At 51.2% G+C, this 140,515-nt stretch overlaps 19 protein-coding genes across 19 annotated transcripts in view; 9 read left to right on the top strand and 10 right to left on the bottom strand.

Annotated features, from left to right (window-relative positions):
• MYCGRDRAFT_97980 (uncharacterized protein) overlaps positions 1-440 on the top strand; it is a gene marked incomplete at both ends in the record, with an annotated part of 804 nt that extends 364 nt beyond the window's left edge. Inside the window, 2 exons of the mRNA XM_003846995.1 lie at positions 1-330; positions 421-440. The exon at positions 1-330 is cut by the window's left edge and continues 364 nt beyond it. Of these exons, the coding sequence (XP_003847043.1) occupies positions 1-330; positions 421-440 (350 nt within the window). The remainder of the gene's footprint in view (positions 331-420) is intronic.
• Positions 441-62,847: 62,407 nt separating this feature from the next.
• Positions 62,848-67,698, bottom strand: MYCGRDRAFT_97979 (uncharacterized protein; the record flags this gene model as incomplete). Its single annotated transcript, XM_003846977.1, has 12 exons — positions 62,848-63,125; positions 63,359-63,446; positions 63,608-63,653; positions 63,711-63,760; positions 63,811-64,112; positions 64,167-64,411; positions 64,685-64,730; positions 65,015-65,016; positions 65,181-65,448; positions 66,321-66,644; positions 66,974-67,199; positions 67,426-67,698. 12 exons carry the CDS (start codon positions 67,696-67,698, stop codon positions 62,848-62,850), a joined length of 2,148 nt encoding a protein of 715 aa, XP_003847025.1.
• Positions 67,699-71,848: 4,150 nt separating this feature from the next.
• Positions 71,849-74,007, bottom strand: MYCGRDRAFT_97978 (uncharacterized protein; the record flags this gene model as incomplete). The annotated part of the gene is made up of 6 exons (XM_003846976.1): positions 71,849-71,994; positions 72,116-72,392; positions 72,691-72,799; positions 72,885-73,097; positions 73,344-73,409; positions 73,682-74,007. The coding sequence occupies 6 exons, from the start codon at positions 74,005-74,007 to the stop codon at positions 71,849-71,851; spliced, it is 1,137 nt and encodes a 378-aa protein (XP_003847024.1).
• Positions 74,008-78,648: 4,641 nt separating this feature from the next.
• Positions 78,649-79,832, bottom strand: MYCGRDRAFT_97977 (uncharacterized protein; the record flags this gene model as incomplete). Its single annotated transcript, XM_003846975.1, has 3 exons — positions 78,649-78,938; positions 79,024-79,116; positions 79,727-79,832. 3 exons carry the CDS (start codon positions 79,830-79,832, stop codon positions 78,649-78,651), a joined length of 489 nt encoding a protein of 162 aa, XP_003847023.1.
• A 2,573-nt stretch (positions 79,833-82,405) lies between these two features.
• On the bottom strand, positions 82,406-82,933 carry MYCGRDRAFT_97976 (uncharacterized protein; the record flags this gene model as incomplete). The annotated part of the gene is made up of 1 exon (XM_003846974.1): positions 82,406-82,933. The coding sequence occupies one exon, from the start codon at positions 82,931-82,933 to the stop codon at positions 82,406-82,408; it is 528 nt and encodes a 175-aa protein (XP_003847022.1).
• A 550-nt stretch (positions 82,934-83,483) lies between these two features.
• Positions 83,484-84,337, top strand: MYCGRDRAFT_97975 (uncharacterized protein; the record flags this gene model as incomplete). Its single annotated transcript, XM_003846996.1, has 2 exons — positions 83,484-83,806; positions 84,202-84,337. 2 exons carry the CDS (start codon positions 83,484-83,486, stop codon positions 84,335-84,337), a joined length of 459 nt encoding a protein of 152 aa, XP_003847044.1.
• A 758-nt stretch (positions 84,338-85,095) lies between these two features.
• On the top strand, positions 85,096-87,612 carry MYCGRDRAFT_97974 (uncharacterized protein; the record flags this gene model as incomplete). The annotated part of the gene is made up of 5 exons (XM_003846997.1): positions 85,096-85,182; positions 85,594-85,688; positions 86,023-86,125; positions 86,447-86,470; positions 87,565-87,612. 5 exons carry the CDS (start codon positions 85,096-85,098, stop codon positions 87,610-87,612), a joined length of 357 nt encoding a protein of 118 aa, XP_003847045.1.
• An 8,116-nt stretch (positions 87,613-95,728) lies between these two features.
• Positions 95,729-98,896, top strand: MYCGRDRAFT_111792 (uncharacterized protein; the record flags this gene model as incomplete). The annotated part of the gene is made up of 9 exons (XM_003846998.1): positions 95,729-96,019; positions 96,201-96,388; positions 96,475-96,920; positions 97,168-97,262; positions 97,514-97,678; positions 97,752-97,912; positions 98,317-98,372; positions 98,694-98,756; positions 98,889-98,896. 9 exons carry the CDS (start codon positions 95,729-95,731, stop codon positions 98,894-98,896), a joined length of 1,473 nt encoding a protein of 490 aa, XP_003847046.1.
• Positions 98,897-99,413: 517 nt separating this feature from the next.
• Positions 99,414-100,539, bottom strand: MYCGRDRAFT_97972 (uncharacterized protein; the record flags this gene model as incomplete). Its single annotated transcript, XM_003846973.1, has 4 exons — positions 99,414-99,812; positions 99,876-99,937; positions 100,038-100,050; positions 100,312-100,539. The coding sequence occupies 4 exons, from the start codon at positions 100,537-100,539 to the stop codon at positions 99,414-99,416; spliced, it is 702 nt and encodes a 233-aa protein (XP_003847021.1).
• Positions 100,540-100,770: 231 nt separating this feature from the next.
• Positions 100,771-101,670, top strand: MYCGRDRAFT_97971 (uncharacterized protein; the record flags this gene model as incomplete). The annotated part of the gene is made up of 2 exons (XM_003846999.1): positions 100,771-100,832; positions 100,950-101,670. 2 exons carry the CDS (start codon positions 100,771-100,773, stop codon positions 101,668-101,670), a joined length of 783 nt encoding a protein of 260 aa, XP_003847047.1.
• A 138-nt stretch (positions 101,671-101,808) lies between these two features.
• Positions 101,809-102,460, bottom strand: MYCGRDRAFT_97970 (uncharacterized protein; the record flags this gene model as incomplete). Its single annotated transcript, XM_003846972.1, has 3 exons — positions 101,809-101,914; positions 102,101-102,139; positions 102,246-102,460. 3 exons carry the CDS (start codon positions 102,458-102,460, stop codon positions 101,809-101,811), a joined length of 360 nt encoding a protein of 119 aa, XP_003847020.1.
• A 2,339-nt stretch (positions 102,461-104,799) lies between these two features.
• Positions 104,800-105,169, bottom strand: MYCGRDRAFT_97969 (uncharacterized protein; the record flags this gene model as incomplete). Its single annotated transcript, XM_003846971.1, has 2 exons — positions 104,800-104,971; positions 105,033-105,169. The coding sequence occupies 2 exons, from the start codon at positions 105,167-105,169 to the stop codon at positions 104,800-104,802; spliced, it is 309 nt and encodes a 102-aa protein (XP_003847019.1).
• A 10,406-nt stretch (positions 105,170-115,575) lies between these two features.
• Positions 115,576-116,333, top strand: MYCGRDRAFT_97968 (uncharacterized protein; the record flags this gene model as incomplete). Its single annotated transcript, XM_003847000.1, has 2 exons — positions 115,576-115,630; positions 115,825-116,333. 2 exons carry the CDS (start codon positions 115,576-115,578, stop codon positions 116,331-116,333), a joined length of 564 nt encoding a protein of 187 aa, XP_003847048.1.
• Positions 116,334-119,642: 3,309 nt separating this feature from the next.
• On the top strand, positions 119,643-120,140 carry MYCGRDRAFT_106688 (uncharacterized protein; the record flags this gene model as incomplete). The annotated part of the gene is made up of 1 exon (XM_003847001.1): positions 119,643-120,140. The coding sequence occupies one exon, from the start codon at positions 119,784-119,786 to the stop codon at positions 120,024-120,026; it is 243 nt and encodes an 80-aa protein (XP_003847049.1).
• Positions 120,141-121,797: 1,657 nt separating this feature from the next.
• Positions 121,798-122,296, top strand: MYCGRDRAFT_106685 (uncharacterized protein; the record flags this gene model as incomplete). Its single annotated transcript, XM_003847002.1, has 1 exon — positions 121,798-122,296. One exon carries the CDS (start codon positions 121,935-121,937, stop codon positions 122,175-122,177), a length of 243 nt encoding a protein of 80 aa, XP_003847050.1.
• Positions 122,297-124,626: 2,330 nt separating this feature from the next.
• On the bottom strand, positions 124,627-125,158 carry MYCGRDRAFT_83239 (uncharacterized protein; the record flags this gene model as incomplete). Its single annotated transcript, XM_003846970.1, has 2 exons — positions 124,627-124,707; positions 124,772-125,158. One exon carries the CDS (start codon positions 125,129-125,131, stop codon positions 124,880-124,882), a length of 252 nt encoding a protein of 83 aa, XP_003847018.1.
• A 2,074-nt stretch (positions 125,159-127,232) lies between these two features.
• On the top strand, positions 127,233-127,778 carry MYCGRDRAFT_97965 (uncharacterized protein; the record flags this gene model as incomplete). The annotated part of the gene is made up of 1 exon (XM_003847003.1): positions 127,233-127,778. One exon carries the CDS (start codon positions 127,233-127,235, stop codon positions 127,776-127,778), a length of 546 nt encoding a protein of 181 aa, XP_003847051.1.
• Positions 127,779-132,582: 4,804 nt separating this feature from the next.
• MYCGRDRAFT_97964 (uncharacterized protein) lies at positions 132,583-133,146 on the bottom strand (the record flags this gene model as incomplete). The annotated part of the gene is made up of 2 exons (XM_003846969.1): positions 132,583-132,790; positions 133,010-133,146. 2 exons carry the CDS (start codon positions 133,144-133,146, stop codon positions 132,583-132,585), a joined length of 345 nt encoding a protein of 114 aa, XP_003847017.1.
• A 1,609-nt stretch (positions 133,147-134,755) lies between these two features.
• Positions 134,756-135,131, bottom strand: MYCGRDRAFT_97963 (uncharacterized protein; the record flags this gene model as incomplete). The annotated part of the gene is made up of 2 exons (XM_003846968.1): positions 134,756-134,824; positions 134,895-135,131. The coding sequence occupies 2 exons, from the start codon at positions 135,129-135,131 to the stop codon at positions 134,756-134,758; spliced, it is 306 nt and encodes a 101-aa protein (XP_003847016.1).
• Positions 135,132-140,515: the final 5,384 nt, after the last annotated feature.

Raw genomic sequence — 140,515 nt, 5'->3', positions numbered from 1 at the left:
ATGGTCTGGAGAGGTACGATGTCATCGAATGGTTGGATAATAAAGGGAATTTTGTGGGGGTGGACATCGACCGTGTCAAGGAACTGTTCGGCCAGGTGGACCAAACAAGAGCCACTCTTACGGAGGCCTTCGCTCCGCTCGGTCAAATGAAAGCGGAAATGGTGCGCGAGGACAATAAGCATAAGCTGGTCTATTCTAAAGAGGAGGAACGCAAAGTCAGCTTAGTTCGCGGCGAGGACGATGAAGCTGTTGACGAGGAGGAACCTGAGGAGGAATCTGCTAATAGACTAACGTCGAGGAATCTGCGGATAAGATTTCGGTCGGCAAAAAGTCCGTCACCAGAACGGTGTAGGACGAGTATGAGGCGATAGGTACGTGCTATCTTTTGGAGCAGTGAACATTTCGCTGACATTTATCTAGCTGGGAGAGGATTCGGCTAAGGGAGTGCTCTGTAGTAGATGGCGGCCATTGCCACATTACTCCCGAGTCTTAATCGGTAGACTGCTGCGGATCGGAACACGGGATGAATCTGCGCATGCTTTCAGGCTTCAACTACATTTAGGAAGAGAGTGGAGAGTAACAATAATGAAGCTTATAGTGCAAAAGCAGAAGTTCGGTCTAAAGAATAGTAGTAGTTGGCGCACACAGCACGCTTGATCATCACATGGCGGCACACAATCAGTTACCAAGCAAAAGGAGTGATGCCCCGTCGGTCCCGCAAGCAAAAGCAAAGGTCATGCCTGACGGATACGCATTTCAAGATGGAGAGGCAGAAAGCGTGGACGACCACTACTTTATATCCGCCGCAGATTTCTACGCTGCTGTCATGAACCACTCCCACGAAAGCTGTCTCCTGCGCATGCGCCGCCTCAGACGTATAAGTGTCCGTCCCGCTAGCAACGATGCGCGGCGTACTTCTCTTGTTTAACGCCAGTACCTCATCGCCTGCCATGGTCTGTACCGGACCATAATCACCACATCGGTGATATCGTCTTCCATGATTTGCGCTGGATCTTCTAAGGTAAATTCCACAACTCTTCGACTTCAATGTGCTCGACATCGAGCCGACTGCCACTGGTGTCCTGGGCCAGAAAATGCCAATAGTAGGCAGATGTATCGTTGCCGCTGAGTGAGTGGCCTTCGGACGGGCGACTGAGACATCCCGCATGCGACGTTCCTGAGTTGAATCAGAGGCTGTAGCAGCCTAGCCTCTTGGTGATCCGAGAATTGTGGTGGGAATTGATTGGGGTGCATATACAGCAGATGTCCTGTCGTTGTAGAGTTGATTCCAGCCAGACGTCCCTTCTAGCGGGCTCCAGTCGTACCTCCGAGACCTCTGCAGGTCTCTATCTGTGGCCAGTCGATCCGAGAGGAGACGCGAGGATCCCGGAGTGCCAGTTTCGCCATCTGGACGTGCAGGTAGTCGGAACGTTACCGAACTTCCTAGCAAGAGTGTCGGATCCTGACGGAATTGCCTTCGAGAACTTGGAGATGAGTCGTAACCGCAAGCGACTGCTGCCACGCACTTTCGGGACAGGACCAGGGCTGAAGCGTGGCGACTGTATGGTGCTCGTCGGCGGCGGCGCTGCGTCGAGCATGGCAACATTCCGTCTCGACGGCGGAAGTCGCGCAATCTTTGGTAAGGTCCGTCCGGAAACCACAACGCCTTCGCTCGGACGAACGACCTTCGCTGTCTTGACGGTCCTTCCCCCTTCCTCCTCGGATACAGACGTCGAGTTTGAACTCGGCCGAGTGTTCTTCCGGCGTGAAGCCTTATCTCCACCCAAGACAACAACCGCGTCCTCAAATTCATCATCCTCAACCTGAACCCCTTGCTCGTCCCGCTCTTCACTTCCAAGCCCACTCTCTTCCCTCCTCCCGCCGAAGACCCGTCTCATACCCTCCCCCCACCCCTTCCTCGCTGGACTCTCCGTCAAAAACCCCAACTTGACTCTCGGTCTTCCAACATTCCACGGCGTTGCTGGAGTGAGACCCCGTTTGAGACAAGCTTGTCGGCCGGCGAATTGCAGGATTTCGATGTCGGTACTGTGGCTGTGGTGATTGCGGGTCGGGAAGAGGGGTTCTCTTCGTTAGCTGGAGCTGGTTTTGCAGGGGCGGTTTAGGATGTTGGTGTTGGGCGTCGATGCCGAGCGTGGAACAGTGGACGATGTGGAGTGTGCCGAGGGGTGAAGTTGTCGTTAGCGTGACCAGGGTTCTTTCGAGATATAACAAGAGACCGTGGAAGGACCAGGTTGTGAAGTGAACGCTGCTGGTGGAGCGACTGATTTCTCGAAAGCTGGCATGCGACGCGGAGGTTCCGGCGGCAGTAGAGCAAAACCTGTTCCTCCGATCTTATAACAGCGTCGCGATAAGCTCGAGGGCCGTGTTGGAATAAACGAGTGGATAAAGCGATACAAAGCTAAGTGGTCTGTCTACCGAGGGGACTCGAGGCCCTTATATCCCCCTTGTGTGTATATAGATAGAATAGCCCGTAATAGACTACGTTATTAGCCCTGTTTCGTCCCTTTGTTTCGAGCTATATCTAGTAGGTCCTATATCTCCCGATATAGTCCCTTTATCTCCCGATATAGTCCTTCTATTTCTAACACTCCCCCTACTTCCTATACCTCTTATAGGTTAGGAAGTCTTATTAGTAGAGTATTCGAATATGTCCGGTTTAACTAACGATGCCTTCGATCGATAGTTTGTCCGGGTATCGATTCCTTTAATCGATCGTTTGTATATCGACTCCTTCGGTCGATAGCTTATCGATTCCTTCGATTGATAACTCGTTCGTATATCGACTCCTTCGGTCGATAGTATATCGATTCCTTCGATCGATAACTCGTTTATATATCGACTCCTTCGGTCGATAGTATATCGATTCCTTCGATCGATCGTTTATATATCGACTCCTTCGGTCGATAGCTTATCGATTCCTTCGATCGATAACTCGTTCGTATATCGACTCCTTCGGTCGATAGTATATCGATTCCTTCGATCGATCGTTCGTATATCGACTCCTTTAGTCGATTACTTATCGATTCCTACGATCGATAGCTCGTTCGTATAGCGATTCCTACGATCGATATATGTTCCGGGTACTTAAAAAGCGGCTTATATAAGTACTGTCCAGGCCTCCGCTCTTAGTACTTCGTTGCTGTTTAAAGAAGTGTTCTCGTTTGTCGAAACCGGCTTGTAATCCTTCGTTTCGAAATCCTTCGTTTCGTTATCTCCTTTTAACTCCTTTACTCCGGCGCTCGTAGGGTCTTAGGTAAGTACGTCTTCGATCTCCGTAAGCCCGTACTCGGTCTCCTTAAGGCGTTGTACGATATCGTCGAAGGATATCTTCGAAAGTCCGGCCGCCTTAAGAGCAAAGATCGTAGACCTATACTCTTCTCCTAGGCTTTTTAGGAGGATTGTCTTCTTCGAGGTATCGGTAGGCGCTTCTTCCGGGCAAAGTACCTTAACTCGGGTTTGGATTGTTGATAGTTTAGACGCCGTAGTATCGATAGACGTCGTAAACTTAAGTCCGTAGAATTCCGTAAGTAGAACTTGTACTAGCTCTTCGCTAGTAGTCTCGCAGACTCTGCGTAGCTTATCGAAGCATTCTCGAGCTGTAGAAAGGCCGAGGATGTGTACACGGTACTCGGGGCCCGCCGCAGTCTTTATAATAGCTCTTGCTTTTGCGTCGTTTTGCTTCGAGTTTAAAGCGTTGTTTCCGGTCGATTCCGAGGGCGTAGTAGTCCGTATAGTCGATAGCAGACCTCTCGCCTCGAGTAGGTCGCTTAGTAAGTCGCTCCAGTCGAGCCAGTTGTCCGTAGATAGCCGAGGAATGCTAATAGACGTCTTATATTCCGTAACGAGGTCGTCCATTTCGAGTGCGTATAACTCTACGAGTATTTGTCGTATCGATACGATTTTTAATTTGTCGGATCCGCAAGGGCCGGTTCTATATTCCCCTAGCGTATCGCTGTTATACGTCGGCGCGGCGTTGCGTAGTTGTGTATCGAATCCGGCTTGTTATCGTAGGAGAGGAGAGAGATTCGGGAGCCGACGTTATTCGGAAATCTGCCTGTTTCGGACTAGTGGATTTTACAACCGAAGTTGGACTATAGCAATGTCTGCTTTCGGGCTAGTAGGCTTTCGAAATCCGGGGTAATGCTGAAGTGCGCTATGCGTGTGCTGAGATATACACGTTGTATATCTAGGCCGCTGCTGCTTCCGGGCTTATAACTGTTGGAATAAACGAGTGGATAAAGCGATACAAAGCTAAGTGGTCTGTCTACCGAGGGGACTCGAGGCCCTTATATCCCCCTTTGTGTATATAGATAGAATAGCCCGTAATAGACTACGTTATTAGCCCTGTTTCGTCCCTTTGTTTCGAGCTATATCTAGTAGGTCCTATATCTCCCGATATAGTCCCTTTATCTCCCGATATAGTCCTTCTATTTCTAACAGGCCGACTTCAGGATCTGCCTCTAGGTGACTGACGTTGCAGCTGCCGGTGGAGCCGATGACGGCTCGACTCAAAGTCGCAACTGGCGGAAACGCGACCGACGGTAACGAGTGCAGGAAGGCGTCAATGCGAGGTGTTCTTCAATGCGAACCCCATTTCGCATCAAGCCGCTGCTGCAACATACCGACTTTAGTCTGGGGCTGAGCATCCACGTGAGCCGTGATGGAGGTGCTAATGTCGGAGGAGTCGATGCCAAACTAGAACCTTCTGGGCAGGCGAGGCCTCCGTACCCTTAGGGAACAGAAGCACGTCGTTCTTGCGATGAGTTTGTGTCCGCGGATGCTGTGAGGAGATCGGCGTTTCGATCGTTGTGTCCTTCGCACATCCCGACGATGACAGCGTCGGCGGAAATGAAGATGGAGATGACGTCGATCGCGAGGCCGGTAGCGCGTCAAAGCGGGTGCTGCGGCTGTTGGAGCGCGGATGCGGTTGGTAGCGACGCGAGTGGATGACTTCAACGCGATCTACAGGCACGTGGTCGGCGAACGAGATGCCAAACTCTGAAGATTGCTGGTCGTTCTGCTTTTCAGCATCAGACTGCTAGAGGTCGGAGTCACTCGCTGTGGGAGGACCCATACTCGAAGCCGATGCCATCCGAGTGACCGAGACAGCCACGGCAAATGATGCCGACGTCACAATCGACGGAGCCGAGAGTGAAGTCAAGGATGATTGTCACAGTCCAAGCTGTAGAGCGCGATGAGGAGTCGACTGAAGCTCGGGAACTGTTGAAGCATCGACTAGGGATGCTGCAAGTCCAGTGAGGCTAGGAAGAGTGTGACGGCTTGGGGTAAACTCGGATCATGGGCTTGTTTCGCAGCAGCATGTGTGCAGCCACCGGTTAAAGAGGTACAGCGTCGGGAGGAAATTGAGGACGTGGTCGCCTCATTCACCAGCACCAATACGACGGGAATCGCGACCGTGCTGGTGTTGTCGATGGAAGAGGATAGGAGATGGTGGGCCCGAGCTGCCGTGTTGTCGAGATTCACGTGTCGAAGAATTCACAGAGCGGCGCAGCTCTACTATCCATGGGTGTAGGACCGCTGAACAAGGCCGGCCGCATGGTCGAACGTAAATAGGGAGGATCGACTTCCAAGTTCCGAGCTGCTGGCTTCTTGGCAATGGCGGACTTGCAGATGCCCGGAGTGGAGGGAGATAACAGCGCGGGTCTTGCAGTTCTTGAAGGATTTGTAGTAGGAGCGAGGGTACGGCGCTCCGACGCGCGGCCTACGTGGAAGCTGGACGTGTGACTGAGCTGGAAATATTGACATGACGTGATGGCGTTGGCAGATGGAAGTCATCGAGGCGTATGCTGGTGGCATTCGTTCCCATTGACGTTGGACAATGCAGCGGACCCAGAGGATCGGAGAGGAATGTGCTAAGATGTGACCTTGGCATTCGCAGAGGTTGGGGACGAAGGTGGCGAGCTGGTTGGATTTGGAGGTCAGGGATGAAGGTTTGTGCGTTCTTTTGGTTGACCGAGTGTAGCAAGTCTCTCTCCTGTGGTGCTTGCTCTTAATGGTCTTGCTCTGCTTGCGCTTGCCCATCGTCGTGGATGGAAGCGGTGCTCTTGAGGCGGCTTGGTCCTGCTCGTGCCGTGAGTCTCGGTCTGAATATCGGTGTCGCTATCTTCGTCGCTGTCGATCATGTTGTTAGTGGTGCGGATTCCATGATCTGGATGTCGTGGGTTTTTGGCTAATAGATTCGAATCTTGATACCTCCTAGTACCGTAGCTAAGCTGGCTATATGCACGAGCTGAAACTGACTGGATATTTTTGTATCGCGCCGCCGTCGTCCGGCTCCGGATGTTGGCGCTTTGTTGTTGCTGGATGGCGGTCAAGGCTCGCAATTTCGGAGCGATCCCGCAGCTCGGTGTGCACGAATCCCTGGTGCTTCTCACAAGATGCATCACTTTGCTCCTCGCTTTTCGAATTGTCCCGACTCTCTCAATTTCCTTTCCCGCACATCTTTCACCCGGTCACTGCCGTGACACGGGCGATTGCGCGGCATTGCGGTGCTCCAGATGTGGTGGAAGAGAAGACGCAAGCTCGGCGGCTGAAGTCTGCGAGATCAGGTATTGCTCTTGACCGTCCACACGCGTAGCTTTCGAACAGCCCTACGTTAAGGCTTTCATCGTTTTGGATGAGAAGACTTAGGTTCGTGGAAGTAGTGCGCTGCTAATTTAGTAGGCAGAGATTGAAGCTCTAGCAGAAGACTTGGGTTTCTGAAAGTAGTGCGCTGCTGTTTTGAGTTGAAGCCCCCACGGTACGACGTCTTCTTTAAACAATGGCCTAGCTAAGGTCTACTTAGTTCAGACGGCATTAAGAACAAGAGGCGAGTCGCGAGAGGACACGATAGAGGTAACATTGAGCCGGCAAAGGATCTGGTGTCACCGCGGAGTTGAAGGGTCTGGTTTCCTGTTGAAGGAGGCTGTTGGATTCGTCTTCGGGACGTCGGCGTACACTCTAGGCTTAGGCAGGGGCCGGTTAGTGTTGATCTTAGGCATTGGCAAGGCTTTTGCGGGTGCTTAGCTGCGAGTCTGGCGAGGTGCGGCTGCTTCTTCCATGTCCATGAGGTTGGACAACAGTCTATTCTTGCGCGGTTTAGTAGCCTTCTGAGCTTGTTCCGGTCGCTGCTGCTTGGCCTTGAGCTTCGGCGAGGGCTCAGGGGCTTCGATGGAGGACCGGATTGTAGCACCTCGTAGCTGTCCTCCGCTATGCTTAGATGGCTCCGACGAGAAGATCTGCTCTAGTGCTCTGTTCTGTATTAGTAGGATGTTTTGCAACTTAATTTAAGAGCACGAGGTCGTTGTGAAGACGGCGTCCTAGGTTATAGCGGCGATCTAGAGGAGGGAGGAAAGCGTTAGTACTAGAGAGAGAAGATATAAGGCTACGGTCGGGAGAGGAGACGTACTACCCGTACTCCTGCCGGGGTATCCGCCAGCAACAAATTTCCACATCTGCCTCGGCTGTGTGTGCGCATCCTTGCGTTTCGACAACATCGTCCGAGGGATCGAGCGGTCGAGGTGGTGCTGGCGGGAGGTCTGAAAACAACGCGATAGGCGCAGTCCGAGCCGGCGTTGGACTTGACTCGGCTGATGAGCACATCACGGTCGATGCTGTCGCAAATTTGACGACATGTGGCAGGAGTGCAGGGAGTGGTGTGTCCGCGAGGGCGGATATCAAAGGACTGAATCTAGTACAAGATTCGGTCGAAGTTGTCGTGACTCGTGAGCATGGCCATCGAGCTGCTGTGGTAGAATATGATCCGGGGGAGGCGTACTGTACGCAGAACTCGCACGTGTAGCTTTTCTCGGATCATGGCCGAGGGCAATAAACTTCGAGCACTAGCAGCAGAATTTAAAGATGCCGGTCACCGGGTCGCAGAGTTTGGCGAGGCCAACGAACACTAGCGAAGGGAGGGAAGTCACGTGCAACTGATGCTACGGCGAAGTGAGACGTCATAGTCAAGGAAGTTCCGCTCGTCGTGGAGCAATCGGTCGTCCGCCGCAAGTTGAGGGAACTGGCGATTGTTGTTGAGAGAGACAACTCTAGCCCCGAGGAAAGGGCTTGATGTGTCCGTTGTTCATGCCAATGGGAGAACGATGCGTCTTGTCAAGCCCCCGGGGCGAAGATTTGTTGTAACAGAAGGGGTTCATTTAGGTGCGGAGCTTAGGACGAATATATAAACGTCGTATAATATAAAGTCTCTTAACCTCCCGCGGTAGTGCATAAGGTAGCTAACTGCTTGCTGCGCGTCCGCTGAAGCAAGAGCGGTCCACATAGTGTCCGAGTGCACTGTCCCAAGTATCCGCAATGCACGCAAGCAGTTTAGTAGGTGAGTCTTCTAGTCGGTGAACGCTGGAACCGGCATAGACCTCCTTTAGGACTCTACTAAAGACTTTTCGATAGAGAAGAGGGAAGTAAGGCGTCAGAGTCCTGGACTGAAGGCTTGACGGATTGGCACTAATAGCTAGTCGCTGTCGAGAGGCGGGCTAAACCTACGGGCTCTATTAATTAAATTGTGCCGGAGGGCATAGCGGAATACGGCGAAGGCGCGGGGCCCTTAATGAAGTGGCCCTTGCTGATATAGGGTACTTGCAGCGCTAATCGGTAGATCAGGCTTATGTTGATGATTGGACCAGGCCGAATCTGAAGCAGGTTGGTGGCTAGAGGGAAGAGAGGCCAAGTGGAGCGAGAGCTTACCTTCCGCTTGGACGTCGACGGCAGTGTTAAGTAGTGGTGGCGCTGGTAGCCAGATCCGGCTCTTTTTAGTTAAGGACGAGGTGTTCGGTGGCACTACACGAGAAAAGTCCAGTTCGGCGTGGTTTCAGGATTTGCCGATGCTCTTACCCACGAAGAGAGGCATCCTCGATGTCGACCATCTCATCGTGCGTAGCAACAGTAGCTGTGGTTGCCTGAACATAGGCGCAAGTCCGGGCATTGGCGAGAGTACAGAGTATGTGGCGGAGCAAGGGACCGTATGATGAATATTAACGACGATGAACAGGTACAAATGTTCCAATATGTCCAAAAAGATCTAACCATGAAATTCTATCCCATCTATACCAAAATCTTCTCCACTTATATCACAGAGTCTCCTCTTCCCTCTCTACCCTGATAAGGTGTGGAGCCCAGCAAAGGTTGTAGAGCTCAGCAAAAAGGAAGTGTTTCACTCTCTGCAGCGTCGCAAGATCCGAGAAAATGACATGCAGTCGAGCTGTTCAAGGAGACGCATAATAGCGTTGCGAGGTCGTGGTAGCCTAGAGGTTGTAGTTAGACGGATCGATGCCGAAGATCTTAACGTTGGTAACGGTGCAACGTGTCCTGAGAGCCTTGTCCTGATCGTTGTTCGCAGGGGACCCGCGGAAGCTGCTGCGGTCATCCCGGCCACGACCAATTTTCGGCTGTGCGCATCGGTCGTGGGAGAAGACAATGGCTCTAAGCGAGCGTATAAGCGAGTCGAGAGCCGTGCGCAATCGATCGGGTATCCACCGGCTTCTGTCTTCTGACTCTTCATACGCTCATGCGCAGCTACCAGCTTGAGCGTCAGCTTCGCCTTGGTCGAATGTTGCGTGGCGCCGGGACATTCGTGGTGGTTGCCGCGAGGCGAAAAGGCGATGCTCGAAAGGGATTATAAGTAGTGTCGCAGGCCGACTATGTTACAAGACTGGATAGCTCTGTAGGTTCGTGCGCGATTTTGGCGGTATTTCAGTTGTCTGCCGCAGAGGCCGTGGCTTTGCTAGTGATCTGTGAATTTGCCATCGAGCCAGGAACGGTAACTGCGGCGGCCGTAGTGTAAGAAGTTGACGGCGAGGAATCACTGCGCAGGTGGTCGTTGCAGCTGTAAGACACGATGGCCTCGCAGATCAGCAGGAGCTAGGAGCTCAGTCTCAGGTCGATGATGGTCGTGCAAAGGCTGGCGAGCAAGCCTACGTCGAAGGCGAAAGCAGAAAGGTAGTTTCTTGCATACAGGAGCGAAGAGGATGTGTTAACGCAAGACCTGGTTTTTGCGGTTGTGCCCAAAAGTTTGTTAGGGTAACATCCTGCTGTTTGTAATGCCTCCGCTCTTCTTCGTCCTTTCGTGATGGTAGAGCCTAAGCGGGAGAACGTGAACATTGCCCATAGCGAAATGCTCGAGGATCGTTGTTGGTAGTTGTTGTTGTTTGCGGCCAGCGCAGAATCATTGAGCCAGTGTCGTCGAACGACCAGGCCGTAGGAGTGACGTCGAAGGACTCGCGAAGGCAGGGGGTGGACAAGGTAGTGGTTAGGAAGCGTGCCCTGGGCTTTGTTGACGGTAAGCGGCACCGGTGTCGGAAGGCGGGCGTGCGGGAGTGATGGTGCGGAGGTGATCCTGTGGTGCGGAGGTGATCCTGTGGTGCGGAGGTGATCCTGTGGTGCGAAGATGAGTCGATGGTGCGGAGATGAGTCGGTGGTGCGGAGATGAGTCGGTGGTGCGGAGATGAGTCGATGGTGCGGAGATGAGTCGGTGGTGCGGAGATGAGTCGGTGGTGCGAAGATGAGTCGGTGGTGCGAAGATGAGTCGATGGTGCGAAGATGAGTCGATGGTGCGGAGATGAGTCGGTCGTGTGAAGATGAGTCGGTCGTGTGAAGATGAGTCGGTCGTGGGAAGATGAGATGGTCGTGCGGAATGCTCCGGCGAGCTGCCAATGGAAGGTTCGGAATCGGTGGGGGGAGTTGCTCGAGCAGACTCTCTGATTGAAGGTCAGGGAGGAGTGAATTCTGGATGTACTTATGGGTCATGCCCCGTCCTGACGACGGGTGACCTTTAGAGCTATGTCGGTGGTTTTCGGTACAGTTGTACGGTTGTTTTTTTAATCGAATCGAATGTTAGAAGCACCTTAAGAGGGAGTGTAGGCTTGCACCGAAAACAAATGGTTGTAGAATGTAACGAGTCGATTCGATAAGGAAGGGAATGGACAAGAGCGTCCCCCGAGGCTATGTACCCGCCCTTCGTGTTGCTAAATGCGTCCCTCCGCCTAGACTAGGCACCGGTCGTAGTCCAACGTCCGTACGGGGGCCATCGTACGCCCGTAAGGTTCGTCCCTCTACAGGATGTCCCAGTCTAGGCTAGATGAGATGGCACTAGTAATCTGTAGTGCTAGGATGGTCCAGGTTGGGACAGGTGGGGGGCGTCATCGCAGGTTGGGACAGGTGGGGGGCGTCATCGTAAGGGTGTCCTCACAGTGCTCTTCGCTCCCGAGTAGGTCTACCGTTCGTAGGAGGTTCCGTATTGTTTGTTTGTTTGTTTGTTTGTTTGTTTGTTTGTTCCATTTACGTCCTGTAGGAGTCTATGACTATATAGGACGGCTGTCTCGCGACAGCAGTCTATCTATGTACAATCGTTGTTCTCTTATATCTCTTAACCTTAGGGAAAGACCCGTGCCTAGGATAGTAGCTAGCTAGTATCGAAGGACTTTAAAGAAAGACAAATAAGGAAAAGTAAAAGGAGTGTAGGCTAGACGGTCTCGTCTTCGCCTCTTGCTAGGTGCTAGGACCTAGAAGCAATCTTTGTATCCGAGAGAAAGGTAGTAAGGTGTTTCCGGAGTTCCTTATCTTCTACTATTTCTAGTAGAGATTGTGCTTGTCGTAGCGGTAGTAGCCTAAATACATCGTAGATAGGGCAGCTATATACGAGGTGTTCTGCTGTTTCTCGTTATCCGCAAGGGCAGTCTAGCGTCGTTACGTGTCTAAAGCGATAGAGATAGGACTTTAGGTATTCGTGTCCTAATAGGATAGTATAGAAGGCACTAGTTAAAGCGCGTCTTCCTCCTATTCTATGTTTTCCTAGCGAGCTCTATAGAAATCAACTAAGGTAGCTATTTGTATTCCTAGGTACCTTATTAATCTCCCGTTGTCTTACTATTTCGTATCGGGTTTTCTAGACGCTAAAGAGATCGTCTTTTGCGTAGTTAGCCCTCTCGTATTCTACGAAATGCTTATATTGTCGGAGTCGATAATAGAGTAGTTGTATCTATGTTTTCTATCGTTTTTGTAGAAGTATCTCTCTCGAGTCCTCGTGTCGGACTTCTCGCGTATCCGAAGGCGCGCTTTAGATAGCGAGTCTTACAGGGTAGTTTTCGGGTAGCTTTGCTACGCGTAGAGAGTATAAAATTAACTATCTCTCTAGGCGTAGATCCGGGGGGAAGAGATTTAACTCTACTTCGGACGGGACGTTTAGGGCGGTACGGAAAACGCCTAGGATCTTTCTATAAGCTTTACTTTGTAGAGATACTAGAGGTTTTATACTCTTTTTCGACCGCTACCAAACTAGGGCCCCGTAGTCTGCTATTGTAGTAACGTAGGCTAGGTAGATCTTTCTTAACGATATAGAAGATAGACCGCGTTTAGTATTTGCTAGTCTTTCTAATCGATAGAATGCTGCTTGTACTTATGCCGATCTTATTATAATGTGCTCCTTAAAGGTAAGACCGGCGTCTAGCTAAATCCTAAGCTACCTTATCGCTTTCTTTGCCGGGCGAACAATATCGCTGTTTAGAAGAATTACCGGGTAATCGGACCCTTTCCCTTTCGAGAAGTGTACTAGGTCTGTCTTTACTAGGTCGAAAGCAATCGAGTTCTTCTTTCCTAGGTCTATTAGCCTTCTTGCCTTACGTTCTAGTACCTTAGAGTTCTTCTTAAGGGACGTAGACAAGGTAGATAGTCTAATGTCGTCGACGTAGGAACTAGGAGTAACTCCTTATAGCGAGAAGAATATGTCGCGCGTATAGATAAGAAAGAGGATAGGAGACATCGGGCTGCCTTGCGGAACGCCGATCTCTACGTCCTGGAATTCCTGTATCTGTCCGTCGAATGCTATTGTTAAGTCGTCTTTAGCAGAGGTACAAGCTTTCTATACTGCGAATTATTTGCTGCACTTGGCTGTGTGTCATCGTGCCCTGTGATATAGAGCTGGCGAAACCTCCTAGGCTCGAGCAACTCGTTAGACTTTCTTACGGACTCGGCTCCTCTATAGCAGCCGAGTTTTGAAGTTAGTAGAGTCTGGCCTCCGGACAGAGCTTTGGATCCTTTCACAACCTGGCGTGCCGTTTCTGGAGTGGCCCTTGGCATCGTTTTGGCACTTCGTTCTATCTAAGTGGATGCTTTGCTAAACGAGCGGTACTCCCTCCTATCGTGCTAGAATAGATGTCGCGAAAGTGTGCTCGAACCAATAACAAAGCTGCGGCGTCAGAAGTCTATTAGCGACGGTGATTTATCCTTCGAATACGTATTCCAAGAACGGCATGCCACAGCATCACGGAGACGGTCTGAAGACACACATGGATGTGGACACTGATTAGACCAGAACAACGACGGAGACAGCCTGGATAGACTTCATAATACTTGGAGTTATCGAAGGTCAAGGCCGCAGTAGAGTGAACATGTTGATCATGCCATATCGACTCCGGCTCAAAGTCGACCCTCAACACCCCTTGGGTCAACATCCGGCTCCTCGAAAGCCCAGAAACCTCTATGCTTCTTCCACGTTCCTCCCACAATCACTGCCACTAACATTACGCAATTAGATTAATTCCTACACCACCGCTGCATCCACCCGCACATCGCCGTGTAACGCAAGCATGTCGGAGCCACCTGAAGATTTCATCGTCATCCAGCCACACTTACACTCACGCTCACTGCTTGAAAGCCTGGACAAATCCCACTCGCAGTTACTCGGCTTTCCGGCCTGGGATAGCTTTGGCAGTTCGCTTGACGCTGTGTCTTGCAGGAGGTGGCAGCGATGATGGTGTGGTGTGGACGCCGATATCGATGCCATCCCGGACGCTATACAGGCATACTGAGCGCAAACCTGAACGGAATCTATAGCGAATGCGTATATGCCGAATCGGGGGGGAACAGGACCAGCTGCAGTGTCAATCTGTGTATGCGACCACACAGCTATCGATGTACAAGCCATTCGCCGCGAGAGAAACGACTTTTTAAGGTATTGAGCTGTCAGCTTCGAGCGAGGGCCCTGTATCACCACGTCGAGAAAGAATCTCCGCGTGTAGGTTCAGGACCAGACCAGGTTGGCCACCGAAGCCCTGGACGCAAAGCTGCTCTCGCCACGAGCCTCCTGGCTGATGCTGCATTTCTCGCTTGTCTTACTTCAGGCACTGCACGCGACAAACCCCACAGCGCGGCTGTCGGCGCGTTGCGAGTCCAGCTTGATACCGTGCGCTCTAAGCCCCAGTCGCCAGCAATACCGGAGATGACAGCCTTTGGATAAACGCATGCGGTTCTCGCAAATGTCCACGATCGCGGAGAACGGGACCTTTTCTACGACAAACCATGGACGTCGCAAGAGGGCATTCACGCAATCCGGCTACAACTCGCAGCCCAGATATCGGACCCCCACCCGTCGCACATCTCGAACTTAACAGCCAGGAATCAGAGCCGAAAGAAGGCTGGGGATTTGCTTCCCACTGTCATTCTGGAGAAGACCTTTCCGCGTCATCGAGACCGACAGCCTCTCGGCGAGCTCAAGCGGGACTTGCAAGAGCCCACCATACCAGGGAATAAGATTCTTCCGCAACACGCGACTATGCTTTCGCATCACAGCGCGACCTCCGGCAGTCCTGAAATAGGTCTCTCCTGTGGGACACTTCGGATTCGAACAGCTATGACTCGGAGCCGGAGAGACCTTGCCAGCAACTATCGAGATGATGATCTGCACGGTCAATCTGGAGACAAGAATAAAGAAGAAAAGCCAGCATGTCAAGGGGAGGAATTGACGCCTCTGGATACTCCGGCCCGGCGCGAAGAGTAAGTCGGTAGATCGCGACTTTGTTGAAGATTGTCATGCCAGATCGCCGAACTAGGACGAGGTTACGATTCGTAGGCGGACATCAGAGAGGGGAACTGGAGCATCGAAAGTTCAGACTTAGGCGCTTAAATCGATCGCAGGCTTTACTGTCGTCCTCGCTCTCTCCGCCGCCGGGATCCTTTTAAAGTGCTGTTATCGCCTCCGATTGGTCGGTTTCGAGCCTCGACATATTTGTCTAGCGCAGCAGCGCGAATCCTTTCTCTACGGCAAGATCGGCAAAGAGGCCGAGGAAGCATTAATGGACATTATGGCAGAGTTGGCGCTGCTTCCATAGGTGATGATGGCGACTATGCGTGCGGTGGGTGGCTGTACGTATAAGACGTGGTCGTACGGATTGAGAGAGTTTGATGTTGTGGTCGTTGAAATGCGAAGATTGTTGCTCGCTGTAGCTCCTTGGGCACAGGTGTGGACCATGTGAGGCTTCAATTCGTATCTCCCCTGATCGAAGCCAGTATTACTTGAGCTTCTCCCTCAAAGTCTTCTTAAGCTTGTCTAAGGCCAGCACCGGTGCTCCTCCGTCACAGCTATCTTGTTCATTATCTTCCAAAACTTCTACGCTTTCTTCCTAGCATACATCTCCCTTTACTAACCTCTACATCGGCGGCAAGTCTACACCCTCGGCCACGGACTGGGCGGCGAGTCCGTCACGGCGTCGAGCGTGGGTGGATTTCCTCTATATTGTCAGCGTCGGGCAGATACAAACTGCCTGGGCGGCAGGATCAGTAGCGCGGAGATCGAGGAAGGTAATATTGTCGACGACGAGCTGGACTTAGCAGTGTTAGTGTTGACGGAGAAGATTCAGCAGAGGATTTGCTCGAGTATTTCGTTTCGGCGCTGAGATACAGCACTGGAGGACTCTATACAGGCCGGAAAGTGCTTCATTGTAGCGAACAAACAGGCAGCGGCGGTGAGACCTGGGGTCTGTGCTAGTCAGCCTCCTTCGGATCTCCTTTGGGGTCGAAACTGTAGCTGTTCGGCCGACATGTCGTAGACGTCATTGAGGACCCCAGATATGGAGAGAATGTTTCCCGGTAACGGCGTGAAATATCGATCTTTTGCGGTACAGCGCGGAGCTGCGATGCGGTGTCACGAGTCCTCGTGGTCTCGATCTTAGCGTAGAATGTCTCTATACTAGCATTCTTGGATAGTGTGTAAGCCGATGGCCTCGTGCCAGAGTCTTCTTCGTTTTGGTCGGTGCAGCAACAATAAAGTCGCTGTAGCTTCTAGATACGTTAGAAGCATTAAATTTCCGTGCCTACGTGTGCTACTCGTCCAAACGCTTAGTTGGTAATCCCCTATTCCGTCCTCCTCTTGCTCTGCGATCTTAGAAACCACGTACTGTGCATACTCCTCACTGTACTCTATATTGATCGGAGATGCGGAGAGTTTGTATGGCCGAGTTTAATTCGTCCAGACCTATGTTGTCGCAGCTGGCTTTTGCAAGTGGGGTACCAAATGATGACCACCGGCGCCAGTAAGGAGACTGCGGAGATTTACTGACCAAAGCACTGTGTAGAGCATGGTTTTGGTCTCTGCTAAGTCGGCTAGGAGTCCCGTCGAGGGGTGGTGGGGAGATGGCGTTGGTTGCAGCCGCCTTCTCGGTCTCCTACTTGCGATATTGACCGGGTCCAGATACTTCCCTTCCGTCGGCCATGAAGTTGCTGCATAAGACGTTGTCAGGATTTGCGCTTTAAGAAGGAGATGGGACCGGCCCCACGACAGGGATAACGGTGGTATCCGCGTCCACCCCTGGTCGAGGCTCCTTTGGGCGAGCAACCGCCGGGTTGGCATCGAGAATCCGAAGAAAGTCCCTGCTGCCGTCTTAAGTGGTTGAAATTAATGTCTCATTCACGTCGAGTTTGGTCTTCAAGCTGGTGTTACACCTCCTCTTCCCGCTGAACTTGTATTAGTGGCAACGGGGGTTGATGGCGAGGTCCCGCTGGCAATCACTCGAGCATCTCAGTCGTTGCAGAAGCGGTGTCCCAACAGCAGATATAACGGCCCTCTACTATCAACTCCCGTCGGTCAGCAGGATTAAGGGGAAAAGGGCTCTCCAGAAAGACTTGAGGCTTGAAGGACCTTGCATCAATGGTGGATGCATCCACTGGATCGCTCGAGGCAGCGAGCGCTGCTTCTCCGATGGATTTCCGTCTCTCTACGCTCGGCAGTTATGGATTTCAGTGGAATTAGGGTGTTCTCGGTGGAGGTCATTAAAAATAAAGCTGAAGGCAGCGGCGCTTGCTGACCTGGATTCCCGGAGCGCCGGAGCGTCGCTCTATTGAATGTGAGCCCGCAAATTCGTGCATCGATGGTGAAAGTCGGTAGGCCCTTCTGCTGCAAGTACGAGAGTTCCGTCTGGGCCTTGATGGCACGATCCGCCTCAGCGATCCCGTCGTCCAAGGACAGGGGGAGCCGCAGCGTTCGGGTTGCGGCACGTTTGTCGAGCGTGGAGGGCGCCAGAGCCTCCCGCATCTGTCAAGTTGTCCCGCCTCTGCGAGGGCGCACGCAGGCGAGCGAATATGCGATGCCGCGATGCCGCGTTGCCGCTGCATTGCTTAGAGCAATTCATCGGACTCGGCCGTAGATAGCCTTGTACGACATCAACACGCAATAGCGAGGTTCGAAGCGGAACTATACTTCGTGAGGCATGTATCGTTACGGAGAGGAGCGCTACGTATCTGAAGGGTATGTCCGCTGCCAGAGATCTTTGACGATCGTAGCGATCATCGCGGCTGCGGTCCAGGTCGCAGTCGTCCGCGTCCGAGCTAGGCTTGCTTTCCTCAAATCTACCGGTATGTTGCTGCTGAAGACGGGATGGAGGTACGACATCGATCGTTCGTCGCTTAAAGGGGCGCCAGGACTGGCTACCGGGTCGAAGACGTAATAGCAACTTCAGCATTGCCTTACACGGTCCAGTTACTCGCCAGCTATTGAATGCGATCGTGGTGTCAGTCCCATTCTCCTTCGACTTTTGCTTCTTGCATGGCTCTTTGCTACAGCCGCGAGATGGTCGTCGACTAGTTGTTGGACATTGCAAAGGTGTTACTCCAGGTTCTCGGCCACTATGCGGGGCGTGCGAGGTGCCGCACAGCAGGACAGGCGAGGTGGAGATCCCGGAGAAAGCTCAGGGAAGCGTTTTATCAAGTAGATCTTGTTAATAAGTCTGGGGTTAGATAAGCTGGCCTTTACTTGTGCAACTTCCCAGAGTCGAAGAGAAGTTACTAATGTCGAAATTAGCTAGGTCGGGGACTACTGACCCTCAGAAATCCTGAGGCTCGAGCTGTAGCATTGTTTATGCCATTCTGAGTCCGACTGTCCTGCTGTTTTACTGAGAAGGAGCCGTCCGGAAGTGCGGAGCTGCGGCCTCGGGTCTTACGGGGTGCTCGGCCTCTATGTTCGTAGCGGAGTCCGTGGTGCATGCAACGGTGCAGGGTTGTGCAGCTTTGGAGCTGGGGGCCTGGCGAAGAAGTAGTGAATAGTGCGGACGGAGCAGCTGGTGCGGCCAAGACGGGGCGACCGGATGGATGAATGTAGAATCTAGTCTGAGGGAGCGGTCGTAGAGGCAGCATAGGATCGAAAGCAGTCATTTCGACGTGGCTGTATCTCCAAAGCAGAAGGGAACAAGTCAATGAGGCGTTACTCGGTGGGCACCAGTCCCCTTCAGCTCGCTCGTGCGTGGATAGAGACAAGACTCCACCCAGCAGGAGAACGCCCGAGCAGGCATGCCTTATGTCGCGTTGTTACACTACGCCCAAGGGTTCGCCAAAAGACAATGTGAAGTGTCCGAAACTCTGGGAACTACTTAAATGGAGCATTTTCTGGATCCTTTCCTAGACTGTGCCACCGATCGTGCGTCTAGAACGTTCAAAGCTCGCAGGTAGGCTAAGAAGCAAAGACTTTCGAAGGCAAGCAAGGGTCAATCTCCACTCCGTCAAGGTAGCAGCCAGTCGGTCCTAGTTCGGCATTGATCTCCGTCGACAAGTTTTCCTCCTCATCTGTCTTCACTCGGGCGAAGCGCGATCATCTTCCTGATTGCAGTAGTGTCGATAGAGATCACGATCGTCTTGTAACGGAGTGGTCATTCCAAAAAGTGATAGCTTCTAGCAGTCGTCGGTCTCTTCGGTCGATGTACGAGAGATCTGGTCTGGAAGAGCCGGTCCTAATTGCTTTAAATAGCAAGTCATCTTTCTAGGAGTGTCCGTAAGTAGATGTTCAGGTGTCGTCGAAACTTCCAGATATATTAGATAGCAACTCATGCTTTGGAGACACTTCATGCTCCGTGTCGTTCCGCGGAGCGTGTCGAGAGGCTCTTCGGTGTTAGGCTATTTAAACTCCCGTAGTCCAGTATCCTTTTTGCTCCCGGTTAGAGTCTCCAAGTTTTGGCTCTTTCGTTCTTAAAATTGCTGGTTGTTGGTCTAGGAAAGTTTTTATTCAACTTGGATGCGATCGATGGCAGGCCCGAAGACACTAAGACTGCGGACTAGTATCAGGCTGTCATCAGGCATTGTGCTAGGTCTGTATCGTTAGGTCTGATGGTCAGATAGCGCCCCTCGTGAAGTTTTGGAGTGCGGTTATAGTAAGCGGCGTCGCCTGTTTCTCGAGCGCGATCTGTCTGGACTTGAAGATACTGCAATTGCGGGACCAGGCGTGTATGAAGTTAACTGCTCGGGAGTCGATGAGATGTGAGTCTGTTTCAAGACGTCAGCTTGCTACTATCCTAGGCACGGGTCTTTCCCTAAGGTCAAGAGATACGAGAGAACAACGATTGTACATAGATAGACTGCTGTCGCGAGACAGCCGTCCTACATAGTCATAGACTCCTACAGGACGTAAATGGAACAAACAAACAAACAAACAAACAACAATATAGGCCTACCTTTCCCTAGAGACAAAGGTTGTCCCGAACCTGCTACGGCTACCCGTAGAACGCCTCTAAAGCCTGCTATAAAAACGCACGTTGCTACAGGCTAGAGTACTTCCTAGAAGCAGAGGTATATTTATATATCTCTTCTCTCCTCTTTAAAGTATACCTTCTCCTATACTCTTGTATAGTAGGGAGAAGAGTGCCCTAGTGTCGCAAGTAGGCTAGGACCCGAACGCGATTAGAAATAGAGACGAACAAGCAGCCCTCTCGGCGTAAGACTGCTAAGCCTCTTTTTAAATAACAAACAACAACAACAAGACAATGTCTACCGAGACGGAAATAACGGACGCAAGCTTAGCCCCTTAGACTCTAAAAGCTACGGCTAGAGGGGACGAGGAAGTTACGTTTAAGTCTCTTAAAACCCTGCCGTTGCCGAAGGAACTACTAAAAAGAACCGGCATTCCTTTCCTACCTAGGAAAAGGCAAAACCCCTTCGAATTTAGTAGCTCCCCGACTCGTAGCCCTTCTCTCGGAAAGAAACAAACACTCTCTCGTACGCCCGCGAACGAGAAGATCCTATAAGCCCGACAGCTACTAGTCGAAGCGGCGGGGGATCTAGGCGGGTTTCTAGAAGAACAAACCCGGGTTCTCGACCTTCTCGAAGTCTTTCGGCACTTTACCGAGCGTATAGACTTTAGGATAACGTCCTAAATCCTCGTAAAGCAAGTCTCGAACCTAGAAACGACAACAAAGAAACTAGTAGCACAGGCGAAGAAGCCTACTTTCGCAGACGTTATTAAGGGAGATAGCGGATCCGATACCTCTACCTTTACCTCCTCGACAACAAAGACAATACAACAACAACAACAACAACAACAACGTTGGACGACCGTCTCCCGGAGGGCTAGCAAGCCGAAAGAACAAGTAGAACCGATGCCTCTTATCCTTGTACTAAAGGATAAAGAGAAGGAACTCGACTAGATCGCAACCCGAGACAAAATTAACGACGCTCTTAAAGGCGAAGACCAAGAGCTAGCTGTCCTTACGATAAAGAAATTATTTCGGGGTAACATTGTCCTAAACTTTGCAACAGAGAAAGCCTGCTAACGAACGATCGATAGCCTTACTAAGGTTACCGATATCGTAGGCGAGGCACAGGTAATAGAGGACTCTCTCTAACATAAGGTCGTAGTCTACGGCGTCTCGACCGCGAACTTTAACACGCTAACAGGCCTATAGGACATTTAACGAGAAATTAAGACCTTTAATAGAGGTCTTAAACTCGCAGGCACCCCGATTTGGCTAACGAACAAAGAGAGAAGAAGGACTCTTACTAGGGCGACAGTTCTAGTAGGTTTTGCTACCGAGGAAGAGGCAAAAAGGGCTATTCAAAACCGTCTATATGTAGGCGCGAACAGCCTAAGAGTCGAGAAGGCGAAGGATCGTATATAACAGAAAGGGAGGCCCCTAGAACGTTCTACATATTAGAACACTCTCTACGGATTTTCTACGTTAATCTTAACTAATCTATCGAGGCTATAGAGTCTACCTTAGACGTCGCGGTTAAGCAGAAAGCCGACCTTCTACTAGTCTAGGAACCGTAGACTATAGAAGACCCGATAACAGGCTACAAAGAGACAAGATCTATCGCACACCGGGATTACAACTAGCTATTCCTAACGACTACGGATTCGACGATCCGGCCAAGAACAATACTATATATTAGCACAAGACTTAACGTTAATATCTCTCCTATTTTATTAGACGACAGCGACATACTTTCCTTTGTTATTTCAGACAAGAAGGGCAACAAGATCTAGATAGTTAATCTCTACAACGAGAAGGACCTTCGGGATACCGAGAACCCGTAAAACCGACGAACAACAGAGAGAAGCCTCTACTCTTTACGCAACACGTTCCTTCCAAACACTCTACTAGTAGGAGACTTTAACCTTAGACACCCGTCCTAGGATCCGAGGGGAAAGGATACTACTAGTGCCCGCGAATTTATAGAGTAGATAGAAGACTAGGGCTTTACTTTATATAATACGATAGGTATCGGGACCTTCTATAGGCCGCACCTAGACGCAGAGTCGGTCCTAGACCTCACGTTTACAAGAGGATCCTTATCTACGAAAGAAATCGACTAGAGAACAATTCCGATAGGCTTAGACTATAAGGCTATATCTATAGACCTTATTAGCGCGCAAGATCGAGCCTAACAGAAGAAAGTAGTTTTAGATATAGCTTCCGCGGATTAGGAACTGTTTACAGATCTCCTAATAAGCAAGGCGACGTCTATTAACTATACGAACTCCCTCGACGACATCGTAGACTCCTTTACCTCGTATATTACCGAATCGATGCGGGGAGCAATCCTAGAGAAAGTAGTACACGCCTACGCAAAACCTTAGTGGAATAGAGAGCTACGCACGCTACGCCGTACAATGTCTAGAACATATAGATAGACCTTTACCTACGGACGTACGCCGACGCTAGACGAGAAAGAGGCGTATACGAAAGCGAGAAACGAGTACTTCCAAGCTATTAAAACAGCTAAGAAGAACTACTAGAACGCTTTCCTCGAAAAAGAAGACTCGAAATCTATCTTTAAAGCTATATCCTATACTAGGAATAGCAGCCGAAGACAGATACCTACGATAAACAACAAAGATTCTTTCGAGGGGAAATGTAAGGCCTTCTCCGAAGCCTTATTTCCGCGCCCTCCTGCCGAGGAACCTCTACCTAGCCGTTAGGAAGCGTATATAGCCGGGGATTAGGGCTGGACTACGCTAACCGAAGAGGAACTCGCTGCCGCCTATAGTACGAAGATAGTAAAAGGAAAAACGCCGGGCCTAGACGGTATTACGCAAGCTATTATTAGTAAAGCGTACGGCGCTATTCCTATTACCTTTCTACGTATATATAGTAGGCTACTCGACGAAGGACACTACCCCCGATGCTGGAAAGTTGCGACAGGCGTAGTTCTACCAAAGCCGGGAAAACCAGACTATTCGGTCCCTAAGGCCTACCAAGTTATCTCTCTCCTAAACTACCTCGGTAAGATTAGTAAGAGAATACTCGCAAAACGCCTAGGGATTATCGCAGAGACGAAGCCCCTTCTACACGACTCGTAGTTAGGAGGGCGAAAGAAGAAATCGGCTATCGATACGGTGCTTCTCTTAACGAACGAAATCGAGGAGAATCGAAGAAAGAAAAAGAAGACTTCGGTTATCTTCCTCGATATAAGAGGAGCATACGACTACGTTACAAAGAACCGACTGTTAAGAATAATAATCCAGTTAAGGCTTCCGCATAGCCTTATACATTAGGTTTAGTCGTTTATAAGCAATAGACGCCTACGAATAGCATTCGACAGACAGATACAGGAATTCTAGGACGTAGAGATCGGCGTTCCGTAAGGCAGCCCGATGTCTCCTATCCTCTTTCTTATCTATACGCGCGACATATTCTTCTCGCTACAAGGAGTTACTCCTAGTTCCTACGTCGACGATATTAGACTATCTACCTCGTCTACGTCCCTTAAGAAGAACTCTAAGGTACTAGAACGTAAGGCAAGAAGGCTAATAGACCTAGGAAAGAAGAACTCGATTACTTTCGACCTAGCAAAGACAGACCTAGTACACTTCTCGAAAGGGAAAGGGTCCGATTGCCTAGTAATTCTTCTAAATAGCGATATTATTCGCCCGGCAAAGAAAGCGATAAGGTAGCTTAGGATTTAGCTAGACGCCGGTCTTACCTTTAAGGAGTATATTATAATAAGATCGGCACAAGCATAAGCGGCATTCTATCGATTAGAAAGACTAGCAAATACCGAACGCGGTCTATCTTCTATATCGTTAAGAAAGATCTACCTAGCCTGCGTTACTATAATAGCAGACTATAGGGCCCCGGTTTAGTAGCGGTCGAAAAAGAGCATAAAACCTCTAGTATCTCTACAAAGTAAAGCTTATAGAAAGATCCTAGGCGTTTTCCGTACCGCCCTAAACGTCCCGTCCGAAGTAGAGTCAAATCTCTTCCCCCCGGATCTACGCCTAGAGAGACAGTTAATTTTATACTCTCTACGCGTAGCAAAGCTACCCGAAAACCACCCTATAAGACTCGCTATCTAAAGCGCGCCTTCGGATACGCGAGAAGTCCGACACGAGGACTCGAGAGAGATACTTCCGCAAAAACGATAGAGAACATAGATACAACTACTCTATTATCGACTCCGACAATATAAGCATTTCGTAGAACACGAAAGGGCTAACTACGCAAAAGACGATCTCTTTAGCGTCTGGAAAACCCGATACGAAATAGTAAGACAACGGGAGATTAATAAGGTACCTAGGAATACAAATAGCTACCTTAGTCGATTTCTATGGAGCTCGCTAGGAAAACATAGAATAGGAGGAAGACGCGCTTTAACTAGTGCCTTCTATACTATCCTATTAGGACACGGATACCTAAAGTCCTATCTCTATCGCTTTAGACACGTAACGACGCTAGACTGCCCTTGCGGACGACGAGAAACAGCAGAACACCTCGTATGTAGCTGCCCTATTTACGATGTATTTAGGCTACTACCGCTACGACAAGTACAATCTCTACTAGAAATAGTAGAAGATAAGGAACTCCGGAAACACCTTACTACCTTTCTCTCGGATACAAAGATTGCTTCTAGGTCCTAGCACCTAGCAAGAGGCGAAGACGAGACCGTCTAGCCTACACTCCTTTTACTTTTCCTTATTTGTCTTTCTTTAAAGTCCTTCGATACTAGCTGGCTACTATCCTAGGCACGGGTCTTTCCCTAAGGTTAAGAGATACGAGAGAACAACGATTGTACATAGATAGACTGCTGTCGCGAGACAGCCGTCCTACATAGTCATAGACTCCTATAGGACGTAAATGGAACAAACAAACAAACAAACAAACAAACAAAGCTACTATCGAAGCCGAACAACAACGCTAACGACAAGGACTTTAAGAAGAGCAAGTGCACTTACTGCGGCTTAATATGGCACAGCGCTAAGAAATGTCGCTACCTTTACCCTAAACAACGACTAGCAGACTAGACGCTAAAGTTCAGTTGCAATAAGAGCGGCTGCAAGCTAAAGGACTATAAGAAGAAACTTCCACTGTAGACGTTAAAGAAGGAGTTAATTGCTTACACCACAACTAATAAAGAGTTCTCGTTCTTAGCCTTAGCGACTAAGCACATTACTAAGCGAACAGTCGAGCTCCTACACATAACCGAGAACAGTAATACCTAGTATATCGACTCCGGCTCCTTATTATACTTCACGAACGATTTCAATAGTATAACAGACGTCACGACCGTCGACATAATAGTAAACTTCGGCAAGGGCGCCTTAAGAGCGACTGCGCTAGGCTCTATTAAGCTAAGGCTTTATAGCAATGGTTAGGTAAATACAGTTAAGTTCACCGACGTACTGTTCGTGGAAGGCTTAAGGGCTAATCTTCTATTAACCGAGAAGCTTAAGAAGAAGGGCCTCTTCTACCGCAATAACAACGACATACTGTTTACTAAGGATATAGTAGTCGCCGACGTCGTTACTAAGGTCGGTATACCACAGCTGGTGCTTAAGCAACAACAAGCGAACGCTAGCTCTTACGCCAGCTCTTATGTTTGCCATCTATTAAAGGAGACCGTGCAGGTCTAGCACGACCGCTTTAGTCACTTCCCTAAAGGGAAGGTAGACCTTATTAAGAATAGCACCGAAGGCATAGTTATTAAGGGCTCTAAAGAGCTTAGAGTCTGCTACGACTGTAGGAAATTAGATGCAAAGCGCATTAAGAGCCGCGTTTAGTCCGATAGCAGCAACAAGCTACTACTTACTTACTAGAACGTAGACGTCGTTACCGTAAGTAGCGACACTAGACTAACTAAGAAGTACTTTACTAACATAGCTTGTGCCTTATTAAAGGCACTACGAGTAGCCTTCCACCCTACAAAGGATAGTGCTTTTAAGTCCATTTAAGACCTTAACGCATAGGTAAAGAACTAAACAGGAAGAAACATCCAGACTCTCTACATTAATAGAGGTCGTGAATTCGGTAGAAACAAGATAGTCGACTTCTGCGCTAATAATAGCATTAAACTAATCATTACCATACTAAAGAACTCCGAGAGCAATAGACGAATTAAAGTCTTAAACTACCTTGTGTATGTATTAGCTTAGAAGCTCCTAAGCCGTAGCAGGCTCGGCAAGGCACACTAGCAATTAGCTATTAAAGCAGCGGTGTATATTATTAAGAAGACACTATCACTAGCGTTAAATAGAAAGTTACCTTATTAAGTGTTAGCTAAACACTTTAAGTGGCTGCGAACTAAGCTATACATCGGCAACCTTCGCATCTTCGGCTGCACCGCCTTCGTGCTAGATTAAGAGCTGGCACGCGGTAATAAGTTTAAAGACCGAGTAATAACTAGAAGACTCGTTAGCTTCGAAGGAGACAATATCTACAAGGTCTACCTGCCCTTAGAGCACAAGGTAGTGCGATTAGTAAACGTCACCTTTGACGAAGCACACTTCGAGACGCCTAATAAGGACTACGTGCTAATTTAAGTCACTAGCTATAAAGACGACGACAACGATGAAGACGTCACTTTAGGGGGTGGAAACCGTACAGCAGAAGTGACACCTCTACCGCTAGCTACCGCGATACCTTTGCTAGACTAATAGTCTAGCAAACTACTAACACCTCTAGCACCACTAGCAACCGCCGCTCCGAACACACCGGTACTAACAGCAGCAGAACCGCGCAAAAGCACGCGCACTAAACACCCCTCTTAGAAGGCTCTCGACAATTAGAGCCGACAGAGCCAACTAGCTGACACCGATCCTTCCGTCTGGCCACACCGAGCACTTACTTGCCTTATCGACTCGCTTAACATTACCTCCGAGATTCCAGCAGCTCATACGCCTAAGGAAGCACCCTTGTGGCAAGCTGCGAGGCAGAAGGAGATAGACAGCCTTTACGAGAATGGCACTTAGCGACTAGTAAGGTAGCCACTAGAAAAGGATACAATTACAGCACTAGAAAACAGTAGCCTTAAGGTGAACAACAACCTTAAAGTCCTTAAAGGACGATAGGTAGATAAGGTTAAGAAGGCCATAACACTTAAGAAGCTTATCTACAAGAGCCGATAGGTAGTTAAAGGATTTAGTTAACGACAAGGCATTAACTATAAGGAAACCTATGCAGCGACCACTAAGGCGGTATTAATTAAGGTGCTAATAACTATTATTGCTTACTACGACCTCGAAGCGCGGCAATACGACATTATTACTACGTTCCTTAACACGGTAATAAAGGAGTTCGCGATCTTCGTAGAGCAGCCTTATAGCTTTACTTAGTTTAATGCGGACGGACAACTGCTCGTATGCCTTCTGCTAAAGTTACTCTACGGCCTTAAGCAGTTACTAATGCTGTAGCAACAGCAACTCACGCTCTTTCTTAATAACAAGGGCTTTAAACCGCTGCTCTTAGATCTATACATCTACTAGCATCGCATTACAAAGGCGACCCTGGCGGTCTACGTTAACGACCTCATTTTGGCCGCACTAATAACCACTACAATTATCGAAATTGAGGGGGTGCTAACCGCGTAGTTTAAGATGAAATGCCTTAGTGAACTGTCATTTTATCTTAGTTGTTACATTATACGTAACCGCGCTAAAAAGGCCATCTACCTCACTTAAGAAGCATACGTTAACCAACTCCTTAACAGCTACAACGTAGACAGCCTTAAGGCGCTCGATACACTACTTCCACTAGGAACTTAGCTTATTAAGGCTGAAGACGACTACGAACCGAGCGACAACCTCCTTAACGAATACTAATCACTTATCGGTCGACTTATGTAGCCATCGATTCAGACGCGCGCGGACATTACCTTCGCAGTCGCACAACTCTTACGCTATCTAGTAAAGCTAACGACTAATCACCTTAACGCGGCGAAGCGAGTCCTTCGATATCTCAAAGGTACGCGGTGTTATGGTATTACTATTAAGAACATAGATAAGAACAAGGAACTTAGGCTAGTTAGATACACCGACAGCAGCTTCGCAGACAACCGCGACGACAGCACGTCCACTAGTAGCTACGCATTTCACCTTAATAACTCCCTCATCTCATAGAAGTTAGTAAAGCAGCGCACGGTAGCACTCTCGTTAATAGAGGCTAAGTGGAACGCCGCGGTTACTACCTGTTAGGAAGCGGCATATCTCTTAGCGCTGTGCTCGGAGTTTAGCGTCATTAAGGAGCCATTAATGACTCCAGTAACGATTAAGGCGGACAACATAAGCTAGATCGCTCTTACTAAGCGCGGTAGAGTGGACGGTCGCACTAAGCACATAAACAACCGCCTTCACTAGCTCCGAGAGCAGGTTAATAACTACTAGGTTACCTTCTAATAGGTGCCAACCGAACAACAAGCCGCTAATAGCCTTACTAAGGCCCTTACTGCACTAAAACACTATTAATTCTGCTAGCTTATTAGCATTACCGACCTTACTAAGGAGGTCACGAAGAAGGAATAAAGAGACTTTTAGTTACGTGCAGAAACTAAAGGAGTTCTCTAGCCTCTTATTAGCTAATAGTTTTACGACGGTTTTGGAGTTTCCAGCTTTCGTACGAGTCGTTTCCGCAGGTCTCAGAACTGCTACGACTGCGCTTAGAAATGCGCCGGAAGAAGGAAGTGCGAAGGAAGGGGGTGATTTGGAATATAGCGGAAAGTTCTGCCTTAGGCAAACATTCACCAACCTTCTGTATAGTTAGTTCCTTCTTTCTTCTTCTTCCTTAGTTCAACAATGCAACAACATCGTTCCTTAGAATCAACTCGCATTTAGGAGATCAAGGCGGCCGTGCTATAGTGGCGGCGGATCATTAGTAGGAGGGAAGCCGACTATGCGGCTTTACTAGAAAAAAGCACTTAAGTGTTAGCGAAAATTGCGAATCTTTGAAGCTGCAGCGTGAAACTGAAAGTGCTTCCGGAACTTCCTGCCTGATTAGATGCCTAATCTCGCAATCCCTGCTTTGCCCGTCCTTCCGCTGCGACATCGGTAACAGCTAGAGCTTCCAACGCTCCACCGCCGTCTCGACCAGTGTAGTGAACAATCAATCGGCGGATTGGTCAATCCATCGGATTAATTAATCCATCAATCCATTTTCGAGATTTGACGGGATGGCGCTAAGACAATTAATTAATCCGCGTGTTTTTTAAAGAATTGATTAATTAATCAATTCTTATAAGCCGGATGGATTAGAGCAGTTTAGTAGGGCCTTGCTATATACACTGCTAGGCCACGCAACCGCCTAATTAGGACGGTCACGTATGTCTCGTAAGTAAATAAATCCGGTAAAGCGTAAAAACGCGTATAGTCTATGCAATATCTCTTAGCCGTGTTTACCGTGTTTACGCTCTTACTTACCTTCTTATTGTATGTCCTTAAGCCGTTTCCTATACTCTTCTAATAGATAATTCGATTAAGCTCGAGCTCGCGGTGTTAGTAATCGTATTAGTAGCCTACTACGGGCTATATAAGCCGCCGAAGTAGAAGAAGGAAGATTCGTGTTACGAGTTCATCGACTAGTCGCTCTATAGAAGGTCGGATAGCTAGTATCGGAAGCATACGCGGTAAGTAGTAGTAGTAGTAGTGTTAGTGTTAAGGGTAGAAGGAAGAAGGAATTTGAGCGTTAGAAGTTAAAGGTTACCGTCGCCGCCGCTAACTAACAATTAACACCTTAGGTTCATAAAGGATAAAATTACTAAACTCGCTATAGCCTTCGACATTAATGTAATAACATTCCGTTATCGCTGTTAAGTACTGCCTAAGATAGCCCTCGCTCTCGTCCTTTGGCGCCTATTATATCTAAGCCGCTAGGAGGCTACTACGGAGAAGTTCGGCCGTAGTAAAACTTAGTGCTCTATTGTTTTTATAGATACCGTCGACTACCTCGCGAGGCGTTATAGCACTATTGTCGAGTAGCATCTACGCCTTCGTAGCTACCGGAGGCTTCCTTACTTCGCGACTATAAGTAGAGACGCTAGCGCCGAGGGCCTAATATAGGGGTTCGTAGATAGTTACTTTTAAGGCTTCGTAAGGCCCGGCCGAAACTAAAGAAAGTAGTATTTAGGCTACAAGAAGGCATACGGCTACAAATACTAGGCTATTATTATACCGGATAGTCTCGTATCTAGCCTTATTAGCCCCTTTAACGGTAGTAAGAACGACTAGTTTATATATTAACACTCCGGCGTTAATCGACGACTTCGAAGGCTCTTCTACAACCGTACACCGCTCTATCTATACGGAGATCCTACATACTTTAGCAGCTTTGGAGTTATAGCACTATACGCTTATTTACTTAGTCGCTACTTCCTTACGCTAGAGTAGAAGCGCTTTAATAAGAATCTCTCTAGTCTACGGATTAGCGTCGAATACGCCTTTAGTAGTACTACTCGTAAGTAGGCCTACAACACCTTCTATAAGTAGCTTATACTTAGTAAGTAAGCCGTTAGTTAGTTCTTTATCGTAGCCGTATTGCTCTCTAACTACTATACGTACATAAAGGGGCACAATTAAACGAGTAAGAAATATATAATTTAGCTACCGAATCTTTACGAGTACCTCTGTTAGCCGCACCCTAACGACGACGTAACGAGCGATAACTCCGAATAAGCGTTTTGGTAGTAATCCTTACTAAAACCGAGTAGTAGCTACATCTTCTACGACGTCCGGCAATAGTACGAGAAGACTAAGAGCCTCGAAGACTTCAAAGTTCATTCGAAGTTAGTATTCTTAGTAAGCGCGGCTATACCCGAAATTCCTTAAATTTCACCGCCATCTAACACTACGCATAAACAACACTATATATTTACTACATTTCTACTTCCTTTACATTTTTTAGATCCGTCGGTAATTAGTAAAAAAAAAACGAGGTAAATCGGTACAGAGACCGTCGCGTTGTTAATTATCTAGATGTCGAAGCTTAACTCGACGCTAGACCCTCGAATTTATCTAACTCCCCTTACTTTAAAAATTAACTGACTACTACTACGACTAATAATAACTCTACGAATACACAACACGACATATATCTAAGGTAAGGAGGCTCGAGCGTAATGCTTAGAGTACAACATATCGTAAGATTAGCTAGATCGGTCGACAACTCGCCGAACGCTAGCTATAGAGGATATGTAACATTTTTAGCCGAGAAACTAGCCTAGATCGAAGTTATCTAACGGATCGTATCTAGCTTACGGCCGTGTTACCGAGTCGCGCACTACGCTAACTAGTTTAGTAAGCTTCTTATTCGTTTCTTTGGTCGACTCTTATAGCTATACGATACCCTTAGCTAACATCTCGAACGCTAAGGAGCTAGCGGCGTTAATAGCGCGGTTGTCGTTTATAGACCTTATAAACGACGTTATCTCGCCTTAAAACGTCGTCTCGTCCGCTAGCGCCTTACGCTTCTTCTTAGCTCGCGCCGACATAGTTATAGACGACGAGGGGACCGGTATTAAAGCCTTAGACGGCGTTAAGGATAATCGTCGACTACTCGGTATAGTAGCGGTAGGCGTACGTTATTAAGGGCGTAGTAGTAGCATTATGGAGCCGGTGTCGCCGTCGTTATTAAAGCGCTCGTCCTTACTAAAGTCCTTAGGCTTACCGATAGCATTAGCGTTACTGTCGCTCTTAGACTTACTACTAGCTTCTATACGCTACCGGTAACTCTTCTTCCCTTATCGTTGTATTATGTCCGCTCTAGCTAGTTATAAAGTAGCCTACTTATTATTAGTAACCTTTACAGCCGCCGTACGAGCTACCTTAGCTACTACTTAAGCGCTCTTAAACTTAAGCTACTCCCTTATTACTAGCGACATGCCTGTCTCGTCTTCCTTACTAGTGCTAGTGCTAGCGGCCTTAAACTTTATAGTCCACCGCTCTTTAAGCTTCTTTAACACCTTCTATAGACTACCGTAGTTAACGCTAGTCTACTACAGAAACTAAGCCGTAAGCACTAGCTAGAAGCCGTCGCTATAATGCTCCTTAACCCTTACAGCTATCCTTATTAATATAAGCTCTTACTCCTTAGTTAAGCCCTTCTTCGAGACCTTCTTTACCGGTAGCTAACTACCGCTAAGGTTACTATAGGCTCCGGCGTCGGCGGCGGCGGTCGCTTAAGCTCTCGTTCGCTAGCTCTAGCTCTACTTACGGCGTAGTAGTAGAGCCGGCGTTCGCTAGCTCTAGCTCTAATCGCGGCGTAGTACAGTACTAGGCACTAAATCTGCGCCTTGGCGCGCGAACTTCGTGATCGCGTTTTTCAACACCATTCTTCCACACGCTCTTAATGGCCACACTACGCACCCCTCTGGCCCCAATTGCACACAATCGTGTGATTAATACTGAACTAACACCTAACCAAAAGGGAAGGCTGTGGGGACGACATACGGCTAGCTAGACTAACGCCGAGATCGCGACGCTCGAACAGCTTCTATACACGACTATAAGGGACTGTTTAACGCGTATCGCACAACGACAATCCCTCGATAACAAACTACGCACCGGCCGCCCTCGAACCTATACCGCACGCGACGCGAGACTCGTCGTTCGAATCGCGAGAAAAGACCCGAAATTTATGTATGCGTAGCTACGCGACGGCTATAGCTCGAATCTTAGCGCGTAGATTCTTCGAGCGATTCTAAGTAACTACGGCTTAATAAACTAGCGTTGTAAGAAGCGTCCGGAGCTTATAGATGAACATGCTCGAATCCGGCTCGCTTAGGCGTACGCACACTGCAACACAGACTAGTCACGGTGGCTGTTTTTAGACGAGTGTTCAGTCGAGAAAGGCACCGGCAAAGAGACGGCTTAGGCATTCGGATACCTATACGAGAAGTGGACTAAACAACGCATTACAACGTATCCAAAGGGCAAGCAAGGCTCCGTAATAGTTTAGGGCATAATTAGTATAGAAATCGAGGACACACACCTTGTGATAATAGAGCGTAATGCCGACAGTCCACGCGGAGGGTATTTAGCACGTTCTTACTACAAGACTCTCGAAGAAGGACTCCTTCTATATTACGAGGGTTAGTGCTTTTAACAGGACAACGCACCGGTGCATACTGCGCATCTTACAACGTAGTAGATAAGCGACAACACGGTCTAGCTACACATTAGCTAGCCACCTTACAGCCCGGATATAAACCCGATTAAACACGTATAGTAGCACTTAAAAAAGAAGGTCTACGAGCTCGCACCGCACATCGACAACATCACAAACAAGGACAGACAAAAGGAGGTTTTAGCTAACGTTGTGAGGACACCCTTACGATGACGCCCCCCACCTGTCCCAACCTGGACCATCCTGGCACTACAGATTACCGGTGCTATCTTATCTAGCCTAGACTAGGACATCCTGTAGAGGGACGAACCTTACGGGCGTACGATAGCCCCTAAGCGGACGTTAGACTGCGACCGGTGCCTGGTCTAGGCGGAGGGACGCATTTGGCAACACGAAGGGCGGGTACATAGCCTCGAGGGACGCTCTTGTCTATTCCCTTCCTTATCGAATCGACTCGTTACATTCTACAACTATTTGTTTTCGGTGTAAGCCTACATTCCCTCTCGAGGTGCTTCTAACATTCGATTTAATCAAAAACAACCGTACAACTGTACCGAAAACCACCGATATAGCTCTAAAGGTTACCCGTCGTTAGGACGATTCCCTTCCTAACACCTCCGCCCGACAGTAGGCGAGCGCTTCCTCTACGGAGCTATCGGCTACGCCTGCTAGTTAGCTACAGGACGTTAACCTTCTTAACTAGCCTAGCTCGGGAGAGACCGCGGAAGAAAGGGCTACCCGGGAGTACGACAACGAAGTCGCCTGCGCTACCTTCGAGTTCTTAACCCTTTAGCAGAAGATTAAGGAACTCTGTGCCGAACTAGACTATCCTACGCTAGAAGGGAACCTAAGGACGGCTACCCTCCGCTACCTCTTCTCCGAACCTAACTAGCACACCAAAACAAGGGATAACCTCCCTAAGTTAAAGGAGCTACTAGTCTTCGAGGGCAAGTCGCGTACGAGCTACGACGACTAGGTCCGAGCCCTCGAAAGAGCCTTTAGACGACACGAAGGATTCGCCGAACGCGAAGACCGCAAGGTCGACTTTACTACCGACTATATAGGAAAGCTCTAGCAAGACTACTAGGAACGCTACGTCGACGGCCTTAACGACCAGTCTAAGCCAACCTAGTCTATAATAAAGGAGGTTATACTTAACTCGATAGGCACAGAGACCGAACGGCGCGAGAAGGCCTACGAGAAGCTAAAAAAGGTTACCCTAGGTAACCGTACGCCGGAAGAACTCCTCGAGGAGCTAAAGACACTCTAGAAGGAGCTCGATAAAAGGGACGATAGCAAGAAGATCCTTAGGTTCTATAGCGCCCTTCTATAGACCCTTCGTAACCGCCTCTCGAACTACCCTACTGCCCTACTAAACCTAGTAGACGCCGAGGAAAGGGCTAAAAAGGCCTACTATGCCAACGAGGGCTCCAAACAGGAGGCTCGTAAGAGGCAGGCTACTAAAAGGTCCGCTAAGTAGGCGAAGAAGCGCCCTAGCGACGGCTCTGCTGCTCCGGACGGTAAGAAGGCAAGGACTAGCGATGGCGAACAGAACCCGAAGGCCCCCTCTAAGGCTACGTGCTACGGATGCTAACAGGTCGGGCATATCCGCCGCGACTACACTAACTAGCACCTATAGAAGGATTCGGGGAAAGAGACGCCCCCTAAGTAGACGCTATTGCTTAGGTAGGCCAAGTCCTCTACAATAAGGATTAGCGGCGCTCGGCTAAGCTAGGAAAGCGCCGCGCCTAGCAAGGGCGCCTAATTAGCGTCGAGTTAACGCTAAACGGCCTAGGGGAGTCCAGAAAGGTCCGGGGCCTGATTGATAGCGGCGCCCAGGACAACTTCTGCGATTCTATGCTAGCAAAGGAAATAGGGTAGACAGTTTCCGAGCTATCTACCTAGACAAAGTACCTAACTCTAAATAGCTAGAGCCTACAGGTCTTTAGAGAAACGAGAAACTCCTACAAGGCTGTAGACACCTCTGGCAAGACGCAGGGGTGCGTAGACACGTTTAAGGTAGGACGTATCTACGGTTTCGAAGTCGTGCTCGGCATGCCCTAGCTCGAGAAGTACAACCCGGGTATTAACTTCGCTCTAAAGAAGGTCTTTTAGAGGCAGAAACCTTAAAAGCGTTAAGCGATGGCGGTAGTATCCCCGGACAGGTTCTACCGGGAGTATCTCGATAAAGTCGAGGCAGCTCTTTACGTTATGTCGATCTAAGAGGTCGAGGATAGACTTGAACTAGACTAGAATAGCGTCCTAACGGCGTACTCTAACTTCTCCGACGTCTTTTCGGAGGAGTTGGCTAGCAAGTTGGCACCGCATAGACTGCACGATCTCAGGATCGACCTAGTTAAGGGAGCAAGGGTCCTATTTAGCCCTATGTACGCTCTGTCGGAGGCAGAGATAGATGCGATACGCAAGCAGCTCCCTAAACATCTAAAGAGTAGCTTTATTCGCCGCTCGACATCCTCGGCGGGCGCGCTAATCCTCTTCGCGAGGAAAAAGGACAACACACTCCGCCTCTGTGTCGACTACCGCGGCCTGAATGCGGTTACAGTAAAGAACAGGGGGGGTCTTCCCTTAATTTCCGAGTTAATAGACTAGCTGGCTAGCGCCAGGTACTTTACGAAGATAGACCTCCGCTACGCGTACTACCGTGTCCGTATCCGGGAAGGCGACGAGTAGAAGACAGCCTTCCGGACCAGATACGGCTATTTCGAATACACCGTAATGCCCTTCGGGCTCTGCAATGCCCCCGCGGTGTTCCAAAACTTTATTAACAGCGTGTTAGTAGGGCTAATCGACGTGTTCTACGTTGTTTACCTCGACGACATCCTTATATACTCTAAAACGGTAAAGGAGCACGAGGGCCACGTCCGGGAGGTGCTAGAGCGCCTCCGGAAACACAAGTTGTACGCCAACCTGTCTAAGTGCGATTTCTATAAGGACCGCGTTAACTACCTCGGGTACGTTATTACACGTAATAGGCTAGAGATCGACCTAGAACGGGTCAGATCGGTCCAGGAGTGGCTACTTCCCCAGTTAATATATAACATTAGGGTCTTTATCGGCTTCGCGAACTACTATAGGCGCTTTATTAAGGGTTTCTTACGCCTCGCTGCGGCACTTAACCGCTACACGGAGGGGAAAAAGGCAGTAAACTAACGCAAGAAGGAACGAGCATACTTAGAGCTCGACAAGCAAGCTATACTTTCCTTTAACGAATTACGAAAAAGGTTCTCGGAAGCTCCTATCCTACGCTATTTTAACCTAGAACTGCCCTGTAGGGTAGAAACCGACGCCTTAGGCGAGGCAATCTCGGGCATCCTAAGCCAACTATACGAAGACCACGGCAAGACGCAGTAGTTCCCTATATTATACTTCTTACGAAAGATAATCGCGGCAGAACGGAACTACGTTACGGAAGACGCTAAGCTGTTAGCAGTCGTAGACTCCTTTAAGTACTTCAGACAATACCTGGAGGGGGCTCGACACTAGGTCGAACTACTAACGGATTATGCAAACCTACAAACTCTTATAACGACCAAGACCTTGTCCAGGCGGCAGGTTAGATAGGCCGAGTAGTTATCGCAGATCGACTTTAGGACTATTTACAGACCTAGCAAGGCTAATAGGGCGGCGGATACACTAAGCAGAAGGCCCGACCTTACGGATAAGGACTACTCTGGACGGTAGGCTATAGACAAAGAGTCGTCTACAAGCTTGCGGCTCCTCCAGACGGCATTCTAACCGCATTTGGACTATAATAGACCAGTAAGGCACGTAGGGGCAGTAAAGGACGCCCCAGACCTGAAAACGCGCCTAAAACGCGCCCTCTTAAAAGATCCGACCTTTAACAGGATTAACGAGGAGAAGGACTAAGCGGAACCTGCTTTCTAGGCAGATCGATAGACTAACGAGGATAGAGTCGCGTACATAGACAGCAAGGCCTACGTACCTAAAGGAAGCATAAGACTCCAACTACTTTAGGAATGCTACGACGACCCTATAGCAGGGCACTTCGGCTTCTCTCGAACGCTCGAACTTCTACAAAGGAGTTTCTACTAGCCCAAAATGAGGAAATACGTTAAGGACTACACACGAACGTATTAAGCGTGCAGCAGGGCAAAGCTACGGCGGCACAAACCTTACGGATTGCTGCACGCAGAGCTACTATCGCTCACACTATAGGAGGATATAACGCTAGACTTCATAACGGACCTACTACCTAGCATGCTTCTAGGCCAGGCTTACGACTTAATCCTAGTAATCGTGGACAGATGCACTAAAATAGTCTATTATGCGCTATACAAGAAGACGATTACCGTAGCAGAGCTCGCAGAGGTGTTTATAAGGGAAGTCGTACGACTCTATAGCGCACTAGCTACGATTACGTCGGATCGAGGGCCCATCCTAACCTTAAAGTTCTAGAGCATGTTCTATTTCTGCCTTAGCATACGCCGAAAACTGAGCACAGCGTTCCACCCTTAAACAGACAGGCAAACAGAGCGCCAAAACCAGACGCTAGAGCAGTATCTTCGCACATACTGCAACTATGAACAGGACAACTAGGCCTCCCTACTCTCTACTGCGGAATTCTCGTACAATAATAGCGTATACTCCGCAATAGGGGTCACGCTATTCTAGGCGTATACGACACGGGACCCTCGGCAGTGCCACTAGCCTAGACTACGCCAGAATGGACGAGAAGCCCTGTTCGCCGCACAACTTGCGGACCGCGTTATCTCCAACTAGAAGAAACTGCGGGTTAGACTGGCCAAAACAAAGAAGCAAATGGCTAAGTAGGCGAACGAGTATAGGAAGGACATCTCCTTTAACGTCGGAGACGAAGTCTACCTTAACACACGCAATATTAGGTTACTAAGACCTTCGGCGAAGCTCGATTACAAATACATTGGACCTTATAAGGTAAAAGCGGTTATTAACCGCGTCGTATATACGCTCGATCTACTAGACTTACTAGAGATCTACCTAACCTTCTATATTTCTCTGCTAGAACTATCTATCCCGGACTAGTTTGGTCGTAAATAGGATAGGATGATGCGATACGACGTAGGAGAGGACAATAAATACGAAGTCGAGGCTATTCTGGCCGAACATGTAGACGAACTGAACAATCGGGAGTACCTTATTAAGTGGAAAGACTACGACTAGTCCGAGAACTCCTGGGAAGCAGCAGTTAACATTAGCCCGGCAGCAATGCGGGCCTACCGGCGCAGAATAGGCCAGAAAGGACCAACTGCGCGCGGTAAATTCCAGAAAAAACGCTAACCCCCTTAGTTAATTTTTCAATCCTTTTTGCTTTATGACATTAGACTTTAACATTTTTAATAATTCTAGGGATTTCATTTGGGCGTCAAGGCTTTCTATTCTGGACCATTCTAGTCCACGTTAAGCTATTCTGCGCTATTATAACTTAAAAGGGCCCTATCACTCTGCGTAATGGCGTTATCTGTTATACCCTACATACTGCTAGAGCTAACTAGACTAAACCGGCTTAATTATCGCTATCCTCGTCCGAAGCGTCCTCTCTACGCTCCCAAGCGGCCGTAGTGCTTACTAAAGCCTTTAACGCCTCCCTGTTAGTCTTTCCTGTACCCCTAGCGTACGAATTAAACCTCTCCAGGGCCTTGCTATTGCGATATAAGGCAGTCTTGTACATGTTAAGCTTGTCTGTTAACGACTAGACCGTAATAGCGCCCTTTAGATTAATTAGGCGGCTTCTCTTGGCCCTCGGGGTCCCGGCAGCAGCCTGCTCCTACATCCTAGCGTTAGCATAGCCTAAAATGCGCCAGAACGGTACACTTACGGCCTTCTCTATATAAGCAGCGGCCGACCTGTCCCGCTTCTTAACCTTTTGACCCGTCGTGTCCTACTCGCGGGTACCCTAGTGCAAAGTGAGACCCTCCGGGCCGCGAACGCTGTTTCTAAGCTCCCTAAGGCGCCAACTATTAGCATACTAGTCTAAAATAAGCCAGAACGGCACATACAACTTAATCGAACTAGCAAACAGGAGCACCTTGCTCCTTAACTTCTTCCTGTTGTCCGCGTTCACTACTAGATTAGCGTACTCTGCTTAAATCTGGGCATTAATAGTGTCCCACTTGTCCTTACGGGCCGGAGGGAGCTATTTAGGGTTAGCCTAGATCTAGAAGACTCCAGAGCAGTCCAGAAATATCCTACCTAGAAGCAATCGGCATTTCTGTCGTCCAGACAGCCGGCGCATTTGGTAGTAATGCCCTTAATAGGCTTCTCTAGCGCTAACTAGCACAGTTTAGTTAAGTCTTTGTTTAGCTTAACGTCTTTAATGCAATTAAAGCACGGATTGTGGTTGAAAGCCCCGTTGCGGACCTTTTTGGCGTAATCGTTGCGCACGAGGGCCGCGGCGGCGGAAGACATAGTGTGTCTGCGCTAATGTTAGCCTTGCTAGACCCAAACTGGACTATACTAGCACTACCCTAGATTACTTACTTTTTGGTAGTTAGTAAAGAAGAGAGAAAGTTTAGAAGAAGAATTAAATTAATATAGCGACGCTACGGACCCGCAAATCCTTCCAGATTGGGACATCTGGCAGCTAACAGCTTATGAATTTTCCACCGCAACTAAGGTTAGTTGCAGAGAGGGGAGGGGGGCAATGTGAGGACACCCTTACGATGACGCCCCCTACCTATCCTAACCTAGACTATCCTAGCACTACAGATTACCGGTGCTATCTTATCTAGCCTAGACTAGGACATCCTGTAGAGGAACGAACCTTACGGGCGTACGATAGCCCCCGAGCGGACGTTAGACTGCGACCGGTGCCTGGTCTAGGCGGAGGGACGTATTTGGCAACACGAAGGGCGGGTACATAGCCTCGAGGGACGCTCTTGTCCATTCCCTTCCTTATCGAATCGACTCGTTACATTCTACAACCATTTGTTTTTGGTGCAAGCCTACATTCCCTCTCGAGGTGCTTCTAACAAACGTTCTGCCACGCGCGTAGAAGCTCATTTCACGCGATATCATCGAGGAAGTAATTAGTTTAATGCCAAGGAGGGTTAAGGCATTGATCGCTGCATAGGGCTGGCACACCAGGTATTAAGGACAAGCAATGTATACAAGAACTGTAGAGCACAATGCCAGCTTTCAAATAAGCTATAAACCAGCTCAATCCGACAACAACACCTTGTGTTATCCGGTGTTGAAGACATGAGCTAATTCATGAGATTCTCGGAATTCGACGCCAAGGCGCAGACTTCCTGCATGTCACTGTAGTAGAGCCGGCGTTTATAAAGGAGCTAGTGTCTATAAAGGCTCCGGCGACGGCGGCGGCATCGTCTATTTAACGGATCGCTTAATAAACATACTACCGACCTTATATAGTGCCCTTAACTCCGTAAGCTCCTTCTCGAGTGCCTCTTACCGTTGTCGATAAGTAGCCTCGCGAGCGGCGAGCTCTACTAGTAGCGTTAGTAATCCCTAGCCCTTATATAGTGTCGTAGACTACGAGGCTCTTATACGAGGATTAACGCTCTATACGGACTACATTTTAGCTGTATTGCTATATAAAGACTAGTAAGAGCGGTAGACGACGAGAGAACGCGCCCTCGCGTATATAAGAGCGTATCGTCCGTTTAATACATACACTAAACTAAATAGGCAACAACTAAGCCATTTATAGCTACTAGTAGTGTAAGAATAGGCCGCTCTACTAGTAGAGCGGCCTATTCACCGACACTGCTAGTCCTTCCTATTTGAGAGCTTACGTAACAGCCGCTATACCCTTCTTAGACGCTTGCGTGGCCTAGTAGTATATACAGCAAGGCCCTGCTAAACTGCTCTATTGGTCGGATTGATAGATTAACACCAAATTGACCAATCTAGGGCACGGATTGGACCCCTTAATCAATCAATCCGCGTGAAATTTAAAGGATTGGCCAATTAATCAATCCGCCGATTTTGGCCAGGATTGACCAATCAATCAATCCGGGGGGTGCCAGGATTGATGGATTGATTGTTCACCACACTGGTCTCGACCATTCCTCACTTTGTCCGACCATCCCCCATACCTTACCCGAAAAATCTCCCAGGAAGGATGTGATACCAACGCGGAGATCCCATCAAACACAATCGCGGCGACAACATGCCCCGCGCAAGCAGGAGGAAGGCCTCGAGCCCCGCGGCGGAGGTGGAACTAGAAACACAAGAGATTAATGTCGAAGTCGATTTTCCGAGCCCGACATGCTCGACCTGGACAACGCGCCGCACTCGAGGCGAAGTAGAATAAATGGCGAGCAAGCAGTGGACTGCGGTTTTGAGCGAAGGTGATTATAAGCTCCACACGGAAACCAAAATGCGCCAACATGTATCGCGAATCAGCATGGACTCGAAGCCAGCGCATCCGTCGCAGGACACCATCCCTTCTATGTTCCTTTGGGTTTAACAGACGATTACTTCCAACCCTTGAAGAAGTCCCTCCAACTCCACCAACAGAACCTCTACAAAGACTTCGCCGAAATCGCCCACCGCCTGACCCTCGAAATCTCCACCGTTAGCACAGCTCGAATCATACCGCAAACCCATTGCGCTCGGCATGGTAACCTAGCCAAGCTCGCCTTTTGTATCCGACCCGTACAGAGCAGAATGGGCCGCGAACATAGGAGTGCTCTGCCGAATAAAGAGATCATCGCTGAAGGGAACATAAGGCAAGGCATCTGCCCGATTTTCGGGTTCTCGTTATCTACCTACATCTCGATAAAAGGAAATCAGCAGGCGCCGCGGATACCTACGACTGGGCACCTGACTTGCGGTACTGTCTGCTCCTAGCACCATCGCGACTACAGTTCCTCGCCGCCCCAAAGCCCGTCAAGTTCGACCTCAGCACCTTCAAGTCTCAAGCATGGGAGCAATGCCTTTTTTACAATCATGTACACGAAGAGACATCACCTCCGACGCCTTGTTGCTGAGGAGTCGTGCTGAGACGACGCTTTGCTCGACCTGTCAAAGGCTCATTTGCTACTCGCCTGATCCGCCAGCGCTGATCGTTATGTAAGTGAGTGGGTGCGCTTTCCTTGTATTGTCGTGATTCTGTAAGTGATCGCCGGAACACGGCTTCCTTCATCTGCTTATGAGCGGATTTCTTTCCTTCTGACCTCTGACTTTCTCTTTCATCTCACTCAACCTCTGCATACCAACCACCTCACTTGGCCTCTGCATAGCAGCCTTCCCCTACCTGACTATAAGTGATCGCCGGAACACGGCTTACTTCATCTGCTCATGAGCGGATTTCTTTCCTTCTGACCTCTGACTTTCTCTTTCATCTCACTTAACCTCTGCATACCAACCACCCCACTTGGTCTCTGCATAGCAGCCTTCCCCATCCTAATCCCTTGACCTAACTCTCCTTACATCTTGAAGACGGCGCCGCCCACCAACTTCTCCCACCTCGCTGCTTTGGGCACATCAACTAAAGCGCGATCACGGCTTTCTTCTAAACCGAATGCAGAAACTCACATGTGCCTGCCACTGGCCCAGTTCTCGCACGCACTTACTGGCAAAGTTCTCGGACGCACTTGGACAAGACGCAAACAGAGTGCCATGGACTCATCTTACCGCCAATGACATGTTTGTGATCCTAAAAGGTCACTTCTCTCTTCACGGAGCCGCACCTCCCTCGATGACTGTCATACAGGGACCAGCTCCTCTGCCTGCCGCGACCAGAGCAAATCTCTCGGAGGTAAGTTGAATCTATCGATCAGCGGTTCTGCTAGGTGAAAGGACGTGAGCACGGCTCACAGTTGCAGACAACAAACGCCGCCGCCGAACGTCCCTCGCCGCCGACGAATCGATCTGCACGCAAGACCAAAACGCCGCCGCCGTCGGCATCCACCTCAACTCCATCCCGAGTTCGAGCCGCTTGGCGGACCAGACTCCAGCAACTGTGACCAATGAGTCCAAACTCAAGAATTTCGCCGTGGATGGGACGGAGGGTAGTGAGATCGTGAGGATGAGAGTGAGATTCAGGAGGAGAAGCTCGCGGCTGTAAATAAATAACGTCTATACGGAGATGAAGCACACTGCGTTAACGACTGCGCCGGAGCTGAAGTCGTAGTCTTTGCAGGTCTCGTGACCGACAGCAGAAATGGGAGGCACTAGCACCGAAGAGGGAGGCAAATCGGACAAGCCAAAGGATTCCCGCGAGCAGAGTTTGACTTGCCGGAGATCAACATCCGGAACTTTTGCTTTCTCCCGAGATGACCTGTCTGCATTTCCAGACTCACAACGACCTTGGCCGTCGCGACGCTCCTCGCCCTTGATCTTGCTATCGTTCCGATGCCTCTGCTGGTGTTTCTTCTTTGCATTCGCCGGAGCTTTTAAAGTTGAACAGCTTGAATCAACTGTTGCCGTTAATGGATAGCTGATGTTGTGCGCGATGAGGATCGACCGCAGAGGCGGCATGCTCACCGACCAAGAATCCAAGCATCGGAGTCCGGATCGAGGTGTTCTTGATCGTCTATGATGACGGTTTTCGGCGCAGAGGCCAAGTGTTCGTGGTAAGAGGCAACGATCTGGGGTCGGTTTGGGCGGCGCTGATAGTATTGGTGGATGCTGTCGATGGGCTAGCACTCACTCGGAGAAAGTGGACGGTCCCTGATCCTATGATAGTGAACGGCTTGGATGTTCTTCTCCTCGTGTCGTATAGTGTAGCTGGAGGTCGATCGGTAGAGGCACCAGCAGTCCTTGACGGTGGTGGGTGTCTCGTACGCGGCGGAGGTGGTCGAAGAAGCTTTCGGCGGAGAAGCTTTCGACGGAGGAGATTTCGGCGGAGGAAAAGGGACGCAGTACTGCCCAACAGACAGGACCAGTCACCGTCGTACACCGCACAATGGGCTGCTGACTCGATAATCCGACATCCAGTGTACCTGTCTACGCATGAGTGCCTACCAGAGCCGCCATACTCAGTACTCACGGATTCCGGATTCCGCGGAGTTGTTCTTCGCAAACTCACGGTTTTGTCGGATAATTCGTCCCCGCCTTTTACTTCATCGAAGTCAGCGGGCGGCCTCCTTTTCAAAGCTTCGATTTCGTCCGCATTTCGTTCGCAAGCGGAGGTGCGTTGGGCGCCGCTGAAGGGATCGGATAGCCGGCGGGCTCTCTTCAACAGCTTCGATGTCGTGCGCATCTCGTTCGTAGGGGCAGGTGTGGACGGCGCCGCTGAAGGGGTTGGATTCATCGGCGGTGGAGGTGAGGTTGGTGGTGGTGAGGTTGGTACCGTGCCTTTACGACGTATCCTGATTTCACCTCGGTCTTCACCTCCTCCCACGATCGTGCGCAGCATATGGTGCGGGCTCTGCCTGTTGCTTTCAGCCCTCTTCGCGGCCGTCGCTGTTCTCTTCCTCGACCTCGTTGCCTTCTTGCCACTGCCCCAACTCCTCATCGTCGTCACTGTTAGACACCCTTCGCATTTCCTTGCGTGTAGCACGCCTACCCCTTCTTCGATCAGCCAACGCTGCCATTACGGCAATCTTGGTGCCTGACATGGTCCGTCCTGGAGCACCACTCATCAACTTCGGCAAATGATATCCAGTCCTTCCCCCGCCCATGACGATTAAAGATGGCATCTTGTAGGGTGTTCGGCATCTTTCGCGACTTTGTCTCTAGCAGCTGAACTAGCGCTCCATGTTCTTCAAGGTGGTATGGCAGTGGGCGTTTCATGTTTTCGTTCGCACTCTCTTGCAAGTGGAGTATTCTTGGATGGTCCTCGGCGTCATCGCGCTGAGCATGCCCCTCGCCCGCAGATCAAGCACCAGGTTGTCTCCGAACGTCATCGGACTTGTCGTCGGACTTGGAATCTTCCGCATCTCCATCTTTCTTGTCACCGATGCTGTCGGCTGCATAGGAGATGGACTCGAGGTCGTCTTATCGAAGACGTTACAGGGCAATGGAGTCTTTTCCCTGCCTTCGTCGTGCACGCCGGCAGTAAGATTGCATGAGCATCGTTCGAGTCTGCGTGGCGTGGTAGCTGCGAGGGAGATGTAAGCTGGCAAATCAAGAAGACATATAGCCTGGTACTCGTCTGGCGACGACTCGGGATTCGGAGATGACTTTGCTCTCGATGCATCTCCTCACTCCCCTCACCACACCACCCACCTCGTCTGTTCAACTTAGCCACGCATGTCCAGCAACACGATCGATTCCATCAGGCTACCAGGAACTTCCTCGCCCTGCCAGCAACTGCGCTCACCGCCTCAATTCGAGCCACGCTATGAAAATTTTCAACCGATGTCTTCGCCGCGAGAGCCGCCAACCGGAGGACGATCTATCCTGCGATCGCACTTGCTTGCTCCAGACTACCTCTTTACAATCTTCGACCTCGCACGTCCTGATGCGTATGAAGTGTGTCGAGAGCAGCCTTGAGTCGTACGCCAGTGCGCTAAAGAAGCTGGGCAAGAAGATGGTTACCGCTCGGGCTGTCACGGTAGGACCGCTTGAAGGCGGTTCGGAGTGGAGAAACGGTGGCGGAGAGACTGATCACACTTGACACAAATCTCCCGGACGTCGTCGAATCCACTCCTTTCTGGCTGACTCCACCAATTCGCCTCTCCATCTCGCAACCAGGGCAACTCGTCCCCAGCAGCACGGGCTACACGCATCGAGGCTACGAACAGAACGCCTAGACCTACGCTTCCATTAACGAACGCTTCCTCTCAGCACCCCACTTCGACGACGCCTGCCAACTCCTCCGCGCCTCCGCAGCCTAAAATCTCCAAGGACGAGGTTGGCTGCTCGAGCAATACTACCCAACCCTGAGCCTAAGTCCCGAGAGACTCTTCCTCTTCTACAACAAGCGCTCGTCATTCATGCTAGGCCAAGAGACGAACAAATTCGCAGAGTGAAGTAGGCAATGAGCTGAAGGCACAAAGTTTTCGGCCGGCGAAGCAGATCGTGGATCTGGCCATTCATACGAGCGATGGCAGGCAAAACGCTACGGTCAAGACGACGATCAGGAGTGCGCCAGCCACGCGCGCGCAACACTCCGAAATGATCAAGACGAAGGAAGCTGCATCGGCAGAAGTCACTCGCGCGCCTGCGACTTCAAAGCCAAATCCGGGTGCTACGGTCGCTTCCTTCGAAACGCCGCGTCGAATCCGGCTCAGCAGCGTGGCGCCAACAACAATCTTCCGTCGTCTATCGTACGCCTTGGGTGAACGAAGAATCTTCGAACGCTCGGACAGCAAGCGTCAGCCAAGGCGGCTACGAAAACCGCAACTATTGTCAAACACTCGGACATCATCAAGAAGAAAGAGTCCGCACGGAGAGAGATGCTGACCTCTCGGGCTCACCGTTCTCGAGCATTTGCTGGAAAGCTGCGAGGAGACGAAGCTGGGTCGCGTGCCATGGAGTGTTGCGAGGCGGTGTGCAAGATCGGGCTGAGTTCATGCATGACCGGGCGTTGGAAGCGCAGCTCAGGTGGATGGAGGTCGACAGACTTTGCAGCGGTGGTGTGGTGGTGGGATGAACAGCTAGGAGTGGAGTGGTATTGGCAACGATGGTGGAGCCGAGATGGAGGACGGCGGCGGTGTCGACGACGAGGCGGCCGGATGTGTAATATGGCATCTGCATGTGCACCATTACTATTGCTGTAACATGCTTCTGACCGGCTCTCTCACGTGAGGTATGGCTCAAGCTGTTGCCATCTTACAATTTTCCTGGAAACTTAGCTACATCTTGACATGTCTTGACTGCTTGATTGAAGACTCTCAATCTCCACCTCTGGTCTTATTCTCACATCCCAAGAATGTTCATGTTCAATTGTTAGTTGTCTAGTCAACTCTCGCCGCTCGACACCTTGCCGCCGACCACCTTAATACCGCATCCCAAGTGTACGTATTCCAAATGCACGCGGAAGCGTCAACGCTGACCCTCGAGTCGGCATCGGCGCTGGTGGACAATGCAGGTACTTCTACAGGGTGCTCTCGGCGTAGTCAAACCCTGCGAGACGATCATTCCCTTGAAACAGGTCATGGCTACCTCCTTCATCATGGCGGAAGAGGCCCTGGTCGCGACACTGATGCCAAAGTACTCTACTGATAGACGTTCGGCGAGTACAGCGACTTCTAATTCTCTGCGAGCAGCCATTGTAGAAGCCGGCTCTGTCTCCTACCGAGCACCATCTATGGGTATCCTGCGCGATGACTGGGAATGCCCTCTCGAAGTGAACCTGTGGCCGGGTCTTCTGGCAGGAAAATAATCATGGTCCGGGTGGCCGAAGACGAGCAGGCTGCCTGCATGAACGCCCAATGGCAAGTTTAACTCCAAGACACTCTGCATCTCCCAGCTCCACGCATATCTCACGTTGTACATAGGCGTGTAGCCCATGCTTCGTTTATCTTCCAAGAGTCGGTTGACATGTAACGGATCCTGTTTTGGCTACGATCATGATCGATGGAACGTCCTGGTCATGAGCATGTTTATAGACTTCGTCGTAGGATGCATGTGTACTTTAACGTCCGCAGGTAGGATCGTGTCCTATATCGTAGTTTAGGTCACTACCTTAATTCTCAAAACCTCGTTTTATCGATATTACGCTTAGTAAGCGCTAAACGCTCGTAACGTCTACCTCTCTTACTCGTAACATCGTTCTTCTTCTTCTTTTTAACACCCTTACTACCCTCTCGCTATACTACGCGCCGCCCTTAATATCGACTACCTTTAAACCGAGATCGAGCTCCTTCTTAGGGTCTCCGAATAGACCTACGACGACGTCGTTTAATAGCTAAGGGAAGAGTAGCAAGTAGCTATTAAGCCTCGAACGTTTAGACGGATACTAGCTCGGTAGTAGCTATCTACGTATCCGAGGATCTATTAAGATAAGGACTATTAGGTACTACTATATATAAGGATTAAGGAGCTCTTCTAGTAGTAGGACACAACGGACGAGTTACTATTAAGATACCTAAAGAAGGACGGCTTCGAGATTAGCCTATAGCAATTAGTAGATATCCGGAAGAAGCTAGGCTTATATCGAAGGATCCTAAGAGATAACTAGCCTAAATACGATAAGGTTATACGGAGGGTATTAGAGGGGACGATTATAGGTAGTACGTTAGATAACTATAGATACAAACGATTAGTAAGGCACCTACGGAAGGAATATAATATTATTAGAAGGTCTATATATATACTCGTAAGTACGCTCGTAAGTAGGATACGTCCGCTCGTAGGCTAGATTCGTCTACTCGTAAACTATAATTTACGCTACTTCCCTTACTCGTAAACTCCTTCGCCTAGCTTATACGCTAACGCTCGTTTACTCGTAGGGATCGTATAGCTAAGATCGCGTATTCCCTTAATCCTATAGGCTATAATACTCGCCGCTAGAAGGGTAGTCGTAAGGGTATTAAGCGCGGTCGTCTAAAGGCTAAGGGTCCTAATTATATATAGTCGGTAGATGCCTACTATAAGTTCGAGATCTTCGGTATCTACTTCTACGCCTATAGCGATATATATATATAGAAGATTATATAGATTTACGTAGGTACTATAGCTAAGACGGTCTTCTCGGTTTCTAAGTAGTATTTAGATATAGTCCGAGAACTTAGCTTTACGCTAAAGGTAGGCTCGTTACCGTACGTCCCTATACTCGTAGCTCTACTAACTTCTATAGATTATGCGAGCGGATTACGGCGTAGAGACTCTATTAATAGCTAATATATACCTCTTCTACCGTAAACTTTAGGAGGGTAAGAACATTAAGTTCCGCGATAGCTTCTAGTATATAACGAGTAAGGGCAATTAAACGATAGAGCGCTTCTAGGGTCTTAGTATAGCTATAGGATAGAATTAATAGCGTAATTTCTTCTACCGGCTTCGCGATAAAGGCCTCTATAGCGAGGATAGTAGGGCTAACTATATAGCGTTCCTTACTATCTTCGTTCTAATCCTCCGGTTTACGGTCGAGCTGTTTATTAATAGCTATAATAACTACGGTATTCGAAAGTAGCCTAAAGTCGAAGGGTACTTACCTAGTATTCCTACCTATAACTACGACTACCCCCCTAATAGCGTAGAGGATCGTAGAATTTACCTTAACGTAGAGCATCCGCGTATCTAGCGGATAGCGGATTAGTATACTTAATTTAGTTAGTATCCCCCCCCCTACGTACGAGCGGCTCGCGAGCGGTTACGAGTAGTTACGAGACGACTAGGGTTAAGGAGTAGTATAGGGTTATAAGCTTATAGGCTAGCTTCTTAGCCTACTAGCGTTACGAGCGTTTTGCGAGTAGTAGCGAGCGCTAACTATTTATAGATCTTCTTATATACCTTCCTCCGCCGACCCTACTATAGGCTACCGAGATACTAGTAGCTAGTAGCTATCCGGCGACGCTCGATAGTCGCGAGCTAGATGCTAATAAGGACAAGATCTATATAGATATATATCTCTACCTCCGCGATACTACCGCTCGTTATCTTGCCGCTAGTAATAACCTCGTAGAGTTTTAGACCCCTCCGAAGGGAGCTAAGTTATAGCCGCGTAACCGTATAAGGGACTTCTTCCGTACTAATAGCTTTATATTCGATTAAGCTATATATAAGGGCATGCCCTCCTACTCTTCCTCTTCCTCTTCCTCTTACTTATTATAGCTACCTCTTAATTCTACCGTAATCCTACGGCTCTACCCTATACCTCTTATACTTCCCTCGGCGATAAGAACTATAGCTTCTACGGCTGCCCTCTACCCTCGCGAGTAGCTCCGGCGAGCAATAACGGCGACCCTACGAGCGACTACGAGCGCTAGCCTACCCCTCCTAGCTCCGGTACTCGCGAAGGTATATATATTCCGTAGAGCCGTACGAATACTAAGATAAAGAAGGCGGCTAAGACGAAGGCCCGCGAGTTACCTAACGCTACCGCTAACTTATTAAAGGAGGCTAAGAAGGCTAAGCGTTTAAGGGAGCTATTAGCTAATAATAAGGGTACGAGGAGAGATAATGCCTAGGACGATAAGGATAAGCTACTACTACTGTTTACTACTAAGTGCTTCCTTTATACCGTTACCCTTATAGATCTAGAGCCTATAGATAGTAAGGACGCCGACGATAATACGACGCCGGTCTACTCCGATAAACGTAATAAGATCTTATAGTAAGCTTAGGGCGTTATTACCGAGATAGATACTATTCTTAAGGCCGCTACGAAACATAACCGTAGAAGGCTCTTCTTAGAGTATCTACTAAACGAGAGCGTAGCTACGAAGTAGCGGCGAGATAAGAAGCCCTACTACGACATCTATTTAATAAGGGAGTATAGTAGGAATTAGCCTATTAAGCTCGGCGCTAACAACGTAGCTACTACGAATACTACGATTAGGATAATATAGCTATTTAATCTATCGATAACCGGTAGGGCTCCGTAGGCGACCGTTCGGATTACTTACGTTATCTACGCTAGCGGCTAGAAGAATTACGACGATAGCTAGGTATATATAGACTTAAAACGCTCCGTAAGGAAGGACGGCGAGCCTATATTCTAGTATATAATTAGCTACGACGTACAGACCGATAGTACTGTCCTATACCCTAACGGGCGTATATTTAAGGATAAGGACGGCGTTATTTACTATCCGTTTATATAGACTAATAGCTATACTAGCGTCGACGGTAGGGAGATCCTCGTAGGTAAGAGTTACCTACTCGTAAGCTAGCTCGCACCGGAGGCTCGCTACCTTATAATAGCTATAGTAGGCCCGTCCGGTAGTCCGTCCGGTAGTCCGTCCGGTAGTAATATTAAGGCGCTCGTAGATTAGTCTATAGGGCTCGTAAGCCGTTCTCGTATAGCTCGTACTACCCTTAGCTCCTCGTAGTAGGATCTAGAGCGTTCTAGCCCTTAGCCTTAGTAACGCTCTAGCTCTAAACGCCCTACTAGCCGCGACCTCTAATTATCGCCGGTAAGCTAGCCTAACGACTATATTCTACTCGACCCTAATACGGACAGCTCGGGCGATATAGTAAGGGCTAAGGAAGCTACCGCGAACCGAGCTAAGGAGAATAGTATATCTTCGACGATTACCTCCGTAGTAGCTAGTACGCCGGCGATCCCTTCGGACTCGACGATGCCCTCTTCGTTAGCGACAACGACGACGCTAACGCCTTAATTAAAGTCGAAGGCGAAGGAGCCTAGTAGTACTACTACTACTACTACTAACGCCGCTAGTTAAGGGGGTTTAGAGATACTAGAGGAGGTCGCTAAGCCGGTCGTTAAGCCGGTCGTTTAGTAGTAGAAGATGTGAGGATCCCCTCACGTAAGCGCAGTCTGGCCTTATCTCCCCTAAGCTGGGCCAACCTAGTTTCGAAGAACACAACAACGAGCCATCCTAGTTACGAAGAGCGCAACAGCGTACGGATTAAGGCAGTCCGATCTAGCTTGCCTCTTAATGCCTAACGATAAGGATCGAAGGGCTACGAAGGGACAGACGATCCCGCTTATAACGAGAGAAGTAAAGGATAGGGGAATGGAACCTAGTAGTAGCCGTGTATATAGCGAAGGAGGCTCTCCTCCTCTATTCCCTCCTTTAACGAATCGAGTCGTTACATTCTAAAACCTATTGTTCGATACTTCCCTACTTTAGTCTTTCCCTGCCTTATTACGAGGCAATCCTAATACGCGATTCGTTTAAACTTACGTACTACGGTATCGAACCCCCGATCGACATAGCACCTAAGGCCACTCGTAGACACGAGGAATCTCCTTCCGACACCTCCGCTCGCTAGTAGGGTGCTATACTAGCCGCTAAGTCCGACGCGGACGCCGCCGCCCGCTAGCTAAGCGCTACCTCTATCGCGGAAACCGTGGACGATGCCGGAACGACCTAGGAAAGTACTAACTCGACTACTTAGGCTGACCTAGTTCAAGGGGACGCACTAACCCGTGAGAAACGGAACTAGGAAGCCCGGGCGGAATACGAATTCCTCGAACTCTAGCAAAAGATTAAGGAGCTCCGGAGCGAACTAGCCTTATATAGCCTAATTACCCTAAGGAGGGAGAAACTTGCTAAACTCTTCGTAGAAACGGACTATTTCGATAAGAACAAGGACAGCCTCCCTAAGTCTAAGGAACCACCCGTATTCGAAGGGAAGACCCGTACTAATTACGAAGACTAGCTCCGCGCGGTAGAACGCAACTTCCGCAGACACTATAGATTCTCTAACCGGGAGGACCGAAAGGTCGACTACGCCGCCGACTATATAGGCAAGCTCTAGTAAGACTACTAGGAGCGCTACGTAGATTAGCTCGACGGCTAGACCACGCCAACCTAGACTATAATAAAGGGAGTTATGCTTAACTCTATAGGGACAGAGGCGGAACGCCGCGAGAAGGCCTACGAACAATTGCGGAAGGCCTCCCTCGGAGACCGCACCCCCGACTAGCTCTTCGAAGAGCTAAAGATCCTTTAGAAGGAGTTGGAAGAAGAGAACGAGGGGCGTAAGATCCTTAACTTTAAGGCCTCCTTGCTATAGAACTACCGCTCCCGCCTCTCTAACTACCCGGCTCCGGCTACTACGCTTATTAAGGCCTAAGAGAGGGTTAACAAAACCTATAGGATTATCGAGGTTTAGAAGCAGGAGTTAAGGAACAACCCGGGCCGTAGAAGAGGCAAGGGCAACCGAAAGAGACGTAGAAGCAACAGTGTCGACGACTAGGACTCTAAGAAGTCCAAGTCGGAGGACGGATCGGACTAGAGGGGCCTATCTAAGGCTACTTACTACGGTTGCCGCTAGGTCGGGCATATTAAGCGCGATTGCCCTAACCCTTCCCTCTAGAAGGACTCGGAAAAAGAGGCGCCCCCTAAGTAGACGCTGCTATCTTAGTAGGCTAGGTTCTCTATACTAAGGAGTAGCGTAGGATAGCGGAGCCGGGGCGGCGCCGCTATGAGCGTAGGCGCCTTATCGAAGTTACGCTAACCTTAAATAGTCCAGGGAGGACCAGAACGGTCGCGGGACTAATCGACAGCGGCGCGTAGGATAACTTCTATAACTCCTTATTAGCAAAGGACATAGACTAGGTTATCTAGGAGCCGCCCGCTAGGGTCGCGTATAAGACGCTAAACGGGCAAAGCCTTTAGGTCCTTAGCGAGACGCGGAGCTCATATAAGGCCCGGGACGACTCAGGACGAATGCACGGATGCGTCGACACCTTCAGAGTAGGGCGCATCCATAGCTACAAGGTTTCTAGCGGACTCTCTACGTCCAAGTATGTGCACGAGGAAGAGCTACGAGCCTAATATATTAAGTCGTCTTTTAGACTAATTAATCGGCCGGCGTTTTAGCCGATTAGAAAGAGCGGTTGAATCTCGCTTTTAGGGTCGCGGGTTTAATTCCTTCTCTTTTTGCCCCGTCGAATCGTACTGTCCCAACCTTTATAGATTGCGACGGTACGACGGGGCAAAAAGAGAAGGAATTGAACCCGGCGACAATGCGACGATGCGACAATGCGACGACAATGCGACGACAATGCGACGATGCGACAATACGACGATGCGACGCCTCTTTTTTTTCTTCTACCGTAGAAGCACGGCAAGGGAGCTTACCTTGCCCGAGGTAACAATGCGACATTGCGACGGTACGAGAATACGAGAATACGAGGGACTAATTAAAAGCGAGCTTTGATAGACCCCTCTTTTTGTTAGGAAAACTAATCAAAACAGACCTTTGAAAGATCCCTGTCGGTGGAAGAAGACGGCTGCAGTCTTTCATAAAATGGCACTCGTACCTCGTGCAATAAGGTCGTCTTGGGGATGCCTTAGCTCGAGAAATACAATCCAAACGTAGATTTTACCCTAAAGAGGGTTAACTAGAGAACGAAGCCCCGAAAACGACAGGCGATAGCCGTCGTTAGGCTAGAGAGGTTCTATAGGGAGTGCCTTAGCGAAGTAAACGCGGCACTTTATGTTATAACGATCTAGGACGCGTCGGAAGAAGCCAGTCCGGGTTAGGGGGGCGTTCCGAGCGCCTACTCTAACTTCGCGGATGTCTTCTCGGAGGAACTCGTAGGCGAGTTAGCTCCCTACGGTCCACATAATCTAAAGATCGAGCTAGTAGAAGGAGGAAAGGTCCCCTTTAGTCCGATGTACGCCCTGTCCGAGGCAGAGATAGAGGCTATACGGACCTAGCTACCCGAGCACCTAAAGAACGGGTTTATTAGGCGGTCGACGTCGTCGGCTAGCGCTCTAGTCCTCTTCGTACGGAAGAAGGATAGTACCCTCCGCCTATATGTCGACTACCGCGGTCTGAACGCGGTAACAGTTAAGAACAGGGGGGGTCTACCTCTTATTAGCGAGTCCCTCGACTAGCTAGCCGGTGCTAGGTACTTTACTAAGGTCGACCTACGCTATGCGTACTATCGGGTGCGTATTAGGGAAGGCGACGAGTAGAAGACGGCATTCCGGACTAGGTACGGCCATTTTGAATACACAGTAATGCTATTCGGGCTTTGTAATGCCCCGGTAGTGTTCTAGAACTTCATTAACAGCGTCCTGGTAGGACTAGTTAATGTCTTCTACGTTATATACCTTAACGACATCCTAATTTACTCTAGAACGCTTAAAGAGCACGAGGATTACGTCCGGCAGGTCTTAGAACGGCTACGACGGCACAAGCTGTACGCCAACCTAGCTAAATGCGAGTTCCACAAAAGCCAGGTCGAATACCTAGGCTACGTAGTTACCTAGGATAAGCTGCGGATCGACCTAGAACGCATTAAATCGGTCTAGGAGTAGCTAGTCCCTACGTCTATCTACGATATAAGGGTCTTTATTAGTTTTGCTAACTACTACCGACGCTTTATTAAGGGCTTCTCGCGGCTAGCGGCCGCCCTAAACCGCTATACTAAAGGCAAGAAGGCGGCGAACTAGCGCCGAAGAGAGCGTGCTTATCTCGAATTAGACAATAGGGCGATCTAGTCCTTCTATAAGCTACGCCGCAAGTTCGCAGAAGAGCCCGTTCTACGCTACTATAACCTAGAGCTCCCCTGTCGGGTAGAGACCGACGCATCGGGGGAAGCAATATCGGGCATCCTATCCCAGCCTTATAACGAGGGGGGCAAACTGTAGTAGTTCCCGGTCGCCTACTTCTTAAGGAAGATAATTGCGGCAGAAAGGAACTACGGAACAGAAGATAGCGAGCTCCTCGCTATAGTAGACTCCTTTAAACACTTTAGGCACTACTTCGAGGGCGCCCGCTACTAAGTAGAGTTGCTAACCGACTATGCGAACCTTTAGACCCTTATAACGATGAAGACCCTCTCGAGGAGGCAAGTTAGATAGGCTAAATAGCTGTCGCAGATCGATTTTAGGACTACGTATAGGCCGGGTAAGGCGAATAGCGCCGCCGACGCACTTAGTAGGAGACCAGACCTTACTAAGGAGTCGCATTCGGGCCGATAGGCCACCGAGGAGGAAGTAGACGCTAGCGTCCGCCTCTTCCGAAAGGTATTTGCACCGCCGACAGGGCAGGATAGCCTAGTCCGGTACGTCGGGGCAGCGGTAAGGACCCCGAACCTTCTAGAGCGGCTTAAGAAAGCCCTTAGTAAGGACCCTACCTATAAGAGGATAGTCTAGGAGAAGGCTGTCGCTAAGCCTACCTTCTAGGCGGAGAGGTAGTCCCTAGAAGAGGGCGTTGCGTACATAAATAGCAAGGCATACGTGCTAGAAGGCGCTATAAGGCTCTAGCTACTCTAGGAATGCTACGACGACCCCCTCTCCGGACATTTCGGCTTTATAAGGACCCTAGAGCTGCTTTAGCGTAGTTTCTACTAGCCTAGGATGCGGAGGTATGTTAAGGAGTTCGTAAGGACCTGCTAGGCGTGCGAAAGAGCGAAGCTACGAAGGTACAAACTGTACGGCCTGCTACACCCCGAACCCCCCTCGCTAACTCCCTAGGCCGACATTACGCTGGATTTTATTACTAACCTCCCGCCGAGCAAGTTCCTAAGCTAGTCTTACGACTACATACTAGTAGTAGTAGACCGCTGCACTAAGATAGTCTATTACGTGCTATGCCGGAAAACGATTACGTTAGCTAACCTTGCTAAACTTATAATAAGAGAGGTTGTCCGCCTCTATAGCTAGCCGGCTACGATTACGTCCGACCGCGGGCTAATCCTTACCTCTAAATTCTGGAGCACCTTCTACTACTGCCTCGGGGTACGCCGGAAGCTAAGTACGGCGTTCTATCCGTAGACGGATAGTTAGACGGAAAGGTAGAACTAGACACTAGAGTAGTATTTGCGGACGTACTGCAACTATAAGCAGGACAACTAGGCCTCTCTGCTGTCGACGGCGGAATTCGCCTATAATAATAGTGTATATACGGCAACCAGGCTAACGCCGTTCTAAGTATATATAACGAGGGACCTACGAAGGTCCTACTAGCCTAGAATGCGCTAGAAAGATGGCGAGGCGCTAAAGGCTGTCTAACTCGCGGAGCAGATAATCGCTAACTAGAAGAAGATGCGCGAAAGACTAGCTAAGACGAAGAAATAGATAGCTAAGTAGGCGAACAAGTATAGGAAGGACGTCTCCTTTAGCGTAGGTAACGAAGTCTACCTAAACACGAAGAATATTAAGTCTATGCGGCCGTCACCTAAGCTCGACTACAAGTACATCGGACTATATAAGGTTAAGGCAATAGTTAACCGCGTAGCATATATACTCGACCTCCCTAGCTCGCTAAGCATCTATCCTACCTTCTACGTCTCGCTCCTTAAGAAGTCCATCCTGGACTACTCTAGCCGCAAATAGGACAAAATGAAGCGGTACGACGTAGGGGACGGGGACGAATAGGAGGTAGAAGACATCTTAGATAAAAAAGAGGACGACCTACACAACTTTAGTTACCTAATTAAGTAGAAGGGCTTCGGGGAGCACGAGAACTCCTAGGAGCCTAGATATAACATAAGCCCGGCGGCAATAAGAGCATTCCGCCGCAAGATAGGCCAGAAGGAGCTAAAAAGGCGTAGGAAGATGTAAGAAAAATCCCGAGGATTTCTAAGGGACTTAGACAAAATTATTTGAATTTAAAAATTCGAAGGGCGGAATCGGCTTTATTCTAGTCTAATCTAGTCTAAGTTAACTAACCCTGCGCTATTTAACAACTATCTGGGCCCCGCTATAGTCTTAATATGCTATGTCGACGTTATCTGTTATACCCCTAGTCCCGGAAGACCTACGCCCGCTATTCTGGTCTAGAATAGCTTAATTAGAGTCGGAGTCGCCCTAGTTCGGGTCCTCTACCTTACTACGGTCCTTAGCGGTCGTCGGAAAGACTATCTTGCGCAACTGTCCCTTCTTTAGAGCCTAGTCGCTTATAACAAGGCGGTTAAACGCCTCTAAGGTAGTGCTAACCGCGATTAGGCGGTCCTCGGCCTCCTTAGTACGCTTACGGTCCGACTTACGGCCGCGCACGTCTATTAAGCGGCGCTTCTTGCTAGGGGTGCTACTAGACTGCTACAAAGAATGTTAGTAAGGGCCAGATTAAGCTAGGGATAGTACATATAGCCTTCGCTAAGATCGCACTAGCCGAGCAGTCCCTCTTAGGCACCTTCTGTCTAGTATCCTCCTAGGTAGTAGTGCTAGGGTGCTAGGAGAGACCGTCCTCGCTACGGAAACTACTATTTAACTTCCTGTTTAACTATCCTAATTAGCTGCTAGTCCAGAACACGCCAGAAAGGGACACTTACGCCTCTATAGAGCCCGTAAAACATAGAACACGATCTAGCAAGTCTTCCTTCTTAGCCTTAGACTGGGTAGTACGGCCGTAGATAGTGTCGATGTCCTGCTTAATAGCCTTCTAGGCGGGCTCCTGCTCGAGCGGCATCTAAGTAGGATAGTTAGCGACAGAACACGCTAGAATTAACTAAACCGACCTACCTAAAGATAGTCCGTATTCTTGCTAGTTAGGCATCCGGAACACTTAGCTAGGATGTTGCCGGGTAGGGGCTTCTCTGCCGCAATCTGGCAGATCTTAGACAGGTCCTAGCCCTCCTTAACGCTAGAGAGGCATAACGAGCACGGATTCTCGTTCTATCTGCTAGCTCGGACTTTCTTGTAGTACTTGTCGCGAAGATAGTAGAGTGCGCCGGACATTGTGCTAGTCTAGTCGCAATGTTAGCTAATCTAGCGCTAATCTAGACCGTTCTAGAGCCAGCTGCTAGTACTTACTTTTAGTAGGTGTTTGTAAGAAGAGAAGAATCCGAGGGCGAGAAAGAGTGGTATATACGCGAGGGACCCACTTTTATTTCCCAATCGGGACACCAAGCAGCTGGCCTAGCAACGTTAGCAGTTAGTAAATTAAACCTGCAGCTGAACGCTGCTAAAGATTCGCGCACGCAACTAAGGTTAGTTGCACCGGGGGGAGGGGGGCAATGTAAGGATCCCCTTACGTAAGCGCAGTCTAGCCTTATCTCCCCTAAGCTAGGCCAACCTAGTTTCGAAGAACACAACAACGAGCTATCCTAGTTACGAAGAGCGCAACAGCGTACGGATTAAGGCAGTCCGATCTAGCTTGCCTCTTAATGCCTAACGATAAGGATCGAAGGGCTACGAAGGGACAGACGATCCCGCTTATAACGAGAGAAGTGAAGGATAGGGGAATAGAACCCAGCAGTAGCCGTATATATAGCGAAGGAGGCTCTCCTCCTCTATTCCCTCCTTTAACGAATCGAGTCGTTACATTCTAAAACCTATTGTTCGATACTTCCCTACTTCAGTCTTTCCCTGCCTTATCACGAGGCAATCCTAACAGAAGATAAAGAAGAAGAAGAAGGTTAACGAGCTAGTAGCTATTAGTACTAGACGGAGCGAGAGGACTATTAAGCTTACCGAGAAGGGTAGGGCTAACTAGAAGGACTAATATATACGAATCTAATAAATATACGCTACCGACGACTCGCTCGTTACGTACTCGCGGACTATAAGGACTAGCTCGCGGCTAGAAGGAGTAATAAACGCGTATCTTATATCTTAATAGCTTAATATCTTAATTCTCTTCCTTAAAAACGGCTCGCGGCGTACTCGTAGGCTAAAACGGCTAGCTCGTAAGCGTAAAAACGAGGGATTTAAGGAGATATATAGTAACTAACGCATTTATTTAGGTATTAACGTATAGGCTCGTAAGGCTCGCGGAGAGCTCGTAGGCTAAATCGATCTATCTATTAATCTATTACGCCTAGTCTACCGAACTTCTCGTTAATAGTACGCTAATACTACAACACCGACTACTTAATCTTAGTAATAGTAGCCTTCGACTTACTACGTACATTATTAACCTTATCTATAATCTCCTTAATTAGCTTAGCCTTAATCTTAGCCTTTAGCTAACCTCTTATACCCTTTAAAACTCCGTTCTTACGCTTTAATTCCGATACCTCCGACTCTAGCGTAGCGATCTTATCCTACGCCTTATTTATCTTACTACGTATACTACTAACAGCCTCCTTTAATATACTCTCCTTTTCTACCGGCTCCTTCTTAATCTTTACCTCCTCTCTAGTAAAATACGGAGGCTTACCCTTATAGTAGTAGTAAGCGTAGGTAAGCGTAGTCTTAGAAGTCTTATAGTCGAGTCCGCGATCCTCGTACTAGCCGTACTTAGTAACCGCCGGAATGCCTGTTTTTTTAATATTAGCCTACGAGCCTTACTACGAGCCTTACGAGCTATATTACCTTCGTCCGTTTCTATAACTCTACGTATATAATTGTACCTCCTAAGCATCTAACGTCCGCTCTTCTTAGTGTTTTTATCGCTACTCTATGCTTTAGTAAGGGACTCGTTCTATAGCTCGTCGGAGATAAACTAGAAGTCTTTAGAGGTAGCCGTAGTAGACTTAATAAAGACGCGGAGGTTAGTAGGTAGCTAAGATATAGGACCGATAGCTAGAGTAGATATAGTCGCTAGCTAAGGGTCGCTATCGTCGTCGGAGAGAGAGGAGAGCGAGGAGAGCGAGGAGTCTTCGAGGGGGGTGTCTTGTTTTTAAAGGCGCTTAGGGTCGCGAGCCTTACTAAGTTCCGTATTAAGTGCCGTAAAACTAGCTATTTTTACGTACGAGCGGTGTATATTATATAACGAGCGAGCTACGAGCGCGCGCGGTAGAGTAGTAGAAGTAGTAGTGTTAATAAGAGGTTTAAGGGTCGAAGAAAATAATACTTATCTAACTAAACGGCGTATTAGCGCGCGCGCACTTATATATAATTGTCGATATTGTCGATAGAGTAACTCTACTACTATATAGGTAACAATACAAGCAATTGGCGACAATGTGGTAGTAGTGTTGTGATTATAAGAAATAAGAATTGAGGTAGTGACCTAAACTGCGATATAGGACACGATCGTAGGTCCGCTGGTGAATATACACAGGTTAATGTCCTTAATGTACGAGACGAGGCAGCAAAGCCATTGGTCACGAACATGCGGTGGTACGCAGGAAACGATATCCAGAGCAGTGGTTTGTTGTTGTTAAAGTGTCGACAGCATTTTCCATACAGTTCCGGCACGCTTCCACAGCACGTTGCCCTCCGTCTTTGCTCCGTTCTTATCCTATCCTCCGAAACAACGCCTTGCTGATCTCCAGCTCGAGACTCTTGATCTTGAGTGACTGCGCGGAGTTGCTGTTCGCAAGCTCGCGATGCGTCAAAGTTAGCCGGCGGTTTCTCTTTCAGAAGCTTTGAAAGCTCACGATTCTGGCGGATGAAGCGTCGTTTCACTTTATCAACTAGCCGGCGGTCTCTCATTCACAAGCTTCGGCTTTGTGCGTATCGCGTTTGCATGACTCTGATGTTGTCCGGAAGAGCCTTGCGGATGGTCAACCATCCATCAACACTCTCCGCTTCTGGGCTTCCAGCCGTGGTGCAAGGGGCAGGAGCGGCAGGATCATTCAATCTCGCCGTTTCACAGAAGCTTCTGCGTTCTTGATGTCTTGGGATGGCAAGAGAGTCTCGATGTACAGTTCTTTCGCAACTTCCAAGTTATTGCTCTCGTGATATCCCGACCTATCTTTGCACGGCACTAGTTCTCTTCCGCCTTCTCGACCACCGTCGGCCTTTCTCGAGCGATTCCCAATGCTGCCTCCAATCCAGTGAATTACAACTCTTCTAGCTGTAATTTAGACAACGATATGGGGGAGTGCCGTCATGGTCGGTGGTTAAAGGTCCGGCCTATGGTGCAGTCGAAACCCTTTCGAGTGATCTCTGGCGCCGCTTCGTTGCGGGCATCAACAGACCGTGCGTGTTGACAGCAAGTAGTGGCGAGATCGGAGATTGGGCATTGTTGAGATAATCCATACAACGGATATAAGCCGTGATATCACAGTTCAGACACTCGCCTGAACCGTCTCTTTTTCTCGAATGTTAACAGGCATCAGCAAAGCGCCCGAAGATTCTTCCCAGTCCAATCGCGCGGCAAAAGAACATGCACCGAGGTAGGCAATGATGTTGAAACCCATGCAGGCGAGACGGAGATCGGCAACGGATCGACTTTTGACCAACCGTAGAGGACGTCCAGTAGTCGAAAGCGCGGACTGTTGGCAGAGACTGGTCGATGCAGGACGTGCTTTGAAGTTGGATAGGGCGAGAGTTTCGAAGATCGCGAAGAGAGGAGCAAGCTTTTCTTTGTTAGATGTAAATATTGGCCCTTGGGTCGCCGGCTTCGGGTAGTGGAAGGTAGATTCGTCGAGCTTGCCGTAAAGAGACTGGGGATCGGGTTTCGAGTAGTCGGAGCTGGAGTAGTCGGTTTTGCTGTGGAGGTGCACTTCAAGATTGTTGAACCAAGAGGTAGAAGAGCTAGATTCGTCGGCTTCCGGAGCTGGCGGAGATGTTGACTGTCAGGTCACTGGCTGTGGCCACAGAGTCTGTACACGGGGAACTATAGCGAGCTGTGCTTCGGTGAGGAGGGATGATGGGGTAGCGGTGTCGCCAGAGGAGTGTTTCTCCAATGGTACAGTGCAGCTATAGAGGTGGAGACCACGTGGTCGGCATAGCTTGTCCTGAGATCCGTCGGACCGGCTGAGGGGCAAAGGCAGCGCTTAAGAGTCGTTCTCAACGACTGTGTTCTGGGCTGTCGACTGTCCGACACCGCTCAGTTTACTAGATGTAAGCTTCGGCATGGAGGCGGCGCTGTCGTCCAACAACCCGGCCCGATGTCATGTTCTGTACGAGATGCTGAAATCGATGCTGGGTCGAAAGGTTCAGTTTGTTGCTACCGGGATCGGGTTTGGAGTCGTGCGGGCGGTCTTGCTGTGAATCGTGCTGATGGAAGGTAGGATCCTCGAACTGGCGAGTAGAAGACAGCGTCCGAGCTGATCCTGGCTTATGAGCTTGGAAGGGTGCCTTGCAGTGGCATTCCGAGGCCCGGTCGTCGAGTAACGGTCTGTCTACAACGCCCGTAGGAGCAGACTGTAGTTAATCGAGGCGTTCCGGAGTGGGTTGTGCGAAGATGTCATGGAGTTCGGCTAGCAGGAAGTATTCTTGACAGTCCCTTGTGTTCCGCGGTGAAGCCGTAAAGGACTTTAGTCGTGAGGAAGACTCGGAGAAACGCATCGGTTACGCCAGCTCGTGGTCATGTTGATCGTCAAGAACGAGTACTCCAGGATGGATCTCCAGACTCTTTCATTGTCCAGGTTCTGCGACAGCTCGTTCGCAAGTCTCCGCAATGATCACCCCGAGAGCGGTGGACCGCATTTCGCCTCAACCGCTTCTTATCCAACATTGCGCACTTCTTCGCCGTTTTCCAGCCCGTACGCCCATTCTCTTCAATATCGGCTTCTCCTCCGCGTATGCTTGCTGTGTGGCCAGGAAGCGATATCGGCTGTGACTTCTTATCCAAATGACTCCGGCTCAGCCGCCAGGATACTTTTGAAGGCTTGACAGAAGCAGTAATCGCCAATCTTGACGCCGATCACTTAAGAAATGAGGTCCGAGAGGGGAACGTCAGGCGGGTGCAGGAGGATCTTGCAGAATCGATGCTTGAAGGCCATGGATGAGTCGTCTGTGAAGCATCTTTCAGATCCGCCTCCTCCATCGGGTTTCGCATCCACCGACAAGTCTCTGCCCAGAACAATCTGTTCAGTGACATCGTTTCCCGGACTTGTAGCACTCTCCGCGGTTCCTCTCGCTTTACCTTTCTGCTCCTCCTGCACATATCCCTCGAGGAGAATTTTGGACCTCAGTCGTCCATCTGCTGCGAACAGTATCGTAATAAAGGATAGTATGGTCAGCAGAGCAGCCTTCGATGCGCTCCGAGCACGAAGTGCTTTGCTCCGTTCGTTGTCTAATCTGTGTTCCGGGTCCGATGTGGTCATGCGGCTAGGTGCATAGACATACTTCTGCTTGCTGGGAATGCTTCTGCTGAGTATCCTTCCCCTCTTTTGCCTGCTTAGGTGAGCGTGGCGTAGCCGATGTGAGGACACGTACTGTAGGTAGCTGTCCAGCCAGTGAAAACATTCGTTGCGAGCACGAAGTCTGCTTTGACGGCGTATTGGGCTTCTCCGAGAGTTGAATGCTACGCATTTGTACTCAAAGTGAAGTCTCAAAGTAATCTGCATAGCATTATTCAACTACTCGTGTGTCGCTACTTGCTCCTTTGCCGAAGCGCTGCTGTAACGTGAAACTCCCTCTTCATAGCCTGCATTCCGAACTGCAGTGTGAAAAAGCATAGTCTACCAGTCCAACACTTTCGTGAACTTTCGCTGGTCCGTCTCGCCGATATCTGCATGAGAGAGTCAGCACAAGGAATCTGTACGCTGAGGGATCGCTGTTCATGTACCTTTCCATACAGTCCTCCTGGATGTCTTCTTGTTGTCCTTCACGCTTCTGCTGTGACCTTACGCCAGCAAGCACAACATTTTCTCTCAGATCAGCTCCACCATGTTCCAGCCAATCTGAATATCTTTCTCGTTCTCCTTCTCGGCCTCGGGGCTGCTGATACCCGGCTTCTGAGCCGCAGAGTTGGACGTGTTGGTGAAATCGACGAAGCGCTCCGCCAGGACGTTGCGGCATGAGGAGACGGAATCGGCGGTCCAATGGGCCGCGTTCGAGCAGTAGAAGACGAGTGTGGCGGTGAGTCTGGAAGCGGCGGCGGGCACACCGAGCGCGGTGAAGGTAGTCGAAACGTAGTGAGCAGCACCGTTGATGCTGGCACCGATGACGGCAAGTCGAGCGCAGTAGGCTGGCCGTAGTAGGTTAGTCACTGCTGATGCCGGGATTGGAGAATCTGACATACTGCCGCGGACGTCGCCGTCGGTAAGACCGATGGCGATGATGGTGAGGAGTGCGAGAACCATGAGGAATGCGAAGGCAATGATGAGAGTAAGGGCCTCATTCGTGCCGGCCAGCTCCTGGGCGATGCTGCGGAATGCATCGACCATCTCAGCCATCTCGAGGGGCACCATGGTGGTGTGGCAGTGGAAGCCCAGTTTGTTGCAGAGCAGATTGGTGACAGACATTCTGGCAGTTGTCGATGACTTGCTGTGATTGATGAGCCGGGTCGCTTCGATGGCAGAAGATGACGGACAATGGAAGGTGCTTGAGGAAGGTCGGACGTGGATGTTGTAGAAGAGAAGGATCAAGGTCAAGGTCGGAGAGGAAGTGAAGTGAAGCGAAGCGAATCAAACGCCAAGCTCGTCGTGCCTGCTGCCTGCCTCTGCGGTTGATGAGCGACAAAACATGTCACGTGTCGCCATCAACTTGGAGTGAGGTGGCTCACATGTGCAGTCCTCGATGCCTTCCGGAAAAACTTACTCATATCGTGCGGACTTCAACTCTTCACTCTTTGCTCGACTCCGATCTGTCAGAGCTGTCTATGACGATGATTGCGCATCTAAGGTAGCACCTTTACCAGCCTTTGACTTGCTTCCCTCCTCCTTTCGCATGGTAGCCCTTTTGTCCCTGTCCGGCACTCTCGCAACCCTTCACCTGAAACCTCCCGACGCCTTCAAAGTGTACCAAGCAGCTTTTAACATCACTTTCAGCAGTCCAGTCTTCAGTCGCGCTGACCCTGCGCTGCTTGCACATTCCAGCTTTCATCGCGAGCTGCGCATGCTTGAGCACATTGCCTGGCGCTTCACGCACGCCTGCGAGCTTACAGGTCTCGTTCATGAACTTGCGGCTCATGCAAATCTTCGGGCCAAAAAGCGCATGCATGCGCGGCATAGGGTAATGTGTTGGCAAGCGCATTGAGGACTGCTGGCACGATCTTTGACAGCTCCGCATCGATGAGATCTTCGAGCTCTTGTACCTTTCCAGCCAGCATCTCATCCATGACTGCGCTCCACGGCCAGTAGATGGCTGGTGTATTCTATGCGTCCGCTTCTTACCACCACCACGCGCGGCGCGACGTCCGACGTACGCGAGCGTATCATCACCGTCCAAGTGCATTGTGCCGCCATGCTCCGTCGCATCGCCAGCCAGCCGATGCAGAAGCTCCTTTTTTCCGGTAGATGCCTTCGGTCGTGTGCGGCTCGTCCGCAATCTCGCTATCGCCCCGTCTCTTCGCCGATTAAGGACTGCGCGCTCGGAGGTTCATGGTGAGGTCATCCGTCTCGAAGCGGTGCGTGCGGTTGTGCATTCAACGTGTTGAGCTCGTACCGCGAGAGGTGGCCGCGGGACTCGAAGCGGAATCTAGCCGGCTGATGTGGGAGCGGGGACGTCGTTGCCGGCGGTGGCACATTGGCTTGCTCGGAGCGTCAAGTCAGCGACATTGGGAGATGGTGCTCCGCCGTGGCGCTCGTCAGTAATTGTCATGTCGCGCGCCATTCTACACGGCTGCATCTGGTGTCGTTCACCTCGCTGCGGTCATAGAATCTCAGGTATGCTCCTTCACCCGCCCAGGCGTGGCCATGCGTTCCGTCTCATCTTGCGTATAGCTCGTAGAAAGTGCTCGGATATATAACGAGTGAACGAGGCACTGTTCGATGTCTCGGGTCGAATAGCTCTGTGGGATGGCGTGGTCAGCACAAGTCCTCTCAGTGAAGGCCATTGAGTAATTCACACCATTCCGCAAGCCACAGCTGCTCGGCTGTCCTTGGACAGATCGAGGAGCTAAAGAGTCCGACCTCGTGTGTCGTCGCATCGGGGCCATCACGAGATGTTGACCGTGAAGCGTGAAGGTTGGATTTGCGGCCGCCTTTCCCAGCAAGAGCTAAGCCTGAAGAGGACATCGCTCTCGGCCCGATCGGCCCATGGCGATCGCGCCACCATCGCAGAGTAGATCGACCAGCATACTCGATATAGGCAGGACATGGTCATATTTGTACTACCCTGGAGATGGCGCACTGCAATGCGTGTGACCAGCCTCGATATACATGTATCAAAAATCAAAACTTCGCCGAAGAATTCGATCAAGTTACGGGAGAATACCTACTACTGTAGTACTCACCTCGTCCGTTTCCACTAATTGACGCACCAGTCGTGCATATTGACAGCTGGTCAGGGCGAGGGCCGACGGTATAGTCGAAGAGGGCGTGGGTGGCAGAGTACCAGGCGGTGGGTTCGAAGCAGTGCCCATGTCGCGGATAGTTGGAGACTTTTCGTCGGGAGAGAGAGTCGTCGCCGGGGCGTCTTCTAATGTGACGGTTCTGCTCATGATGATGGTGTCGTGTGCAGAGGGAGAGAAGTCGGACTTCCAGCGCGAAAAACGCGGTTCTAGCCATCGCTGAAGTCAAGATTCCAGATGTCGCTGAAATTTCGGCGAGCTCTCCGTCTGCTTCGATTTAGTAGGATATCTTGGAGTGGAGGAGTCGATGCCGAGCCAGTTCGACCTCGGAGTAAACGTGAGCTTGTAAGCCGGTAACGTAGACGTGGTCCCTAAGCATCATCTCGTGGGCGCGCTGGTAGGTTGCGGGCGTCTTTGGGAATTCGAGATCGTCGCAGGAGGGCATGATGGGATGATTGGCGGCGGCAGCGAAAATACCCTGCCACGCCGAATTGGGTTCCGACTACTACTGGACAAATTCATCCTCCCGTAAGCCTCGTCCTCCGTGTCATCGTCGTCCTCCTCGTCACTTACTTCCTCTCCTCCTCGTCACTTACTTCCTCTCCTCCTCGTTATTATCCTCCCAATCCTCCACCTCACCAGCAACCCCAACCCACTTTTCTCGTCCTTGCCCACCACCACTCCCAACTCCTCCCCACCGGCAATGAACCCCAAATCGATGCCGTTCTTCAATTGGATGAAGGCCAGATATCGGACTTCGGCGGGCAGTCTCGGATCAAGATATGCGCTTTGTAGGTGGCAGTAGTACTTTTGCGACTTTTCCTATTGTTGAAGTTGCTTCGTTCCGGACTGTATTTAGTTCTAATTAGAAGACGAAGCGGATTTCAGCGTGCGGACGATGCTGCTCTCGGTCAGAGGATTCGCCTCACTAGGAACTTCGATCGCGAAGGACGCCATAGTCCGGGCGCATCTGTCCGTCGTGAGCTTCGACGAAGAAAAAGTGCCGTTGTTGTTGGTGAAGTGAAGTAAATGTTTGGCCAACTCATACCGTAACACCAAATCCGTCGCCAGCGCAATCTCCACCAAACAACGCCCATACTCGGCCTTTCTCAACTACATCTTGGCCGAATGGAAAATGCGCAGCGGCACTTCCTGGGCAGTCGGCCTTTGCTGGTCGGGTGCGACGGTGTGGTAGACTCGAGGAGGCGGGTGGGGAGAAGGATGACTCTGTTGGGCTTCGGGCCGGCGGCGTTGGACGGAGCGAAGCGGCGAGCGGAGAGGGCACGCGGAGGAGCCAACCTGGCGTCGCTCCCTTCTTCATCATGCCTCGGGAAGAGGAAAAGTTCATCGCCAAGAACAGGGCGGGCGGCAGCTGTGCGGGAACGAGTTGTTGCAAGGAGGTTTGCTGTAAGGAAGGTTGTTGTGAGGAGGTTGTTGTGAGGAGGTTGTTGTGAGGAGTGCTTTTGTGAGGAGAGAAGCAGTAGCAAATTTGCTGTTCGCTGGGGAGATAGCAGTAGGATCGCTGTTGGTAAGAAAGGCTGGATCCCACAGGGCCGCAGTCGGTAGATCGTCAGCACCGTTGAAGTGGATGTCCGGACCTACGATGCCGGCAAGCTCTTCCAAGGATTGGGCTCGGTGGGTCAGTCGGAAGGAGGACGTCTTGATGTGCGACAGGCGGCGGAGGTGGACCGGAAGTTCAATTGTTCGGGTAGTGGTTTAATGATGGTTCTGAGGAGGCATCGCTGATCGTCAACTCTGCGCAAAGGTGGGCTGGAGGCGAAAGGAGTGGGATCGGCGGGTGTCGTGTTGTCTAAACCGGCTGATTAAAGACTTCACAGCAGGAGGAAGGGCGTGTTCCCACTACGGAACTTCTCGGCGAGCACTGGGAACATGCTGGCTTGACCTTTGCTCGTGGTGTCGGATACTTGACTCGATTAGCGAGCTTGTCGAGCTGCATGCCCTGCACTAGTGGGGGAAGCGTCTTCCATCGCTCCAGCAGCGTCTTCTAGCCAATCCTTAATGCGGTGTCCTTTGCTATCGACAGTGTGGCCGGGCTTGATCCCCCGCTTAATGGACCGAAGGTTGGCGCGGATCATGTCCTTGAAAGTTGACTGTGCTAGTCATGCAGATTTGGCACAGATACCGGAAGATTCCAAAAGGTCCTTGACTGCGGCGACCTCTTTCCTGGGTCGTAGAACGTGGCAATCGATTCAGTCGCTCTGTCCAGAATTCGCGTGAGCGCTGCCACGATTGTCTCTGCCTCCTTGTCCGGCATTCCGACATTGGCGCAGTCTCTCCAAACTAGCGTCCTTGACGTTGGTAGCCATTCAGTGCTGAGAGCACGTACGACTGCCTCGATCCCGGAGACATCTACTCAATGCAGAATATTCCAGTCCCGGTTGCAGGTGCTCGTTGTGGTTGCGATGTCGTAATTCCTTTGCGCCAGGGTTGGTACTCCCGTTGACTCGTGCTTAGTGTTTGACGCGTCTTACTCTTGATCGGTGAAGAGCTTGTTTGAGTTGCGGCGGTCGGTGCGGACGTGGCCATGGTTCAGCTTGTTGTTCAAAGCGATTGTAGGAATATTGTTGCAGCGGTACTGGTTCTGTTCGGTCCGAACTCCTTGCTCTCAAGGCTAGGATGGCGATGATGATAGTGTGATTGGTGTGTTCGTTGCGTTCGGTAGCGGTGCTTTCTGTGCTTTCTGTGCTCGGTGCTCATTCTGTGGAGTCGTAGATGAAGCTAGCTGTTGGAAACGGAGTGGTCGTTCATAGCAGTCTTGTTTGTGTCTGTCGATCCGGTCTGGTTGAAAGTCGCTGTGCTATCGGTGTCGCTCTCACTGGGTATCGCTGTTAATGGGTGTCGCAATTTAGGTTGCTGTCGTTCGTGCTGCGGCGCAATCCGGAGACTCGCGCAAACGACTCGTACGAAAGCAGAATGCGGTTGCCAGAACGCTTTGAGGAGCAGGCCTGAAAATCCCATGAAGCTTTGGCAATTCAGCAGACGGCCAAGCGGGTGAGGTGCGCCCGTCTCTCGCTCTGCGGCCATGCCAGAGAGTGCGCCCACTGGCGGAGCTGAAGATGATCGGTCTGGCGAAGCAGTCACCCCTGCTATTCCCGACTGATCTTGTGGCGCTGATAATTAGTGGACGGTGTGCTGGAAGAAGTCGCCGCTGCCGAGGCGGCCGGTTGTGAAGCAGATGTCGCTGTGAAGGGCACGGAGGGTCTCGCTGCAGGTGGTCGGCGTCGGAGAGGAGCCGCCGCTGCTGACATGAAGGAAGCTTCTGCACGCATTGGCTCAGTCCCAAGCTGTAAGAGCGCGCTGGACGTGGTGGAACAATCGCTCTGCACATAGAGGTGCGGCCGGTAATGGGGGTAGATGAGGTATTGCCAGTCAGGAGGAGGTTGCTGGGAATGGGAAAAGGTGTAGTAGAAGATGGTCAAGAATCGAGGATATCTTGGCCTGAGGCAGGAAGATCGTCACAAAGTTGACGATGTCTTGGCCCGAGGCAGGAAGATCGTCACGAAGTTGACGATATGTGGGCCTGAGGCAGGAAGATCGTCACAAAGTTGACTTGTAAGCGCTCAGCCTCCTTGTGAATTCTCGCTCCTGTGCTGCTCTACCCCTGGCTCAACGAGGTGGAAGTAGACGGTATCTCAATTTTCCTCTGAAAGGTGCGCAAGTGACAGAACGGTGATCTCGAGGAGTGCAGGGTTTGGATGCTGGTAAGCGCTGGTATCGGTCGTTTGGTAAAGGCGATAAGAACTTCTTGATCAGCTGGTCAGCCCAGCGGTCAATGTTTCTCGCGCGCGCGGACAAGGCTCGTCGTCGTTCACTCCACCAAAGTCAGCGGGCGATCTCTCTGCAAGTACCAGTAATGTCGTCCAGCTGCTCTCGTCTCGTACTGCCAGCCCTCCATCTTGTTCGGCTCAGCCATGTTCGTTGGCATATTGCGACCTGCTTCGGCGAGGGCAAAATGTCGGCAGTCCACGGGTAAATGTCCAGCTTACGCAAGGTGACGATTATGCTGCCTAAGGCTCGCCTCAATATCATCAACTTTCAACGAGACGAGAGAGGGATGATGGGAGCCACGACATTAGAGAACAGCCGACACCATCATCAACAATCATTATCGTGGAAAGAGACATCATCCGCGGAGCATGCAAAGGGTCAACGCTCAAGACTCTTTCCCGCCACTACCCGCACCAGCAATCCCCACCACCTCCTCCCCCTCATCTATGTAGTGCGCCCTCCACCCTTCGTCCTGCGACGGCACCATCGAAGGCCTCCTCCCCCGCTGCTCCATCAATCATGGTGAGAGATTGTCCCGGACACCCTCCGCGAGGTATTCGTCCCTGACTGCCTGGACAAACTCGACCAACGGCAGGGCCCTCTGTTCGCTCGGGGGCGCGGATCCGGTCCAGACCGCGAGGCGAGTTCGGCGGATGGTGGTGGATCCTTCGAGAGCGGTCAGCAGGGAGGGGAAGGAAGCGGCAAAGGAGGCGAGGTTGTCGTTGAGGTGGGCGAAGTGGGCGCTGAGGCCGGCGGTAGCGGGGCCGCGGTCATGGAAGCATGGGATGGGGAGGAGAGTTCAGAATGAAGGAATCGGGGGTGGATGCGGGTCCTGGCAGATCTGGGAGTGGATGGCGGCGGTGTGAATTAGAGAGGAGATCTTGGCGGCGTGCTCCGCGGCCGTGAGGAATTCCGAGTTGGAGCGGCGGAGCACATACGAGGAGCAGCCTGTACGAATAAATCGACAAGACTCAACTCGACCAATCTTCCCTCCTCTCGCGCGACGCCGGCGTAGAAGACTTGTCCGAAGCCACATTGCTCGCCAAAGACACCGTGTTACTGGACTTGCTCAGACTCTCCGTCAAGCATGACCTGGGATCAGTGGGAGTATAGTGGAGAGGGTTTTAGGGCTGTCGCCCGACCTTGCTTTCCCATTTCTCGGCCTCAAATCCACGACGACCTCCGGCCTCCAGATGCATCCGGGCGTGGCGTCTCGATCAGCCTTCGTGGACGGTGTTGAGATTTCCATTGTTGACTTCGGCAGATGCATCTCCCAACATCTCCAGATTCATCGCCTTCCTGACATCCGGAGGTACTTTGCAGTGGCTAAACGTGATGCCTGCGTCGGCGTGGGCATGCCTCCTGAAAACTCTCTGCTCACACCGAACCGGACCTCGTTTTAATTTTGGGCCAGTGAAATCCCTTGAATGACGACCAGACCATATCTTGACACCGCTGCTGGCACGGGGCCTTCCACACCTAATAGCTGATAGAGCTCCAGATGACGTCGTGGGTTGTCTGTAAGATCCGTTGGCGTACAGTAAGACCCTTCGTTCAACGCCCGGTAGTCTTTGATGCAAATCCATGGCCAACTTCCTACATCAAGCCCGAGCATAAGAGCCGTAGTCGATGACTGTTATGCCGCGTTCGTAGTCCGCCCGCGCATGACAAAGCAATGGGACCTACTTGTCATCGTCGTCCTCTGAGATCGTCGCCAAAGTGCTCGGCTTGACAATGTTCCACCTCCCATCCAGGATCCTAACCTGATCAGCAGCAGGTTTCCGGCTGAAAGCGAAGTCGTCCTGAGTCGGTGGTTTGGGGATTCGGTCTGCAGATACATCTTAGTCTGCCAATTTCCTGATCAGCAGCAGGTTTCCGGCTGTAGGTGAAGTCGGCCTGGATCGGTGGTTTGGCGATTCGGTCTGCCGATTTCGTGATCAGCAGCAGACTTCCGGCTGAAAGTGAAGTCGTCCGTAGTATCAAAGGCGCCACGTCTCGTTCGGCCTTCACCAGAGACTTGCCCTCGTGTCTTTCCTCCTCCGTCTTGTCTCCAGATTGATTCTCGGAAGCAAGTCGTCGTCCGGGTTCGGCGGCGGAGAGGCCTCTCTTTGCTGTGAGAAGTTCACGAATGCCTTGAAGTCGCTTTAGGTGCTGCTGGTAATCGGCGGTCAAAACGGATGTGAAAGCAGTCATTTCCATCGGATCAGTCGAGGTTTTGGTGGCAGTCTGGCGATCGTGAGTACGGAAAGGTAAATCTTGACCACAGTCGTGTGCATGCTTAGTAAGCGGATCTTGTCGGCGCTGGTTTCGCGCCGACAAGCTGCCCGGGGCATTCTAGACTGAGGTGCCAACGCAGAATGTGGTCAACTCTTAACCACAGTCGTACCGGCGGTAGATTTCATCAACGTGCGGGTGGCATGGAGAATACAATGCTCAGGTGGTGCTGTCGGTCTGGGAGACTCCTCATCGCTCGTGACGACAATCCGGCAGTCCATTGACATCGCAACATCACATGCATCCGCACCTCGCTCACATCACCGTACGCCTCACCGAACACCTCCCTGCAATGGCGACCCTCATCCGACCGACCGACTCGATTCAAAGCAACCTCCGTCTTGCATACAACAGTCGCCCTACGAGCATGTCGATCGCTGTTTGGCTGTACTCCCAGCGGCGGAGAAAGGAAAATGGCACACGAAAGCTATACGAGACACTGACGGGTCACCAGCGAAGGGGAGGCCAGCGAAGGAGAGGCCAACATCGCTCAAGAAGGGGAGACAGACGGCGCCAGAGAAGAAGAGGCAGATGACGGTGGAGGAGAAGAGGCAGATGACGGCGGAGAAGAAGAGGCAGATGACGGCGGAGAAGAAGAGGCAGATGACGGCGGAGAAGAAGAGGCAGATGACGGTGGAGAAGAAGAGGCAGACGGCGCTGGAGGTGGAGAGGGGTGTGGAAGGGGTCGGACGTCAATTGGCTGGGCCGAGACAGGAATGAAGTTGGACAGGACCCTCGTGTCGATGACATGGGTAAGGAAGTGGATAATATGGCTGAAGCGCAGGATGATGGAAGGCTCTGGAGCAGAGAATAGCATTGAAAACGCCTGGCAAATGGCAAATCCGAGTTCCTACTCTGACCCGCCCGACTCATCTGTACTGGAATGCAATGGCGTTCACATACGTCCAGCACGCCCTTGTCGCCCTCAATCGGTCCCACCCGGCCTTTGACATCTCCCCACCGATGAGGCTGTTCGGCAGTCAAATACTTCCAGGCACCGAGTCCCGGCGCGGGCAGACTCAGCTCAACATACACCGCAGTCACAGCTCTCGAGGACGCTCCCACATCCTAAGCCTACCATCGATTTCGATACCTACCGACTCCCAGCGCAAGCAGACTCGACTCAGCTCAACACACACCACAGTCCCATCCCATGCGTACCATCGATTTCGACGCCTATCGATCCTGGCACGTACGTAGACCAGCGGCGAGAGATCGATGCTTCTAAACTTGCCTCCTACCTTGCCGACTTTGACGAAGGACTGTCCATGTTGACGATGAATTCGCTGGACGGAACGCGGAGGAAGGAACACAAAGAGGAGGACTGGAGGAAGAGAGTGGCCGATGTTAGGCGGATTGAGAGGGATATTGTGACTTTAGAGCCGAGTCGGAAGACTTCGAGGAGGAGAACAACCTTATGAGGATCATGAGTAGGCCGGTGTTTGACTAAGAAGGCGATTTTGGGCTGGGCGGGGGAGGAGTCGGTGTTAGGACACTGGACATCTAGGGCAAAGCTGAATGCGACCGGCAAGAGACTAAATTTGAGTGAACTCGACGGAAAGAACATTGTTGGAAGGTTTCCAGGTTAAAAAAAAGATCGGAGGATGATCTCTCCAAGGCACTGACAGCGACCCGCGCACCCCTTCCCAATACTAGCATCGTCCCAGCAGTACTCTTGGCATTGGTGGTAGTATTGGTGAAAGCCCAGGCGTAATATCTGCCGACAACTTCATCATCATCAAAGCTGTCAGTGCCGAGCTTCGCAAGAAATCAAGGCTGGAGGGAAGTCAAGATTGCTTTCGGAGCTGGATCGTGCCATCCACTGGAAGACCTTGCTCGTCCGCACCTACATGAACACTCTGAAAACCATTCACTGCATGTACGGAGGTCGTATCAACGTCGATAAGCAAGCGCGGGCTACAGCCTGCCAGAAGTGGCACGAGGATCGAGCAGTCGCGCGTTACAATTGAGTGCGGCTGATTCGGAGGCATTCTTGACGGAGAAGCTGGCATTGACAAGGGAATTGTCGGTGTTGAGACCGCAATTGGAACATCTCAAAGCACAGGCCGCGTATACCGAGGCGTTGATGACTAAGAAGTTGGAACTCCAACGACAATTGTCTGACACGCAATGTAAATTGGAGAACGCTCGCCGTGACGCAAAGCGAGCAATGGCCAAGGGTCGCAACACTGGTGTGAAGATTGCGCACGAAGAGCAGGTTGAGCAATTGAAGCGCGACCTTGCGAACTACATGTCGAAACCATGCAAGACTTCGTGACACTGGTTGAGCAGTTCATCAACGCTGATCCCAGCGATCTTCGGTACGACGCTCCCGCGTTTGTCAAGAAGTTTGGCGAATCCCTCGACGATTGCAACTACTTTCGTAAAGGACTACCTCGTCACCGGTGGCAGCCGTGATCTCGGCAAGTCGTGTGGTTAATCTACGCCGATCTTGCTGGTCAGATTCGACTCCCTCCGAAGATGACTACGCCACCACCATTCGGTATTGAGCGCACTGGTACTGGTGCTGCTGCTCGTGAGGTAGATGATCGAAACGGAGGCATTAACTCTTTCCTCACGGCCGGCGATGATCAAAGTGGTCGCTGCGGTGGTCACATCTGCGGTCTTGACGGTGCTTTCGATGATGTCACTAACATGCCTTCGAGGGAGCTTGCTCGCCGCCTCCAGAACTCCTCCCTTTAACTTAATAGCAAAGTCGCTTAACGCCAGGTCACCTTCCAGAGCAGGGGCCAGCACAACGCCTTAATCCAGCGCTTCAACGACAGCTCTTGGCCCTCCTTCGATCCATCCAGGTTCGTCATGTCTGCCGCTATCGGGATCAACGATGAGGAGGATGATGAGGACTTCAAGGAGAGCGACGAGAACTTCGAGGAGGAGGTGGACGAGGAGGTGTCTCAAGAGACACTCCACAGAAGTGGCCCACCACATCAACAACGTATCACCAGCTACTTCGGGTGATCAAAAGACCACACCGCTAGCCCTGAAACATCGCCGTTCAACACTTCTCAGCACCACCAGCACCACCCAGCACAGGTCACGACGCCTCAAACGGTCAAACCGCGCCGCTCATTAGAAGTGATGTTGGTAATGTTAGTAAAGTTCGTGGTCCGGTACAAACGGAAGCTAACCATACAATCACAGCCATGCGACATGCGCATGAGATTCAGACGCCGAGAGAGGAACTAACTTTCACGCTTTATTCGCCAGAACTGCGAGCTCAAAGGGGTGATCGTAGGTTCGTAGGCAACACACTGAGCTAGTAAGCCCAATGAACGATGTTGGTGATAAAGGTGTGCTCGCATGCGGCATGGAAATGAAACAAAAAAGGTAGTGAGGGCGGATCGAGTGACTAGGCGAAGACGCACGTTCGGAAGATCACTACATACGATTACTAAATATAGTACCTGAGTTGTATGTCTACTTTCAACGTTCCCTATACCGCTTCGCCGCTCAACGCCTCCTTTTTAGTGCGGCAGCAACACGTGCTGCCAAACCGCGACCTCCCTACGATGACCTCCAGCGTTCACTACCGACCAAGACTATACAAGACAATAGCCAACACCTGGACTATGCGGCGAAGCAGGGAAGGGTATGGCAGGTCGCTCAAACTACCACGCCGGTTGTTCTCATCCTCCTATACCCTTCAAAGCTCTGCAATCTGTACACTCTTCCCTCGCAAACAGCCAGCAGAAAAGGACCCTTCTGCTTTACAGCGCTTAACAAAAACAGTCCGATATGCCGGCCTCTCGCGTTCTCAAAACACTACCAGGGATGGCCTCCCGCCCACGAACCCTGCTTCATCGGCACGAAGCCCTTACCAAAGCGCTGATTCCTCGCGGAGCGACGTAAGCGTTGTACGGACCGTTTGTCCAGGGCATGGCGGATCGTATCTGTAGTGATCCATCCTCTTCGATAAAGCAGCACGGTGCTTTTAAACGACCGCGACCCAGTGTGCTTACAGCTATTTAAGCCAGCAAGTGTTGTATTTCGGCTTTGAATGGCTGTCCAAGAGCCAAGGAACACGTTATACTGGCTGCAGGATCCCAACGTATCGAAGCACGGTCCGAGATCTCGGCAGTTGAAGAACTCATCGAGAATTCCTCAAATCAACCCGTTCCGGAGTCTATTGCAGCCAGGATCACCTCCGACGATGTTGGCAGTGATGGCGGCGATAGTGGTGGTGGCATGCTATAGGAACCGAGCGAAGCCTCAACCCATGACGTTCAGGCTCGATAATTAATCAACATCAGAGCACAGACGATCGGAAGCGATCTGCGCCGTCGAATGCATCAAATGATTTTCACAGTCTCGCAGGAGAACTGAGATCACTCTCCGCCGTGTGTGTCTTCCATGCATCATCACACCCCATCCACCACTTCCGCGACAATGTACGTTGCCGGACGCCGGTCCAATGTAGCCATCTCATTTGAGTTTGAAGACGGTCAGAGCGACTGCCATATATACAGTGATCAAGATGCAGGGATTATGTACGGCAGTGGTTCCACCACCTCGGCAGAGTTGGCACATCAATCTCACCAGCAGAAGGGCCAGGCGCAGAGCTTTGTGCCTGTGTCGTGCTGATGATTATGGCAGCGAACGTTGGCAGGGCTTGTGGCCTTCCGCCTGCTTACGCGGAGCATGCTGTCGCAGCGACTGTGGTTAGTGAGAGGTCGGCGCTGGTGTCCCGTTCTTCTCTGGAGCGTAGGAGATCGTCTGACAGGGTAACGAATAACCGACACGGCGGTGGAACCTGAAGGCTTAGAGAGATCCTTGAGACGTCGTAACAATTCTTCGACCGGTATTGGATTGCCGGCGCGCTGCTTTAACGCTTTATTGTTATGCAGCGCGGTCCCGCCTTGGACATTGGTCTTCTCTTTTGCATCGCTATTAATCTTTTGAGGTTCTGGCTCCATCTCCGCCTTTGGGTCGACCGTTGGCGCGTAGGCTGCTCGTCCTTTTTAGTTGATTATTCGGTCAATCTTGCATGATCGTTGGAGAACTATACGAGGCACAGATTGAAGCGGAGTGGTACTGTTCTAGACGTTTTGACAGGCGGGCCAGTGTCCTTGGGGCTCTTGAGTTCGCGACACGGTAGTTTGGCAACTGCTGCGGCCGATCGCTGGCGTGGGGGAATGTCATAGCCAGACAAATAGCGTCCACCGGTACTGGAAGACGTTCAGATCAGAGAAGCGGCGTTGAGGAGCTTGTATCCGGCGGTAGAAAGGCGGTTTTGGGTTGCAGGTTCGGACTCTCGTGGGGTTGGCTGCGGGCACAGCTCAGCGCTGAGGCAAAACATGTCCGAGGGTCCGATCCGTTATCTCGAAATATGACCGTCCGACCCACCACCATTCCTCCCGGCTGACCATCAGATGACTCGAGCACAACATCCTCCATTCGACTGTGTCATCACTGACTTATCAACGCCCTCCACAATACAGCGACTTCACACTCTCCTTTCGATTCGAACAACCACGCAGACGCTATCTCTTCTCCCTTACCCTCCTCTCGCAGGCTCCGGCCCTGCATCACTATGCTCCGCTCTAGTCCTGCAGTAAATCCTCCATCTCCTCCATCTCCGAGTCATTCGCCAGATTGCAGCACAAATGTACCACAAGCGTCGTCGCCCTCTTGCTCAACCACGTCCGCCTTCTGCGTTCCCGATCCATCTACCGGCGGCGAGATTGGTAGTCAGACTATGACCGTGGGAGAATCCGGGTCGGTGTGGGAACTCGTATGATTTGTGGGTCCAATGACCCCTGTCGAGGGAGCGCGTGGCCGCAAGCACGATCGGTCTGAAGTGGCCGCCTGTGTCTGGTCCATGACATGTTATCGAAAATCATACCGATGCTTTCCCATTTTGAAGGTTCGGCGAGGCCTTGACCTTCACGGTGCGAGAGTCTTTGGCGGGCTCACCGGCACAGCGATGATTGGAGCCTGAGCACAACACCAGCAGCAGCGGTCAAGACGCACGTAGAGATCTCGAGGGAACGTTGGTTTGAGGAGCATTGACCTTGAAGAGAGCTGACTCGGCCGGCGTCTGCGCGAAGATGGACATGGCGTACCATTCTCCAACAAAGCATACGTCTTGTTATCGTTCTCCGTTTCCTCCGGCTCGGTCAGGGCCTGCTCGTCGTGTTCTCCTCCTTATTCGTTGCCCTCCTGTCCACTCTTCTCCCTGGATAACTTCTTAGCCATACACGTCTTCCAAAAGCATCCTGTGTTGGGCGATGCTTTTGAAGACAAGGAGCGTTGCATGAAGTAGAGGGGTGGGTGCGGAGGTGTTGGCGGCGAGGGACTGGGTGACGATCAGTGTGTTCTGATAGAAAGGCCAGGACTGCACACCTCGGAAGTATTTCTCATCTTTTCTCATCCCACCGTCGCTGTCGCCCAGTCCGAGGAATGCACTGCTGCGCAGCGCTCGGCCAGGAATTTGCAGGATGAAGCTGAACAAGTCGCGCATTTCCAGCGGGTGAATGGCTGTTGTAGTACGATCCTAGGTACTATTCGCAGGCTCTCACTGATTCCTTGTTTATCCTCTTCATGCACATCGCTCACATCGCACCTGCTGTGTGGCCCTTCGATTCTGATTCGCGATACTGCGTCGCCGAGTAGAGTGTGAAGTACCCGTCATGCTTTCCGACTTCTGTTTCTCCATCTGTCCAAAATCAGCAAAACTTCACAAATGAAGTGAGGTATCACACACATTTCGGCTGCATCTCCCGTCCTGAGCAACGATCTTCAGACGCTCCGTCGCTTGGACGCATGTCGCATCAGAAGTAACAAGAGTCCGCTCGCTGTTTCGACGAGGCGTTGCGGATGTCGGTGGTGCCCGGGAGACGATGAGGTTGTGTTTCCGTAGCTGATAGGCGAGACTTTTGGGGGGCCGGAGGGGGTTCTGGTGTTGTCGACATGTTTGGGTGTCGATGTCGTGTGTGATGGTGGTTGTTTGATGTGGGGACGGTGGCCTGGATGCGAGAGTAGGTGCTTGGAGTAAACACTGAAAGAAGTGCCGAGATAGATGCTAGGAGTGGATGCTAGAAGTGAATGCAAGAAGTGCATGCTGGAAGCGGCTGATGGAAGAGACTGCTGGAGCAAAGGACAATCGAGGGGATCAAACCACAGCCGGTGCGACATCTCTGCAGCTCCATCAATTTTCATGTTGAAAGAAAGACATTCTTGCAGGAGGACCACATCACAGGAAAATCTTTCCGGCTCAACTTGTTTCAATCGCATGGAATTGGTCTCCCGCCTAAACGACCACAGACCTCCAATAATTCCCTCCCTGCCCGCCAGACGATCCGAAGCCGTTTTGACCTCACACCAGAAGGCCAAAGTCCACTTGCGAGTAACCCAGTCCGCGGATACCAGCATGCTGCGGTTTTACATACACGGCATCCTCCTCACCCTTCAATTTGTGCAGGTCTCGCCTCAACTTCCACACCTCCAGATCGTTCGCTGAAGATATTTGGGCGGTGAGTGGGCGAGTCCAGGGTCGAAATCAGCAGCAGACGTTGTGACTATTCGATGTGAGGATCGTGATGTAGAGATTCGTTCGAGCAGGGTGAAGAGGAGGGACGTTGCTAGGATCGGGAACGGCAGGAGGAGGTTGTGGTGACGATGGCAGTCGGAGAGCAAATTTGAACCCTTTGCCCGTCCAGGCCGTCGACGTTTTGGGTCCTCTTGTATGCATGCATGCATGTTATTCGTGATGTCGGTGATGCCGCCTTGGCCTAACGGTCCGAGCTGAGGATGCCAGCGGAGCCAGGACGCCTTCTCGGTAGCTGAAGCTCTCGGACACGACTGGGAATTTGCTCAGCATAAGGTGTGCGGACAGGGCAGGATGGGGAATTCTCGCCGATACATCGCGTTCTGAAATGTCTACCAGCTGAGAGCCTCGAGCTACTTGCGGTGTAGGATCGGCGGAAGGAAGGGAAGGTCGATAAGTAGATCTCTGGAGTACGAGGGAAAGTAAGAATGTAGACGGCTGAGGCGGCAAGCGGGCGACCTCGACGAGTCAACTTCCAGCGCTTCCAGTCCATCTTCGGTCGCTCACAACTCTGCTCAGGGTGAGCCGGCGTGTCCGACGACTCCGCCGAAATCATGCTTCCGTGACCTCCACCAGCATCCAGCACCTCCAACCCGGTACGAATTGTTACTCGCTTGAGATTCTCCTCCGGCCATCACAGCAACCATCTAATTGCGCGCTCCGCCGTGATTACGCTTTGGCATGTGCCACCACAACCCTGCCACATCCGCTTCCGGCCATTGTCAGAGCCTTCCTTCTCTGATGCGGCCGCCCGGTATTACATCGTCACGACCATCCCCATGCGGTCAGAACTCCCACCAATATGGACGCCAGCCGATCGGTCCACTACCCTCTGCACCCGCCGACAAAGTCCGCGCGGCCGCTAAGGCAACAGGCAGAATGAAGCTCGTTGCTCTTGGCAACTGGCGAGGAATGGAGTTGCAAAGTTATATTCCAGCTCAGGCTTGCCAATGCATGCCACCAGTTTAACTGAATAGTTTCGACAGAAGTGCGGACTGCTTCACCAGCTGATTTGAGCTGATTTGGGAAGCAGGCATCCGGAAACGTCCGGAAGATTGATGCGAACGTGTTCCTGCGCCATGCTTCGCCCGTCATGTCGGGAAATCTGAGCCGGCCCGAGCTGGAACGGCCGAGCACAGGAAGGTGCGCGGTGATTCGGGAAGCGGAGATGAGCGGGCCGGTGAGGGAGTTGGAGGCGGTGAATGAACGTTGGTCTGGTCCGCTCCAGACCTGCGGTACGTAAGATTGAGACCCGACGGTATCTCAGGGCATGTCTTGAGGCTCGCAAGTGCGCGCATGTCGGTACTGTAGAGCAGCTCCCGCTGTATCGCCTTTGGACTCGCGACATTCGGTCCAGATGTAGCTCGCTCGAAGTATAGCTTAGTGACGTGACTTTCCGCAAATAAGCCGTAGCTCTGCGGGCAGGCGGAGGTTTGGATATGCGGGTGCCCAGAAACTCTTCGTCGGAGCGCTATGGAGGAGAAAATGCACGCGGCAGGACCGTCTCGTCGCGAGCTCAGCCGGAACCAGGTATGACGGAGGATCTTGCAGATGCCGAATTGGGATGCTCGAAATTGGCTCGTGCGGATATGACGCCGTGCAAACCATGCTCATGACCGTCTTTGGCGCGCTTGTCTTACTGTTTCTGGGCCCCTTCTGGTCGAGTGGCAAGATGGTGTTGTAAAGAGTCCCGTTCGAAGGTGGTTCCGGAGAGGTATGAACAATCGAATCGTTCAAGTAATCCTAGCTGATGTTGAGAACTTCATGGCTCTGGTTCCGGGAAGGCAGAGATGATGGGGTCACCGGAGTAGTTCTGGCTGACGTTGAGACCTTCTTGGCTCTGTACAGGACGGAACATCATCCGGCCATGACAGGCCATGTTCGGAATCGAGATGCAAAGGTCGGACGTGAAGAGCAGGATGAGGTTGAGCAACCGATGCTGGAGTACGAGGAGGTGTGTGCACCTGTCCGCTTGTCTTTCTATCGAGCGATATCGGAGCCGTTGAGCCCGAGAGTGGCGTAAATGGTGCGTGGCATTGCCTGTGCTGAACCGTCAGTGTTATATTGAGGGGCTGCATCGAACAATGGAATCTCGTACCGTTCTCGGAAGAGGAGCCGTGGTCATCTTCGGCAGCCTCACGCTCCTCGGCAAGGCAGCCATCTGGTTGTCTCATGTGTCACTTCGCCAACCGATGTTCGTCGAGGTTCACAGCATTAGATGCGCGTACCTGATGATGTTTTCGAAGCAGTGAAAGAATGACCATATGGCAGTGGACAGTGCACACCGCCTGTCCATCGTCCGAATGTCTTTCAAGGGCTTGTGTACATCGCCTCCGGCTAGACTTGTGCAGATCGGAGGCGTCTCCGCGCCGAGGTTGTGCGCCCTGACTGCTCAATCTCATTCTCCTTCTTCATCAAACACTCCGCCGATGCGTACTTGCTCGAGGTTGTGCGTGGTGTCGGCACGGCGCTGTGCTCTGTCGGATCGTGGGCGCGGACGGGTCGAAGCATTCAGGCCAGGCTTCTCCTCGATTCGCGACATCGTGCCTGGTCCGGGGAGAGCTTCGGCTGCGGGCGTCTTCTTCGTCGGACTCGCGCGCACGCGGCGGTGAGGTTGAGGGGAGGTTTTCGCCCGTCGACATGAGAGGAGCAATATGGAGATGACGTAGAGAGCCCGGACCGGACGGCAGAAGTTCAGAGAACACCCGACGTCCTCGTATTCCATCAAACGTCCAGCAACTCGCACCTTCACCGAAACCCTTCTCTTTCCCGGACATGGACCTTGGCAGCCTTTCACAACATACCTCCCGTCACCGCTCGAAGGCCGGTCCAGCAGAATCGCAGCTCTTCTCTTCGGTTGACCGTCGGAATGGTCCCCACCCGCGATGAACACCTTAGGAATACCACTCTGATCAAGAAAGTCCATCAATCTGAACTCGGAAGTTCCTCACAAGTCTCGCACTGCTTCCTCCTTCGCCTGTCGCACAGAGCTTGGCGAGGTCCGGAAACAGCCCGGCGATGGAGTAGGAGGACGAGGGTTAAAAGAACTAGAAGCAGCATCTATCGAGCACATGTCAAGTACCTACCGAAAGACGCTGGGAATGCAACAGAACGGGAGTATAACATTGTCGGCATTGAGCACGCGGGCACTGTCAACTTCGCTCCGTGCCAGGGCGGTCGCCTGGGCGCGATATGCAGGGTGCCGTGAAGTTGGGTGGAGTGGTGTCCCAACACTCATCTTTCCTTGCAGTTCCCTTCTTTAAACTCCTACAAACAACAGCGTCTCTCCTACCATCATCAGCAGAAGGAACAACAACGCACCGGACATCCCGTCTCCTACAGAGTTCGGTGGCAAGTACACCCTCACCGCTCCCTCCCCAGAATCGTGTTCAGCATTGACACGTCTTCAACTTTTCCCAGGAACAATCTCCGCAGCCCACCCTTCAAGTCCATTCGAAATACCCACACACGAAAAGATGGCAACCTGCTCTCGAGCGCGCGCCGGAACCTTGCAAGCCTGCGATCTGGCGGCCGTTGTGGTGCAGGATTCGATCAAGGTGGTGAAGGAGGCGGACAAAGTGGTGAAGGAGGCGGACAAGATGATGAAGGAGGCGGACAAGGTGGTGAAGGAAGCCGCTCAGTCCATGGAGGATGCGCACAAGGCGGCGGAAGAGGCGAGAGGGGCAGCGGAAGAGGCGCACCAGACGGCGGCAGAGGCGGGAGAGACGGCGAGAGAGGCGGGTACGCTGGCTGCACGTGCGCTTAGCTTGTCGGCTGTGGCGGTCGTGGTGATTGTAGGGTGGGTTCTGCTGGACTTGACGTGCCGCTGAGAATACACTTGAGGGATGAGTTTTGGGTGTTGCTGTGGAGAGACGCGGGATGACATGTTGACGAGGAACGTTCGATGCGGACGGGTGGACGAGAGAAAAGCAGGTTTGATTGCTTGATGTGGATGGACCGTCCGTTGAGATAGCATTGACAAGATTCAGTCCGGAGAGTGTCATCCTTCCGCCTTGCTTCGCAGCAGCCTTGAGCCGCTGTCATCCTCTGCCTCCAGTCTGACATTGAGTGTGTCGCAGCAGCAGCCTCCACTCGCCCACCTTTTTGACGGAGCCACCGACTTCGCTGCCGCCAGTCTGGCAGTGATAGCGTCAATCCCAAGACATAGGTTGACAGGATCGTTCTGCTTCGCAGCAGCCTTCAAACGCTCACATTCTGCCCGCCAGTGAGAAGTTCGATCCAGATGATGGGTCGAGCTAAGAGCGTCATTCTCTCCGCCTTTGGCGACGTCGAGGTGGAGGGAGGCGGAGGCACGGCGAGGGCTTGGTAGAGGGTGGTGCTCGAGAGGATGTAGGATCGGAGGTGCTGATTGGAGTCGCGGCGTTAGTTTGTGGGTGGGTAAGGGTAAGTAGGGAGGTGAGGGTGAATAGGCAGGTGAGGTGAGGTGGGCGGGGAGGTGAATAGAGAATGGAGAATGGAGAATGGAGAATGGAGAATGGAGAATGGAGAATAGAGTGGAAACGGAACCGCTGCAAAAGAAAAGCCTCCGGCAGAGATTAAGGTTGCGACCGGAGTCCCTCACGCCGCAAGCCGGTCGGGTGTTGCTCTCAGCTGAAGTCGCCGAAGCTTGAACCGCCTCAGAACACGCCCAGAACCTCACCATCCGGACACGTATGAGTAGCAAACCTTCGCGATACTACCTTTAAGACCACCATTACCAACTGCCACCAGCTACCACCCATTGCTCAACTGTCTTGTAGTCAAGCCGTCGACAGAGGTAAGTTAGATCGTACCTGATCCAGCCGAGATGTACCGACACACCAACAAGCGCAAGACCGCAACCAACAACAAGATGGACGATCCAAGCGACGGAGCACGACCCCAGAGAGGACATCCACCCAAGGAGGACAGGACAGCAAGATCATACGAAATCGATTGAAAGCTTCGGGATCGCAAGGTGGACAGGCTGGAAGTCAAGACACAGCATCTGCAATTGGAGGAGCGGCAGATTTTGCGCGCGGATGGACGTGATCCTCCCTTCCCCGAAAGTCTCGGAGTGTCTGACATCCGCCGCGAACTTCTGCAAAGATGCAAAAGCTGGAACTGAAGGAGCAGAAGCTGGACACGGAGAAACAGGATATCACGCAGAAAGCATGGCTCGCAAGGTACACCAAGGTACACCAACAAACACGCTCGCACACTAAAAGGACTTGTGTCCTCTTCGACTGGCAGTCACCTTTCTTCGATCGTTGGTATGGACGAGTAATGCGAAGGATGAGAGGCGAAGGTACTTTCGAAGAGTGACCAAATGCATCGCTGCCTCAGCGGTCACACAAAAGCGACAACAGCCGGTCGTCTCTGGTAAGCTGGTTCCGAGCGTGACAGTGAACGGGAGTGGGAGGACGAGGATTGAGGTCGGAGGCACCGCGGCAGCTGAGGCGTGAAGGAAGATTTGTGTTTGGAGGCAGATGAAATGAAACAATCATCTCGCTGGAGGCTTTCTCTCTTCCCGCCGTACGTACATACTCTTTCTCCGTCCCTTCCTCCCCAGTCTCATTCATTCTCTACCTACTGTTGTACTACTAGCCGCAGCCCAGATCTGTGAACGAGCCAGTGCTGAAGATTGGATTGCAGCTTTTCGCGGAGCTGGCTAAGCACGATTGGCGAATTTACATGGGAAGGTAATCGGAGGACTCCTACTCCTCTTCGGCACAGCCAGGGTCAGCTCCAGATTACTGCCGCGTGCGTTGATGTATACAAGTGTGTTCGGGACCTCCAACAAGAATCCCGCGACATGGACGATCTATCCGGCAAACCCGCAAACTCGCAAAGATCGACTTGGCGCAATCCCTTCGGAAACGAACGAGTGCTGAAACTTAAGAGTAAGCCGCAGTGCGCGAGGCGGCCAGTCTCGTCAGACTGTGGATCGTGATCGTGTCAGGACTTTCCGGTAGTACGAAACGACAACGCTCCCGGCTTTGGAGGGTTCGAGGCGAGCAACTACTAATCCCGGAGCCAACCTCGACGGGAGTCGATTATGGCTTGCGCTAACCTCCGCGCGGCGCCGATCAACACCGGGTTCGACGCAAAATCTGCTGAGGTACAGGCCTCTTCAAAGGTGCGTAGCCACATTATGTACTGGACTCGGACGTGAAGTCAGCGGGATTGGAGCTGATATATAGGACAGAAGAGGAAGCGTAGAGTTATGCGAATAATAACAGATGCTCGGCCTGCGGACTGATCTTGTGGAAGGCTTGTCGGCGACAACCAGATCCTTCCTGGCTATCGCCTGGGACCGAAAGCCACCTGTTTTATATTGTACAAGTACGATACCTCATACGACAGTTTGCATCCTTCTAACGACTTGCTACTTCCCACCTCCTTAGAGACCGCGACTCGAGCAGCTTTCAGCTATTAACATTTAGCACTTATCGTTCAGATCCTATCGACGTATGCTCAGGCGGTAAGTTGCAGGCATCCTAGCTACCTCCCACCTCCATAGAGATCGCGGCTCGAGTAGCTTTCAACATTCAGCATTTGGCGTTTATTGTTTGTTTGTTGTTTGTTTTGTTTGTTCTATTTACGTCCTTTCGGAGTCTACGACTATATAGGACGGCCTTGCAAGCAAGGTAGTAGATCTATTTACAATCAAATTCTTTCGGTATTCTTTAACCTTAGGGGAAACCCCGTGCCTAAGGCAGGACCTGTAAGCAGAATCTGCCGAAGGACTTTAAAACAGCGTAAGACAAAGGAAATCAAACGAGTGTCGTTGTCTGTAGCTAGGGCTGCAGAATTTTCGCGCTAAGCTTTTTGCAGAATTTTTAGCGGATCCTTCCGCTTCGTACGCACGCTACAAATTCGAAACGCAGTGCAAAAGCAGTGCAAAATGCCGTACAAAAGTAGTGCAAAATGCCGTGCAAAAGCAGTGCAAAATGCCGTGCAAAAGCACTGTAAAAGCAGCTATCTAACTCGCTGCCCCCTCTTATCCTTAATACGCCTTTGTAGAACTGCATGCCGCTTCCAAACGCATACAGCTACGTAGGTTAATCGCAGAGTTGTAGATTCTACCGACTATTCTAGCTCTTTAAAGTGCACGAGGTGCAATTTTGGTTCGGATTTCGAGGAGGTGCGCGTATAGGATAGAGTAGACTGCTTCTTCTTATTCGTAACGTAGAGGGCTGTTCGTTCGAATCGTGCCGTTGTTCTGTTATAGCTTGTATTTCGAGGCGGATTTCGAGAAGGATTTCGGGCGGATTTCGAGAGGTTTTCGAGGAGGTTTCTTCTAGACTGTCTTAGTTTCCCTTCCGAGGAAGGTACTTACGACGGCCACCGCGTAAAGGTGCAGTCTGTTCGGCCGTCAGCATTTGGCGTTTAGATTCACCGACGTATGCTCGGGCGGTAAGTTGCAGACATCTATAACTACTAGTTACGGCACAAAAGTGTAAGCGACAGCATAAACCGGGACCGTCGTGTACCCGTTAACTATTCTAGCATACAGTTCCTTTCCCCTTAGGTTCTCTTTCCATTTATTCGCTACGACTTAATATAAGATAATAGACGACATGCGACCTCTTCGATACGACTAAGCGATTCGATACGATATAAATAAGCTACTAACGTCGGCGAAAGCGCGTAGAGCATTAAGTTTAAAGGCGATAAACTACTAGAGTCTCTACGTACCTGTGTCCGTACCCGTATTAAGAGGACACGATATACGACCTTACTACTAGTCTATTATAAGGCTCGCTTCTAGGAGGTTCTCGAACTACGATAGGTCTTATTTAACATTTCCGCTTTACTATAAACGACCGGATGCCGACCCCGAAGTTATTCTACGATATCGCTTAAAGCCTACTATACGAATAATTCCGGCAATCTCGACTATCTAGGCCTTTTTTTCTTTAGTCTATACGAATGTATTAACTATTAAACCTATATATAGTAGTTTTCGGCCTAGGCGGTTAGGTCCTTTAATATCTATTCTCCGGAATTATAGCGTAACTACGCGTAGCGTAGCCGTTACTTTATATATAGAGTCTAATCCTATACTCGACGTCCTACTTTAATCTTTATATAGTTTCGAAGAGATCTAAAAGGATGTAATAAGATCTCGGGCCGGGAGACTTCTACGACGTCCGTTCAACATCAGCTTCGAGTTTCGCGAGCCCAGCTCGTATCAAACCACTCCCGTTTCCTACCTCGCCTTCCCTTTCCCCTCCGCCGACAAACGCACGACTCGACGGGCCGTCTCCACACTGAAAAAGCATGTGATGAGCCGTCGGTAGCGATCCATAGGCTATCAACGCCTGAGATTCTTCCATACGAAAACACCTGCAAATCGTCTCACGTGGAGTTGCTCGAGGAGTTTGACCGAAAGAGTCAGCCCAAGGACATGTTTCCGCCGCATTTCTTTCCCTCGAGCCGGGAGCCCTTCTACCGCCTCGGAGGTAACTTTATACTGGCTGATCAAGTGGGGTGTAAACAGGTTGAACAAGAACCTAGACGACGAGGCGATACAATGTCTAGGGGGTCTCTATAGGTAGACCTCTAGACACTCTGTGCAGCTCGGGAGCGGAGAGATGGATGTTGGCAGGGAGAGGGATGTTGGCGAGGAGGATGTTGTTCCTTAAGAGAATGTCGTTGGTAAAGAGGAATGATGCACCAAGACTTCGACCACGACACCTAACTTTTATCCAGCTCATCTTAACTTCTATCGGTACGAGTCTTGTTACTCGCAGATTTCCATTGGATCCCGCCAAACCTCCTCTTCTGAAACATAGGCTTCTCGTCAACATCCACTGCCTGCACTTTGTCCACGCCAATTTCCTCTCCTTACCACCGCCGACTCGACATTGACCCCGAGCCCAAACAAACCTGCTGAGAAACCGTGCGCCATCTTGGCGTTGGAACATTCTACGAGAGGAATCTTTGCTCGGGTAGGGTTCGATTTCTCTTCTCGGTAATGACAACGTGCGGCCCATACTGATGGATTATCTCTTCGACGGACTCTACCTTGAAGACCTTGGATATAGCAATTCGATGGCGCCGACGGCGAGTAGGCGGCCTCAAGTCCTCCACGAGCCTTGACGCCGTCCGTTTTATCCAACCCCAAACATCTACTTCGAACGCTCCGGCGTATCAATCTTCGGGTAGCCCACCATTCCGACGACATCAACACTGTTAAGTTGCGCGTTGTCTTGCACGGAGAGCACTGGACGTCTCCAGCTTTCACGACCTACTACTGCTGCGTCACAATCGCCTGCGACCCTGGCATTTGGGCATCGCAACCGTAACCGAGAGACCTAGAACAAGCGAAATCCAGCAGATCTTGTGCGAGTCTCCTACTAAGCAAGCAGGGCTTGGCCGATCAACAAAGTAAAGTCGTCGAGAGTTTAGGAGAGTTAGCGAGGCAGCGGATATATCAAGCGCAGGGTAGACTTTTTTTCGACGCCAGGAAAATTGGAAATCATCATTTGCCCCATTCTCAGGCAATGCAGCCATCCCTGCGGGCATTCTCCGTGTCCAACAAGATTCACATGTTGAAGAATGCCTCGCAATTGGTCCGTCCTTGGGGAAAGAGACTAATGCGAGGATGCGCCGTCTTGAACAAGCACTGGGGCGTCGAACGTGTGCAGCGCATGAATCACAGAGAGCGGGTAGAGGGAAAGTAGACAATGCGGACTTGTACGGCTTAAAAGACTACGCAGTCGTGAACGCCGATGTATATCGTATTGCAGTCTCCTGCTGCCGATCCATGCGAGGAACGCACGCATATGGACGCTCCCGATTCGATGGGATTCGATTCCAGCGCCCTCGGTACTCTCGGCACCCTCGCTCTGGTAGATTCCGCTTCCAGCGTTCTCGGAACTTGCGATAGAAGGGAGCATCAGGTGTACCAAAGGTACGAGGAGTGTCTTCCAAACCTACCTCGTTACCCGTATCTCCGTCGTTTATTGCTTCCTGGTTCGTTAGCTGGTTGGATTGCGAGACATCAACGAACCGCATATGCTAACTTACGACGTTTGTAGTTGACAGGCGTGTAACGTCGAGAGTAGCTGCGGAGACGGACGTTTTCACAGGGAACAGTCCTTGTATCGACGACAGTTGGCTAATATTCGCTGCCGGCGTCGATTGCTCATTAAGGCAATCCACTCTGCAGATAGAACTCGCACCATCACTGTAGTCCAACATGAAGCTTCCCGACGGTATGCATCCCTGGCAGACCATCAAAAGCAATGCCATTTATCTCTGGCTTCCGGCCTCGACATTATCCGCGTAGGTGAGATGCGATTGCATCGCTTTGTTGTGCCCGAGGATCATTATCGATACCCAACTCACAAAGATCCCGCCAGTACCCATCTACACTTTTCTCGTTACACAGAACGAGTATTGAATTCTCCCCATGATTGGTCCGGTCCGTTGAAGTCCTTTCGCTCCGCTTGCATTCATCACATCCTCTCACGGAGCCATGCCATATAACCCATCTGATCCAACCATGACAACGCCACGTGTCCTTGCCAGGGGCGAGTTGGTCGCGGGAAAAAGAACTCCGCCATGAAGACACTGTGGCTCGTGGCTTGCCGGCTCGGAGATGCCGAATTCGGCCTGCGCGTGGTCGGTGGCAGGGCGATAGGATCGTAGTTGGGAAGGACACCCACGTCGCATACGTGGACAGAGTGAGCAAGTGTGTTTCCAGTAAGCCCAGGAATTCCTTCGTACGAATGAGAGACGTGGCTGGATGATGCCGGCAAAGTTGATGCGTAACGCGAGATTACGTGCCTATGGCTCAAGTTGAAAGGCGAGATACGAGGCATACTGTAGGAGCGAAACGGGATCGAATTGCCCTCTTGGAGAGCAGGGCGGGCAGATACGTCTTGCAGTCAAGTCGAGCTGGACCTCAACACCGCATTTGGATCCCAAGGCAATGTTGAAGGTCGTTTGCGAGGCTATCGATTACCTAGCAAGACCTCAGCATACAATCGTGCGAGGATAAGGAAGTGAAATCTACGCCTTATTCATCTGTCCTTGCTCGGACAACGAGCCTCAAGCCTGATCGCATCTGAAGGGCCGACATTCGTAACTGGTAGCTTGCACTGCTTCGCAATCATCTCGAGGACTTGCTAGTGCTAGTTCTCCTCCGTCTCTTGCGCTTGTGATGTGCAACTTGCATTCCCTCCTCCTGAAGCTCGTAAGCTGATCGGCACTAAGATCTCGCAATGATTGTGTGCAGCGCAATACTGAAAACACATCTAGCAGCGCCATTACCACCGCTCTTCAATTGCACAAGAAGCCACGTACAGCCAGTCTTTGCCTAGCAATTCTGACTGGGCGCTCGCTCAGCCGCGCTGTGTAATGATTGCTGCAAGTAGTGCATTCGTCCAGCGTCGCCAGTCACTGGCCTCGTGGAAGAGGAGAAATTTGTACGACCTTGTCTCTCCAAGCCGATGCCCGATATTCTGCAACGGCGAAGAATTGGGACATGTCGAGGACACCGATAGTGCCATTGAAGGCCGGATTGCCGGCGTGTCACGCATAAGTCGGCGAGAAATTCCGCCAACTTCGTGATTCCGTCAACTTCGATCGCAGAATCCGCCTTGAGCCGCCTTGAGCGGCTGCATCATTAGAAGGCTTGTTGCCCTGCGCCTCGTAGCTCATTTTCCGACCCTAGCACTCCTGCGCGAAGTTCCAAATTGTTCGGTTGTGGGATTGAGCTTGCTTGATTTCGAGCTCAAGACTCCTGATCTCGAGAGATCGCGCCGAGCTGTTCTTCGCGGATCTGCGCTTTCGTGCAGTTTCTGCCGGATGAATCGTCGTTTCACTTCGTCAATGTCAGTGGCGGGTTTCTCTCTTGGTGCTTACGATCCCGTACGTATCTCGCTCGCATACCCGGTCGTGCTTGTGTTGGCGATTCACGCGACAGTAAGACTCGTCAACAGTCTCCGTGCCAGCAACTCCGACCGTGGTAACTCGGGGGCACATCTCAGAACGCGATCACAAATTTCAGAATGCTCGAACTCAACTGTAGGTTCTACTGCGCTTTGTGCGCTTCATACTTCACACCTCGTCCTTGGAGCACATGCTGGATTTTTCGCCTCGTCTCTGGCCTCCCTTTCTGCGAGGCAATATGGATGAAGGACACTGCTCGGGCTGCTCCGGCTTGACTTGGCCGCTCCGGCCGAGCAGTACAATGGTGCAGGATCTTGCACTGTAGAAAGCTCGAGACATGCTGAGCACGAAAACTCAGCACGCTGACGCCGAGAGCAACCACAACGCGACACTCTCCGTCAGATCCACGACGACAGAATCTGGCTCGGAAGTGCCCGCATAACCTCCGAATTGAGTTCACCTCAACTCAACGTCACCGCCAAGCACGTCCATCGCGAAATCGTCGAATGTCCTCCTCACCACACCGACCGACTCCCACGGGAGATGCCGGTGAAATGCAAGTCGAGACCTTGCGGCGACGAAAGAGAGCGCCAGTGCATGCACGTATGTACGGCCGAGAAAGATTTGGCAGTGCAGGAGAAGGAAGATTGCGGACTCCAAGTCGGACACAGGGAGAGCGGACAGGCAAGAATCCGGTCCTGGATGGATTGTGGGATATACGGAGAGAGTGTGCTCGTTATGCAATTGTGCGAAGAGTAACTTGACTAAGACTAAGAGTAGTCCTGTCGTTTAGTATCGTATTGCGCATCCTCCTCGTATAGACGTATACCATTCTACGGTCTTCCGTTACTACTCCGAAGGTTGGAGGCGATGGAGGAGTGCCTCGAACTAGCGCACAGCCCAGGACTGTCTACGTCTCGCAATGTATTGCGACCGCGCGGATCGAGCAAGGTCCTTGGTCTTATCTCACCTGAATCTTCTCCATGGCTTTCTTTTTCCACGAGTGCCATCCGCTAGCGGCCACACGACTTGACTCCGCCGTGCATCTCCCACGGCTCCGACTCGATGTTCAAGCACACAGTCACTGCCCGTCGCGGGAATGGACGAGCAAAGAAAAAAGATCATGGCGTGGCGTTGCCGCGCAAAAAGCAACTTCAAACCCTCCCAGCCAAGATCACCCCTTCAGCGTCTGCAACGTCTTCTTTCTCATCTCCTCGACATGCTCCACCACCTCATCTCCTCCCATCACATCGTCTGGCACCATCACCCCACCATTATCCCAGAACACGACGGCGACTCCCCGCAACACTATCCGGCGCTCCCTCCCTCAACACCCAAACGTCCTGGACACGTAGCTCCGGCACCGTCGCTTTATCCGGTAGCTCGTCGGGTCCGAGTCTGCGGGCGCGATCCAAGTCGCGACGGTGGGCGAAGTACCATCCGGTTTTGCGAGGTCGGGAACAGGAGGAGGAGGAGGACTAGATAAGGTGTTCGTCCGGGTGGTGGGAGTAACGGGTAGTGTTGACTAATTCGTCTTTGATAAAGAGTGATGGAGGATGCCGAGTGGTTCTTCTTTGATGCTGGTGGGTAAGTTGGAATGGTACTACTTCTCTGATGGGGAGTAATGAGTGACGTTGGCAGGTTCCCTCTTCGACGGTAGGTGACTTGTGATGCTTCTTCTTTGATGACGAGTGATGGGTGATGTCGAATGGTTCTTCTCGTTGGATGTGTGAATCGGCGTTGGAGTTGGAGTTGGAGTTGGAGTAAGGAGTAGGAGTGGAATTGGGAATTGGACGTGTCGAGTTTGGCAAAGACGGCCAGGAGACTAGCGGGCAGCTGATGTAGCCGAGAGAGATGGATCATTCATATTAAATACTTGACAATATCCATCCATCCATCTATGAAATATTCGATACAATCCATCCCATCACATGCAGTCGAGCGAGCGAGCAATCGCAATTGAACTCGTCGACGTCTCCCACGCCAGGTACACGACGCTCGTGAAGGTCGTTGCTTACCGACATTCTCTCGGACGATTTTACACCGACAATCTCCATTTCCATTTCCAGCGACATTTTCAATTTCCATTCCCCATCTGAAGTTTCACTACCCAGGCTGTCACCACCCACACCGCGATGAAAGTGGCCGTGGCGCGAAGCCTGCTCGCGGCGGCGGCTACACTGCCTGCAACCGACGAATATATTAGCGCGATGAGGTTGGCGGCGTGTGTCATGATCGACTCTCCACCGTGGGGGATGCGATGAAGTCTCGGAGTTCGTTGAAAAATACATCGTCAGGTGGTAAGTTGAGGGTGCTGGTGAAGTTGAGGAGGGTGAAGAGAAGAAGGAGAATCAACCGAGCATAGGTGGTAGAACTATGTTATTAGAGATATGAGAAGACTTCCTGGCCATCTCTCACCTCCGCCCGAGCAAAGCAGCGAGCACCTCCCAGTCCAGCTACATCGAACACCGAGTTTGGCGGTTCTCAATCTTCCGTGCGTGTTCTGCCGATGCATCGTGCTCTCGGTTCCGCGTAGTGAGGCCGGTAAATTGGCTTGGGAGGAGAGGGCGTATGCTATGGAGAGGGCGGATGCGGACCACGCGAGGGCTTTGGAACAGTAGGAGATGGAGCGTCAGCAGGAGATTGTAGAGGGGGAGGAGGAGGAGTTGGAGGAAGAGGAGGAGAATTCCGGAGATGGAGGAGGCCGAGGGTCATCGGAGGTGGAGGATGATGGTCAATTATTAGATGACATAGCGTAGGTTGGGACAGCAAGCTGTGACCAGACGGAGGGAGGGTAGGCGGAGGTTGTGCATCGTTAGCAGGAGGTTTCAAAGTTCTACTCGTAATGCTGACCTTCCTCTCGGAGTGCGAGCAGCGCAGCGAACTTGCTTCCCTTTGGTTTGTGCAGCGAAACACTAGCTCGCGGAGGCTTTCATCGACCTGGCGCTTGTTGAGCGGCGTGTGTGCCACTGTGAACGCGTTAACCATTGTCGCTGCTGATGTTCGTCCGGTGCTGTTGATGTTGTTCCGACGGCTCAGCCGGATCCATGGGCTGACTTCCATCCACAGAGTCACTCCTCGAAGCAGGCTCGTGTTGCTCCATGTCAACGCGCGCAGTCAAACCAATTCTGCACACGGCCGAAGCCAACTGGGAGAGCGAGGATGTGAAAGCGCATGCCACAGGCCTCCGACACAGTAAAGTGGCAGCGTTGCGGGCTATGGGTCAGGTGCCAGCGAGATGTTGTCCTGAGTGACGAGTCTCGTTTGGCACCCGACCTGGCGGTGGTTTGAAGGCGACGTGAATGGACAACTTGGGGCGTTTGTGGTGGAAGTTAGCTACTGCAGCTCTGATCTCGGAGATCCTTTCCAGTGCACGAGGTATTGAGTCGGAGTTATCTTCAGAAAGAGATGAAAGAATGCTATGCTGCCCTGTCTAGCTCAGCTTCACTAGTTCTGAGCTGATTGATCCTCGAATGACTCGGGAGTAAGGGAAGCTCTACTCTGTAGCAGCCAGCACGTTGCGCGTAGAATTGGTCTTGGCAGCGCGGGTTCCGTAGACATCAAAGTCTCAGCATTGCAAATCACCCAGGTCAAGACATTGCAAATCACCCAAGTCAAGACAATGCAAATCACCCAAGTCAAGACAATGCAAGTCACCCAAGTCAAGACAATGCAGCAAGCCAAAGTCAAGACAACCGCATGCGGGCATCCAATTCGAATCCCGCCTGATCAAACAAAGCGCCCATTTCCTACCTGAGATATTCTGGATTTTGCTCTGTCCTTGCTAAGGTAATACCTCACACCGGCAACAACAAATCTCGACCCGCCACGAAAAATGTCCCGCTCACCGAGCACCGAAGACGACCTCGATACCCAACGTGTCCTCGTTTCCCGCTACTACGCCCTCCTCGACACCGAGACCCTTCTTACCGATCAGCGGGACGATACCGCTCGCCGGACTATTCGCCTCGTGCAGCGCAAAGCGGCACTCCTCTACACTCGTCGCATGCGGCCGGAATACATCTCCGATGATGTGCTACGAGAGACCGCCCGCGTCTTGAATCTCAAGGCTGAAGAGAAGGGACTGGAGGAGCGGGATCGGAGGACAAGGGAGATGCTTTGCGAGGTAAGGGACGACATAGGGCGGTTCCGGAAAGATGAGAGTACGGGATACTAGCGCCTGGACCATTATCCGGAAAGTGGATGAAACGCGAGAGACCGGAGCATAGCTCTGGGAGTACTCGCAGTCTTTCCGTTTGGTTTGGCGTAGGTTTAGGCGTAATGCCGCGTCGATGGACTGTACCAAGTGCCGCCGATGTAGGCCGGAAGAGTATATCGGTCGAGGTAGTGCCGGGGAAAAGAATCGAGGAAGCAATATTAGGAAAGGGCTGGGACAAAGCAAGCTCCTCGCGGACAAGAAGATGGCGAGAGAGGTACAACTCCGCACAGACAAAAAGAATGCATGCCATCTACATTCGCCGCTTGTCTCATCAAGGTACATGTCCACATTGAAGAGAAAAGACCGACAGCGTCTTGACAACCTCAACCTCCGGTGCGAGGTTGCGACGACGATTGGTCTAGGTCTACTCCCCCTGCATTGCCTCTCGAAGAGTGCTTGCCCGGCTCGGCTATCCACCGTTCAAACAGAAACAGCTCGTCGGCCTCCCAAGACAAAATCTGCTCAATACCAGCCGCCAGCCCGGCTGCAGATCGCCTGAAAAACTCCGCGCAGCATTTCCTTAGGTTGGACCTCGAGATGCAGAGCGACAACGACGACGGCGAGCTGTCCCGTGGCCTTATAAGGAACCCAGGCGCAGACTTGCCAGATAGCGGTACGGACTCTTGCAAACAATCGACGATGAGCCGCATATCGAAGGCTTTTGTAGTGATCGACGAGAAGACAGCCTGCGTACTACTTGGAATTCGACTGGCAAGCTTATACGCCCACGCCGTCCGAGCGAGCGACCAAGTCCTGTTCCACGCCTTGCGCGCCGAGCCCCGCACGGGCAAAGGAAACTACAACGGCCGTAGGCCGCGCGGCGAGCGACGATGAGCCGTATATCGAAGTCAGACCGCAGAACAAAGCCATTGCCGTGATTAACAAGAAACAACCTAAACACTGCAACTAGAAAGTCCACAGGCAAGCTCACACGCCCAAGCAGCCCGGGCGAGCGACCTGTCCCTGCTCTACGCCTCGCGCCTAGTGCTTCGCATAGGCAAAGGGGGCGAGTACTAATAGCAGTCAACAAATCTCCTAGAAGACCTGTGCTCCAGAGCTGCCCAGCCTGCGCATTTTTCGCCAACACGAAAGCGGAAACGCTAAGCTAAGGTACTGCAGCAAACTGCAGCAGATCGAACGGAAGAGTAAGGTAACGACCGAGGTGCCCCTTTTGCCCACTCCCGCATCGTCATCTTCGCTGTTTCTTTGTTCGCTTCAGGCAGACAAGCCCACGGGAGATGGCAACGTCCGCTGTCTTGGTCGCTCCGACTCGGCGGATCGAAGCGGTATGCAGGGTGCCGTGAAGTCAGTCTGGGAATCCAAACGGGGTAAAAAGCTCCTCTTCTTTTTTCTCCCTGCCTACAGAACTTTGCTCTTCGGATTTGCTATCGTTATTAATAGCAGACATACAAGAAAGGAATAATACACCACAGCAAAAACAAACAACACGCGACGAACCTCCGCGACCCGCCATTCTTCCTCTTTCGGTCAACATCGCTTGCAAAGGCACCACTTCATCCCCACCTCCCACAAATCTCCCGTACGCCAACTTTCTTTATCCGCAGAGTCCGTCCGAGACCCAATCATGGCTCCCCGCAAAACCTCCACCCCTCGATCCGCGGAAGAATAGGCCCAACAGTCCCACGACATCGCCCGCGCCGCGCAAAACGAACTCCTGGTGGCGAAGCAGAAGGCGGACTACGCCACGCTGAAGGCGGACCAGGCGATGCTGAAGGCGGACGAGGCGAGGAGGGTAGCGTCGTTGGAAGAGATGGGATATCGCGGGAGGAAGTGGGCGGGGTAGAAGGGACGGGAGAAGGGGGAGTGGACTGAGCGGTTCTTTGGAGGAGTAGTGGTGTCGAGAGGAGGTAGTATCCAGATCAGTGCAGGCGTTCGGACTGATGTATTGAAGAAGATCTGCACCCCGCCGTTCACAAAACAAGTTCCACGGCACCGCCGATACTACTACTAACGTCGACCTCCGCTTCGTTATCGCCTATATACTTAGGGTACCCCTACATATCGACTCCACCACCACACCACCGCCGTACGTGTACAAGCCATCCCTGTTACAACGGGAAAGGCGCTCCGACTCACTACGAATTACAGCAATAGGACAGGCTTCCCGAGTGATGGTGAGCAGTCTCCTTAGGAACCTCTTCTAGCTGGTCGCAGATATAGCTTATTACTCACATGGCTTGCAGGCGAATCATAGTGGCCAAACAGAACCGAGATTACGGTCTCTTACTCACGACCGCAGGTGAGAGGGTGCCCTCGATACGAGTCTCACCCTCCCGATCCCAGGAGTCTTATCGTCGGCGATACTGCTTGACTTGTATTTGTCCGAGAGGAGGAGGTACCATTGCCGCAGTGGGTTGAAGACATGTGTGCCGCAGGCTGGCCAGTAATACGGGCTTTCCGTCCATCAAGGAACCGTTCATGGACCGATGACTGGGAATCGTCTTCCGTCCAAGCTCAGGAGGTCAAAACAACGCCACGTGGTTCATTTCGTCGTCGCCCTCCTCCGAGAACAGCATCCTCGCGCTCTCCTATGCCATTCACTCTCTCTAATCCAATACAGACAAGAGCGCTCGAGCAGAAGCAACGCAACTGTCGCAATGCCACATCCGCGTCTGCAGGACAAGTAAGCAAGCAATGAACTCATTCCGCAGAACCTGGACATGACAAAGACAAGGGCATCTCAAGTCTGCGATGGAAAGTGTTTTTGTTCGTCAAGGTCATTTCATTGCTTCGATAAGGTAGCAACGTCTCGCAGATCGTTAAGTCGTCAAGAGGAATGACTGCCATCTCTCCTCCGCCAAAAAAAAAGCTTCCTCCATCTCGTTGGCCATAGCTGTATGCATCACTCGTGTACCACATGCATTCTTCAAGAAAGGTTCCATACTCCCTTCTCTCAAATATCGACGACTGTCTTCGTCATACCAGCGTCTCCTCCACCCCCTCTCTTCCCAGTCTTCTTCGCCTTCTTGGCCTTGACCATCTTCTTCACCACACCTGGCGGCGCCATCTCCTTCTCCTACGCTACTCCCTCCTCGATCGCATCGGCCTTCAGCTTCGCCTTATTCGCCTCGATCTGCTGCGGCCACCAAGACGCGAAAACGGGATGGTTCTTAACGTAGGTGAAGAGGGCGGCCTGGGAGGGGGTGATGGGTGTGGAGCCGGGCTTCAAGAACCACTCGACGAAGGAGTCGTCGGCGATGACGCCGGCGAAGAGGTCGCGAAGGGAATAGTGGCGGTGAGGGACAAGTGCTGCTCGGGCGAGGCATGCTTTCTTAGTCTCCTAGATAAAGTCGACTCCCTTCTTCGCGGCGGGGGCGGGAGTGAGATAGTGGGTTTGCTTGTTCTTCTTAGTTAAGAGGGTCTTGCTCTGGATGGGCACGGTATGAGTCTTCTGGACGGAGTTGGCTTGGGCGAGCTTCTGCTTGTTCTTCTCAGCTAAGGCGGCTGTAACCTGGGCTGTGGTCGTCTTCTGGAGAGTTTTCTTCTTCTCGGCAGGCGGAGTGTAACCGAAAAGGTCGCGATACTCGGCTGCCGCCTCGACTAACGCAGCAGGAGACTTCCACGGATGTGGAATGGGCTGTCGGGGTAGCAAATTCTCCATACCCTTGGGGGCTTTTGGAGAGGTGTGTTCTAAGACAAACTCGAACTCGGGGTCGGTCCAAGCTTCAGTATAAGCAGCCTAGAAAAGGATGAAGTTAGTTTTGAGAAGAGGTAGATATGTTTTTGACCGAAGTAAACGTACCCAAACGCTGGTCCACTCGATCTTGGTCATCTTGGTGGGATCGATTTTCTCTTCCATCATACCTAGAGAGAGGTTTTTGTTCGTCACCCAGCGCTGGGTCCAGCTAAGAAGCTTCTTCCCTAGAACCTCAAATAATGCTCCGTCGGAGACGTCCCAACCCACGGCGTACACGTATCTGTTTGTCAGAGTTAGCAAAACGATCGATAGTTGATAGGACAGAAAACGAACTCGATTATCTCCGTTGATCTGCGAGGGAGACAGTGCGCTGAGACCTGATTTCTGGCACACCAGGCAAGAGCTCTGCGAACGAAGTCCGACGAGAAGGTCAAGCGCTTGCCGTCGAGCACTTGCTTGGCCGAACAGTTGCCGTATCTCTATACATGTCCTGTTAATCAACATATTCCACCCAATGAAAGAAGGGTATGAGTGTACATACACGCGACTTATCTTTGGGCGACTCATCTTTGGACTTGATCGCAGAGCTACCGTCGTTGTGATCATCCGGCAAGCCGAGCTCTTGAATGTCGTCCTTGGTGAGGTTAGCAGTGCTGCGGAGTCGGTGGCGGTTGGTGGAGCGTTCGAAATCGTCGTCGTCGTCAGTGGCTGAGCCATTGCCGTCATCCCAGGTACGAATGAAAGAGCGGAGATCGTCCTCGGAAGACATGGCTGTGTTGGTGATGGTGTTGAGATGTGGAAAGGGTGCAAAAGGGGATGCAGAGAGTCGAAGGGATGTATTAGTACATGTTAAGATCGAGACTGCTATGTTAAGATTAAGAGCAATGCTAGGACGAAGAGCAATGCCAAGATTAGGAGCGATGCTGGGACGAGGAGCGATGCTAGAACCAGGGGCGAGGCTGGAATCAGAGCCAATGCTGGAATCGAGGGCGATGCTGGAATGAAAGGTGATGCTGGAATCAGAGGTGATGCTGGATCCAGGAGGTATGCTGGATTCAGGAGGTATGCTAGAATCAGAGGCGATGCTGGACCCAGGAGTAATGCTGGATCCAGGGGTAATGCTGGATTGGCAGAGATGTAGAATCAAAGGTCGACGTTGAAGGACTTGAACAATACAAGGAGACAATGGGTAGTGGAGGTGCAAGAACTGGCGTTCCGGGTAGGCAAGATTTTGATTCAGAAGTATTTGGGGGTGAAGAAGGGTGGCGATGGACGTGCGGCAACGGCGAAGGAGGTGGACGTTTTGGCGCGAGAGGTGGGAGAGTTGTGGAAGGAGACGACTGACATGGCCGAAGAGGAAAACGAAGAGGAGGACGTCGAAGAGGTGGTACAAGGAGAGGACGCGAAGGCCATCGACGATGGCGACAGCGGCGACAACGACGACGACGAAGACTCCCTTGCTCGTCTGGAGAATGCGTACGCCACGCCGATCCCTCAGGTCCGCTCGAACGATCATATACGCAAAGCGACCTCGGCGGCTGGCGCCGATGAGCACAAGACTCCTCCTGCTCCAGTCATTGCGGGCAAGGTCGAGACCGAACCAAACAACACTTCTCGCCCGAGCAAGCCTGGTGTGTTCTCCTCCATGGTGCCTCTCGAACGTCTCGCTGACATCCGCCTTGCCCCAGCTCCAGGCCGTGTCTCCAACGCAACCGCCAGACCCGCGCAGTACCTTGAGGCCAAGCGGTACACCGCCAGGCTGAACGAGCTCTACGAGCGACGTGAGGCGCTGGTCAAGAGAATCGCTGCGAGGAAGGTCGAGGTAGAGAGACTCGGGGCCAAGTTGAAGTCCAAGAGGGAGGAGATGGTTTTGCTCGTGCTTAATGGTAGAGAGTGTTGAGTACGCATCAAGGAAGAGAGTATTGTGTTGATCTGAGTTTGGATGAATGAAGAGATGGAAGGACTTTAAAAGCGGGTGTCCTCGACTGTTGTTTCGCAAACGTCCATAGAGGGCAGGTCGGAGCAGATTGTGAATGGTTCATTGTGCTTCGTATCCATGCCTCTCGTCTCCTCGATCGAATGTTTGCTTTGTCTTGCTGCCTCCCTCCATCTTGCGCCATCCCTTCATCTTGCCATGATTCAGCCTGGTCGTTGCATGTATATATTCCCCTTGTCTCCGATGCGATTCGCCTCTTCCCACTTGGACATGGCGCTTCTGACCTGTTCAAGCCATTTTCTCCGCCAAGGTGGCATCTTCTCGCAGATGGTCCGGGTTTGGACTTTCCACCTGGCGAAGACGAAAGGCTGCGGCTTCTCATTTTCGGAGATACCTTACACTGCCGGCGCCGATGTCGTGGTAGGAGAGGTAGCTGGCAGTGATGATGTTTGCGGTAAGGTAATTCGCGGCTTGAAGGAAAAAGAACACCCACGCGACGCGATGCAGGGTGAGAACAAGTGACGGCAACCCCAGCCCACCTCACAACTCCACAGCCGACGTCTCGCCATGCCAACATCCGCCGCGCCGCGCCGTCTTCGAGACAGAGTTTCGAGAGCTGAAGACGCGGCTGAAGACACACGAAGACATCGCCGCCATCGAACACAAGTACGAAGCCTTTGAGCAGCGTTACAAAACCCATACCGAACAGTCCAGGCAGGAACTCGCCGATGACCATCAGAAGTGGCGCCGACATGCTTAGCAGCCAACCTGAGCGACATGCTTGACAGAGCGCTTAACAAACAGAGCGCTGATCTGCGCCAGGGTGTTAAGCAAGACGTCGAACATCAAATTTCGGTGCTCAAATATACATGACCTCGCGACCCGAAAAAATACCTTCGAGAACAAAATGTCGACTACTATGACAAACCACGCGAACCACACGGAATGGATGTTCTACGCTTTGAGCGCCATGACTTGCTCGGGGAGTATTCGGCTAGCTCGCTAAGCAGTGGAAGAGATGGTCGATGGTGGCTGTCCACGCCGCCCCACGAATCCCTTTATCTATCCGATGTCTCGGGAAGTAATTTGAGCAGCAACCTACGCCGTCGAGGCCGAGGAGAAGCATACTATCGAGGAGAGGAGAAAGATGGAAATGCCGAGAGGTATCGGAGAAGCTGAAGATAGAATACGACCAGGGCATAGTGAAAGTGGAAGTCCTGACGAAGAAGCATGCAGGGTGCGTCAAAGCTGTCGTTGGGTTCATGCTCGAAGCTAGGTGATGGAGACCGCGAAGTTTGGACCAATTTCCGCCAGTTTGCGTCATTTTCCGCCAGCCTGTATGCTAACAACAACATCTTGGCCCACTTCAACAAACAAAACAAGATGAATCCTCGCTACGACGTTCACTATGGTGTCAGAAAGATCACTACGCTTTCGATTGCATGGACAGCTCTCGGCCAACGCTGCTGCGAGGACATTCGAGAAGCATTGGATATGAAGGGTCGGATGTATACCGCGGCGGGTTGCATGCCACGATCTCCGGTCCACGATATATGGGGTCCATGGTATATGCGGCATCGAGCGGATGAGATTGTAGTGCGGAGGATGACGGGACGGCTCACGGCGTTTGCGGTTCTTTCTTTGGACCGGCGCGACAGTGTCTCGAGAGGAGGAGCAGGAGGATTTCACCGTAAAAGAATGCGCATGGACGGGATGTAGTGGGAAGTCGACCGGCCCCTCGTCTCCTAAATGGTCTTACGATCGTGGAGGCGGAGTCGATAGGAAGGGCGGCTGCGTGCAGAGTGTATCGGAATCCCGGATAGAGCACTGCTCAGACTGCTGAGGTGTGATCAAGGTTTCAGGCGTTGTTTCGCTTTTCCGGCCTCCATCTGCCTTTCAGGTTGGCGGAACTTGGCTCCGAGCCAATCAAACCGACGTGTCCAAACCTCCTTTATCCATGTCCAATTCTTTTCTTGATGTTGACTCTCATCTTCATCTACACTTCAAGCCGTGCTCGCTATTGCAGATTCGTCTGAGACTGTAACGAGCCGCGCTCCTCTTGTGCTGCCTCCTTTGGTGCTGAACGGAACATAGGTCGTCGGCGCTGCTTCCACTGCTGGTGTAATGGGCGTTATAAATTCGGCGTTTTGTGATGCGATGAGGTGTCGGTGCCGCACGCGAAGTGCATGGCTCTGCAGCTGTCTCCACGGATGGTGTGAAGACTTGCGACAACGGGCATCGACATCAGATGTCCGCATCGTATTTCAAAACGCAAATGCCTCAGGTGGCAGGATACAGTTGAAGACAGTCTAATGTGCAGTCAATTATGGATCACTAACACAGCAGGCGCACAGTGACGGAGGAGATGATCGCGGGAATGATCGGAGTGCACGAGACTTTCCCTCGGCAGATGTGCGTGCGTGGGTAGGCGTCTGTCGGGATTGGAATTGGCTCGTGCAGTGTCGGGCCCTGGTCTCTTTCTCTTTGTGAGAGTGCTGAGCAATCACCGACCGAGACATCCACTTCCGCTTCCCTCGCACCCTTACCACTCTTACCGCTTGATCTTCATCACTTCACCAATCGAGCACCACGCCTGCGACACCATCGGACATGGGTTTCGCTAACCACGATCGACCTGAGCCTTCCGCCATCGATTCGCTTGGAGTTTGGAGTTGGACTTCAACACCGTGCACGACCAGCGACGCCAACGGATCCCACCAACCCACTTAGGATTCTCGACTGCGTCATCGATCTCATCGCTGGCTCGGCGAGACAGGCAGCGCTCTGGCTTTGATGCCTCACCTTCCGACCGTCGACCTCGAGCTCTCCTGCCCGCTCGTACTTTTCCGGCCGCCTCGACCTTCACAAACGGTCCTGTCCAAGTGGAGTCTCGGGAGAGGGCGGAGGACACAGATCGAGCACTAACAACTTTTTGCTGAAAGAAGTGTAATGTCGTCTTAGCAGCAGCAGCATCTCACTAACATTCGACATCGCCTTCGACAGCAGCAATAGTCGTCCGCCGCGGCGACCGGCGATCCTGTGAACCAGACGACCCGTGGACTGCATATATGCCGGCCGAGCGACCGACGAGATCTACGCGAGCGAGAAGGTTTTGAAGTGATCCATGTCATGTATTACGGAGTCGTCGATGTCTTCTTCCTCCTCTTCGTCGGACATGGTACCACCACTTTTGTCCAACAGTCCCCGGCTCTCCTCCATTTCCTCGATGTCCTCCTCTGTGCTGTTGCTCTCACGATATCGTATGCTATCGTCTTCGTGCACGGGCGCTGGCAACATTCGGGACTTCAAACTTCCCCCTTGCACACGTTATGGCCGGCGGCCAGTATCCGTTGAACGAAGCAGACTGTCGAGATTTGTGCGACGTGTCCAACTCCCCGCTCGGCGCTCGACTTCCTGCTGCTCCAATGACTGCGTCTTCGGTGCTGGAATCCGGCTCGTCCATGAAGATAACATTCGGTTCGGCATGGCTGGATGCGGCGGAAGTGGCTGTGAGTCGACGTCATGGCTTTCCCGACGCGGCCCGTACCGAACAAGATACGCCGCGCTAGTCAAATTCTAGTCAAAACCCCGCCTAGCGGCCTCAGGCAACATGCCAATCACGTGCAGCCCGATGACTGGCCAGACTCGCCCTTTCACTCCTTCGCCCCGATGGCGCGTCTCGATCGCATCTCGATCTCTTCACTCCAAACGATAACCGCACGGCACTATCTGACCCGAGACTTCTACTATACATCACAAGCCCACGAGACTGCACCGGGATTTGTCTAAAACAACTATTTGAATCGTCTGTGCACCTGCCCTCCGGAATTAGTTATGTTTATAGCGTCAACCTTAGCAATAGTGTTGTTGTTGTTACACGCGTTTACGCGTTGTATCTTACCGTCGTATACCTCACCGTCGTATACCTTACCGTCGTTGCCCTTACCGCCGCTATAGACGACGTAGACGTTAGCCTCTTATAAGCCTTTAACGCGGATAAAGCTATACCTTTAGCGGTGCCGGACGCTATTACATACGCCGACGCCGCACCGGACGCTATTATATACGCCGCAGACCCTCTAACGCGTAAGGGCGTCGACCTTAAGGTAAATAAATCGAGCGTAGATAAGCGTACTAATAGGCTAGCCGTTCGTCGACGGCGGCGTATAAAGCGACGCCTCGTCGATAGCGTAGCTACTAGCTATACTATGTTAGTAATGCCTCGCGATACGATCGATCTACTTACTCTACGGAAGCTACTCGTAGCATTAGACGAGCCGGTAATTATGTCGCTAGTGCTTGTTTGTTTGTTTTGTTTGTTTGTTCCATTTACGTCCTGTAGGAGTCTATAACTATGTAGGACGGCTGTCTTGCGACAGCAGTCTATCTATATACAATCGTTGTTCTCTCGTATCTCTTAACCTTAGGGAAAGACCCGTGCCTAGGATAGTAGCTAGCTAGTATCGAAGGACTTTAAAGAAAGACAAATAAGGAAAAGTAAAAGGAGTGTAGGCTAGACAGTCTCGTCTTCGCCTCTTACTAGGTGCTAGGACCTAGAAGCAATCTTTATATCCGAGAGAAAGGTAGTAAGGTGTTTCCGGAGTTCCTTATCTTTTACTATTTCTAGTAGAGATTGTGCTTGTCGTAGCGGTAGTAGCCTAAATATATCGTAGATAGGGCAGCTACATACGAGGTGTTCTGCTGTTTCTCGTCGTCCGTAAGGGCAGTCTAGCGTCGTTACGTGTCTAAAGCGATAGAGATAGGACTTTAGGTATCCGTGTCCTAATAGGATAGTATAGAAGGCACTAGTTAAAGCGCGTCTTCCTCCTATTCTATGTTTTCCTAGCGAGCTCTATAGAAACCGACTAAGGTAGCTATTTATATTCCTAGGTACCTTATTAATCTCCCGTTGTCTTGCTATTTCGTATCAGGTTTTCTAGACGCTAAAGAGATCGTCTTTTGCGTAGTTAGCCCTCTCGTATTCTACGAAATGCTTGTATTATCAGAGTCGATAACAGAGTAGTTATATCTATATTTTCTGTCGTTTTTGCGGAAGTATCTCTCTCGAGTCCTCGTATCGGACTTCTCGCGTATCCGAAGGCGCGCTTTAGATAGCGAGTCTTACGGGGTAGTTTTCGGGTAGCTTTGCTACGCATAGAGAGTATAAAATTAACTATCTCTCTAGGCGTAGATCCGGGGGGAAGAGATTTAACTCTACTTCGGACGGGATGTTTAGGGCGGTACGGAAAACGCCTAGGATCTTTCTATAAGCTTTACTTTGTAGAGATACTAAAGGTTTTATACTCTTTTTCGACCGCTACTAAACCGGGGCCCCGTAGTCTGCTATTATAGTAACGCAGGCTAGGTAGATCTTTCTTAACGATATTAAAGATAGACCGCGTTCGGTATTTGCTAGTCTTTCTAATTAATAGAATGCTGCTTATACTTATACTAATCTTATTGCAATATGCTCCTTAAAGGTAAGACCGGCGTCTAGCTAAATCCTAAGCTACCTTATCGCTTTCTTTACCGGGCGAACAATATCGCCGTTTAGAAGAATTACCGGGCAATTAGACCCTTTCCCTTTCGAGAAGTATACTAGGTCTGTCTTTGCTAGGTCGAAAGCAATCGAGTTCTTCTTTCCTAGGTCTATTAGCCTTCTTGCCTTACGTTCTAGTACCTTAGAGTTCTTCTTAAGGGACGTAGACGAGGTAGATAGTCTAATATCGTCGACGTAGGAACTAGGAGTAACTCCTTATAGCGAGAAGAATATGTCGCGCGTATAGATAAGAAAGAGGATAGGAGATATCGGGCTGCCTTACGGAACGCCGATCTCTACGTCCTAGAATTCTTATATCTGTCCGTCGAATACTATTCGTAAGCGTCTATTACTTATAAACGACTAAACCTAACGTATAAGGCTATGCGGAAGCCTTAACTAGATTATTATTCTTAATAGTCGGTTCTTTGCAACGTAGTCGTATACTCCTCTTACGTCGAGGAAGATAACCGAAGTCTTCTTTTTCTTTCTTCGATTCTCCTCGATTTCGTTCGTTAAGAGAAGTACTATATCGATAGCCGATTTCTTCTTTCGCCCTCCTAACTACGAGTTGTATAAAAGGGGCTTCGTCTCTGCGATAATCCCTAGGCGTTTTGCGAGTATTCTCTCGCTAATCTTACTAAGGCAGTTTAGGAGAGAGATAACTTGGTAGGCCTTAGGAACCGAATAGTCTAGTTTTCCCGGCTTTGCTAGAACTGCGCCTATCGCAACTTTCTAGCATCGGGGGTAGTGTCCTTCGTCGAGTAGCCTACTGTATATACGTAGAAAGGTAATAGGAATAGCGCTGTACGCTTTACTAATAATAGCTTACGTAATACCGTCTAGGCCCGGCGTTTTTCCTTTTACTATCTTCGTACTATAGGCGGCAGCGAGTTCCTCTTCGGTTAGCGTAGTCTAGCCCTAATCCCCGGCTGTATACGCTTCCTAACGGCTAGGTAGAGGTTCCTCGGCAGGAGGGCGCGGAAATAAGGCTTCGGAGAAGGCCTTACATTTCCCCTCGAAAGAATCTTCGTTATTTATCGTAGGTATCTATCTTCGGCTGCTATTCCTAGTATAGGACATAGCTTTAAAGATAGATTTCGAGTCTTCTTTTTCGAGGAAAGCGTTCTAGTAGTTCTTCTTAGCTGTTTTAATAGCTTAGAAGTACTCGTTTCTCGCTTTTGTATACGCCTCTTTCTCGTCTAGCGTCGGCGTACGTCTATTAGTAAAGGTCTGTCTATATGTTCTAGACATTGTACGGCGTAGCGTGCGTAGCTCTCTATTCTACTAAGGTTTTGCGCAGGCGTGTACTACTTTCTCTAGGATTGCTCCCCGCATTAATTCGGTAATATACGAGGTAAAGGAGTCTACGATGTCGTCGAGGGAGTTCGTATAGTTAATAGACGTCGCCTTGCTTATTAGGAGATCTATAAACAGTTCCTAATCCGCGGAAGCTATATCTAGAACTACTTTCTTCTGTTAGGCTCGATCTTGCGCGCTAATAAGGTCTATAGATATAGCCTTATAGTCTAAGCCTGTCGGAATCGTTCTCTAGTCGATTTCTTTCGTAGATAAGGATCCTCTTGTAAACGTAAGGTCTAGGACCGACTCTGCATCTAGGTGCGGCCTATAGAAGGTCCCGACACCTATTGTATTACGTAGAGTAAAGCCCTAGTCTTCTATCTACTCTATAAATTCGCGGGCACTAGTAGTATCCTTTCCCTTCGGATCCTAGGACGGGTATCTAAGGTTAAAGTCTCCTACTAGTAGAGTGTTTAGAAGGAACATATTACGTAGAGAGTAGAGGCTTTTCTCTATTATTCGTCGGTTTTACAGGTTCTCGGTATCCCGAAGGTCCTTCTCGTTATAGAGATTAACTATCTAGATCTTATTACCCTTCTTGTCTAAAATAACAAAGGAAAGTATGTCGCTATCGTCTAATAAAATAGGAGAGATATTAACGTTAAGTCTTATGCTAATATATAGTATTGTTCTTAGCCGGATCGTCGAATCCGTAGTCGTTAGGAATAGCTAGTTATAATCCCGGTGTGCGATAGATCTTGTCTCTTTGTAGCCTGTTATCGGGTCTTCTATAGTCCACGGTTCCTAGACTAGTAGAAGGTCGGCTTTCTACTTAACCGCGACGTCTAAGGTAGACTCTATAGCCTCGATAGATCGGTTAAGATTAACGTAGAAAATCTATAGAGAGTGTTCTAATATATAAAACGTTCTAGGGGCCTCCCTTTCTGTTATATACGATCCTTCGCCTTCTTAACTCTTAGGCTGTCCGCGCCTACGTATAGACGGTTTTAAATAGCCCTTTTTGCCTCCTCCTCGGTAGCAAAACCTACTAGAACTATCGCCCTAGTAAGAGTCCTTCTTCTCTCTTCGTTTGTTAGCCAAATCGGGGTGCCTACGAGTTTAAGACCTCTATTAAAGGTCTTAATTTCTCGTTAAATGTCCTGTAGGCCTATTAGTATATTAAAGTTCGCAGTCGAGACGCTGTAGACTACGACCTTATGCTAGAGAGAGTCCTCTATTACCTGTGCCTCGCTTACGATATCGGTAACCTTAGTAAGGCTATCGATCGTTCGTTAGCGGGCTTTCTCTGTCGCAAAGTTTAGGACAATATTACCCCGAAATGATTTCTTTATCGCAAGGATAGCTAGCTCTTAGTCTTCGCCTTTAAGAGCGTTATTAATTTTGTCTCGGGTTGCGATCTAGTCGAGTTCCTTCTCTTTATCCTTTAGTACAAGGATAAGAGGCATCGGTTCTGCTTGTTCTTTCGGCTTGCTAGCCCTCCGGGAGACGGTCGTCTACTGTTATTGTTGTTGTTGTTGTTATGTTGTCTTTGTTGTCGAGGAGGTAGAGGTAAAGGTAGCGGATCCGCTATCTCCCTTAACAACGTCTGCGAAAGTAGGCTTCTTCGCCTGTGCTGCTAGTTTCTTTGTTATCGTTTCTAGGTTCGAGACTTGCTTTGCGAGGATTTGGGACGTTATCCTAAAGTCTGTACGCTCGGTAAAGTGCCGAAAGACTTCGAGAAGGTCGAGAACCTAGGTTTGTTCTTCTAGAAACCCGCCTAGATCCCCTGCCGCTTTAACTAGTAGCTGTCGGGCTTATAGGATCTTCTCGTTCGCGGGCGTGCGAGAGAGTATTTGTTTCTTTCCGAGAGAAGGGCTACGAGTTAGGGAGCTACTAAATTCGAAGGGGTTTTGCCTTTTCCTAGGTAGGAAAGGAATGCCGGTTCTTTTTAGTAGTTCCTTCGGCGACGGCAGGGTTTTAAGAGACTTAAACGTAACTTCCTCGTCCCCTCTAGCCGTAGCTTTTAGAGTCTAAGGGGTACCTACGTCTGTTATTTCCGTCTCGGTAGACATTATCTTGTTATTGTTGTTTGTTGTTTAAAAAGAGGCTTAGCAGTCTTACGCCGAGAGGGCTGCTTGTTCGTCTTTATTTCTAATCGCGTTTAGGTCCTAGCCTACTTACGACACTAGGGCACTCTTCTCCCTACTATACAAAGTAGTATAGGAGAAGGTATACTTTAAAGAGGAGAGAAGAGATATATAAATATACCTCTACTTCTAAGAAGTACTCTAGCCTGCAGTAACGTGCGTCTTTATAGCAGGCTTTAGAGGCGTTCTGCGGGTAGCTGTAGTAGGTTCGGGACAACCTTTGTCTCTAAGGAAAGGTAGGCCTATACTCTATATAGAGTATCTAGCTATATAGCTAGTACTACTACTCTAATCCCTAGAGGTGCAAATTCGTCCTTACTAAACTACACTGCTCCTTTAGCTTCCTCTCTCGGCGGCGTAGGACAATAGGTAACTCTAGTGTAGAGAGAACTAAGTGTATATATATATTTGTGTATCCTAGGAACACTACTCTTATTTAGCCTTTAGCTCTTTTAAAATTCGACTAAATCAGGCGTTTAATAGCTAGAATAAAAGCTCTCGTCGAGGGCTTTTAAACGGGCTACACGGCGTCCGAATCGGCGGCGTATTAGTTGTGTTGTGGTGTGTTAAAGTGTTGTAGTACAGGTTATAAACCTTCCTTATGCAATGCCCTAAACAGGGAATATTTCGAGTATAGGAGAGGTAAGGTCGGAATAAGGTTTCGGAGGTGGGGGCCAAATCCCGGAGTTTAGGGTCCAGCGTCCTTAAAAATTTGCACCCTAAAGGGGGCAACAAGGTAAATCTTTGAACTCTAGTAGCGGCGTAGGTTTTAAGGGCAGCGGGGTAAATGCGGGTTCGTTGGAACGGCCTTAATAAGGGCTTTCGAATAGTGCGTGTTTGGTGATAATCGGGTTAATATTGGGTGTGCAATGGAAGTGCGGATGTCGATGCGTGTGTCGCTAGTGCGTTAGTAAGAGGTAGAGCCGTTTATCGACAACTTCTAGATTCGTAAGGAGCTCCGGTATAAGAAGGACGGCATGCTTACGTAGTTATATAAGTGCGTCTTCTCGACGGCGCTTATAGTAACGTAAGGTAGTAGTAAGAAGCTACGGCCGAAGAAGATTAAGCGTAGATACTACTGCCCTATACGTATAAAGGTGTCGTTCCTTAAAGCTACCGAGAATAAGGAAGCTACTATAGTAATCGAACGCACCGAGATAAGCGGCCGTATAGAGTACACCGAGTTCTATACTATACGTTGATTCGACCTCTTTAGACGCTGCTCGGCGCTTTAGAAGGTAGCTAGTTATTAGTATTATAAGGGCTACCGCCCTACGACGGTATAGAATAGTATCTAAGCACTAAACAATCCGGAGGCTCGAGCAATCTTTAAGGCGGCCGGTAGGCTCTATATAGTCCGTTACGACGTTAACAACATAGGTACGGCTTACCGGAAGAGCTTTCTAGATACTCGACTCGGCAGCACAATTACGGACTAGCCGGCGCAATAGTAGGAGCTAAAGGAGTAGTGTTAATAGCCTTAAGGTAAGTTTTTACGAACGAGAAAACGAGATGTTAAGAAGTTAAAGATTAGTGTCGAATTTGGATTACTTAGTAGCGGGAGCTCCTAGTAATACCCTTATACGGAAGGTTACCTACCTAATTAGGCTATTATAACTCTCGACGTTACCTTACGACTACTACTGTTTAAACGCGCTCGAATTCGAGTCGTTTAGAAGAGGATTCCGAGCTTTAGTTTTAAAGCTAGTAATTCGTAGAAGTTTTAAGGTGTCGCTAAGAGGACCCTAGAATTTCGGCTCGGAGGCGGGCCGCGCGCGGGCCGCGAATTTAAGCTAATTATAAATTCGACAATACTAGCAAAATCCGCGCTAGTAGAACTTCGACTATTTCTTAAAACTTCCGAGAAATTCGAGCTTTAAATAATATTTACTAACTCCTCTCGCTTCGTAGTTAGCATAAAATGCTCTAAAATCACTACTATTCGACTAAACGACGGCGAGCTAGCTTATAGCATCGTCTAGGCTTATCCGGAACGAATACGCCTCCTTATACGCCGTAGCTACCTTACCCTTATAGACTCTACGTACAAAACTAACTACCTTAGCTAGTTCCTATTTACGCTAATAGTTCGTAATAAATACGGTTACTAGCGTCTATACGCTTAGTTCCTTACGAAGTTAGAAGACGGCGACATTATCGCCTTATACTTAAGGCGAATTATCCGCTAGTCCGGTAGACGTCGAGGCTAGCGTCCTCGTTACTTTATAACCGACGACTTAGCGGTAGAGCGACGAGCTATACGTCTCGCGTTTAGCATAGAGGAAGATAGCCCTACTACTAGTAATAGTAAGTCGGACGGTAACGACGAAGGGCTATATTATATAGAACATCTGCTCTATTATGTTTATATGCAACGCACAATTAAGCGGAAGTTTAGCGGTAATAAGAAGGTACGTTAAAAGCTCTTCTTAGCGGTTAGTTTAAGGCGTTTAGTTGCTAGCTATCTTAAGTTACTACAAGAAGCGGTAGACCTGCTCCCTTAAGACGACACCGATAGCCGCAACTACATTAAGAAGGAGCTAAAGGATAACATTAACCTCTAGGCCCTCTACTATCGTATACATTCGATGTTCCTTCTATAGGTATTGTCGACTAATCCCCTAGAAGGCATCTACAACTTATACAAAACAGACAATAAGGTCTAGATAGCTACTAACTTTACGCTCGTTAGTACGGCTATATACTACGAGTAGAAGCACCGTTACTTCGACTAAAGGACTAAGAACGAGCGAGAGCGTAAAAGTTACCGCATATACCCCCTTATAACGGAAGATCTAACGCATTAGTTAAGTAAATAGCTTCCTTAGTTTCTATAGCGTATATAGTAGGATATTAGCGCTTAGATCTAGCTCTTAAAGCAGCCTTATTTTAAGCCTAAGCTATTAAGCGATAACCTTTATTATATATATAAGGTCTACTATAAGAGTAATATCGCGTATACCTATATATAGTACTAGCAAAACCTTCTTAATTGCATTAAGTAAGAGCACAGAGACCGCTAGCTCTTTATGTTTATTAGCGGCGGTAACCGCGAAGGTATAGAGGTCTATAACGATACTCTAACGAACTACATTACTTAGGCTATTAACGACGACATTATACCTCTACCTACTTACCGACTTACCGTAAGGGAAGCTACTTATAAGATTAGCTAAGCTATATATAAGATTAAGGAAGGTCTATAGCGGCGCAACGCCTTATAAGAAGAGAAGGAACGCACATAGAAGAAGTAGATTACTACGCTTTATAATATAGCCGGATCCGTGCGTAAGGAGGCAGCAAAACTCGCTATACGCGAATACTTCGACAACACGGTCGAGCTTCCTAAGAAACTACTACTACTATAACCGTTATAACAACCGCTTCCTAAGGGTATTATGTTAAGCTAGTTCTACGTTAAATTAGAGCCTATTAATAGTACGCTATATATCGATCTTATACTCGAATCTACCGACTCTATAATAATACTACCTTCTATACCGGTAGCGGCGACAATATACGAGCCTATACCGGTAGCTCTACCGGCAACGAAGAAGAAACGATAATCGAAGAAAGAGAAGGAAGCGGTAGTAGTAGTAGTAGTAGGAAGCTCTATAACTACTACTAAGACGACTATAAAGAAGAAGAAGACGGTAACAACGACGGTAATAACGACGACGACGATATCGCTATATAATCTATACTAACCTCTACCGTCGGCGTAAGGGGGGTAATACAACCCGGCGGCTAGGCCTTCTACGGTAATAGGCCTACTAAAGAAACGACGTAAGATAGGAGCGGAGGCAGCGATAGCGCCGGCTAGTAAGGGCAGTATAGATATAGCAGATATAACGTAATAAATGTTATTAAAGGAACGATAGTTGTAGTCTAAAGGTAGATATTTACTAGCACGCCCTACGTACATCTCTTACTTGCGCAAACGACTCGCACGGAAGCTAAAAACGTTATTGCCGGTGTCAAACGTATAGCTAATAAGAGCGCGAGAAACTCCTTTAACTTTCTATCTACTACCCTCAAAACGACGGCGACGGCGACGGTAAGGTTTCCTATAGGGGGAACGCGATAGAGGGAACGCGTCGCGATACACACCAATAATTGGCTAACAGCATAGACAGGAGCCCTCCGGAGGGTCTTGACTTAGGGCACAGTGCACAGACGATTCAAATGGTTGTTTTAGACATATCCCTGCACCGGCACCGGCACCTCCTACGTTCGGCGAGTCTTGTTGAGATAATCCATACAACGCATATAAGCCTATCACAGTTCAGACACTCGCCTGAACCATCTCTTTCCTCAGTCTCAACAAGTCTGAGCCGACTGTTCGTCTCCTACCCGCCGCAAAAAACACCGTCGTTATCGCACCGTCACTACATCGCCGGGCCATGCATACGGACACGGACAAGATTTGAGTGACACCAGCAGCTTGTTGGGAGGCGGAGATGATGCAAGTGACGGAGGACTGGGCAGCGCAGGCGGGAGTGACAACGATGGGAGTGACTTCAATGATGGGAGTGACTTCAATGATGGGAGTGCCTTTGACGGCGGTGGCTTTGATGCAAACGAGCCGGATGGGAACAGTAGAAAGGTCTCGGGTGGGAACAGGTTGAGTCGCTGGAGGAATTAGGATGTGGATAACGCGAATGCGTTGTTGGATGCAGATGGTTGGTTCAAGCTCGCTACGCCGCGCTCGAAGTCCGCCAGCCCAAGGACAACAACGCCAGCTGCTACACCTACAGTTTCTAAACGCCCAAACCGTCTGCACGTCACCGGCCCTCTTTGCCGAATCCCGCACGAAATTTGCACTCCACGCCTGTAGACGTGCAGTTACAAACAAGGCGACGTTTGTTCTCCACCCACACCATGGTCGATGCGAATCCCGGCCAGGACCGCAACGCAGACGGCCACACGACCAGGTGTAAGCGGACTCGCTCACGAGATGGCGGCATGTCTCGTCCCGCAGCCCGACAAGATCCATCTTTTCTTCCAGACGACGAGCTTACTACCAAACTTGCCACACTCCTCGAGAGTGCGAGGATCACAATCTCTGAACTGGACGGCGATGGAAATCAACCCATTGTCAAGCATTGGGTCCGATATGAAGCCCTCGAGGTTCTACAGGCGCCAATACTCCCTCCAAGGATGTATACACGCCTACCGGGCTGGCGAAGCATCCGGTAGCTTACGTTTCTCGCGGAAAATTGAGCGAAACGACGTTTGTGGGCGGTGTAGATTTCGATCAGCTGACGGAGCGTGTGGCGGAAGTCGAACGACTGGCAGACGCTGCGCGGCAAGCCATCCAGGTCGTGGCAGATGCTGCGCTACGAGCTATCAATCATCGGGTGGCCACGCGTAAGACGGTCGTCGATAGGATGGGAGCTACCCGAGATGTACAACTCGGGATACAGCGGATGTTAAATCCCGGGCCTAGTCCGGCCGACGAAACCAGGACGGATCTGCAACGGGAATCTGAATTATACAAAGCAGCTCTGGAGAGGGTCCTCGGAGGCGCGAACGAGAACGATCCAGCAGTCAAGATGCCGAGAACTAGGCTCGAATATGCAAAGCTGAAGCTGGAGCAATCTCTACATCAACGACATGAGATGGACGAGAAAAGCTGAAGCGGAGAGCAGAGCTCTAGGTATTCGCGCGCGTCCAGCATAAAGCGTACGCCGAAGTCGCGTCGCGCAGCAAGAAGGCACACTCTCCGGCGGCGAAGCGAGCAGAAGATGTCGCAGCAACGATCGCCGGAGGACCATGAGCTGCTATTCGCTCTCTACGACCGGGACTTGCCGGAGGATGGTGGATACGAATACCGCGATACATAATAGCAATGGCTATCGATTTTGGACGGAGGCTTGCGCAAGGTACTCGTCTTCTCACCCTTATGTCTTCTTGCTTACTAACGAATGTAAAGAGTTTTTGTTCGGTCCGATTTTTATGGAAGAGTTCTAGGAGACTAATGTACAAGGTGGCGATAACGAAGGAAAATGCCGTAGTATTGTCTTCTGTGCTGTCCTGTGCTGTTCCTCGTGCTCGTGGTTCGGTCTGCCTGAGTCTATGTCGAAGACATCGAAGATTCCCAATCCACGGGAGGGAGAGGTTGCTAGTTTCAAACTGTGCTCGGATTCGGATTCGAAGACTCAGTTTAGAACCAAGGGGGTTCTACAGCTTGACAAGCCTCACGATTCCCTCTCCCACACGAAACGAGTACCAAGCCAGCCTCGAATATGCGATCTCGGACATGGTCTCCTTATGACCCCCGTCCTTGAATACATGTACAACTTGGACTACAACACTAAAGAAGGCGATGTGCTCGAGGAATTTTAAAGTGAGCATTTGGCTGCTTCTTGTCTCCATGTTCCTGCTGACCTCCGTACATAGGGCGACGAGCTCAAATGGTCTGGAATACCACAAGGCTTCAGCGCACACGGAACTTCGACAACGACAGGACAGACTGCGAGTCCATTATCTCTCGAGCGCCCGCATGCCCTTGTCCAACTCCGCAATCCCGGTCGATGAACATAACAACTAGCTGCTCTCCAATCATGTAGTCACGAAAGCCAGGAGGCGAAAGGGAAGACAAGAGGCTCGACATTATAAGGATGCTGTACAACTTTAGCTGCGATAAGTCGAGGGAAAGTCCACTTCCGGCAGACTGGCGCCTCTCGCGTACTGGAACACGGCATTGCGCTGCTTCGACATCTATGACATTCAAAGGTCCAGATCATCCCTCCACCGAAGTTATTAGCACAGTCCGGAGCTCCCCCTACTAAAGAAGGCACCAACTCCACACCACCGATTCGGCACGCACCGACTCACCACCTGCGAAACGTCGAAGGATTCGACTTCACTCACAACATGATAAAATTATTGAAGACACCATTCGTTGTTGCGCCTACTTTCGGATCAAAGTTCTAGACGAAGAACTGGCCCAAAGCCAGCTGGCGAGCTCGCCTTACTGGATGCCAACGCCTTTGCCATCTTCCCGCGCTCGTGCTTATCGAGAAAAAGGAGGAGCTCTGGGACACCTATGACATCGCCGACTGGAAACTGCTCGCAAAGCTCTACAAGATCGGAAAGGTGCTCGAAGTTTCGGTACTCCGGAAGACACTACAAGAACACGCCGGCGGTGCGCCGCTAAGGAAGATCCTAGTGGACTACTTGATAAATAAGCTGGCTTCAAGCTTAGCTGGAGGACTGGCTGAAGGACTGGCTGAAAGACCGGCTAGAGGAGTGGCTGGAGAAAAACTAGAATGCCCTACCGACAATCTTTCTGGCGGACATTGCATTGCAATATCTATGCAACATCCGGTCAAGTCGGAAGCGTGGGCCAAGGCTAACCATCGCGACGAGTGCCTCTATTACAAGGGATGCCAGCAAGCCATGTTGCACTCGAGTCCTTTCTGCTTACCTACAGTACCGCATACACCCGTGCCGCCAAACATTCTTAAACATGTGGCTCATCTCATCGTTACGATACTATATTCGCGACGACCCGACAGGCGCGACGCCCATCCGGTCAGGATGGAAGCTTCCTCCTCACTATCTTCCTAGCCACGGATGAACGTCGGAGACAAAACTCCGAATACAAACGCTCCGAGCTCCTCCGTATTAAACTTGCCATAGAGCTGCGATTCTCGAACAAAGCTTGCTTGAGCAAAGCGCATATGGAATTGGTCACAGAAGTAGGTCTCCTACTTGCATGTCACTCTCGTCTGACGCACTCGAGATGCTCCTCTACCGCTACTCGTTAAGCACTTCCTTCCAACAGACAACACGAGCGCCTGGGACAACACCCTTGGCAAACCGACTCTTCTGTCATTGCAGACAACATGAGCGCCTGGGATAACACCCTCGGCAGACCGAATCTTTTGTTATCCCAGACGAAAACGTTGCCCATCCCCGTGTCACTAAGGATTTGCTATCGCGAAGTCACTCAACCAACAGAGTCACAACCGTCTGCAAACCAACTCTTCATTGCGCGAGAGATGAAGTTCTCCGTCGCGCTGACTAGTGGGTTTCAAGATTCGTCCATTCATCCGATAATGGCCTACTAAAAGCTAGACTACATCGGCTGTACACGACTATGTCGGAGCGCCGGAGAACGGCAAATCGATTAAGGTGTCTTTACAATCTGCCTCGCCTCAAAGGTGGAGCTCAACGAACTCAAGACAACGAAAGCAGCTTCCGACGCCGTTATTCTCGATCCGCAGTAAAAGAACCGCCATCTCTTTCAGGCAGGAAAACCAACAGGCACTGCAGCCCGCAAAGGCAGATCACAAAACCAGCTAGTCAGGCTAAACGCCGGCATCCAAAATGCCCAGAACTATGCGTCGAATAAGGTAGTACTCGTTCGGTCGCAGAGGAGGAACACAGAGCGGGTGGAGGACAATTTCTAATACCCAAGGAGGATGTGCATTGGAGGACAGACTCGCGCGCACTATCATGGCTCGCCGTGCCTCGGGAAGGAACGTGTTGACTGGTTCCTCCGATGATGATGACAGGATGGATGAGATGCACTAGAGTGAACGACGCTCACGCACATTACCAAGTCCCGAAACCGCGTTGGAGTGCGGCTCCCGTAGCTCGCGAGTGGAGGCGGTGATCGTCTCCGACGAGAATGACGAGTCTCACGTCAGCGAGGCTCCGGAAGCATTGATCAGACCGCAAAGGCGGAGCTCGGGAAAGCTCACGTCTATGGATGAAGCAGCATCGGACACCGAGACGGGGTACCCGAGTCTACCGACGATATCGCAGATTACAACAGTGAGTTGCCATGGTAGACAGCGCATTCTTGGAGGAAAGGACTAACGTGTACTTCTAGACCTCCCAGCACATACTCAAGCAGCATCCAACTGAGGTATGGTCCTTCGAGCGGGCAAATTACCAGTCAGCGAATACACCATGCTTCCTCGACAAGCGAACTCTGCGGCGAGATCATGGATGCAGTGCACGAGGAGGTCCCGGTGGACTACATTTTGAATTCTTTCCGGCACTAAGCACTTTGTTGAACGAGCTGAGCTTGTACGAGATTGGAGTGGCAATGACGCAGACGTGGCTAGCGATCAATGAGCAGATGGCGAGCTAGCACTGTCCAGCATGGACTTGCTGGCCAAGTGCATTCCCATTCGACACAGAGCTTCGTCGGGAATCCCTGGCTACGGTTTGAAGCCAAAGAGGCTCCTCAGCTTTTGCGCCGCCTTGAAACAAGGGCGACGACAGCGACCACAAGGACTCCGCCTCGGGCAGGGATGAGGAGGCGCAGGATTTTCGTCCTCTTCATATGCGGAACATTACCATTCCTACAGTGACCACGATTGCCACGCAGCATACACATAACGGCGCCACTAACTTTGGAGCAGAGGGATGCGACCCTGAAAGTTTGCATTTGGCAATACTGGACATCGTTTCGCTGTCACTTCTTTGTAAAGGAGGTCCTGTACCGAAGCCGCAACATGGCAGCGACTGCGCTCGGGTGAACCGGTCTCCACGCTGGCGAATTCGGCTGGCAGCTGGATCAGGACATTAAGTGAGGTTATAATCACTTATGATGGACTGTGCTTCACTAACTCTCCTGTACCTTGCAGACATTCCAACCATACTCACAAGCCGGTGACCGCCCGGAAGCCTGATGTGCTGGACGGAAACATCTTAGCAGCAAACAGGTGTCTGTGCGAATGTTCAACCATGTCGAAATTTTTGAACCACCGGGCCGAAAGCTGCTGTGTTTGACGATGCAATCCCTCGTGCATGCGCTGCTGCCGCTGCGGACAGCAAGATCTGTACCAGATCGTCGGTAACGTCGTCTTCACTACCAGAGGCCTCCGATTCGCCCACGTCTTTCTCTCCGACTACGTCTTTCGCTCCGACCAAGCCTTCCTCCGAGACTACCCTCTTGGACTCGCCTAAGGCGTCCTATAGCGAGTTTAAAAAAGTCACTTCGAAGCTGGAACCGCTCTCGTCCGCCCACCGGATTGCTACAAACAGTCTAGCCTGCTGGAGAGAAGAATGGGTTTAAGACCTTTGCTCGACGAGTGGATCTGCTGTGGTGTTTTGAGACCTCGACGACTATGGCCGAACTCGATCGTCCTAGCAGCAACGGTAGCTCGAATAGCAGTGGCGGCGTCCTACAACAGACGCGGTCGCTTTCTACTCTATCTGGTCGCTTTCTACTCTATCTCTTCCCAGCGATTGCTCTATGTCTACCTTTGTTGGCTACTCTATACGAGATCCCACGCCCGAAGGATAGCTGCGCAGCAACCGGATCAGACGGCGATGTTCCGGATCAATCAAGTTTTGTACGACTCACTCGCTGCTCCGCGCAGTCTGCCACCCTCTCAAGCCACCGAGCGCGGCATTGGCCGCATGGCAATAAACTAGAAGTTGCCAAGCAAGCCATCTGGACCGCCGGAGGCTACCATGTCACCGTCGAGGGCTGCTACATCACCGCCGGAAAAGGCTCCGAAAAGCTAGCTGGTACGGGAAGGGTCTATCAGTCAGCCAGCTGTGGCCTCGAGAAGAGGCCGCGGAGTAGGCCAGTGGAGATCTTGAAGCGAACGATTTGCAGCCCTCACTCGAAGACCGCCGGCTTCCGAAGAAATGTTTGCAGTTACCTAGCTATTGCTATAGCTTCAAGCGTGCTTTGGTGTCTTTGCTGCTTGGAAGTTGACATCTATCGTTACACCACATGGTACCGATTCGCCGTCGACGATCATACAGTGCGGAGAACTTCCAGCGCGCATGCGGCCCGGCACATCATTTTGGTCGAAACGCAGGTTTACATCGATCCATGTGTACTCACCTGTTGACCGGTATGTACGCCGGAATTCAGTCTTGCGGTGGAACGGTTGAAATCAACGATAAATCAGCAGATATACGACAATTGACATGGGCTGAGAAGATCTGGGTGGTAACGGCGATGAGGTAATGCATGTCTACTAGATCGCGATGACATGCAGCAAGATTGGGCGACTGGCGGTTTTTGGAAATCGGGCATGTGCAACTCTGTGCAATGTGAGATGTGTGCAGCTCTGTGCAATGTGACAGGTCGGAGACCACCGCACGTCCGCATTGTCGGCTCGAAGGAAAGACTGATTACTGTTAGTTATTATAATACTTCTATCATCCGCTTTCTGAAGTCCCCGCCTTTATAGGCATCGTCTAACACGCAACATGGACAGAGCGTTCCAAAACCAAATGTCCACCACGATTTCTTCACCATGTGCCAAGTAAGTGATCAAACGCTCGGGCACAACATCGACTCGGCTCACGGTCCAACACAGTTCGAACTCATCCACCCTCAGTGCGGTCACGCCATCCGACGTTTGGTCAAGCACTGCCACTTCGCCCGCAACGATCCAAAGCATCAATGCTCTGGCGCCTGGTCATTCAGGCGGGAGTGGATCAGCGTCCATCTGATCTGTCGGCAGTGCTGCCAGCAGGCCAACGTCAACCGCGCTTAGCAAGACATCGATGCATGCGGAGGGGTGTGGGATCTTGGGAGAGAGGAAGGGCGTAGTACGCCCTTCCTCGCGTAGGGTGTTAGATGGAAGGAAGGGCCCGGGGTGTTGGGAGGGAGGATGAAGTTAGGATCTTTGGGTTGCTGCCAGGTCGAGCGAGAGGTTTTCCGAATTGTTCGGGTGAAAGAAAAGGTATTGAGTTGTCGGGTCCGATGGTGTGAGCGGATGACTCAAGCTTCAAAAGTCCCGTCCCGACCAATTCTCAGGTAGTTCTGGACTCTCGTCCGTCTGCTCAACTTATCGCACCGCACCTACGAAGTAACTGACCCTTCAATCTGACCGCATTAAAGACATTCCTTCGCTCCCTCCTGTACCTTGACTGTACTGGCTTTACATCCATTCCACTCCCCCCACCATGACCAGGACATGAACAGTGGACCAGACCTCGATCAAATTCGTTGTGTGACGACGTAGGAGTGGGATTGTGTATCCTCTCAGGCGTCGTCGTTGGAGCAGTGCAGCTCGTGCCCAATCTCGCCAATAAACCCGAACGCTCCCCGGATATGTTCCTTGTCCTCGTCATACATGCAGCTCCCGCCAGGAGACGTCCAACCTCACGGGCACGTATTGATCGATGGGGCATGCGAGCAAATTTTGCCCACCATCTGCGTGTCCTCATCGCTCAGCTCCCACGGTCACAGTCCTGCCCTTATCTTGCATGCGCTACGGCCAAAAGTGTCTCCTCTTTCCATCTATCTGTGCTTACTCATTGCTCGTCTCCTTTCTCCCCGACCGGAGCGAGGTGGTGGAGCGACTGTTCGAGCACCACAGCGCGAGTCATTTCCAGAGTATAAGATGGTGCGAGACGTCGCGCCCTGAAGTCCAGAGTATATCCGTCGGACAAAGTGCCGTCACTCTCTTCCGATAGTCCCGGCTCTCCTCTTCCGTGTCGTCCTCGGTGCTGTTGCCGTCTCGCGCCACTGTCCGACATGCGGACGCCGCTGTTGTAGCCTGCTCGTGTGACGGAGAAGATGTTTGGGAACTGTTCTTCGCAGGACCCAACGTGGACCGGACCGATAAAGTCGATGCCGGAGGAGCTGGAGCTGAAGCTGAGGTGGAGGACCCGGACGATTCATGATCGGCACTGTGTTGCAGTGCTCTTGTTGTCCGCATCAGGAGCAGGTATGCTTGCCAGTTCCTCCATCCTCACAGCATACTGCCGGCGCGGTGCCACCTGCAGAGTTTCGTTCGCGAACATGGTGAGGTGGATGGCGATGTCGCGGATGATGTCCGAAATGTGAGAGCGTCTGCGAGATTCGGGTTGCGAGGGCTACAATGGCAAGTTGGCGAGGTTCTGAAGTGGGTGATGCAAAGGAAGAAGTAAGGTATCGCGAAACTCCCGTCCGCTGCAAAAAGTATTGCGCTCCCGAAAGCCTGACTCGAATGAGTTGCCGCGTGGTCGAAGTTTGAACATGCTGAGATCAACCCACAAGAGCTCGAGCACGGTCTGAGATGTGCACGTCTGGCAGCTGAGTCGGAGAAGAACTTGGAAGTTACTTCGTATAACATAACATGCAACGTTATTGCTTCACGCTGAGAAGAGGCGTCATGAGGTCGTCAAGAACAACGGAAGCTCGACTCAGCCCTACAATCACCAACGAACGACGGCACAGCGACTATCATCACTACGACAATACCACACCCCGCCGTTCACGAACCACGACTCTGTACGCACGAGCCAGCCCACGATCCACGGCGGAAATGGCGCGCGCACGAGACACCGCCGCACCTCAAGCGAACGCCGGGAGGCAGACGACGAAGACCAAGACAAGGATGAGCACTTGAGAGTGGACAACAGGGACGAGGAGCAGGAGGAGGACGAAGCGTCGACAGTCGGTACCACGAGCAAGGAGGAGAGCAACGCAGAGTCGAGAGTGGACGAAACGGACAAGGAAGAAGACGGAGAGAATTCAGTGGACAAGGGAGTCGTAACGGGACAAGACGAAGACGATGGACATGAAAGCGAAGCGTCGCATGAGATCGAGCAGGGTCGTGGTGGTGCTCAAGATTCTCGACGGTCGCAGATACTGGACGAATACTCGTTGTTCAACAACCACGATCCGAATGATTCCGTCTGGGATGGAGGAGCCGATGGAGCAGAATCGGCGGAGTTGTCGGCGGAGGAGTTGTCAGCGGAGGAGTTGTCGGCGGAGGAGTTGGACTTCCCGCGCCAACAACGCAACAACATCCACACCACAAATCCCAACATACCCGGAACTTCATGCCATGCCATAGGTACTGACTGCCCTGCCACTCAGTTGTACGTCACTCCTCATGCGAAGGGCGCCAGGGCATCTCTGCCGCCTCCAACGCCGTCTCCTCTACAAAGCCAGCCAACATCATCACCACCTCTGCTTTCTCCTCTCCGAGGCCAGAGAATATCTCCACCACCATCACCCCCATCGCGAACGAATCGAGCTCTCCCTCGCCTAAAGCCATCCTCGCAACGCCCAAACATCTGGCATTATTACACGTATGCTTCGTCCAAGCTCCTCACACAAGCACTGCCCGGTTGTGACTGACGCCGCGCAAATCAGATCGATCCTTACACTGCCGACATCGCCGCCGCGCCTAATGTGTGCACCCGGCGAGGTGGAATCTGATAGGTAACGCTCAGCACAGTGAGCGTCCTCGGCCGTGCCAAGCTAGACGCCGCGGAACTGCTCTAGCAATAGGCATGTGAGCAAGGGAAGAGCAGCGAGCTCCGGATACGTGGAGAGGACGAAGAGCGAGAACGCGTCATCGTCAGAGTCGGAGCTCGGGTTAACAGAACAGGCAACGAGAGATGGAGATAAAGACCGCGCAGTTCTTCCAGTTGAGACTGCGACGGTGGGATGGACGACGCAAAGCAGAATAGCTAGGAACCAGAATTCGATGCCTTGCGATCTTGCCTGCATCTCGCAGGTTGTAGCAGCGGCGAATACATACATTACTTACCCAGCATCGGTCGGTTCAGTCAAACGTCCCAAGAATCCATCTCTCGTCGGACAGGCATGATCCGCCCTAACGGTACTACTGCACATTCACCTTGGACATCTGTTGTCACCCCACATTCTTTCTCATCGGGTCACACCTCGTTTTCATCTCCACCACCGAAACCACGGCGGAGATGAGCCTCATGGTCCGCCGGCGCCTACTAAGCTTCTTAGAAGCAGTGATCCGCTCTCTTGGTCCTGGTCGCCTCCGGAACACTTCAGTTCTACACTGCCGCAGCAACGAGAATTTGACGTGGATGGCTAAGAAGATCTCTCCCGAGGATTGCAGCTGGAGGATGTGGCTAAGGAGTCGGGCAAGGCGAAGGCGAAGGCAAGAGAACGGGCCAACCAGCAGCTTCCGGGTCACACGTACAGCGGAGTCAAGCCTCCCTTTAGCGAGAAAAGGAGCCTAGGGCGATCGATTCGCCCTTCTAATGCTGGCCGAGAAAGAGGGCACCGAAGCCAAAGCGAAGCGTACGTGCCAGCAGAATGTCGCCCGCCTTCGACTGCAGATAGAGAGCTTGAACGCGGAGTGGAGTTAGGACTCCTAAAAGCTCATCTTCTACTACTACGCCGACCCACTACATTAACTTCCAAGGATCCCTATTACGGAGCTCTATCGCATCTACAAAACACACATCTAGCTCTCTACTATTAACTAGCCGCTAAGCGGTACCGATCTAGGCGCGGAGCTACTATATAAACCTACACGCTATTTATAACGTATACTTCATGTCGTGCGGCGAAGACAGAGAACTGCACGACGATCAGATGTCATACCGCATTCCCTATAGGATGCACACGCCCAAACAACCCTCGAATTGCTAGACCTAGCGACTCGACTCGCGTGACACATCGCCATTTCAGGCCAAGACGAAGAACTACATTATAGGAAAGCGCGACTTAGATCAAGAGAAGATGCACGGCGGCCGGTTCGAGAAGTTGTATCCATCCGCAACTTCTAGGCGACTGCTGGGGCTAAAAAACTTTAATGCTTCTACGAGCAAGCTTGGCGCATTACAAGTCACAAGAGCATGCAATCGCGAACAGTCCTTTGATCCTCAACAACCCGGCGACAGCGACATTCACAGACTACGGCGGCTCCCCGACACGCTCCTATTACTACGGAGATCCACGACCAAGTCTAGGAGACAGACAGCACTGTAATCTCTATCCGCACCAGCCGACCCGGGATGCCCTCCTTACACAGGGAGAATCCTAAATGAAACTTACTCCCGGATCCTCCGCCGATGATTTCATACCCGCAACGGACCTGCCTGGCGGCTAACAGCAGAGCAATCATGTTACACGCGAACGGAGTCGGAAGGTATTTAGAAAGGCGGCTGAGACCGGAGACGGAGGCGAGGTTTTGCTAGATCGGCGGGGGCGAGGAAGAGGTTGGAGGAGGGAGGGGAGGGAGTGGAGAATAAGCAGTTAAAACGGGAGTTTAGAGAGGGAGATGGCAGAACCCAGAGGAGGATGGATGTGCGGTGGGAGGGGGAGGGACGAAAGTGAGATGGACTTCTTCCTGGATGAGAATATGACCTAAGCCGGGCAGTAACCACGCCATAACTACCGTTAGGTCGTAGCAGATGATGTGGAACGGCTGATGGTCGCCTCAGGTAGGCGGAATGGGAGATGCTTATGGATGGGCTGATTTGGATGGTCGATGCCTGCTAAGCGCAAAGTTACGGGGATGGATTCATCTGATCTGTTGGGAACGTTTGAGGTTACCTGAACTCATCCTGCAGGTCTGAGAATTCCGGATCTGAGACGTGCTGTTCGAAGATGTCTTCCAACCTTACATCTTGTCCGACAGTCCCGTCTTTCTTCCCAGCTATTCCCTCCCCTATCTTTTTCTACACCTTGCTTGCGTCTGTGTTTTTCATCTCATCGGCGACGATGTCGCCGGATCTAGAGGCACACATGTCAAAGTCAGACAATAAGCGAGTCAATGTCGCCGAGGCTAGGAACTGATCCTCGACACGACTGCCCCGCGCCGCCTCTAGCATGATGCCGCCCTATGCCGCCGCTTCCAACAACACGACCCTTCCGCGCCGAACTCACAAATCTATTTTCTGCTAAGGAGGAGGAGGAGGAGGAGGAGGATTCGAAGGCCTCTCCTCCACCGTCCCAGCACCGCCAGATTAGCACGAAGTCTTCTTCTCTCGGACGTGCGCCTCCAAAGTCCGGGGAGCCGAGGAGCTGTTCGGGATTTTTGGGCAGGGAGCGGATAGCGGGGGTGAGTTTGTTGCGGATCGTCGAGGGGATGTGTCTTTTCGCGCTCCTCGGAGAGGTAGTCCGCAAAGGAGGGGAGGGTGAACGGGACGGAGGGAGTGGAGCTAGGAATGGGGAGGGCCAGGATTTCCCGGGGAGAGAGAGAGAGAGGAGGATGGAAGAGGAGGAGGAGGAGGAGGGAGTGGAAGTATTGGACCGAGCGGAGGATGTCGGGGGAAAAGAGGAGGATGGAGGAGGACGAGTAGGAGGGAAGGGAGTGGAAGTATTGGACCGGGCGGAGGATGTCGGGGGAAAAGAGGAAGTGGACGACGCGGTTTTCGTTGGCGAGTGAGGAGGAAAGGAAGGAGGAGCAGGCGATGGAGAAGGCGGTGTAGAGATGGCTAGTGTTAAGGGAGGGTAGTATCGAGGAGAGAGGGTGGTGAAGATGATGTTGGTGTAGGACACCACAAGTCGTAGGTAGGGAGGACCCCGTACAAACAGATTCCGAGGGACCCGGCCAAATGATTGCGGGGAGCTAGGTTGTAGTGGAGCGATGAAGACCCGGCGGAGCTTGGCGTTGTGTGGTGGTGGTGGCGGAGGAGGATGGTCCCAGATGGTGACGCTGTTGATCTGGTTGCGAGGCGGACCTGTGACGGTAGCACCTGCCCGGTCCATCTCGGGCATAGGGAACTGGTCGCGGCCGGGATCCAGTACGTCCAGGGCGTGTTTAGCGTTGCAAAAGTGGGTGAAGTGTAAGATGCGGAATGGGTGAAGTGTAAGATGCGGAATGGGTGAAGTGTGAGATGTCGAGTGGGTGAAGTGTAAGATGCGGGATGAGTGTAGTGCAAGATGCGGAATGGATGAAGTGCAAGATGTGGAGTGGGTGAAGTGCAAGATGTCGAGTGGGTAAAGTGTAAGATGTCGAGTGGGTGAAGTGTAAGATGTCGAATGGGTGGCGAAGAAAGTGTAAAGATATCGAGACGAGTTTGTCTTCCTCGAGCGTCAGGACGATGAAGCCTTGGATTGTTTTGGTGTTGCTGCTTGATGCGACGATCACTAGATATGGACGTCGATGTAATTTGCAGCGTTCGCGTCTCCTGGTCCGACTTCATCAAACTCATGAGGAGAATGAGAAGAGCAGACTCGTGCAAACAAATCCGCACCAGCCATCGCTGATGATGCAGACTTCCTATGAAGCGAAAGGTCGACATGCATAACCACACTGCCGCTGCATCATGGTGAGGATACCTTAACCTTGGGGTGCTGGGTCATTTTCCTCATCTGCCGAAATTACGAAATCGCCCACTCACCACCGCTACGAGCACCACCAGCACCGCCACCGCCCCGCTTCCTGGCCCGCCAACACTTCCATTCTCGCGCTTCGGACGACGACCCTTCCCACATGATAGCCTCGAACCTCTTTCCGGACCGCCCTCGACAAGACATCGCCCAAAGCTCTCCTCCTCGACCAAAACGGCGTCTATGGCACTTAACTCCACTGTGACCTCCTCTATCTGGTCGAACGTGTCCTCCTGCCTTTGATCGCTCAAGAAAGCGAAAATCCGAACTCTAGTCGCTCCCCCTCCCTCCATCATCCTCCGGCCTCGTCCAGATCTGGTCGGACTTGGCTAGTGCGAGGCGGCGATCTTTCCATCCGGCGCGTTCTTCCCAACCCCCCGCCTCTATATCCGCCTTCTCCGAGCGCGACCTCTACTGTCGATATCTCTACCGCCCGTATTCCCTTGCCTGGACCATGGACGTGCTCCGTTATTGGACGACCTCGATTGAACAAAGATCTGACCGCATACCCCACTCACACCCCTATGATATGGCTGACCGAGGTTGTCAATCCTCGGCTAGTTTATCTTGTCCTTCTCTTCCCTAAATAACGCTACCGAATTCGCCCTCGTCGACCGACTCTATACCGCCTAGTACCCCTCCCTCGACGATTAATTTTATAACCTTCCGTCCGCTACTACTAGCTCGAGCAGTGCACTGCGCCGCGCCCTCCCGCTCTTCTTCCTCCTTTGATGTCTCGACCTCCCCCTTCCTTACGGATTAGTACCATAACAAACATTAGATTCCACCCCGCGCCGAAGCCGTACACGAAAACTACTACGAACTGCTCTCCTGGCCGGGCGTGCTGGACAACATGAGGAAGCACAAGGGAGACCGGAGGGCACAGGTGCCCAAGTCGAGGGGAGGAAGTATATAGCTTCTAGGGCTAAGGTTAAGGAGGAAGCGTCGAACGGGATAGTAAGTATAACGGAGAAGTAGGTACTACGTAATATAGAAATTACGGGTACGAGAGACGAACCCTTAATATAGTACGATAACTTTAACGACTCTCTTAAGAGGGACTTTAGTAGACATAGGAAGAAGGGCGCTAAGGGCCCGCTAGGGGGTTCTTAATTAGATAGCTATTTTACGGCGAAGAGGATAAATCCGGTAGTCCTACGTTTCGTTACTAGCTATGTTTTAATACGATACCGTCTCCGCGATATTTATTCCCGGACCGACTATACTCCCCTTTAAGATGTCCCCTAACGTAAGACCCTAGCTAACTAAAAGTCGACTTATGTTCTTTGCCCTATATCCTTCCGAATTATAGCCCCGTCCGTTACCTATCGAATCGCTTAATTCCTATTCTTCTCGAGGACGCCCGCCGTACCGCCTACTACGCCGACGTCGGGAAAAGTTAACGATGTAGAACCGAATCCGCGATAGTAGGCAAAAGAAGCTACAAGCGCGGACGCTAGCGAGAGTAAGTAGTGCTTAATATTAGCGGTGTCGGCTAAAAGGATAGTAGCGTCGGAGTTTTATATAGAGGCTAAATTAAGGGATGCGCTAGGCTAGTTCGCTCCCGGTAACGGGAGGCGACAAGGGAGAATACTTATAAACACTATTAAGCTCTATAGCGGCCGACATCGGGCACTGCCAGCGAGCTCGTGGCCCGTCCATTCTTGATGTTTGATTTCGGTCACTTATTGTAGAGAGAGGTGAGAGAAGAGCGGGCGGGCGGAAGGGAAGGACAGAGGGTTCAAGGGGGGGTTGATGAGCGGGTTTCTTGTCATGAAATGTTTGGTTTCCGAAGGTTTCGCAGAGTCGGATATTCTTGATACCAGCTTGGGACCACCAAAAAAAGGGGGACGGTACCATGGGCAGTACCGATAGCAATCGGAAACGTTGCAGACCTCCCTATGCATTGTCATTTCCTAGCTGCACCCCAGTGCCTGAGTAACGTGAAAACTCCAAAGAAGAAGAAAAAAGGTCGGTGTGCGGTGTCGGCCGTGCTTCCACTGTCGAGGGCGTTGGTGCAGCCGCCGCCGCCGCCGCCCGCTCGCGCAGTGGCTCAAGATCAATGCCTCCATGACTTACTTAGCCGCTGACTGCATGCTCTCCCCCGAGCCCCAGGACTCCCCGGACAGCCAGGCACTTCTTTAACCTCAAATCCGCCTTCATTAATCGCTGCATGAGAGGCTTAACGCCTCGCTCCCTGCATCTCACTCTCCAATCCCCGCACTCGTTCCCGAAGGTCTAGATTGTCCGATAGTAGCTTGCTAATTGCAAGCTTAAGACTCCCTAATCTCGAGGGGTTGACGCCGAATTGTTCTTTGCGAGTTCGCGGTTCTGTCCGGATCGAACCGTCTCTTCACTTGGTGTCGAAGTTAGTGGCAGTTTTTTGCTCTCCCCACGTGCTCTTGATCTCGTGCGTATTGCGGCTTGTGGTCCTACTTCTTCTTCTTCTTCTTCCTATTAAGCTAGGAGTATTAACGTACTAGCGTTCGATCGCGAGACATAGCGTATAGAGGTCGGTAGGCGATGGAGTCGTCGCAACCCCGTCGAGAGTGGTATTATCGTGCTGAGACTTTATGCTGACTCGAGAAATCTACGGGAAAACATCGTTGCAAGGAAATAGTAAAATGCAAACATAAACAGGAAATGCAGAGCAACGGCCTCTGCCACCGGGCTACACCTACATCAAACGCAAGTCTCCACCTCTCCTTTTACAACCGCAAGTCTCGTTCCACACCCCCAAGCCTAACCGAGCATTGCATTCGTCTTGCTTCCTTCCGATCTATTTGCCCAACCCCCCTTCTCAACTTTCCCGTTCCCACTCCCCGTTAATTCCCTACCCACAAGACCCCCTAGTGTCCCGTCCACGGTCTGATACGGTGTGCAAAACGCTTTCGCATGCGTAGAGTAGATCGGGCCGGGTCTTTGTTCGTGAGTTGGCATAAGCGGGGATGTATGAAAACGGTCGCTCGCACCGTCTACCAGACATGCGGCTCAGCAGAAACTCCATTGAGATGGCTATGAGATTGTCTCTCGCGGACAAAGACCCCCACCCTTGTGTCCAGCGACTATCCATTCTTTGACATTAATAGTCCAGCATATAGCGACCACCAATCCACTACCCGAGGTGTATAGCGTGTTGGCACATCGGACGGGTCACCGGTGGTGGGCGTCAGGGGGTTATGTCTAGGGTCGGATTGGCTGACTGCCTTGCAATCCGGCCATTAGCCTGCGGACAAGGATTGGGCGGTGACCCGTCCGATGCGCTCAGGTGCTGTACATCATACAATGTGTGACTCCTTCCAGCACATCGCTCCTTTGAGGGATGAGGAGACGCCAGCAAGCTCGTGGATCGAACGTTCCGTGCCGACAGCACGCCTGCCCTGCCCTGGCCAGCCCTGCATCTGTCACAACACCATCTCCGCCTTGTCGCTCTACGTTTTGAACGTCACTATTCCGTACGGCGCCACGCCAAAACCGAAGTCAACCCGACGATAGGCCCGTGCCGCTTACGCAAACACGTTGCGGGGCATGATAGGACCGTGGTACATTAGCGGTGGAGGCTTCCCGAGAGGCGTACGCTATTTCGTCGAGCTAATTCATGGGGTCGGGGGCGGCGGCAGTAGTTCTCTTCGAGCTAGGCAGTAAAGACGGTGGTGGAGTCGTTTTGGTTCGAGGTAGGACTCGTGCTAACTAATAGAAGTAGGAGGTGATGTTCTGGTAGTGACGGTGGTAGCGGCAATTTTTCATCTTATGGAGATAAGCATCGCCAATGGGGGCCGGTGAGATGGGCATCATCCGCGAGGGGTGTCTGATGAAGTCGCACGACTTTAATCGTGGTCCAGGGGGGAGTCCAAAGCTTAGTCGCTGATCTCCACACACTCTAGCTCCGGATTATCGAGTGCTCGCCGTGTGCTACTCGAGGAATGAGACCCGTGGTCGACGTACGCTCCGCTGGCCACATGATATGCTACCTTGCCATCCCAGCCCATATTGGTGGCAGAACTTGGTGTTGATCGCCTGCGGCGGGCATGATGGCAGAAGTTGGTTGGAACCCTCCGTGGTTGGCTGGGGTAGTCTGTAGTAAGTCCTAGTCCAACGAGGAGGAGTGTGAATTGATGGACGTCGGATCCCGACGTTCTCCCGGCCATCGAAGGAACTCGACTTGCTCGACCTTCTAATGATAATACCTCCTGCCGTACTTCACCGAACCTCCCGCCCCTTCTACCTATCCGACTTTTGCTTGACATCTTGTCGCCTCGATGCTATGTCGTATCGATCAAGTACCTTGCGACCACGCGCTCGAAACCACGACTACCCAGCTCGACCGACACCACATTGCATACCGCCAGCCATGTCTCCGTCGTCTTATACGTCGCAGAGTCCTCCACAGTACGGCCCACCGTGTGGAGAAGCCCACTCATCTCGTCACTCTCGCTTCAGGTTCATCGTACTTTGCAAGAGCCGGCAGGGCTTCGACTTTGGCTGAAACATTTCACTCAACTTGCAGCTGAAAGCGATGGAGGATTCGCTTGCTTTGCTTTTGCTTTTTGCTTCTGCTCTCGCGGCACACGAGAGATTGCAAGAGTATCTCGATTTTTGTTCGAGCAGAGAACTGCAAGGACGGAGTTTTGAAGTGAGTGGGGGTTCGCGGAAGTAAGATAGGATGGATGAATGGAGATACGCGCCCCGTATGGCTGGGGATAGAAGAAGAAGCATGCTGACTAGCCACTCTCCGAGCGGAATCGGAGAAATTCGGTTTGGCTGATTCAGCAAAGGACAAGGTGAGGTGACAGCAAGGTTTTACGCTTGGGACGACGCTTGACATATTAGCAGAAAGTATATCTGTTGATCCATCCATCAAGTTCTATACAGCGTGCGAGGGGGTTGAGAACGCTTCGCAGTGTGGGGAGCGGGCAGTGGAGTGGAAAGGGAGGAGTTGGAACGTGGCGGGCGTTGCGGTCCAAAAGCCAGATGTGATCGGTGAGAATAAACGTGAAGGTTCGAGGTTAAAAGTTGTAGAAAAGCTGCGGCGGTAAATGAAGGTAAGCCGGAGCCCTTCTCTGGGCACAATCCCTGTTCACCCCACACGCTAGTCCGTTATCCCTGAATTTCTCCACACGCTAGTCAATCATCCCTGGATTTCTCCACAGACTAGTCCTTCATCCCTGTTCTTTCCCACAGACTAAGTCCATTATCCCTGTTTTCACCCGCAGTACACTCTGCAATTGCTTAACTAGGTCGTCACGATGCGTGAAAAGCGGCGGCCGAGGTCCTCGATGCCAAGGTTCAATTAGAACAGGACTTAGAGCTGCAATAGCATGATTGACATCGTAGCGGTTTGCATACTAGCTACGGAGATCTCTAGACATGCGTACGTCTATAGCCTTGCGACGAGCAATCTTAGCCGGTGGAAGTGGCATGTTTGGCCTCCCGTTACACACCAAACTTTCTGGAGACCTGTGATAGACAGCTCCGCTCTGTATTATTACTAGCCTGATGTGCTCTGTCCGTCTCGGCGGCCTCCGCAGAACGGACGTCCTTCTGATGAGTTTGCATTCGTCGAACTACTTGACGGTGATCAGCATGCTTCGGCTGCAACCGGTTCGACTGGTGCAACAATCCGGCCATTCCTTCTTTAATGAGTTCGAGGTGGCAGCTGGGATCATAGGATCTGGGTGAGTTCGTAAATCGAAGGTCATCTTCCCAATACTGTAAACATGCATATCATGCAGGTGATGATATCCGAGGCTTCTGACATTCACAATGGTCGCCTGAGATTTGATCTTCAGCTGCGAGATCTGTGCATTCAATTAGGCTTAGAAGCACGATCATAACGCCAGATTGATCATGCACAGCGTCTGCTTGGCACCGCTAGCTTCCGGACCAACCATGATCGATCCAACCCCTCAACGTCGTCGATCCGGGCTGCTTCTCAAGTCAGATCTTGACCTCCACTGCTACTTTATGAACCATTGCTGGGCCATCGTCGGCTCCCACCGAACGCGATGGGCAATGGAAGTCCCGCCCGGCTTATCTCTTGCTTCCACGGCGCGAGAAGGGCTTCAGAACACAATTTCTGGTCAAGCGTGGATCGATACGCTATGCCAGAGGTCAGCGGAGTTGCGATTGATTCCCTGTTCTGCATGAACGCAGTCCTTTCCGTACGTACCTCGAGCGTCTGGTCAAACAGACGGACGATTTGTTCCCCTCCGAACTCCTCCGCCCAATCCTCCTTTTTATTTCTCTTATTGCGTAGATGCTTTGCGGTAAGCAACAGATACATCCGCACGGTCTTGATCGGGTCTTCGTTCAACGCGGCGGAGTCTGGATTGGCGAGCTGCCACTCACACACAGAAGCGAAGCGGTGAATTTGATTGGGAGGAAGAAAGTGGCCCCCGAAGGTCATGGTATGGTTATCTGCAATGTCGCGGATCACGGCGTGCGGAGTCCCGGCCGGAAAGACCACGGTCTGGCCTGTCTTTATGAGCACACATTGCCAGCGGCAATCGGGAAGCGGGGCTAAAATGGATTGCTTGTGCTATTGGTCCAATGCTGCAGGGCTCATCGAGGAGCAGTACACAAACAAAAACTGACCTTGGGCGACGGTGAGGAAAGTACTCAACCCGTCAATGTCCATGTGCGGCGTGGTCAAGCCACCGGACTCGCAGATCGTCGCCCAAGAGTAGGGTGGACGTCCGGCTCTCATTTCTGTTGCCAGTGCGGAGGGACTGCTAGTGACTTTTTTCCACAGATTTGGAAGAAGGTCGTTCTTGTCGGCAAACAAGATCTGACGGATTGCCTGAACAGGGGTCGCATCTGCAGGCGCGAAGTCCAGTAGATTGATAGGTAGCTTGGAGCTGCTGGGAGGGGCCTGGAATCGTCTGGAGAGTTCCGAAGCCGTGAGATGGACCGTATAGTCGACCGGAGCAGGGGAGGCCTTGTAGGTACCTGTCTCCACCGGACGAGTTTGCAATGGGATGCGGTCGTGGTCGCAAGGCAAGAGCCATCCTATGAGAAGCTTAAAGATCTTGAAACTGCATCCTCAGTGCCGCTCGAAGCCTCCCGGTAGTTTTCATTGAGCGCGCGATCAAAGTAGCCGGAGGCTTGGACCAGAAGAGCTTTGGAAATCTTGAACATTTCGGTTGTATCGTCGAGGCTGATTGTGACAAGTTCATCATGACAGAATGATTCGAAATCGTTGAGTCAGCGACCGCTACAAGCTCGTGCGATGTTTGGGCATCTACGTGGTAGCTGTTATGAACTCTTTTGCGGTCACATCTTCCGGCGCCCCAATCCGGCTCAGGCGCTGCATGTTGTTCACATTCGGGCTGTACGCAGAAGAATGCCGTTCGAAGACAAAGGTCTGTACGTGAGGTATGCGGCCAATGCGGCCTGATCGCACCCAGAAGCGGAGAGCTGGCGAGCCGAGCCGATCATATCATCTGAAGTTCGTACTCGAGTGCAGCCGCGACACACAAGCTGAATACAACCACAATATCTCCACTGGGCGCGTCCACATCCCAGGTATCCAACCACTTCGACTGCCGGCCAACAACTACCTTAGACCTTCTGTACCATCACCGGCAACGCCACCCCGTCCATCACTCTCAAACCGAGCGACCTCCCTTGATCGCGTGGCATCCATCGCCATCTGCGCCAGCATATCGACTTCGCTCACGATGTCAGGTCTTCGCGCAATCTGTCAGCCATCAAGCACCTTCTCGTCTACATCCGTACCACCGAGTCAAATCCGTTCAGTCCCCGGTTCAGCTGTCGTTCCCCTCGAGACTTCATTCGGACCGACCAGTATGCTGGACAAAGGAAGAGCTCGGCAATTGTCGCTCTGGAAACCACGTGCGCATGATTGAGAGACTCCGAACACCTTCGCGAGCGACTTTGCATCCGAGGACGGGAAGAAGGATCGGTGGGAACATGCTCCACGAGTACACACGAAGGGTCGACACAGCTTGTTCCATTTCAGGCACTCACAGTCATGTCAAACTCCAAGAAAACAAAACACTACCTGGAGCCGTTATCTGAGCTCCTTGAGCACGATGAACTACATGTGAAGCTTTCATCGAAATGGAGACTACAATCAGCATCAGAACATGGATCAGAGGAGAGGATGAGGATGTGAAGACCTTCTCTTGCCTCTTGCTCTTTCTAGTTACCTTGTCTTTCGAGTCTACAGCGGAGCTGGATTAGCCGACTTTCCACCACCACCCCAAGGAGGCTACCCCAGCGGGCTCGAAACGGAGACAGCGTGAAGCTCACTTTCCCGAGTCCCGGCATGAAAACCATCCTACCGACATGGGCCAAAGCTAATCCGCACTCACTGATGAAGCACCAAGACGAGTCTTGGAAGCATCGCAGCCCTCGCGCCGCTCCCCGCTCGCCGTCTGCGACACCCCCTCTCGATCCTGCCATCCTGACAACGCGCTCACCCGGGACGACATAGCACCTGAGCTGAAGGCGACGGAGAAGAATGCTGGGTTCGAGCAGTGGCAGTTCGCGCTTCGAGAGGAGAGTGGTCTGATCGCAGGGACGGTGGGGTGCTGTTGAGTACGCGGGTGTGTTGTAAAAGCAATCGCACGGCAAGCATGGTGCTTCGACTGCCGCATGAGACTCTTGTCAATCTGTTACCTTGGCGTGTCATCAATGGTTGAAAGACATTTTGTGAGAATCATGGCACCTTGCTCCCACCATGATGATCTCGCAAATCGATGCGGCGGACTGCAGGCGTTTTGCCCTCATGGCATTGGACAAGCGTCTTTCCATCAAACATGAAAAATCAAATCTTGTCGCAGGGCTGATTCACCGCCCTTCCGAAGTTCCCTGAACATGTCACACTTTACTAGTGGTTGACTATGTGATCAGTTTCCTGCAAAAGATCCCATTCCATCACACGATCTGGACAATGCAGATAAAGGAATTCAGGCCAAGCTCGAACGTCAACCTCAACACGAACAACGACAACGACGACGACCACCTGGACTGTTCCCCGAAAGGTACCGTCCTCAACGCCATCGTCCACGATGCAAGGCATCACCATTTGGTCCTGCGGAATATCACCCTCATCACAACCTCGTTCAAACCGCACATCCTGCCCGTCGCGGGTATCTGCGACTCTTTTCCGAATGATGTCTTGGACAACGAAGTCTCTCGTGTCCGGCGGCGCCCTTCCTGTTAGGGCGAGCTCCGCTATTATCCGTCGACTTCTACCTCCTCCCGATCCCTAACCCTACCCTGCGCGGTGGCACTTCTCTTAAAGCTTCCTAAGAACACCTGATCGAGCAGTTCGTGGTCGCGAAACGCGCGAATCACTTCCTGGAGAGCCTGGAAGACGAGCTGGAGCAGAATGTCTGGCGGCTCCTTTCCGGCAAGGACGTTCTTTGCAGGGTAGGTCGCTGAGCTTAGAAGCTTTCAATGGCGGAGGCGTCGCGGGGATGGTGATGGATAAGTAGGTAATTTTGATCGAAGTTCCGATGGGCGTATGGACGTACGGACGAAGAGGCGTAGAGGCATAGAGGTGGAAGGCGCCACCGTGTGAGCTTGGGGTACTTTCATCGGTGTTTGGCCGACGACTCCGCGCAACGACCGGTTCTCCTCCGCACTGTCTTTCCTTCGATTACTACTACCGAGCGATCCATGAAACCTGCGACCGTCCCGGAGGCGATGACGGCCACAGGTCTCCGACCTCCCCACCGCATCATCCACGCAGACACCCCCGATTTTCCGCTCTCATCGCCCTCGACATCCGCTCGCCCGATGGCCGATACCGAACCCTTCACCGTCACCTTTGACAGAATCATATCATCATGCCATACAACCGGATGTGCTCAAGTCGGCATGCCAAGTGAACCTCACGGCCAATTTTCCTAGACTCTCCAGTTGTTGCTCATGCTGACCACGATTTGCATGGATGACGACAAGGCTCTCTTCACGAACGCAGTCGCATCCACGAGTACGACTTTTCACCATCTCCTCCGCTGTTTCAGACGACCATACAGCGCTGAGCCTGCCGTGAAGGACTGTGATCGGAGGAGGAATTGGCATGGACGGCATCGAGACAAGATGAGGATTTTCGCAGGGAGGAATGCGATTGAGATGATGTCGGGGAGGCACCAGCAGCATCTGTCATGTCAGGAGGAAGCGATCTGTGTGATGCGCGCTGGCTTCAGAAGATATGAGGGGAGACAACCGACCAATCCGACGGCCAGAGCTTCCGTTGCTAGACTGAATCGAGTCTACTGGACCGTACGTCTGTGGATCCTCCGGCGGTGGCCATCCTGTGCGTTATCCCTAGCTTCAGTCCTCTCTCCACCTACGCCCCTTAGCCCTCCCGCCCTCTACCCTCCACCGACCACCCTCTCGGCCTACTAACATAACACGGCGTTGTTAGCGGGAGGACTTCCTCATTGTACACGGCCGGCTGATTGTTGATTGTAGGATTGCGATACCGACACTACGGTAGTGATGCTATGGATGGGGGTGCATGTGGCTGCGGGCAAGGAAGAGAGAAGGGTTCGGCTGGAGGCGGCTGTGCGGCAGTGGAGTTGGGTGATCGTACTGGCGGTACGGTCAGATACAGAATTGCCCGAGTCCGCGATCGACCCCATCTTCCTCCTTCTCCTCCACCTTTCGTCGGACTGATCTCATGCGCGCGATGCAGGCCGCGATGGTGGACAAATCACGCTCCTTGTTTGCGGAGAAGAGTGGCAGATGAGGGCAATGCGGTCCTTGGGAACGAGTGCGGACGGTTCATGAGTGGGAGCTTGGTTTTGGTGTCTATATGCTTGGAGTTGGAGTTGGCGTGGGCGGAGAGGACTTCTGCCGGGCGGGATGGGGACTGCTCGGTGCTTGGTAGTGGAGCGATTGCGCTGGGTGTTTGGTCTGAGCTCAGGGGCCCGGGCCACGTCCTTGGGGTGGATTCGCGGTGGGCGGACTCGGCTTTGAAGATGGTGGGGCGCTAATAATTGTGGGTGTACTCGAGGCGGCGAGGGCCTTGCCGGGCAGGTCGGTGGGCGGAACAGGAACAGAAAATAGTATTGGGGGGTATGGTGATGGTGAGAATTGGAAAGTGCTGACAAACGGGAAAGATGCTCGTGCCCGCCACCATCACCACCCAGCCTTGGGAGCGGAACATCTCGTTCTCTTCCACCCCGACACCACCAGTGATCCAGCTCAACCCGCCGACCGCCACCGCAATCGCGATGCTTTTCACCGCTATTCGCCAACGGCAGAGAAAGTGGACGAACGGCGTGTTGGCGAGAATGACGACGTATGCAAGTCAGGCTGCCTGAGATTTGAAACTCGTTCTGCTTGGTCGGTCTCCTTCGCGCAAACGGACATAGATCGGGCGCGGCGTGATCATTCTGCTTCAACGTTTGTGACACCGCATATGCACAAATGCAGGTCCACTCCCAACTACGTGAGACAGCGCATGCGCCCATGCAGGTCCGTACGATCGGCTGGTATCCGATTCTACTCTCCGAAGCACGCACGCGAGGGAAATCCATTCTACCAAGACGGCTCCTCGTCGCTGCGCTCTTCACTTGGGTTTCATCCTTACAGATCAAGGGATCTAGCTCCCGATCAACAAGACAGCCAGCAACAACCGTACCCGAAACTCCTACAACAGGATCGCGTTAACGAACGCCCGTGAGAACCTTATTCTCCATCCTCTCTTCGCCAGCTTGAACACGCTCATCCTTCTATCTCTACTTGAGCTGCGGTCAATACTTTGCCGGCGGAACTGCGGGATCATATTTGGCGGTACTGCACGACTAG

Source organism: Zymoseptoria tritici, chromosome 19, assembly GCF_000219625.1.
Source record: "Zymoseptoria tritici IPO323 chromosome 19, whole genome shotgun sequence".
In the NCBI taxonomy this organism is placed as follows: Eukaryota; Fungi; Ascomycota; class Dothideomycetes; order Mycosphaerellales; family Mycosphaerellaceae; genus Zymoseptoria; species Zymoseptoria tritici.
Note: the sequence above shows the minus strand (reverse complement) of the source record. Positions and strands in the feature narration are given on the sequence as shown.